Genomic DNA, 144,179 nt, shown 5'->3' with positions numbered 1-144,179 from the left:
GACTATATTTATATAAATGTCTCGATAATAATGACAATAGTAATAATAACAATAATAATAATAATTCAATCTAATTTTGCCATTTTGGTATCAATTATGCATATCATTAATTCATTATCAATTGATATCAATATTGATTATTTACATTTTTGCCGGATGTATCAATGTATTATATATGGGATTAATGGGAGATTGGGGCATTGGGCTGGCCCAATTTAATTAGATTTCTGAAAACCTAATGTTTCCTCCATATATATACCCTAGGTTAAAACACAATCACATATTCACTTTCATAACACAAACCCTAGAAAGCTAGAATCTTCGACGGCTTTTTCTCTCTGAGTTCTTCCTCTCAGTTCAAACACACACTCACACACTCGCACTATTCTCGTTTCTTTTCTCAAAATCAAATTCTCCTCTCTACTCTATAATTCTCATCATGGAAATTGGTGAAGATTGAAGACAAGACAAGAAGAGAAAGAAGAAATTGGTGAAGATTGAAGACAAGAACAGAAAGAAGAGAAGAATGTAGACACAAAGACTCAAAGAGGCGATTGAAGAGAGAAGAATTTCGAAGAAAACGACCCTATCCAGGTTAAGAACACAAATTTCTTTTTTTTTTCTTGTTTTTTCTTTTGAATCACGTAATTTCCATGTTATGGTGTGGTTAGAGTTCAGATCTATATTTCTTTTTTGTTTTTTTGAAGTTGGATTTGGTATATAATATTTATATAAGCATGTTTTTTTTGATTTTGTTTAAAAATTCATCTGATTTTTTAGTAATTATTTGTGTATTATGATGATGTTAGTCAATTGTAAAAAATTTGATTTTTTTAACTTGTTTTAATTCTTACTCGTAAATCGTAATACTAAAATATAATTATGAATTTATGATGCATTTATTTGTTTAATTTTTCTTTCTTTATGAATTCTTACGGCTAAATAATTAATAAAATATAATTCTGATTATATATTTGTAGATCGTTTAAAATTTTCACCCTAGTAATTAATATAATTTCGATTTACTAGGTTTTTTTATGAAAATTGAACGGCTAAATTAGTAAATATAATGCTTTTTTGTGCATTTTCTGCTTTTATGTGAATTTTCTGCCTTTTTATGAATTTTCTGCATTTTGTTAATTAAGTTTCTATTTTTTTTTATTAAGAAATGATTTTCTATGCATTTTCAGCTTTTTTTTTGGTGAATTTTCTGCATTTTGTAAATAAATTTTCTATTTTTTTATAAGAAAAATGAGACGGCTAAGAAATTATCTTAACTTTGGAAACCCTAGTAAACTGACCTAGATCCACCCTTGACCCGCCCGACCCCTGACCATGTCCAGACCCACCCCTGACCACCACCCCTGACCATGCCCAGACCCACCCCTGACCACCACCCCTGACCATGCCCAGACCCACCCCTGAACACCACCCCTGACCACCGTGGACCACCCTGGACCACCTTTGACCACCCTTGACCACCCTTGACCACCACCCTTGACCACCCTTGACCACCACCCTTGACCACCCTTGACCACCACCCTTGACGACCCTTGACCACCCTTGACCACCACCCTTGACCACCACCCTTGACCACCACCCTTGACGACCCTTGACCACCCCTGACCACCCCTGACCACCACCCCTGACCACCACCCCTGACCACCACCTCTGACCACCACCCTTGACCACCACCCTCCTTGACCACCACCCTCCTTGACCACCACCACCCTTGACCACCACCACCCTTGACCACCCCTCCTGACCACCCCTGACCACCCCTGACCACCACCCCTGACCACCACCTCCACCCCCTCTGACCACCACCATACCCCCATACATGTATATTTGTTTGGGCAATTGTTCTTAACTCTATTTTTTATATTTCCAGAAATGGATGAAAATCAATATGAAGGCTTTTCAACTCCTACCTCCCATACATGTAATTCTCAATGTCCTTTCCTTTTCTAAATTATTTTAATTAACTCAACCAGATACTAATTGATTTTTTTTTGTCAAGCTTCTGATCGTACTACTGGTTCGAATGCACTTACTGTGCCTTCAAAGAAAACCAAGCGAGCTGGACCTCCTGAAGGCAGAAGAAGGGCCCCAATTTGGGATCATTATGTTTTCTCACAGGTGAATGGTAAGGATGAAATGGAATGTAAGATGGAAACATTTGCAACATGTATGTATTGTGAAAAAGCTAAGTATAAGGCAGACCCTAGTTTTGGTACCTCTAATGCAACTTCCCACATCAAGTCTTGTTTTGCATATAAGTTGTTTCGGTCTGAAAATCCTGAATTTGGTTCATCTTTTGATCAAAAAGTGTACTGTCAGTTGTTTGCCGAAGCTGTTTTATGTCATGCTTATCCTTTACGGATTGTTGAACATGAAAAATTGCGAAAACTTCATTCATATCTTAATCTTAAAGTAAGACACATATCTAGGAATACAATTCTTAGGTATTGTACTTTGGAAAATGAGAAATTAAAGGTGAAATTACGTGCTAAACTTGCTGGTATAAGTAGTAGAATTTGTTTTACTTGTGATTGCTGGTCTGCTATTACTAATCGGGGTTAGTTAACACTTACTGCTCATTACATTGATGATGATTGGGTATTGAAGTCTCATATTTTGAACTTCAGGTATTTCCCCCCTCCCCATAGAGGTTCTGATATCTATGCATTTATTTTGGGTTTGATTAAAGAGTGGGGTTTGGAGGGTAAAACCTTATCCATGACTGTTGATAATGCTTCTGCTATGGATGTTATGATTTCTAGATTAAAATCTGATTTGAATTCATCTTGTCTTTTGCCATGTATGGGTAGATTTTTTCATATTCGTTGTTGTGCGCATATTTTGAACCTTATTGTTCAATGTGGCATGAAAACTGTAGATGCTAGTGTGATTAAGTTACGTGATGCAGTGAATTACATTGAAGCTTCTGATTTTAGAAAATGTAAATTTGACCAATGTGTGATTGATTCAAGGTGTAAGTTTGTTGGTAGGTTAACATATGATATGTGTACAAGGTGGAATTCCACTTATAATATGATGAAACGTGCATTGTTAGCTAGAAATGCATTAGATCTGTTTGCAACTAGAGAGGTTGATTTTGAACATGGTCTTACTCCGACTCAGTGGGAAATAATCGAGTTTGTTTGTAAATTTCTTGAACCTTTTCATGAGGTTACCAATCTGTTTTCTGGTTCTGATTATCCCACTGCAAATTTGTATTTTGCTAACATTGTTGCAATTGAGAAGTTGTTGGTTCTTGCCCATAAACATTCTGTTTTTAGTATTCGTACTATGTGTGAGGAAATGATGGTTAAGTTTGAAAAGTATTGGACGGATCATTCTGTTATTCTCTCTGTGGCTGTTGTTCTTGATCCTCGTTGCAAACTTCGGTTTGTGAGGAGCTTGTACAACTTACTCTATGTTCCTAGTGATGTTGAGGAAAAGGTACAAATTGTATATGATGCTTTTGTTGAGCTATATACATTTTATAGCACATCTTCAGATTCTGCTTCTTTTGCTTCTACACATTGTGGTTCATCTTCTTCTTCATCGATCCGACTCAGTTTTCGTTGTTGGACATGTTTGAGGTTGTTATTTCTACTTATTTTATTTTACCTTATTTATAATTAATAACTATAGTTTTATTAATTAGTATTTTATTTTTATTCTTTTCATAGCAATTTGAGGTCAGTAATTCGTCGGTTGGGGGAGCACAATCTGATGTTGATGCTTATCTTAATGCTCCCCTAATTCAGCGTAGTTCTGATTTTGATGTGCTCAAGTATTGGCAGTCTCAGTGTTCTGCATATCCTATTATTTCTAGAATGGCCAAGGATATTTTGGCTATTCCAATTACTTCTGTTGCTTCTGAATCTTCATTCAGCATGGGTGGGCGGGTTTTGACCAAATATAGGTCATCTTTGCTCCCTAAAAATGTAGAGGCTTTTGTCACTACACAGAATTGGTTGTTTGGGTATCTTAAAGAGGAAGAATTAGAGAGTTGTTTAAATGCCATGGACGAGACAGATTGTGTGGATGATGATATTGATGTGCTCTCACTTCCGGTAGGTAGTGTGTTTGGTGTTTGTTTAAAAATTTTACTTATAAGTTTTCAATAATATTGCTAATTTTAAGTTTTTTTAGGTGGAATAACCACCTTTTGTTGCTGATGCCTGCTGTACCCCGTTGTCGCTGAACATCGGGTTTTTGTTGCTGTTCAGTGAAATTGCCAGTTTTAAGCTGGTTGTGCAACTTTTGGTTGCTGTAATTATTTAATAGCTGGTGGCAAGTTTGGAACATTGATTTTTGATTTTTTTGTTGGACTAAAAACTGTTGATTTTGGTACATGTGTTGGATTAGTTGAGCTTGGTATGGTTCTATTTTTTTGGTTGTCCAATCTTAAGGATTGGTTGGTTGGATTATGTTGAACTTGATACAGTAGCTGGTTGGATTCAATTGAGCTTGATTTGTGCTGGTTGGATTCTGTTTAGCTTGAATTGTGCTGGTTGGATTCTGTTAAGTTTGATTTGTGCTGGTTGGATTCTGTTGAACTTGATTTGTGCTGGTTGGATTCTGTTGAGCTTGATATGTTGGTGGGTGGATTCTGTTGAGCTTGATATATTTCCTTTTTTTTGGAATGAGGGTAAGTGTTCGATGACGAAAATTTTCCGAGAGCAAAATTTTGAGCTTGTTAAGTTGCTGTTGGGCTTTGTAAGTGTCCCTTTCCGAAATAAAGTCTCAAAACTTTTTCCTATCTTGTTGATTAAATTGTTTGGAACCCGAGTTGCTATGTTGGGAACTCTCACTAAAGTACACATAAATTCATTTTGGATTACTTTAGTGAGGTGATGCCCATAGCATCTTGATGGATTCAAATAATTTTAGTTGACATTTTGGGTTATTGTTTTGGGACTATGTGCTCAATGATGATAGTACTCTGAGAGCCCAAATTTAAATTTTTTTATCTTTTTCAACACATTACATATTTTCATTTGGTGTGGTTATGTTTTGGTAAGTTATTACATCAAATTTTTCATCCTTTTTTTTATGTTACCTATGCTAACTGTTTATTGTATTGTAGGGTGCAAAGTGGAGGCAGATATGATTTTTAGGATTTTTATATATTGTAAATTGAAAAAAATTAATATTTTTGTTTTCATGTTTTTTGTTTAGTTGTAATTTGTAATTTGTAAAATATGTTGTGATATAAATAAAAATTTGGATTTGGTTTTTACATTTGTATCTATGAGATTTGAATACAATTTCTTTATTCTTTGGTTCTATCTCTTTTTGTAATAATACAGTAAACACTCCTAGATTTGAATATATCACTCTTTCTCCTAAAGGGTTTCTTTCCATAATGCATAAGCACGCATATTCTCCTTCACACTTTCTCCATCTTCAAATGTTCCCACTGTTATCACTTCTCTAAAGTGTAAATAGATCCAAGCTCATAAATTAAATTAAGTAAGCTCAAATATGATTATCCCTATAAATTACTTATAAGTTCAACGAAAGATCAATGTAGTATTTCGTAGACAAATTAAGTAAGCTCAATGTAGATCCTTATAAAAAAAAGCTTCTCTAATCTGAGGACCATCAAACCTCAACGTATTAGGAGTTATAATTTGAAATAGTTGAGTTTGAGTATTAAAGACAATTGTTTAAAATAGTTTTATTCAGTTTCATATAGTTTGATTCACATTAGCAACGAGATCTAACTCTCGTCGTAAAAAATTATTAACGACTTAGTCTAATTGATCGTAAATTTTTTTACGACCGAGCCTTTTACGACGAGTGACGACCAGACGCGTTTCTCGTCGTAAAAGACCATTTGCGACAAGATCAAGCGCATTTACAACGAGAAATCTCGTCGTAGTTGAGACATTTTAATTAAAAACAGTTTGATTCAGTTCAGTTAAAAAAACAGTTTGATTCAGTTCAGTTAAAAACAGTTTGATTCAGTTCAGTTAAAAACAGTTTGATTCAGTTCAGTTAAAAACAGTTTGAAACAGTTTTCAGTTAAATTCAGTTCATTTTCAGTTCAGTTCAGTTTAAATCGGTTTTTCGTACAGTTAATTTCAGTTTGGTATGTTTTCGGTTGAGTTTCAGTTCAGTTTCAGTTCAGTTAATTGCAGTTTACTTTAATCTGATTGACTTATCGGTTTTTAATTTTTCAGTTATGGGTCAATTCAGTTCAGTTTATTCAGTTCAGTTGATCAACCATTTGCAGTTTAACCATCGGTTTTCAACCAAACTGACAGCACTACTTGTGATGGTCATTAACAACACGCCCTGCTTGCACAATTTTCTAAATTACAAAACTTCTATTATTAATTAAGCTGGTTAGTACCTATCACGGCCCGTTTGATAGTTGGTCATAAATGGTGGTAATGGGAATGAATTTGTGTGTAAATTTGTGAAAAATATCATTGTCCATTACCATGGTAATGCTAATTTATCCTAAAGTGTCCACGTTCCTTCTTGAATTTTCATTCTCATCCAATACCACCTTGTAGGGTGGTAATGAGTGGTAATGAAAATTGCTTCCCCTTGGAGACAAAAACACAAGTTTAAGGGTGAGATTGCTTGTCCATGGAGAAAAAATGTCTCCCCATGGAGATTTTAAGGATGCTTCCCTAATAAAATTACACATAAAATTCATTCCCATCACCGCAATTTATTAACGACTACCAAACGGGCCGTCAAAGTTGTATAAATTGAGAGAAAAGCATCATATACATCCTCAGGCTTGTCTACCAAACACCATTCATGTCTTGAATACTATATATCTGATTCTGAACATTGCTGCTCTTTATACTCTGTTGAAATATCTTGGTATTTTCATCACCTGCTTGAATCCAGGCAATTTTAGTTTTCTGCTTCATTGAGTCCATATATGCTTGACCTTGTATTCTTGAACTACAAGAATTTCAGCATGTGCAATACTCTTATCAGTAGGATTATGATGCATGGCCTCTTGAATTGCAATCATATCTTTCTGAGCCTTGAGTTCAATAACATGTATATCAAAAAGACCATCTATTGAGCTCTTTGAAAGCCAGCTTAACTTTTAAGCTTACTAAACCAGATAGTACATTTTACTCCCATTTATCCCCACATTCCATTGTGATTGCACTATGTTAACAAAGTTAGGAGCAGACTTCCACATTATAAAATATCTGAACGGTTTCCTCCCTACATCATTCTTAGGATATCCAGTAAGTAAGCTAGGTGAGTGATCAAACTCACCTTCACTCATGAAACATACTTCAGCAGAATTATAACACTTTAACCAATCTGCATTAGCCACAATTCGATCAAGCTTTGAAAAAATTCTATCATTGCCATGCTGCTTGTTCTTCTAAGTGTAACAACCCAAATTCTCCCGACCAGCTTAAAGAGGATTAAGCACAATGAAAGAGACTCTAGTCGAGATAACCCAAACTATTACCATCACACACACCGAACTACATCAAAGAGTGTGGGGACTCAGTTTCCCAATTCTATTCAATTCAAATTAACAATTACAATAACGCTTTGATTCTCATATTTTATCCTTATAAATTTCTATAGAAAATCCGGCAGCGTTTCCTCTAAAAATAAGACAACCCTAAAGCGAGAAATAACTTAAACCTGATTACAATTTCAATTTATAAAATACTCCAAACTCAACAACCTTAACGCTTTCGCGAAGCAACAACCAACAGAGAACTAGGAGCACTAGCTAGCGACTCTTAAATACAGAATTATGTTATAACTAATTTAATTGCTAATTATTAAAACGTCGAGCGTCCTCACTTCGATAACAACTACAATACTATACAAAGCTCGTATCAGCTTCAACTTGCAAAAGATTAACTTACAGCTTCAACCTAAAACATTTGGAATACTGCCACCCACAAAATGACATGCCATAGAAATGACAAAATAACATACACACATTAGCAAAGTTGAGTACTAAACCTGTAAATACGCTTAACTTATGCTTTGGTCGTTTTTACTTTAAAACGACTCAACAGTCAACATAGTCGCACTGTCACAAGTCACAACATGCATCATATCAACTCATGTTGACCACATACATATTATATACTTATCTGATTAATCCTTTTATATTACACCATGAGTCACATAACAACAAACACAACAACGCGACTTCAAGCAATCACAATCCGTCGTTCTTGGAACTCATCCAATAATAATTCTCCTAATTTTTAACATCTCGTGAACATCCAACTACACTAGAAGACTTCACTTTAGAGAACTATACTCATTAATCATAGTACCTTCATACATATTACGAATTCAATATATTTATTCATTTAGGTTCAACTCAATTTCAATCATAGAACTTATAGACCACAATAACTTATAAGCAATCACATCTGGTAAATAATAACAATAACAACAAAAGGTCTCTTAGCTAGGGCTGGCAAACAGATCAGGTCGCGCCGTATTCGGGTCATACCTAAACGGGTCAGCTACCCCCAACCCTAACCTGATCCGTTTATGATTCGGGTCAATTAGTTGAAACCTAACCTAATCTGTTTGACCTTTTTTTTTTTACGACATAATTTTCAAAACTGGGTTAACTAAACCTGTTTTGACCTAAAATTTTCTGGTTGATCCGAACCTAACCTACTTACAACTTAATATTACAAACTTGTCAAACCATGATTTTTATAGGTTGCATCCCACATTAATCCACATTAACATGTCAAACCATGATTTTACAAACGTGTCGTGTTCGTGTTCGGAGTGTCCAAAATCTAAATTCAAATTGCATCCCACATTAATTTTTTACAGACCCCCACAAAATAAATCAAAGAAAGTTCAAAGTTCACAACCAAGAGCAAAGTTTAAAGTTTTAAGTTCTAAAAACTAAGTAACATAATCTAAAGTTCTTGACATGCATAATCAACTAATCAAGGCAGATTTCCCATTTCTTAGAACTACTTCCATTAAAATTGGAGCTCATTGCCGGACTCCAGGTTGGCGTATTATCCAACTTATTGTCCACCTTTAGATTCATCACACTCCCACATAAGTTCTCAAGCTGAGGATCCATATGTGCTACAATATAAATAAGTTAATAAATAATTAGTTAATCAAAGATTCAAGCATGAGTTAAAAGAAATAAGTAATTATAATTTACAAGTGTATCGATATAACTTTTTCTTGTCTTTAGTCTCGTTTTTTACACAAGCAGAGTCCATTTCTTCATCAGAGTTGAGACAAATTGGTTGAGCAGAATCGGAAGACATCAATTCCTTCACTGTAATTTTTAAAATGTCAAAATAATCAGAACAAAAAAAAAAAAAAAACAGATCGTGTCAAAAAATTTATATATCGATCTTTTTTTGACGTATTGTCTGTTTCATAGACATCAATTCCTTATACTCATAAATCATAATCCTTTTATAGACTCGAAATTCGTAACACATAAGGTCGAAGAGTCGAAGGTCGATAATTTTGTCATTAGTTAATTACTCATAAAATAGCTCAAAATTTTACCATATATTTACTCGAAAATTAGTCATACAATTACTCTAAAATGTGCCATATATTTACTCGAAAATTATCTAAGTAATTACTCAAAAATTAGGCATAAATTACTGTGAAGTTAGTCACATAATTAGTCGACAATTAACATGTAATTAGTTCGAAAAAGAACATGTAATTACTTCAAAAATAAACATGTAATTACTTCAAAAACAAACAATCAATTACTGGAATGAAATCAACAATGAAGGAAAATTACCTTAACGTTTGTTGTACAATCTTCTCTTAATTTTATTTGATTTTTTGAATTTTTTTTATTTTTTTCTGATTTTTTGAGAGAAGAACGAAGAGACTAAGAGCGGGAGAGTGAAAGAAATGAAAGAAATCAGCGAGCATCCCACTTCCAAGTTCCAGCTTAACCTTGATGAATTTTAGGATTTATTTTAGAGTTGGGCTCAAAGTTTCCTAAATGCTATTGGGCCTAATTAAAATTCTGGTAATTATTTGGACTAAATGAATTTTTTTTGGGCTTTTATATTTTCAGGTCAATTCAGGTTGGTTTTGTGTTAGAAAATTCAACCTTAACCTAACCCATTTTACATTCAGGTCGTGTTTGTGTCGACCCATTTAACTTTTCGTGTCGAAAATCTCAAACCTAACCCGGTTTTTAAGGTCGTGTTCGTGTCCTGTTATCGTGTCGTATCAGCTTTTGCCAGCCTTACTCTTAGCTAGAATTAACTAACGAGAGGTACTAAATCACTTACGCACAATTGATACTCTTGCATATAAGTATATTTACTCTTACACACTTCATGCTTGTCAATCTACATTCACCTCAATAATAATAAAAATAGTTATCAAGCACTAACAACAATTACAATATGCCTCTCTCTTAGAATTAACTAAGGAGAGATAACATCATTTCCACAACTCATGATTCATGAAACAAAGATTGATTAAACTTGAACATTTATGGATCATGTTATCTCGTAAGTCCAATTTTGATTACCATTATAAATAACAACCATTAATGAATCATGACCTTAATTAGTAGAGCGAGTCAACCTCATTTCTAATTGGAGGTCATTCAACCATATAGTTGGAACTACTTTTAAGTATTTCATGGACTTACACTTACTTAAGTAATATGAGATATTAACTTACTTTTGGTGATTACTAATTAAATAATAGAACAACCTGATTATATTACTCCATCTACCAATATCAAAGTGAAATCTCATTTTACACAACCTACGTAACTAAGTCCATAATTAATTAAGCAATAACCAATACTCAACATATTATTAGCCTCTATTGATTACTCCTTTCCGAAGTTATTCCTAACACCAACTAAGTCACATCCTTCATTTAAGAGCTAATCAAAGTGAATCTCTTACAAGTTAACTTTGATTAACTCAAATCTCAATCACCTAACAATGAAGTGGGTAATATTTTACTTTATAACCAACATGGAAGTAGTTAACTGAACTATTAGCCTTGTTTACTAAGTATTACGAAAAGAATATGAAAATCTTAATTTTGTTTTAGTAAACTCTAACTAGTGTTTCTAACTATACTATATATATTAATCCACTCTATAGAGTACTTCTTCATCATAGTAACTGAGATATATTCATACATAAACCTCACTAATGGACTTTATTGGCTATTAACTACTTTTGACAATCATCGTAATATCAATACTTAATTAAGTAAAGTGACCCAACCAATTCATTCATAGAGTTTAGATAAATAGTCCCTCACTAGCAACCTTTTTCCTTTTTTTTTTTTTTTTTTTGGTAATAAGAGAAATGCATTACTTAAACATGTTCAAAGACAAAGTTATTACAATCCGCTACAAAGTTACTTAAACAATAATTCGGGGGTGTGGAAAATGTCCGAATTACAAGTACTTCATTTGAGTTTTTCCGAGCTTCCTTGGCTAGAGCATCCGCCACCGCATTCTCTTTTCGAGGCACATACACCATCTTGAGGTTGTTGAACTGCTTACATAATTCCCTGCAATCATAAGTTATGGTAGTGTAGTTATCACATAAAATTTCATTAGTACTTATCATTTTAACCGCTTGTTGGCAATCGGAATATAGGGCTGCATGCTTGATCCCAAGATCGAGAGCCATCTGAAGCCCAACCCTAATGCTAAAAAGCTCTGCCATGAGGGCGGATTGGGCATATCTTTTCTGGCTAAATCCCATTACCCAAGCCCCCTCCATATTCCGTATGACCCCTCCAAGCCCCACAAAAGCCAACGGTTCAGTGTAGGATGCGTCTGTGTGGATCATTGTAGTGGGTTGGGGTGTGAAATGGGATATTGGGGAGGTGGGCGGGGACAGACCATGGTCATGGACTTGGCAAAGGTCCACGCTTGGTTTTGGCCTTAGCCACTACCGTGGCAGGGGGGAGGATTTCCCTTCAAAAATGAAGAGATTCCGAGCCTTCCATATCTCAAGACACACCCATGCGAAGAGGGAGGGCCATTGAAGCCCCATGACGGTGGTGGTAGATGAGAGATTTTCTTTAAGCCACTAGAGAAGTTACCATTTGTGACCATAGGAGCATGGGGAGCAAGGTCCATACATCCTGGGCCGCCCGACATGATTGGATAATATGGAACTAAGCTCAACATCTAAACCACATATGGACACAGGGGAGAGTTTATCATTCTTCTCTGGAAAAGAAGAAAATTATGCGGAACCCGGTCCTTCCATAACAGCCATAAGAAAAATTGGATTTTGGGGATTGTTGGAGCTCGCCAGATCCAATGTAACGGGTCTGAGCTTTTCCTAGGAGGGAATTGGGCCTGGTAGGCAAGGGCTGTAGAGAATCCTTTTTGTGTGGCGAAGGAGGAAAACAAAAGGTCCGCTTGATTTGGTTTAATTTTTTGCTCATGGATGAATTGAATGATACTATCAGGTAGAGGGAAAGAAATGTGTTGGAGGTCCCATCGATTCAAGTCCCACAGGTCACTCACTTTCATATTCTCCTCTTTAAGGTCAGGGGTCCATGAATGATTGCTCTTAGGGTCCTACACCTACCCAATTCGAAAACCACACATTAATTCATTCCATTACCCATTAACCATTGACTATTCTCCTCAAGTAACTTCCATCCTTTCCCTATGCTTTTCCAAACCGGATCCATACTTAAACTTTGTGACATGCGTTGAATGACATATTTTAGAAAATCATTTGCTAGCTAGGCTATTTTCTTCCTGGCTCATTTTCCAACCCAATTTTGCCATGAGGCTATGTTCATTTTCCCTTGTGTTTAATTCCTGGCCCCCTTCACTCTTGGGAGAAAGTTTGAGGCGGTCAACAAGTGGATCTTTTTCACCCCCCCATTCTCCCCCCAAAGGAAGTTTTGCATATTTGGTCAAGTGTATTCAAGGTGGCTTTGGAGAGGCAGTTGCTTGCATGTAGTAGGCTGGGATAGTGGAGAGGGTCGCTCTGATTAGGCATAGGCGCCCTGCTTTTGATAAAAAGGATGTTTTCCACTTTGCTATTTATTCCTAACCTTATCCACAACAAATTGGATTTGACTCCTAGTGGCCTTTTGTGCATTAAGGGAGTCCCAGATATAATCCTAGGTTCTCTGACTTGCTATCCCTAGGTGTCTTCTAACAACTGGTCTCCTCTTCCAAGGTATTGGGGATAGAATAAGCCGGCTTTTATCTTTGTTAACCTTTTGCCCCGACATGTGGCAGAACTTTTGTAAAATATTCCTAACAGCAAATGCAGTTTTTTCATCAACTTTCCCAAACAGTAACAGGTCGTCAGCAAACATCAGATGGGACACTGGGACTTTCTTTTTCCCCACCCAAAATGGGGTCCACTCTTAGTTCTCACACGCAAGGTTTATCATGTGGGATAGAGTCTCTAGCAGATGTTGAACAAATAGGGAGACATAGGTCACCCTGTCAAACCCCCTGAGTCTGAAAGGGTCCCTTTTCTCCCATTCACAGGACCATTGAGGATGATTTTGAAATACAGTCCATAATGATTTTAATCGAAGGTCCATCAATGCCCTGAAATTCAAGACAATCTCTCACAAAACTCCATTCTAGGCGATCATATGCTTTTTCAAGGTCAATTTTTAGGGCAAACCACCCCCCTTTCCTTTCTTTTTCCACATGGAATGCAAAATTTCCGAGGCTATCACTAGGTTTACATCCGGACCCCTACCTACCGTGAAAACTGTTTGGTTTTGGGAGATAAGATGAGGCATGAAAGGTTTAAGACGGTTTACAATGACCTTTGTGACAATTTTATACACCGTGTTGCACAAACTGATTGGTCTCAAATGTAACACCCCCAAAATCCATACACGTCTAAAGCTACGTCGCATCGACTTTGGGAGTGTTACCGCCGCGATGGAACGCAAGGCATAATTATAAATACGGTAACTCAAATTCATTGTCTCAAAACCAAATTGCAGCGGAATCGAAAATGTAATTACAACTCGGGAATCATAGATGACCCCTCTTATTCAAACTCGAACCATTTAACAATGTTCTGTAAAATTCATTAATGATCAAACCAAAAGTTAACTTCAAACTACAGTCTAGCCCCCATATGCTTGATGTCATCAGCAGCACCAGCTCACCTAGTCTGCTCCCCATTGAAGTGTCAATAGTTCATCACAGGACAACAAACACATAACAACACACAGAGTCAGCTATGCTGAGTACGTAATGAACCATGGAAAACCATATGAATATAAATGAAGCATACATTACAACTGTTATATGAACCCACGTTATCTCACATCCTTTAATCTTTCATTATTTGGCATCGAACGGGCACCGTCATCTTACTAGAATCATACGGGCTACTGAATCCTTAATAGACGACTTGGTCTATTAGATGAAAGTAAATACGGTTTTGTTCCGTCTCACACCCATCACCTTAGTATGCATACCCCCAAGATCGAACGGAACCTTCCGCCTACTTGAGTTATCAAAATATAAGGCACTACTGTCGTCACAGTAGGCCTGCGTAGGAGTGTAGGACAAGTCCTACACTCCCCCCATTGTTCTATACTTGTAGGGAGTCCAACTACAAGTATCGCCATAATCTTCTTTTATTACCAATCTTCTTTTATAACTTTAAGGAGTCATTTACATACTCTCTTAATTACCAAACTCAATCTTATCCCTAGTAACACTCTTGTTACTCTATAGATCAGATTAATAATACTGATGTTACACTACGATAGAACTTCGCATTTCAATGCAACATATTTCAATGCATCATATTGATTTCACGTTATAAACGTCTAACCAAACAATCACAATCAAATGTTCCCTATCATGTATAGGTTCCAATAACATGAACTGCAACCTAAACATGATACTAAGCTTTGAAAGTAAACTGGTACGCGTACGTACCTTGTACGGAGAATTTTCGCTGACTTAATAGAACGAGCCGCTTATGAAATTGGGACCTAAATCGTTAAAACAAAGCTTTAGTGTTACGTCCTTGATAACACTAACAACTACTACGTACTAAGACCATAACGATCTATCGATTCGAATTACGCAATAGTTAAAACCTTATTCTAGAACTTTCGTTATAATTCTAATCTAGTGAATTTAACGTCTTTTAGAAGTCAGAATTAGTGAGTAACTAAGTTATTAGTAACATTAGTCCACTATTTACCAATCCAAAATGTCATAAGTCCCAGCTGTCTTATGTCCAAAAGTCAAGTCATATGTCCAAGGTAAGTCATATGTCCAAAGAAGTCATATGTCCAAGAGTAAGTTCCATGTCCAAAAGGTAAGTTCCATGTCCAAAGGTAAGTTCCATGTCCAAAGTCAGATTTCATGAAACAGATTACTCATGAAACAATAATAACTGTAACTAATAATAAGACACAATTTTCCTACTTCCAACTTATTCCAATTACAAACCTAACCAGAATTTATACTTAAAACAGAACAATAACTTAATTAGTTAACAATCTAATAAATTACTAAACACTCTAATTATTAATTATAAATTACAAACCTTACTTAACTACGAAACAGTAAATATAAGAATAATTAATAAACTGACATACTAAGTTAAGTACAAAATTATACCGCTAGAAATCGCCGGCGAAAGAATTCCGGCGACCGAAGACCACACCACACACGCGCACGAAACCCTCAACACCACGACTCTTGTCGCAGCACTCGACCCACTTTTCGCACAAGAATTCCGGCGGAACTCGCACCCTCGTGCTCGACAGAATTCGCACCACACGAACCCTTCACCAACACCCTCGTCGCTGCTCGTACGTCGCCCACACTGCGCGACACTCGCGAGCCTCACACGAACCACAGCACCCTTCGCACCAAAACTCCCGGACAGAACTCTCGACAACTCGCGCACAACTCGACCCCTTCGACGAAATCGCGCAACCTTTCAACCCTCGACGCCTGCGCACCGCTCGAACCACCTCGTCGCTCGCACCAAACTCTCGAACCGCACAAAACCTTCGAGCCAAACCACGCGCAGCCTTCGTCGGAATTTTTCGCACGAAGCCAACGAAGAAAAGCAGTGAGAGAAACCCGAGAGAGAGAAGAGAAAATCTGAGAGGGAGAGAGAGAGATCCGAGAGAGAGAGAGAGAGAAAATTCTGAGAGAGAAAGAGGGGCAAATGACGGCTGAGGAGAGGGAGGAGAAAGGTTTAGGGTTTTCTGAAATTCCCTCTCCTTTTCTTTTTATACTCCTTTCCAAAAGGTAGTAACCCTAGGTCAAGTGACGATTTGGTTATTCCTTTAAAACTCCGAAATTCCTAACAAATTCATACTAACAATAATTTATTCCTATTAATTTGTAAATAAATTAAAATACCTTTTTATTAATTCTTTTATATTTTCTTAATTAGTACGAAATTAGTATTAAAAATACGGAGTATTACATCAAATGTTTCACTGTTTCCGGGGGGTATTTCTTAGGTATTAGACAGATTAGGGATTCGCACATATTTGCACAAACCTTTTTCCTTTATAACTTCTTAATTGCAATACTCCTCGCTTATAATTAACGACAAACTCGAACTACTATTATACTTGATAATGGAAATACTATTTAAGGATTAATAACTTTCCATTGACATAAGAACCAAGAAAGGCATCATAGTATTCAATTTCCTTAATTATTGATTAATAACAACTATTTCTCATCTAAGACAATTAAATAAGAGTATTCAATTAGTTTCCTTCAATAAAAATTTGTCATGAATCTCATTAAAACTCATTGATTAAGGGATAATAAAACTAACATATTCAATTCTTTACTAATAACCTCATAAGAATAAACATCACCCTCCAAATAACTTTTGAACTCCGTAACTCATTCCCATGATTTCACCTTAATGATATCAAGTAATATCAACAATCATTTCTCATTACTCTTAATATAAACTATATAAAGTTAATCTAAATGACAATTTCCAATCGAAGAAGTAGTTCAATTAGAATTATTTACTATCCATCTTAGCTAGAATAAGGTTTATATTACTCAAAATAAATATTTACATTTTACCAAGCAAATTTAAGAACTTATAATCATAAATCTTTTCCAAAGCCAACATTACACCAACTTAATCTATACTAATATATTAAAAGGCGTTCCTAAATATGGAACGGTGCCACGTGGCGCTCTCCCTAAAGCATGTATTTTACTCCATGTAATTCACAAACAATAAAAAAAACTAGAAATTGCATAGCACAAGGTTTGATCCCATGACCTCAAGCTTACATATTAAAGTCTTAACCATTAGACCAAGTGATATTTAGTGTTACTATTTTAAAGTATAATAGTTTATCATCTATAAGGGGGCTTGTCCAATATACGTTTACCACCAACAATTCACAACAATTTAGTAATACTCTATTTATAAAATCAACCAACAATAGCAACACAACAACAGCAACAACTCTACAACAACCACCACAACTACAAGTACACAACATCAACGGCAACAACAACACAAATCAACAATGCAACTACCACAACAACAAGTTCAACGACGATCAATAGCAACAACAACAACACAAAAGGGTCAGTACCTTTGTTACTCCGCAAAACACCAACGTACGTCGGCGGTGATAGTGGCGACAACATAAAGCAATGACAACCACCTAGCAGCAACTAAAACATCACGGTGGTGGCACGCGAGTAACCTGGTGGTTCGTCACGAGTCCGGTGATTTGCAGCGAACCTACGCAACAACACAGTCGACGAAGTGAAGAAAAGAGCGAACGAGGGGAGAGGATGCTGCAACGGGTCGCGGGTCCGGCGAGGCAGGAGGGTGGTGCGGCAACGTTCGTCGAGCATCGAGCTTAGGCGAGAGGAGAGTAATTGGGGTTTGGCGTTTCTCTTGGGGGTGAAGAATGACTGGAGAGAGAAAAGAATAGGGGTTAGGTTTTGCTTCATTGAACGACCAAAGAAATAACAAGGAGGTTTGATGTAGAGGTGATCATTTTGGCCCGGCCCGTTTTTGGGCCGGGGTTTGGGCAGAATTTTTCGGCCAGCGGGCCGGGCCGGGCCCGGCCCGGTCATTTTTTTTTTTTGTCTTTGGGCGGGCTTTGGGCAAGCTAAAAACGAATTTTTAGTCTATTTTTTGGCCCGGCCCGTTTTGGCCCGCAAAAGCCCGCTAAGCCCGCCCCGAAATAGCGGGCTTTGGACACAAAAATCCGGCCCGAATTTAGGCCCGGTCCGGCCTGGCCCGGCCAATGGGCAAATTTTTTTTGCCACGGCCCGGCCCGTCCCATGATCACCTCTAGTTTGGTGGTTCGAGAAGGAAACCGACTTTGGTTTTCTAATTTGCGAGATACTGCTCAACTAATTGCACAAAATCCAAAATATAAAATAATAATACTAATCTCCCCCCATTCAAGGATCATGAACAGGGATGGCAATCCAGTCCGAATCCGACCCTAGTCCGCTCCGATCCGAAGGAAAAAATCCGAGTAGACTCCGACAAAAAAGTAATCCGACTCCGACTCCGTTTAAAAAATCCGACTCCGAGTCGTAGAAGGGTCGGAGTCGGATCTCATAAAACAATCCGACATCCGAATCCGACTTTGAGTCAATCAATCCTTTTTTCTTATTTATGTAATGTATTATTTATGTATAATCTGACTTCGACTTTCAGCCAATTGTATTATATAGGATTTTCCCATTCAAGAAATGATTGTTAAAAATAATAGGAATATTTAGATTATTTGTACTATATAAGATTTCCATATGATGATTAGAATAAATTGTAATGATTAAATTATTGTATTATAGAAGGCTATTTAATTATAAAAAATTGGAAGAAAAATAAGTTGGATCAGGTTCTAAGTTGGATCAGGTTCGGAGTCGGATGTTCGGATTTTATGCCGGATGTCCGAATTTTAAGTCGGGTCGGACTCGGAGTCGGATGTTCGAATTTTAAGTCGTGTCGGATTCGGATTTTCAGAGTCGGATGTCGGAGTCGGACTCAGATTGAAAATCCGACTTTCTGTAGGGTCGGAGTCGGATTATGAATAATCCGGTCCAAGTCCGACCCATTACCATTCCTAATCATGAGTGATCAACTTCTTCAAATTACTGCATAACTTATGCCTTTTACTACTATCATTAAATGTGTAAATAAAAGTATCATAAAAACTCTTCATACCACTCACCGGTGAATCATGGCAGTCGATGACTTCACTTGTAATAGCTAGAATATTAATTGAGAAGCTACCTGGCCTTCATGTTACTATAACTTTGCCACCTTCATGATGACTAACATTTCTAGTAAAACACTAGTTTAATTGAGAAAACTCTTTGGTAAAGCTTGCCTAGATTGGCAAGTTTCACCTTATGCTCGAGAAGGCCAACCAATCCAACATTTTATTTGTGAAGAAATCTCTTCACATCATCTTGCTTTTGTGTTGTGTTGATGCCTTTTACATTCCAGCTTAGGATCCTAATCATGAGGATATGAAGAGTACCCTCCTCTTAAAAAAATCCCATTGTCACCTAGATCTGCCTCTTCCTCATCTGGTATTGCCTCAACATTCAATGGCTGGAAAGTATTAGTAGCTTGAGTAGCTGTAGAGTTGGAAATCTAACCTTAATAAGCCTAAGTGCACTCTGGAAGCCCTCGTGGTCCACTTTACATCGCCCGAGTAGGAGGGTTATCCCCTACTATATAGCAAACTACTACAGAGTTCCCAAAATCCATCTCCTCCTGGATGTCATCTAAATTAATTTGAACTACATCATCATTATTTTCCATCGATTCAATTTCATGTACTGTGACCTCCTGATCATTATGTTCTACAACTACATCATCAAATTGTTATAAAATGGGTACAAATAACGTTCCAATTTCAACAAAAAAACTTGAAGTTCTACGATCCACCATTTCAGCTGATTTATGCAGAGATTGAAGCCATTCATTAAATGAATACCTAACCTCAGATGTAGCGATGATTTTGGTGTAAGAATCTCATTCACAAAACCAAAATCCAGTGCCTCCATGCACAAATTTCATCAATCGGTCGAGTTTTACGTGCTTGTGAATTTGAAATAGGTCCACGAGGCTTATTCTTACCATTACCTTGCTTATTTCAATGAGATTTGTCCCTAGTCTTCTTTGCCATGGCTTCGGTAGCACGATAAGCTATCATGCAGCGAGAGGGAAAACTTGGAGAAAAGTCTTAAGGATTTATTATCAAATGGTTTATACCTAGAAACCGACTATACATATAATATTTGTCAAATTTTAAATTTTTAGACTTCCAATTGATAATTTATGAACTTATGAAATAAATTTGTAATTTTATACTTCAAGCTTAGTCTTTTTAGACAAAAAAAGTATTTGCAAACTTATTTAAATGATTTTGAGAAGTAACTATATTTATATTTATCCAAGTGTTATTTTTGTTGACTTGAACCCACTTTAATAAATTGCTAGCTCCTCCATTGACTAACAGGCTAACAGCTCCGCCGAACACAACAACACCGGAGGCAAGAAGAACCATTCAGCACAACGTCAGCGTTTAAACGCATGATAGCAACAAACATAAACAGAACAGGGCTAAAACCAAAATCAAGTATTCACATGCAAAAGAACAGAGAGAATACACTTGGGTCTTTGAGGTTTCTTCCATTTTACCCTTATTTCAAGTCTGAACAACAAATCTTTGAAATTTAAATGCTAAAGATTGAATCTTGGTGGCTAATCTTTGATTTCAAATAGAAACACTTGAATCATTATTACACAAGAAGCAAAACAAAACGGAGAAGTAACATATAATGAGGCTAGCTTGGCGAGTGAAACGAAGGCTAGCAGTGGCAAGTGTGACGGTAGAACGCCAGTCGCGGCGTTCGAATAGCAAGAGGAGAAAGAGGGAGCATGAGAGAGAGAGAGGGGTGAGTTGGAATTCTTTATGTTGGGTTTCCATCTTTAGAGGAAAAAATAGAAGAATAATTAGAATTCCCTCAAGAATTCCGCAAATTAGATCCGGGGACGGAGGTAGGATGAGCATCCTACTCCTTCCCCTAAACGACGTCGTTTGATGAGTTTTAGGGGAGTCAAAATTTGGCTGGCATTGGCGGTTTTTTTGAAAGTGGGCCAGCTCCCATGCACTGTGATTTTATACTTTGTTGCTTACATCAGTCAATCATTCACTGTCTTTCTCTCTCATTTATTTTTCAAGAACCATTTCAATTATCTCTCTCATTGATTTTGTTCTTCATATATTTCTCCCTGATTTTCATTCATTTCTATCATAAATTCCCAAAAGTTGATATTTGATTTTATTTTTAGTTTTGCATTTTTAAAACTTTGCATGTTTTATGTACTCAATTTGTAAAATGGGGGATAAATGTGAAAATGCTGGAATTTCAATTGATAATAATGTTATTTATTCTAATGCAATGGGAGATTTTGGTGATGGAGGAGAAAGAGAAGAATATGAATTACTAGGAAATTCTGGTATTTATTTGTTGAAATAATTTTTTTGATGTACAAATGCATATGGTTTGTTGTACAATAATATACGAGTGTACATTTTGTATTTTTCAGTGATCAATGCACAGTAATGACCATCAGTGTACATTGTGATTTATCCTTATTGCGTTGGTTGTGGTATCTTTTTTTAATTACTGGCTCCACCTACAATTGCATGCACATGTACATACCTTGTACATTTAGTCATACATAGTGAACGTTAATGCAATTGTAATGTACACAGAACAAGGTCAGCTCTATAAAATAACTTGAATATCCAGTCATAACAATATTGTACATTCACGTTTAGTAATTGAACAATCTTGCTAGAACATTTGTATATTGAGTCATATCCAGTGAACATTCAATCAAACAATAACGTATATATTTTGAGTTATAACCAGTGAACAATATCAGCTTCATAAAATACCTTGAACATTCAGTCATAACAACATTGTACATTCAAGCATAGAAATTGAACAATCTTGCTATAACATTGTACATTGAGTCATAACCAGTGAATATTCAATGAAACAATATTGTACATTGAGTCATATCCAATGAACATATTGAATTTCATCACTTTGAATTGTGACACCTGGAGCACTATGAGGTATGAGACTGTAATTGTACATATTGAATTTCATTAGTGAACAAACATCAACGCACCAGTGTACAAAAAAACAAAGATTGCAAATGACTCACTTGACATCAGATTCAGGAATTGGGTTACTTTCAACTGGGGGGCTGTCATTGTACATTTTGATTTTGTTAATGAACAACCACGAAGCCAAGAATGTACAAAGAAACATAATAGAATAAAAGTATTCATTTGGCATCCTAGTTGCATGTAATGTTTCACTCTCACTTGTGGGACTGTCAGTGTCATTGTACATATATTGAATTTTAATGAACAACCATAGTCTATTATATATTTGTACCTTTACCCAGTAATGTACAATCAATTTCACTTAATATACAACAATGTAAATAATGAGAAGTAACCACAATTTATTTGCATGTTCATAAAAATAAAAACATAGTTCATATGTTCAATGGAAGTCCATTATTGTACAACAGAAAGATTAACAATGTAAGTCAATTGTTCAAATCAAATTCCATCATGCAGCCCCATAAAAATCGTCAATAACACACAATGAACAATAACAGACATCCAAAGTACAATCCTTGTGATATAGTGAATAATGTGCTAACACACAATGAACAGTAGAGGTTCAAATATTTCTTCAGATTTTTCCCCTTTGCTCTCAAAAAGGTGGTCAATAGTATTTCTTCACTTTGTGTTCTTGCAACCCAAAAAAAAATACGAAATTTAGTAACTAGAGGACGAAATTTAAAAAACGAAATCATTAAACATGGAAGGAAGAGAAAATTACTCAAATGTTGGGATATTGAACGAATTTGGGGTATTGAATGAAATATTTGCAAAATTTATGACTAATTTTTGGGATGGTGGAAGATAATTATAGTGGATTGGAAATATGAAGGTTATGGAGGTTATGGAGTTTTTGAATTTTTCGGAGAGAGAAAATTTAGAGGGAAGTGAAATGATGGAGATTGAGTGTGGGAAAGTGAGAGGTGGGATGATGGTTTACCCGCATTTAATGGTGAATAGTAACTGTCAAATCAGTTACTTTTTGAATTTTCGACATGTACACTGGAAGTAAGGGAATGTACAATCAATTACTTTTTGCATGTTCATTGGTGCGTTTTATTCTTCTTACCTTGCGTTTTGGAGCTGGTGTAGGATGCTCATCCTACACCCCATACCTACATCTACTTATTGTAAGAATTCACGAGAGAAGAGAGAGTTTTTTTTAATAATTAGAATACTTAACTAAGATATATATCTTATTTCAACAAAACCCACAATATATAAATCTACTTAATGAATTATAACGCTTAAAGTAATTTCCTCAAACATTTTTGGCATAATTAAGTTAATAAATTATAATCAATCTCATAAGTACAAATGCTTAAAATTCGGGGTGTTACAAGACACTAGTAGAATAAATGCTATTTGTTGCGGTGATATTGCTGCGGTTTTACCTATACGCAACAATATAACATGCAAAAAGAAAAGAAAAAATAGAAATTAACAATATTGCTGCGGTTCCCGCCCAAAACCGCAGCAATAATATTGTCTAACGGACACTTTTTAAAAATAATGTGGGGCCCTGAACAGCAAATATTGCTGCGGTTTCCACGTAGGACCGCAACAATATCTTAAAAAAATATTTTTTTTAATATATTGTTGCGGTCCTACGTGGCAACCGCAGCAATATATGCTGAACTAACAAAAAAAAAAAAGGAGTGCCTGTTGAAAATATAAAACACAACTTAGGGTTTTTCTTTCATTCTGTCAAGAGAGGCGCCTCTCCCCTCTCTCTCTCTCTCCTCTCTCTCCTCTCTCTCAGTCGTTCGTTTCCTCTCAACCTTCGTTTTTTCTCACCCTCCCTCCTCCCTCACCGTCGCCACAAAGCCTCCTTCTGCCGCCTTTCGCCTCATGAAACAAATGGTAGTCTACTCTCTCACTCTCTCTGTCTATCTTTTCTGTTCAAGCTCTCCAATAATGTCGGAGCTTCAATTTCTAGGGTCGCTCACTCTCCTCGTCGCCGCATCTGTTCACAAGTCGGCGAGTTCATCTTCGCGAATTGTCCGCATCAACAATTCACTCGAAATCAACAATTGTCCTCATCAACAATTCACTCGAAATCACCATCTTCGCGAAATTTCGCAGTCGGCGAGTTCATCTTCACTCAACGGCGTTTTCAGATCTGAATTTCAATTTTATTTTCAGTCGGCGAGTTCACTCGAAATCTACAGTGATGTTCTTTATTTTATTTTCATATCTGAATTTCATTTTTAGATGTAAATGATGGCGTTTCGTCTTCTACATTCATTTTTTTTTTTTTTTTTTTTTTATTTTATTTTTATTTTTTTTTTTTTTTTTTTTTTTTTTTTTTTTTTTTTATGGATCAAAAAAAAAAAACATTCTTTTTTTTTATTTTCAGATCTAAATTTCAATTTTAGATGTAAATGATGATTTTGGGTTGAATTTTTCGACTTGCGTGGTGGTTGCTAGTGGTGGTTGTTGGGAGAATGCCATCAGATTGTTGTTGGTTCGAAATCAGAAATGATGTTCTTTTTTTATCAGCTTTGTTTTGATTTTTTTTTATATATTAATCTAAATAGGGTCTCTGTATCTGTATTATTTTTTTCGTTTTTTTGAATTTTTTTTTATCAGCTTTGTTTTGATTTTTTTATATATTATTGTAATTAGGGGTTGTAAATATTATTTTTATTGAATATATAGCGGTTTGGTTTAGTTGCATTTTGTGTTGTTATTGTATTTTAATGCAGCAATAGTCTCCTTGAATGAGAGATTGATAGTGGATGGGTTTGTTGTTGGTTTTATTCATTTAAATTTAATTGTAAAATGCAAATAAAAAAAAAATTTCTATACCAGGTCATATTGCTGCGGTTTTGACCAGAATCTGCAGCAATATAATTAATACCTATTGCTGCCTTCTTAATTGCTGCGCGCCCAAAACCGCAGCAATAGGGCACTTTTTAACCGCAGCAAATAGCATTTATTCTACTAGTGAGATATGTATAGGATTATTCTATATTTCAATATATTTTTCAATAGTTATTAATTTAATATGATATATAAGCTAAACTTATTTGAGCTTCTAGTAGTATATAATCCTATATTTGATCTAGTAGATGTAGAGAATCTTGCATATGCTTTTACGGGTCCAAAAACTAGTATATGTATATAGTGGCTAATATGCTATAAATATTAAAATTTGCTAAAGCTAAAATAACCATCCGAACGTCCAATGGCTACCTAATTGCACAAATATATAAAGGGTGTGTTCTGTTCATCTTATTTTCAATCCTTATAAGAAATAAGTTCGAATACGTTCAGATAAGTTCAGTTAAGTTTAGATTAGTTTCGATAAGTTCATATAAGATCTAATAAGGACCAATAAGGTCTAATAAGTTTGTAGTGTAGAAAGCCTATATGCACAAAGATACAAGCTAAGCAATGGATTCAAAACCGAAAGCTAACTTATATAGTCCTATATCCACTAGCCTCAACACCCATCTCTAGCTTACAAAATGAACAAGCTTGTTGTTTTCTTCATCTTCTCCATCTTAGGCCTTCTCTCTCATGACATCAAACTTGACTTATGTGTTAGTGATCTTAGATTATAGTCACAACGGACAATGTTGTTTATTCTAGATTTCGTGGTGAAAAAGCTACCACACACATTTTAATAAGAAACAATCCGACTCTAGAATTTGTTGACGCATACTCAACATTAAATGGCTTTGCCATCTCCATAGGAAGGTTATATTTTGGCATAGGAGGAGTTAGCCTGCTATACTCCCATTGTACATCTGAAGTTATCATGGCCTTTAAAACCTCAAAAATGAGCTTATATTGTGTGGAAAAGGGAAAATGAGAAGGGAGGCAACGAGAAGCGGTGACAATATTATGATAACATCATTACCTACCTCAAATATGAGCTTATATAGTGGTGAAGGAAAAAAAAGAAGGGAGACACCGAGAAACGACGACAATAAAAGGGGAGCGGGAAGCGAGATGGTGGCGGCAGTTATTGAGAGAGAGGGGGGGATCATATATGGTGGAGCCAGAGGCGGACCGAGAATGGGACATGGGGGTACAAGTGTATTCCCATTTTTAAGAAAAGCTTTGATAAAAAAAAAATCAGGAGGTTAGCAGCAAGGTAAGAGAAAGCGAGTGAAAGTGTCAAACCATGGTGGTACTGATGGAGATTTGTTGCTCCAGTAGAGTATAATAGAGGTATTAGATGAATTCATGAAAGAACAACCACTTCCAATTTTCTTTCTCTTCAATCTCACCTAAAATTTGTGTTTTTTTTTCTTCTATCATTGGATGAGAAGGATAGAACATATATTCCAAACATTTCATTCAGTAGTGAAGAGGGTTTATATTTTATATGTTTTCTCCCGACCTTTTAATTTCATCCAGTTCTATTTTCACCTTGTGTGTTTCGGATGCATGTCTGTTGCTTGTCTTGAATCTGCTTGATAGTTGTTGAAAGTGGATCTCAATGCAAACCTTATCTCTACTATCTTCACCCACCGTTATTCCATCTGAGTCCATCACAAATTTCTCTCTCCAAACCACCTCTGTTTTGGGGAAAACACAACTAATTGCAAGACAACTTCCATTACCAAAATTCTTCAAAAGTTTAAAGTTTGAACCTCAATTTGTTGTAGATGGTGGAAATCTCAAGTAATTACATGAAATCTTTGTTCTTTCTCTCTCCTCTGCTTCTGCATTTGTTTTCAGCTTTGCATGGAAGATGCTACTTTCTCTTTCTGATTCACTGTTGTACAATAAGTTATAAGTTTCTTGTTTTATTTTTAAATTTTGTTTTTCATTTTTAATGATTATTTTGCTTAATTAATTGATTGTTTTACACTTTTATACTTAAATATGTTAGTTATATCTATATCTATATAAATATATTAAAAGACGTTCTTAAACACAAAACCTAAACCTTAAACGGTTAAACCATAAACCCTGAGGACTCGTAGGATGCAAATATAATCTAAACTATATGATTATTTTTATTTTGGATTGTATAAATATACATATTTTGGTTATGTTAACACTTAGTATCAAACAATTTATGCACTTTTTTCCCTACTATTAGCGTTTGTTTTACGTCCGTATCCACCGTGGAGCAATGATGAGAGGAGAAAGATATATATATATATATATATATATATATATATATAATATATTAATATAATATATATATATATAATATAATATATATATATATTCTAACCATAGAACACTTTTAGTAAAAGGGTTTAGCTTACCATTTTTCTTCTTTTCCTTTCTTAAAACCTTTCCGTTTTGCCTTCTATATATCAAATACCTCCTAGAATTTTATTAAAAATAAGAGATTCCACCTTGGTGCTAGGATTATAAAATTTTAAGTGTGGTTAAGGGTTAATTTGAAGCCTATGTAAAGCATTTTGATCATATCCTAAGAAAAAATACATGCATGATATGATATGTGCGGTGTCATATCAACACGTATAATGGAGGGACGCATAACGGCTTATAATGCTTGCCATATGCCTATATATTATCCATACAATTAAGTATTAAAAAAATTCAAAAATCTATTACCGAGGATGTTTTGAAGCAAAAATTAAAGTTTGATTAGAGTAAATTTATTAAAATATCACCACCCCGAAAAATATTGTTGCTTATGTTTTAGAATAAATGTAAAGATCATTTTTTACATTTTTTTTACATCTCGAAAATTTGCATTAGTTAAAAAAAATGAAAGTACAAGCTGCAAAAAGAGCATCCAAACTAAGGACGACAACTAAAAGAACACTAACACGAGCTTACTAGCTCTTACAACCCTGTGAAAATAAAACTAACTCAAAAGTACAAATCACCATGTGAACTTACAGTCTGATGTTGTCTGTTGAGGGTATGAAGGAAACCACATTGAGAACTACCCTTGAGCGCTTATTGTTAGAGATGATCTTGTTGTCTTGCATCAACCGAACCGTTAATTATATTTTATGGATATTATTAATAGAGTAAATCAAAAGTATTCAAAACGAAAAGATCTTATACATACTAGTCTTGAGCGATTACGGTATATTTTATTCACCCAAAATTATTGTGAGAAAACCTAAAAAATTAGAAGGCACAAACTCAGTTTCTCAATGAAATTAAAAAGTCATATTGCATGATTGCCACAGGCCACATGCATGCAAAAACTTTTTTGACGCGGACATCTACTTGCAAAAAGATTAACCTTAGACAAGGATATTGTCCTATGACTAAAGAAAATAATTAACCCATGCAATTCCCTATCCAAGTTGATCTCCAAAAGATATATTCTATATTCTAAATGAAGATATGGATGTTTAAAATGCTAGGACAAGTCTAAATAAGCTTCCGCGCGTCTCTTAATGTCAGCTGCACCATCAAGTCGTGATCTTCCATTCGACGCCATTCTTGTATTCGTCTGCCGCCTACCCTAGTTTACTTTCTAAACAATAATTAAAACCGTACCGGACGACGTTTTGTGAATAAGTCATAACTTCCTTGAAAGCGAGTTGTCACGTAGACAACTTGCATGCACTAAAAATTCTATATAAAGGATGCTAATTGGGTCTAAGGGATATAATATCATAGAAGCTAAATAACCGATTCAAAAATCGAAAGCTAACTCCTATATCCACCATCCTCACCACCCACCTCTAGCTTGCAAGATGAATAGGCTTGTTGTTTTCTTCACTTTCTCCATCTTAGCCCTTCTCTCTCAGGCAATTGAACTCGACTTTTGTGTTGGTGATCTTAATCTGCCTAGGGGACCACAAGGCTATGCTTGTAAGAATCCTACTACAATCACAACGGATGACTTTGTTTACACTGGTTTTCGTGGTGAAAAAGCTACCACAAACATTTTTAGAAATAATGTGACTCTAGCATCTGCTGAGGCCTACCCAGCATTAAATGGCTTGGGTATCTCCATGGGAAGGTTAGAGTTTGGTGTAGGAGGAGTTATCCCGCTACACTCTCACCGTACCTCTGAAGTTATTATCGTGATACGTGGTACAATCATTGCAGGTTTTATTGATACAAACAATAGAGCATATTATAAAAGGTTAGAGGTTGGTGATGTCATGATCTTCCCACAAGCCATGCTTCATTTCCAGATCAATGTTGGTAGAACTTCAGCCACTGCATTTGTTAGTTTGAATGGGGCAAACCCGGGATTTCAACTCACTACACCCTCCTTGTTTGCTGGCAACTTGCCTGCTCAGATAGCCGAACAAATCACACTCCTAAGCCATAATGAAGTAATGCGATTGAAAAGAGCGTTCGGCACCGCGTAATATCAATGTGTCACATTCTTTAATTATTTCACATATATCGTATCAATTTTATTTTTAGTGTGAAGCATGATGTATTCAAAGGCCAATAAATTTGAAACATTTTAATAAATCATGTTCCTTGAATTACATGGAGCTTTTTCAAGGGAATTAGTTACTATGATTGTTATTTTGGATTATTGATGCTCAAACTCAAGTTATACTACCTTTGTTTTTTAAAATGCAATATCTTATTATTTTAATCTACTCACTAAAAAGGTAAATGCTGCATCTAAAAAAAACTAGAGGAATTATAATAAATCTCTAACATGACTTTGCTACATTCGAAGACCCGAGATTATACTTTAACTACACATTACTGAGATTAATAGCTCATTTATTTACACCAAAAAATGCCGAATTCCAATATGGGAGAATAGATTCTTCATAATGGAGAATTCACTCACTAGTGGAATAGATAAAAAGACACAAGCAAACTGATCCGATTCTCCCAAAACTGGATCAATAAGTTCAAATTTTTTTTGGTGTCATTTTTTGGGCCATAAAACTGATGTTGTTCTCCTCCAAACCAAATCAACTTAATGGCTTGAAATTGAAAGGCCCAAGTCCCAACGTTCCCTTGATAAATACAACGATGAAATATATATGAAAAAAAAATTGTAGAAAAGAAATCAAAACAAAGCCCAAATTACAAAAAAAAAACTAAATTCTATTTACAAAAAAGAAATTAAAAAGGAAACTTAGATTTGAAACTAATTATAAAAAAAAACAAAAATATGGTCATTTGGGAACTAATGGCGACGACGTGTAATAGTCCATATTTTTAAACATATTTTAAATAAAGTGATTATATTTATTGCTTTAACTAAGTTTTAATAGAAATAATATAAAAAAAGGATTATTACTTGAAAAAATATTATTTTAAATGCAATTATATCTTTATGAGTTGATTTTATGGAAATAAATATAAAGAAGAAAAAAATCTCTCTTATGTGGCTTATGTGGGAACTGCCACATTACATCTTTGTTGTCAACTCCTCAAACAACATGACCCCAAAATAAATAGGGAGAATTTAGTGGAGATAAAACCCCAAAATCTCTTCTTTCCTCCCATCTCTGTTCTGTCCGTCTATTTCAAGCAACATGCAGTCATTTTTTAGTCTTTGTTCATTACTACATTAAAAGGCAAAGGCAACACACAAAAATCGTTGCAATAGGCCCAAAAGTCGTTGTAGTAGACCTATTGCAACGGTTTTGAACCGTTGCATTTGGAGGCGTTGCAATAGGCCTAGTGCAACGACTTTTGGGACCTATTGCAACGGCTACCACAAAGCCGTTGCAATAGATGTAAAGAGTCGTTGCGTCATCTACAAGGTCTATTGCAACGCCTCTATATCTATTGCAACACCATTCGAAAGCTATTGCGACGACCCTAATATTCATGTTGTGTCCCATTTTGGCTTCTATAGCAACGCCTATGTATATATTGCAACACTATCATATAACTATTGCAACGCCTTTATGACAGAATTTTTTTTTCATTTTTTGTGGGGATATTGCAACGATTACTACTGTAACCTACCGAAAACCTATAATATTACAGCCTGGATATATATTTGTAACGATGCAACAAATGCAAAAATACTCTTGAAATGCCAAAAATAATTGTCATATCTGTATTATAATTTCCAAAACTAATTAAATTAAGAGTATACATGACAAATCCTAATTAACGAAAATTAATGTACTTAATCAAACCCAACTAATTTGTTTTAGTACCACAAATACTTCTAATAAGTACATATAGATCATTTTCCTTCTAACCACCAAGTACCGCATCACTATAATATAGCTAACTAAATCTGGCCGATAGTATGTATAGTGAGACGTCTACGTTTGATCTCCTCCAGTTGGTTCATCATTCACCTAAAAATTCAAACATTGTAATAGTTAGTAAACGTACACCATCAACAACATAGAAAAAAAGAGAGAAAATTACAGTACTCCTATTATGTCCTAATCTAGCATGAAGAGTATCTAAAGATAATTTATGTGAGGTATTGACTGCAATAGAGATAGGATAAGAATGAATGAATTGAATGGAAGGACCAGCCATGAAGACATTCAAAAAATACACACCTCCAACCTTATTACCAAAAGCAAGTTTCTTGTTGACAGAAGATAGATAAGTACAATTATGTTCATTAAAATGAGCATTAATCTTGCTATGAGCAACCAACTTCTCAACAGATAAGAGATTATATTTAAAGTTTGGTACCAACAACACATCATGTAAAAAATACCAGCAAATAACACTACACCCAATTTCAGACACATTATGATGATTACAATTCTGAATGTCAAACCTGAAGACAAGTACTGTTCTGCAATTATGAACTGTTGGCAGGAAAAAAAAAACAAAACATTCTCCTATAATCAAGAGGGGTGGTTTTTAGAAAATGAGAGTACCTTGATATAGCTTCTTATGATTTATGTATTTAGAACAGTGTTTATTTTCACTACACTTCTTAACAGCAATACCAACGTGAGTTGCTATCAGATGATCAAATTTCACTAACTCGCTAATAGAAATAGATAATGTATTGTATATAAATCATTGTTATGATCCCCAGTATATAAAAACAATGATTTCAGCTGCTCAGATAACATGTACTAACATATTTGAACCAGCACAAATAGAGTTTTGACATTGGATCGAGCACCAATTCATCAGGTTGATCATGTGGTTAGTTTGCCTGCTGAATCTCTAGTTCAGAATGATCAAAGCAGCACGCAGCAGCATGGTAAATTTTAGCACTTTCTATCAGATTCTTCCATCTGTAGACAAATCTGTATATTCCTATTGCCATTATCTTTGCAGGTACCAAGAGGGCACAAGCAGATCTTGGAAAGGGGAGAAGACAGGTCAGGCTTGTACCTGATGCTATGAATGCTGGGCACTCTATTCAAGTTCAGGTTTTTTTGAGGTTCTTTTCTATAAAAAAAAAAAGAAGATTGGGATGAAAATGATAAAGATTCTAGTTTAGGTCTAAGTGGAACATTAATGGTCCTGATTTAGTCAAGCCTTACTTATTACGTCCAAGGTTACCTATTTCACCATGCAAGAATGGGTACAGAAGCAATTCACTACCTGATATTGTTTAATATCCAGTAAGTATACCACTTGCATGTATCAATTTGCTTTTTCGGATTGCAGCTTATGAGAGATTATTAAATTAGGTAACATTGGTTACAGGCTTACAACTCTGAGCTTCTACTTTTGCTACAGTTTCTGTCTTGGAGATGAGAGTTGAGCCAAGCTACAGATGCTGGGCCAGAAATATTGTCTTGGTGGGACAAGACTAATGTTGTAGTGTGAAAGGGAGTTTTCGAGCTCTCTATCTATATATATGATTTCAGTAATCTGTTAAAAAGAAAATTGTTCAAATCATTTAACTTGATTGTCCCCCGCTATGAACGTAGAGCTAAATTATATTAATTTGTGTCTTGTGTCCCTAAAGAAGTTCCTAAATAATGTGTAAATTGATATTAGGAGCCTTGAAGCCACATTCTATGTGATGTTTTCTTTCTTTAGATACACAATTTGGTTTCGTCATAAGTTAAATACTTGTAAGATTTAGCACGACTACAATATTAAGTCAAGCTTCTCTTGCAGCTTGCTTCTCAGGCTGCCAAGCGTATGAATGAAAACAGGGCTGTGGTAATGATTCAGGAAAATAAGAAGCTTTTTGCAAAGTATGTTTCAAGAATAATAAGCTAACCCTTTCCTGGCTTCTTGCTTGTTTCTCTTTATATTGGTCATATGACGTTTTGTATTTTAGATGCTTAGAATATGAGAAGGTGAAGAAGAGCTCAATTACAAGGTATATCATATTGGGTGCCTAATACTTTTATTGGATCTGGCGAACTACTTCTTCAATTTAATGGATATTTTCTTTCAGCAATTATAGTCAACATCTAACTCTGCTGAGCATAAAAGAAATCTCACTCTTAAGTCTCACTATCTCAGTTAATCTTATGAAATGTTAACTTTTGAACAGAAGATGTAAATGCTGAAATAAATCGTTTAGGTACAGAAGTTAATCAACTTTGTGAAGTTTGTGCCCTGTGCTTAGACTGCATTACATGATTCATGCAGGTATCATGGCTGAGAAAGGAACTTGAATTTGCATAACACGAATATTAGAGGATGTTAAATGAACTACAATTGTTAGACGCTGTTAAGCCCGAAAAGAATGTAGGGATCAACCTGAACAAATAGAGCTGCTGCTAATACACATAATAGACAAATTCAAGTAAGAAAGTCTGGAATATAGCTTGATTTATTCACTTACAATGGTTTACAGATTCATGAGCTTCTTCTACCTTCTAACTTCACGTTTCTCTCTCTTAGAGCTTTCCACAAACACTTGGTGTGCCTATCAAAACCCACTTTAGATACAAAAAATTATGAATTGCACAATATAACACAATGAAATTATATTAGAAATTTTCATTCACAGGCTGAAAAATCTATTAACTGTTCACAAGCATTCCAAAACTACATATGCATTCGTCAATAATCTGCACCCTAATCTCATTTCCAAAAAACTAGAATTTTCAGAAAATTAAAATCGCAATCCCTAATTAGAGAACAAAATAATAAAAAGAAAACTCGAATCAAATGCTAAAAATTGACATAAAGAACCCTAAAAGTCTAATGCTAAACCACAATTCAATAACTTGGAATGTGGAAAATATAGAGTATAGACAACATCACAATGTATTAAGTAGTTATATAAATTCGAATCAGATAAAGTTCAAAATTCAAACATATCTAAAAGGTGGCAAACCTATGAGAAAATTATGTCTGAGATATATATTTTACAACTATTATCAATTCAATAGATCCACAAGATGCAGCCAAAAATAAAAAATAGTTGCATCACTTGTCAACCATCTCTCCAATACAATAATATAACAAATCTTTCAAAAAATTTAATAGGTATCTAATTTTAGATTTACTGACATGAAGCAAAAGTTATGGCTGCATAATATCATTTCTGAGTTCTAGAGAGAATAAAAGGCCAATTTAGCTCATTTTTCACCTATAAATTCAGACATTGTAGTAGTTAGTAAACACTTAATTTGACAACTAAAAACCAAAAGGGAGTTGATATATCATCTAAAGCAGCAAGGAAAAATGAACTGTTGATCAGATGCTATGTGCTAGCCAAAGCTTATACTTCTTTGTTCCAAAATAAAAGTACTACTTCTCTACTTTATGTCTGATTTTTTAGAGAACTATTATACTCCCTCCATCCCATATTATAGTATTTGATTCCATTTTTGCACGGGTATTAAGGTCAATGGAATTTAAGAGGAAGGTAAAGAATGTTTACGTATTGGAATAAATTATATAGGGAAAAACCTGATTTCAGTAAAGCGAGTAACAATAAGTGGTGAAAAAGCATTAAATGCATGACTAATGCAACCCTTGAGTTAAATAAATAAAGCAAAAAACTATTTCCAATAAGCAAATAAATAATGGTGGCATAATTTTTCTAGGAAAATCATGGAAAGGTGTAGAATCAAAAAACGGAAATAAGAATTACATTTTGGGAAACTTTAAAAGGAAAGAAGCAATATAATATGAGACGAAGGGAGTATTTATTTTGGAATGAAAAGAAGTATTATATATGTTACACTTATGTCAAGTACTATAGAGCAACCTTTAGAGTATATGTCATCCATAAGATGAAGTTAAGCAAGCAAGTAGATCTTAGGTAGTGAGGAGATAAGGATGCTCCAGAAATATGCAACCAATATACTTCGCTAATCATATGCATCAAGTTTTGTAATAAAAAAATGATAGCACAAGTAAATATTGAATACCATTGCAATAAAATGAATCCACTTAATATATGTGCATAATCCTAATAATACATCTATTTTGGATGGAGAGAGTATCATCTTTGACTAAGCAGATTGCTCTACACTTAAGTATTACTTACTAAATGCCTGGTAAATAGGAAGCACCTCATCAAACTCGTGTATTTCACATATAAGGTTTATCATGGCATCTCCTGCTACTATAAGCTGAGCAAAATCATCTAATACCCTGTTGTTTAATGTCATCAACACAAAACTAATGGATATTGGTTACAAGTTACCATTCACCTTCAAAATGAATTATCTGTAAAATGATAAGAGTTATGCTTGGTAATTGGAATTAACACTGAAATATCCTCAACTGCAAAGCCAGAGCCATCCTATTCTAAAAGTGAAACTACCTCAAGTGCTAAACCGTCTATGATCAAGAAAATTATACTAGACAAACAAAGACCGAAAGTACAACTACATTACAAACGAATGACAGATGAGAAGTAATCATAACCACAATAAGATTAAGAAAAAGAGCTTACATAATCCATTATATAAAGCAACATAAAATGAATCCACTAACAAGAATCTCCCTACCCCTCCCCATGAAAAGGCTACTAAAACTCACTTAAGTGAAGGAAATAGAGTTGTACATCTGATAATTACTCGAAAACTAAGCTAAGAGATAAATATGAGTTCTTTCAAACTCATATATTGGTGTCATTTCAATTCCTTAGCCAGAATTATCAGAGAAAAAACAAACCAAAGTACATCAGACAAATACTCCATTTTAAATTTTAATAATAGAATACCTTTAAATTTCAAACCATATCCTAGAGTAATAGTGTTGGATGTCTTTTTGTTGAAAGTTAATTGTTAGCTGCACATACATCGATTTTATGTATAAAGCTAATTTGAACAAGAAGAAAGAAAGGCAATCTTGAAAATTATTTGCTATATATCAAAAATCATGTCATGAAAGAACTGATGGTAAGCCTAAGTCTCAATTTTCTATAAGCATGAACTACGAGAGAGAAATTTCGAACAAAACCCCAAAATTACGTACAAATCAACTAATTACCTAATCTTGAATTGGCCAAAAATTGGAGTGAATCAAAGAACATACAGAAGCACTAGTAACTTAGGAGATCAACTTTACTTCTTCCATTCGGAGACCAACGACAACAATTTTCTCCATTATCTACATCTTTCTGGAGGTGTTCCCAAAAGGAAACTTGAAGCAAGTTTGACAAATATTAAACAGATATGGATATTTAGGGCTGGGAAGAGAAATTAGAGTGAAGGAAGCTCTAAATTAAACGAAAGCAAGAAAGATTTTTTATAGTTCACCATTTAATAGAGGAAGGAGTAAGAATGAGAAAAGGGATAACTGATGAGGAAGAAAAAGAAAACGCAGAGGCGGCGAATGAAATTGCCTATGTAGTCCACTAATATTAAATGAATCATGGAACCGTTGCCTTAGCTTAACAGATGTTGTTCAATTAGCTCAAGGCCCACCTACTGCAACGTAAGTAGTATATACCGTTGCAATAGATCCTCCTATTGCGACTGTATCAAATGGATCGTTGCAATAGCCTCATTTTTTACAACGGCTTACCAAGTGTCGTTGCATTAGACTCTTTTCAATTGTTGCCTTTGCTAAAAAATGTAGTAGTGGTTCTTGCATTAAAGTTGTATATCTTTTCGAGTTATTGAATTTAGACCCAAAAATCGCTCAATTTGGAAGTCGGAGCTATGAGTTATGACCTTAATTTGCAAGTTTGGTGTTGCTGCTGCCATTTTCTTTCGTGTTTTTGTTGTCGTCGCGGCAGCGTCGTGGGTGTTGTTGTTGTTGTTGTGTTGATGTTAGGTACTCTTTCAATATTTCTCTCACTTTGGTTCATAAAACCCAATTGTTATATGAATGTATAAATTTTGGGTTTAAATTGTGATCCTTATTTCATCAATTGTAATCTGATTTATATGTTATTAATAGTTCTGATTTTTACAAGTATAATTGAAATTATTATTGATTTGCAATATCAAATTATGGGATTGAAATTGGTATTATTTGGGTTGTTGGGATTAGGGATTGGTACTTTTTGTTCAATTACTTAGATTGAAACTCATTTTGAATTATATTATAATTTTCTATTTTGTTAAGTAAATTATAAAATCAGCTTGTTGATTTGGTTTTAAGTAATTAAGTAGATTTTGAACTTGGTCTTATTTTGTAAAACCTTGTGTCAAACTAGAGTTGGATTGGAGAAATTGAACTTGCAATTATATTATGTTATTCAGAGAAATGAGTTTGATAAGAGTTAGCTTATGAGGTTGATGTTGAGTATAATGAAAGGAAGTTAGATTGATTCGAAAATAGTTATTGGAATGGTAATTGAGTGAAATTCGTGAATGAGATTAGACAGAGCAAAATGGATTATTTTCCAAGTATAAGAGTGTATAAGTATATTCTGATATTTATTTTGTTTTATGGGTATGATCATGGACATAATTTATGGAGTTCAAGATGTAGATATATGATTAGCTAGGACGGAGATCAAGTCTATGATTCTTGGTGTATCAATAATATTGTGAAAGGTACACACATGTTCTTCCACCTTCAAACTTGGAATTGGTTATTCATATGATTATATATATGGATTTTATGGGTTGAGTTCAACATGCTTTTACATCTTATAAACATAAATTGTTTAACAACGAGATTTCCGATTTATGAACCTAGGAAGAGCGAATTCGATATCTTTTATGAACTCGATTTTGATTAAACTACAGTTGTACTTGAATTTGAAGCAACAAAGGGATTTTGGTAAAAGTATGGTAGACTTATTATTCTAATGTATAATAAGAGGCAAATGATTTGCAATATGAGTTTATATAGAAATCATGAGGTATATGAATAAAAGTGTATCTATGGTACGAGATTTTGATTATATATAGTCAATTAAAGTAAACTATGAATTTGACTTATGAGAAAATATTGATTGAGAAATTATTATTTATGATGGGGAAGAAACTGCAACAGCAATGATGAACACATCGGGGTATGTGTGTATTATGAAATGATGGGACATATGTCCTGGGAATAAGTCTTGCAAGCTGTACAAATATTGGTAGGGAGATGTCCCCATGAGTTTAGAGATGGCGTAATCTCTCTATTCGTATATTTTCCCTGATTATTCTGTAAACCGTTTAAAGGTGATCAAACTATAAAGTATTCTTGATGAAACTCATAATAGTTATTTTCGAACACGTTTGGTTTGCTGCAACGACTTGAGGGTTCATGTAGAATTTCTGAGATATTGTATAAAAAAGATTTTATACTGAGAGATACACTCTCAAAAATGTATTCTGAAATATTAGCTACGTAGTTGGATTTAGTAAAATGTCTTCAGAAGGATTTATGTATAAGATATATAGGTAAAGAATAACTGTTTTATGGAATTGAAATATAAAGTTGTATATTTCATTTTGGAAGATTTGTGGTTTTGTTAAAGTAGTATATATTATCATCTAATCTTATTTCTAATGTGTGTGTTTTGTTATATCGATATTGAGCTATTTGAATACTTGGAGTAATCTTATGGAAATTGATTAATGATACAAGTATATTTTAAGCCACTAAAATCGGAGGTTAAGCTATTAAAGACTCTTGTTATATGTTTCATTTATTTTCAAACACATATTCATTTCATATTCGCCATGTGTGCCAAATGGTTATGCCAAAAACATACCCCACTCCTTGTTCGCCCCAATATTAAGATTAATGCCAGTCAAGCCATGTCATCAAGTGAAATCTTGTAGGTTAGGGATGGGAACATGCTTATTAAAACTGACATGCTTATTCCATAACACTCTAGAGGAATCATAATCTCGGAAGAGATGGAGATGATTCTCCTGATATCTCAAACATCTTGAGCAAGTGGGATCCAACTCCTTCATTTTTTGTTTCAGAACCGTACCTATTGGTAAATTTCATGACCAAAATGCCAGATCAGCCTCTTATATTTGAAGGGAATATCTAGGGAAAACCGCATGACATTATGTGAACAAAATCACAACTTTTTTAAAAGCTGAGTTGTCACATAGAAAGCTTGCATGCATAGATATACAAGGTAAGCAATTGATTCAAAAAAACTGAAAGCGCGCTGAGGGTGTGTTTATCCCTCATATCTAAATCCAAACTTCAGACTGTGCCACATCAGTTTTTCACTAATTTTTACCTACTTTTTACTTTTCAGACTCACTCCAGACTCATTTCAATTTTATACATTATCCCTCAGACTCCATCTATACTATCTACCAAAAATTTAACATATGGCAGATTTTTACAAAGAAAAAAATAAAAGACACATGGCAGATTTTTGGTGGCCTAGAAAGTATGGGTCCCATATCAATAGTCTTGGGTGGAGTCTTGATTATCCAAACCCATCTCAAGACTATCCCCATTATATTTGATAAATATCCCTGAGTCTTTGCCAAGACTATCAAAAATTTCTTGTAAGACTTTACTCCAGACTAGGTTAAACATACCCTAACACTTATATCCACCATCCGATCAACACCCTATCTCTAGCTTATAATATGAACAAGCTTGTTGTTTTCTTCATCTTCTCTATCGAACTCGACATTTGTGTTGGTGATCTTAGTCTGTTTAGGAACCGCAGGGCTATGCTAGCAAGAATCCTACTACATTCAATTCCCTTTCATAAACCAAAAGTCACCTGAAATTTTATTGAAAATAAGTGATTCTAGCTTGGTGCTAAGATTATAAAAGTTCAAGTACGTGATTAAGGGTTAAATCAAGGCCTGGCCTATTTAAAGCATTTTGATCATATCCTAACAAAGAATATCCATGCATGATATTGGGTGGCGCCATATATCAACACTTATAACAGAGTGACGCATAATCAAGTAGTACTTGGTCTAGTGATTTGGTTTGTATCTAAAAGTTGTGGGACCAAACCCCACTAGAGACACTTTGGGAGTGGGGATTTTCCCTTAACCTTCAGCAAATCAAATATAAAAAAAGCTACAATCTATTACTGAGGATATTTTTAAGCGAAAGTTAAATAGCTGATTAGAGTAGATTTATTAAAATAACACCATCCTAAAAAATATTATTGCTTCTGTTTTACAATAATTTGTGAAGATTTTTTTTATATTGGGAATATGAATGAAAAGATCTTAGAGCATGTTTGGTATGGAGGGGATAGAAATGGAATCGGTAAATCTTTTTCGTTATTGATTGTTTGTTTGAGGAGAGAGGATAACAATTACCGTTACTCATGGGATACTCAATCCACCCAATTGTTTCTGCTCATAGACCACTGGTAACAACTCGTTTCCCTCCTCAAACAAATGCCTCCCTTCTCTCTCCAACCTCACCCCAATCTAATGTCCCAGAGTGTTGAATAGTTGTTGAATAATAGCTGTTGAATATAATAGAGAGATAGAATCAGATGATTGGGAAGGAAAGTGAGAGGTTCCAGTGAAAGAGTTTGGTTGGGAGGTGGGGTTTGTTTTTCTTTGACATTTTTATTTTTATGATTCAATTCCATTTATTAGCTGAACCAAACAAGTTAAATCATCAATAATATATTCTTGTTTCCATTTCACTCCTTGCTTTATTTCCATTCCGTTTCCATTCCACTAATTGAACCAAACGAAGTCTTAGGCATACTAGTCTTGAGTGATTACGATATATTGTACTCACCCTAAGTTATTGTGAGAAAATCTAAATAATCCATTAGAAGGCACAAATTCAGGATCTCAATGAAATTAAAAAGTCATTGCATGACTGCCACATGCATGAAAAAAAAACTTTTGACGCGGACATCTACTTGCAAGTTGCAAAAGGATTAACCCTTGACAAGGATATTTTCGTTAACTCATACCGAGGTGATTCTTGACCCATGCAATCACGGAGATGGAATATGACTCCTAAAATATGAGAATCTTAAAATACATTTAATTTTTAATTGTTTAAAGATTAGATAAAAGAAAATATTTGAATCAGTAGTAAAAGTATAAGGGAATGAACAATGAGAACATGAACTTCATCAAAAAAAATTTGTTTAAATTTTTAAAATTAATCACCATTAACCAGCTGTAAATATGGATCTTATATTTCTATCTTTTTTTAAACTATAAATAAAAAACCTTAGTAAAGAAATTATTTTCACCCATATTTGCCCTGCGGCTCGACCCATGCAACTCCTATCCAACTTTATTGTCACATGTATAAAATTGTAGGACTAGTCTAACCAATCTTCCGTAAGACCGTAATGTCAGCTGCACCATCAATAATTCATGATCTTGCATTCAACGCCATTCTTTGTATTGGTGTGCCGCCTACCCTAGTTTACTTTGTAAATAATAATAAAAACCGAGCGAGACGCCGTTATGTGAACAAGTCATAACTTTCTTGAAAGCGATTTGTCACGTAGACAACTTGCATGCACAAATAATTCTATATAAAGGGTGCTAATTGGGTACAAGGAATAAATTCATAGAAGCTAAATAACAAATTCAAAAACCGAAAAAAAACTCCTATATCCACCATCATCAGCACCCATTTCTAACTTGCAAGATGAACAAGCTTGTTGTTTTCTTCATTTTCTCCATCTTAGCCCTTCTCTCTCATGCTATTGAACTCGACTTTTGTGTTGGTGATCTTAGTCTGCCTAGGGGACCACAAGGCTATGCTTGTAAGAATCCTACTACAATCACAACGGATGACTTTATTTACACTGGTTTTCGTGGTAAAAAAGCTACCACAAACATTTTTAGAAATAATGTGACTCTAGCCTCTGCTAATGTCTACCCAGCATTAAATGGCTTGGGCATCTCTATGGGAAGGTTAGAGTTTGGCGTAGGAGGAGTTATCCCGCTACACTCTCATCGTACCTCTGAAGTTATTATCGTGATACGCGGTACAATTATAGCAGGTTTTATTGATACAAACAATAGAGCATATTATAAAAGGTTAGAGGTTGGTGATGTCATGATCTTCCCACAAGCCATGCTTCATTTCCAGGTTAATATTGGTAGAACTTCGGCCACTGCATTTGTCAGTTTGAATGGGGCGAACCCAGGATTTCAACTCATTACACCCTCCTTGTTTGCTGGCAACTTGCCTGCTCAGATAGCCGAACAAATCACACTCCTAAGCCATAATGAAGTAATGCGATTGAAGAGAGCGTTCGGAACAGCTTAAAATCAATATGTTACATTAGTATTCTTTAATTTATTTCACATATATAGCATCATTTTTATTTTTAATGTGAAGCATGAGGTATTCAAAGTCCAATAAATTTGAAACATATTGTAATAAATCATGCTCCTTGAATTACATGGAGCTTTTTCAATGGACTACTTACAATGATGGTTATTTTGGATTGATGGTCAAACTCAAGATATACCGCCTTTGTTTTTATAGATACAGTATTTAATTATTTTAATCAACTCATCATCATCGAAAAGGCAGGTGTTGTATTTTTTAAAAGAAAAACTAAAAGAAGTATAATATATCTATAACACAACTTTGTTGAATTCCAATGCAAGATCCGAGATTAAATTTCATCTATATCACTATAGTCACTCATTACCACACAAAAAATGCCAAATTCCAATCTGGGAGAACAAATGTGTGCTAAATCATATTAACAAAATTAACTAATATATTGAAATTAAGAAGGAAAGAAAAAAAGATTATTCATAATGGAGAATTCACTAGTAAAGCCACTAAGAACTTGGTTATATTTCCTCCATTTATTTTTAATCTGCACATTATTTTAATGTGGCACTATTAACATATTTCACTTTAATAATCATTTGTGATTTATGCATAAGCAAAAAAAAAAATAGGCATGTGAGACCTTGTTAAACTGATTTTGACATATATTTTCCAAATATCTACTTCAATAAATTTTATTTGTTCGTATTTAAATATTCCACAAGACTTGTGGCATGTGTATACACAACCTTATTCTTTTTTTATATAAATAATGTATTTCATTTTTTAAATAGATATTATAGCTAGGTTTTTATTATTTTTTGAATAAATTAGTCGTTATAGGAAATAAATAACACAACCATTAATTGTAAGCATAGATTATATATGACTAGTACATCAAAACATCAACTACTTTCTATGTTAACTAAATATTTTATTTGTTAGGATTATATGAAATCATCTATAGATTATAATAGTTAATATCCAATAGTTTACATTTAGTTACTTCACTATATATATTGTAAAATTCAATCATAGAGACTCTTAGCATTGAAAGTTCTACGTTGGCAAAAGTGAAATTCAAAATTACTAGGTTAAATAGTGCAAAGGTAGTATATATTAACTCTCTATTTGGTTTGAATTGTTAAACTGTCTTATCACGATTTTTGATGAACTTTTATGATATGTAACATCTTTAAAATTACATATTAAAATATATTTTATGCAAATATACTATTAAAAAATATCATGTTGAAACAAATCTATTAAGATTCTTCATGTTCATATTTTGACATTGCATAAGTGACAATTTAATGTCAACTTTAGGAATTCTAATCAAGAAATTAAAGTGAAATTACTAAAGAGAAACAGAATAATACTACCTTCGTTTTTTTCTAATTGTCACACTTTGACATTTTTCACTATTCATAAATTACACTTTGACCCTCATTTGTGATTTATACGTGAACAAAAACATAGTCATATGGGATCTTGTTAGATACATCTTAGTATATCTTTTATTAATATGTACATTTCATAATATTTACAAATACAAAATTAGAGATATATATTCTCAAAGTTCTGCGTTGGCATGTGTGAAAAGTGTAAGTGTAACAACTAAAATGAAACAGGGTGAATATGATCCTTCGATACTATTGATGTTCTTCATGAAACTTCCTCCAAGGACGAACCGTTCGCATTGATTAGGCATGACATGGCATTACTTCGTAGATACATAAGTTGGCAATTGCTTTGCCGCCTCATTTACTTAATTACTCTTCTAATATGTAAATGTCAATTAGCTTAGTTCGTTAAATTTTATGAAGATGGACAGATGGTATCCAAGAGTTAGGATCTAATCTTGTCTAATCATTCGTCTTTGTGACTCTCTCAAAAAAAAAATTGAATTCAAAACTTACTCCTCTAATACTAAAAAGAACTAGAGCTTATGTTGAATAGCCATGGCAATTGCTTTGCCATATGACACTTTGTATAGGTATTTTGGGACTTTCAATAGGCTTCAAGTTGTATGAGTTAATTATTGGCTACTTTAGTTTATTAATTAATTCTCTAGGTATGTTTATTGAGTTTTTAATTTTTCAAGTTTAAGTTTATTTCTTTTTGTGATGGAGTTGACTTATTTGATTTCTAAGGAATATAAACAACAAAATATAGAACATAAATATGAAATGAGCAGACTAACGAACATGAAAATTCGGTTCACATGACCTACTCCACTTGCTAAGGAGGTTTGTTAAAAATCATCCCAAATCTACTTAAAATTGCCCAAAAAAACATTGAGATTACATCCCTAATCTTTTTTTCCTTTTTCCCTAAACCACCACCCTTCACATCCTGCCACCACCCACCGCCCTTCACCTCTTGCCACTACCACCACCACCGCCCTTCATCTCCATTAGAATTACCTATCTTTCTCCTTCAACGTACCACCACCCACCACCCTCACCTCCACTTCCTTCGTCGCCTTCGTCGCACTCAGCCTCCCCAACCACCACCAACACCTCCACTTCCATCGTCCACTTGATTCGTCGCACTCAGCCTCCCCAACCACCACACCTTCGCATCACCCTCACCTTCGAAGAGGTGAATTTTTTTACAATCCGGAAGTTCGTGCCATGGGGAGAACGTCCTGGCCGGACGCTCACCCTTTGTAAAAAAAATTCACCTCTTTAATTGCTGGTGGTGGGTGACGCGAAGGGCTAGTGGTGGGGTGACGCGAATGGCTAGTGGTGGGGTGACGTGAAGGTGGTGGTGGTTGGGGAAGTAGGTGATGGCAGAGGGTCGCAGGTGGTGATGAGGATGGTGGGTGGTGTGAAAAAAAAGGAAGGGTAAAATTGTCTAAAAAAATGAATTTGGAGCGATTTTAAGTAGATTTGGGGGCGATAAATAGAAGTTTAGTTGCTAAGGGATAGTGTTATATTATTAGCTTTCGTGTAGGATCAAAAAAACAGCGGGAATCTTTTTTTCTCTCTCTCTAGAAACCCTAGAGTTCTAATGTCGTCACTGAGAGTCCCATTTTCACTGAAAAGTGAGTATCCCAAAGCGTCGCTTTCAGCCGACATACTCAGACACTTTCCTTAGCTCAGATTCCACGTTCACTACTCCACTTCATCCATTCAACAAGTGTCTATCATGCAATTAAGGTAAACAAAATATCCCCATTCCCCACCTTTCCTAGGATCCCATCTCCCTTTATAAATTTCATTTTTATTGTCAGTTGGTAGAATACAACCTTCATCAGCATATTTAGGCTCCGTTTGATTGGGCGTAAAACCTTTTAAGTGTAAAATGATTTTTTTGGAAAACAATTTGCAATCGAAAACATAATTCCAAAACTTCTAATTTTTCGTTAATTGGATGATGAAGATGGAAATTGGCCGGCACCTTTAACCAATAAAAAGCCGGTCGCCAGCCCTTCAACCCAATCAGCTTGGGGTTGACAGTTAACTTATTTTTAACCATATCAGTAGACCCGTTCCTCCGCAACCAATGAAGCCAGCGGAAAAGGTTGATAGTCTCGGGGAAATCCAAGAATCGACATACCCAAACGTAAGCAATAAGATTCCTAACGGCCAGAGGGGTTAGTTTGGCTAGACAAACATTGAAGGCTTTTAAAATTTTCACTAGCACAAGGTCCAGAGGAAAACGTAGACCATTTTCTAGATGATGGGCATAAATGGCTACGTGCCCCACCAGACAGTCTGTCACCTTTACTCCCTCACCTGGGACCACCAGCTTATAGCCGTCCGGGAAGCCATGCAACTCTGCAGCAACCCGACAGTAGTTCAGGGACAACGCATGCATGCTCCCACCAACTCTTGCAGATGGTCACTGTTTTCGGACCGCTGCTATAATCCAAGGGCTACCAAACCCCAGAATGCAAATTGTCGTCCCGATCAGGAATGGGCTCAGGAAGGGAAATGGGAGCCATGCTAGAGCTTTCCCCAATGGCGATTTTGGTACGACGAACAGTCGGCTCCCGTCCATAAGTAGAAGAACCAATGCGAGCCTCGTCCATGCTGGCAATTGAATCGTTGTCTGAACCTAAATCAGCAGCAGGAGGATGAGTAGGGCCGACATCACGAGAAAGGCTGTCGTAAAAGTCATTGTCTGCCATGACCCCGGCATCCGCAAAGCTATCAAGCCAAGCATGTTCCCTCAAGGGCTGAACATCGAGTCCGGGAACAGCATCAGGTGGGGGATTTCTAACAGTCCTACATGCTAAAATTCGATGTCTCACCTCCCTTAGCGTCTGCCTATCACCACTAATCCTCGCGGACAAGTATTGAGAAGTCAGATTTTGTTGCTCAAGGGTAGAGCGCTCATGAAGAAGCTTAGACCTAAACTCTTTCGCCATATCGGCAGTAAGGGACAGGTCAGCTAGAAGACGAGTCCTTTCTTTATTCCCTAGGACTAGAAATTGACGAACTTTGTACGCATTAGGGGAAGAATGGGAAGACGGGTCAGTTTCAGACATAAATTCATTCATTAAAGTTTTTCGACTATCTGAATGGTCCGACATAGTTCTAAGTAACGAAAGTACAACGAAAAACCAAAGCGGTTTCGAAAATGATACCTGAAGGAAATCGCGCCGGAAAATCGACCGGAGAAGATGGAGCAAGCCTTCCAGAGTTACAAAAGAGGTTCCCAAGATGCAGAATCTTTGAAAGAAGAGCACCGTAGACATTTTTCATGCTTAACAGACGAGCAATTGAATATCTACAATGAGATTTTGAAATATGTTCACGAACGACAAGGGTATTTTTTTTATCTATGAATGGAGAACTTTGTGAGTTGCGGTAGGGAGCAATGCAAATAATGTTTTGCCAGTGGTTTTCAGTGGAATAGATTCACTTCTTCTTCCACGTGGAAGAATCACTCATTTGAGATTCAGATTACCCTTGAATATTACTGAAAATTCGATATGTCTTAGTGTTAGGCCTGGATCTGACTTGGCTTGACTCGTATAAGCCAAGCTTATTAATTATATGGCATGAAGCTCCAATGATGTACAAGTATTTCCTTGAAGCTTTTGATAGAAGTCTGATTCTCTGAAGGATATTATATGCAATTCATAGATTACTCAAATTTGCATAAACCATTTAGGGGGAAAAAGCGATTTGTTTTTTCGATGCTAATGTTAGGCAAAGTTTGCCAATTATTTAAAAAGAAGTAGACAATATATCGTATTTTCGGGTATCAGTTCTTTCTATTAGTGGGATTATTTGAGGGTGCTCAAACTAAGCAAAAATATGTGCCTTCTATCAAGAACATCTAATGTAAATGCGAAGGAAATAAAAAGGTTACCTTCTCAGAATGGATACTAAGTGTTGGATGGCAAAGAAGGACGACCTGATGGTGGTGATGGTGGTGAGGTTGTTATAGAGATTTCAAACAATCTCTAATAGATTGTAGGAATGATCTTATATTTTCTATAGTAGACAATACATACCCCGACTTAGTTCGCCCCAAGACGTCCCGGGATCTCCAAAATGTCAGGTTCGGGCCTGCAGGTCGGTTTATATCTCCCAATACCCTTTTTTTAGCCACAGTCAGCTATACATAGCTAACTCAAGAGTGACAAGCAAAAAGAGTTTGAAAATTCTTATTTGCGATAAAGAGCGTCAGAGCCCTAGTACTACAACAAATGTTATTGTCTACAAAGAAATATTCGATACTATGTGAGTCATTGAGGTAAATAAAATTCGAACTTCATTACTAACTTTGTCTTATTTTGCTAAAAAAAAACATTTTAAAGGGTCGGTTTTGCGAATAAAATTTTTGTAAAACATTATTTGCAAAGGAGAAAAAAAACCACAAACATGCATGATTTTTCTTGTAAGATGAAACCTATTCCATTTTCCAGTGTGATTTTTGAGATACATAGGGATGGTGCTACAGTTAATGGAAAGAGGGATTAAAGGAAGATAGAAGGGTCAATGACGGAATTGAGAAAAACCACATGCATCGAAAAATGAAAATAGATTTCATTTGTAAGAAAATTAAGTTGATAGTTTCGCTTTCCAAAGAATGTTGTAAAAGGTTTATTTTCGCAAAATAAAAGTTATTATTGAACAAATTTTCCTATGTAATAATTTATTTGTGTTACAATTGTTATTTGTTTCATGGTGTAATTATTTTTCCTTTTTTGGTCCAGAATTTGTGATTTGTTCCGCTTTTGAGAAACAACTTTTGTTGATGTACCTATTAATAATACATACGTTTTTTCTTTACAGATTATCAATATAGCTACGAATTTTTTGTTGTTTTGTTCTCCATGTAATTTTGTTAGCTATATACAATTACTATCCTTTTATTGAGTATTGTTCATTTGTAGGGATGGCAATCCAGTCTGAATCCGACCCTAGTCCGCTCCGATCCGAAGGAAAAATCCGAGCTGACTCCGAAAAAAAAGTAATCCGAATCCGAATCCGACTCCGTTTAAAAAATCCGACTCCGAGTCGGAGGAGGGTCGGAGTCGGATCTCATAAAATAATCCGACATCCAAATTCGGCTCCGACTTTGAGTCAATCAATCCTTTTTTTTCTTATTTATGTAATGTATTATTTATGTATAATCTGACTTCGACTTTCAGCCAATTGTATTATATAGGATTTTCCCATAGAAAAAATGATTGTTAAAAATAATAGTAATAATTAGATTATTGTACTATATAAGATTTCCATATGATGATTAGAATAAATTGTAATGATTAAATTATTGTATTATAGAAGACTATTCTATTATAAAAAAATTGGAAGAAAAATAAGTCGGATCAGGTTCGGAGTCGGATGTTCGGATTTTAAGTCGGATGTCCGGATTTTAAGTCGGGTCGGATCTCATAGTCGGATGTTCGGATTTTAAGTCGGATTCGGATTTTCAAAGTCTGATGTCGGAGTCGGACTCAGATTTAAAATCCGATTTTATGTAGGGTCGAAGTCGGATTATGCATAATCCGGTCCAAGTCCGACCCGCTGCCATTCCTATTCATTTGTATTCTATATACAAGCTGATAATATATTTAATTTTCTAATGATTTAATGTATGTACATCCTACAAAGAATCTACTTAAGCAAAAAATATCCCAGATACACAGATCCAAAAACTAATTACTTTCAATAACTCTCATAGTATTATCTATATCTATATATAAAACAAGGTTCATTTATCCTACTTGGCATGTCCACAATGATTCTCTAATTGCTAATGCCACGTGTCATAGCTCTCCACCATTTTGCCATGTGTCAATACATATTGACAAAATTAAATCATGGGCTGTTTGATATCCTCTTGCGGCAATGATTTCGTTGCTTTGCATTGAAAGATTTTGGCAGAATTTAAGGAAGGAATTATGGTAATATATCAGCCAATCAACGTAAGGAAGAATGATTTTATTTCGGTATATAATTATTTTCAAAGTAATTATACATCCTAAAATAACAGATATGATAGCATAATATAATAACATAATAGGCTATATTAGTCAATGATAGCTCGAAATACGTCAATTGGTATAAAGCAAATATATATCCTTCAAGGCAATATTCTAAAATTTTGTTATTTTGGGAACATATTATGGTCGTGATTTTTGCTATACTAATTGGCTTCCAAATTTCTCACTACTATGTATATTTACATGTATGATGCAACTCCTAACTCCTGCTCTCTTTTTTTTTTCTCTCCATTACGTCCATTTGTTCAATTAAAAAAAGTTTTAACATTATTTCAACTTATGATCCCAAAAAATTGAAAAGACATGTGGATCAACCAGTTAATAGGAAGACATTTTTTTGATGGAACAAACATGAAAATATTAAAAAGGTTGATTGAAGATTAACGACGTTTGCAAGGAAGGCACCGAAGAAATTTAATTTTACAATGAAGATGAAATACATATTGTTAACCACCTTCTTTTTAATTCTCGGTAAAAAAAATACTTTTTAAAAAAGTTATTAAAAATTAAAGCTTAAATCATCAATTCATAAATTCAATGACCACCTAATTAGGATTTAGTGGGGTTAAAGCAAAGAGAATTGGTACAACTTTTAATTAAACAAAAATATTAAGTGCATATTCACCGATTTGATGTATAAACAAAAAACGATGAAGTGTCATATAAAAAAAAACTACCACGTTAGAAAGTTGACAATCTATGATTCCACTCTCATAGTCTCACTTAGATTTGCATTGGATTAAGAGGAAACAAGCGACATTGATAGGGTTTTTTCAAATAGGAGTTTGGTTTATATAATTGAAAATAAATAGAATGACAAAAACAACCATATTTTTATACAACAACCATATTACTATACAGTCGGGCAATGGATGACGAAGATTGAAAAAATTCGTGTAAAATGAATTACCGTATGTAATTATTATACAACAACCATATTATTATAGATAACTGTATCTCAAGAAGATTTGATATACCATTGTCAATTACCATCACAAACAAAATAGTGGTATCGAAGTGTTGCAGCCTTTTAATGGATATATCTAATAGTAAGATAATCAAAGAATAACAAAGAATCTAGAAAAAGGGGAAAATAATTTTATTCTGCAAATAATCTTCAAAAATATAATTAAGAAAAAAAATCAAATAGGTGATTTCACAAGTTAAAAGAGGTACCTTTTAAGCAAATTATAACTTTTAATTTTAAATGGGTCACTTTTAAATTAATAAAATTGACATATTAGGCAAAAAATTACCGCCGTCCCACATTAATTTATTGTATATTTGAGTTACTAAAGAATTTGTATAAATAAAATAGTCATCAATATTTTTTAGTATATCTAATCAACAAAAAATCTCCCGTGTATTTTATCATGACATTAGCTACATCAGTCATTGAATACACGGGTCATAAGCCGGTTTAAAAATATTTTTTTATCACACGATATGAATATAAAAACTTTAAATCACGAGTAATATTCAAACCATGATTTTAGGAGAAACATCCTAAATTTACAAAACAAAATATTCTCGCGCACTTTAATGTGTATTTTGTTTCATCTATGGATTATATATGTATATATTATGATTACAAGATTTTTAAAGTTTAAAATGTTGTAACAAAGGATTTTTATATATCATGAAATATAATTTACATTTTACATTATTTCCATCTTAAAGGCACGAATTACGGATTCAATAAATTTGAAACAATTACAACTAATTATTAATTAACAAAAGAATTCCCATACATTATGCACGGGTCCAAATTATATTTATATAAAACCTCCCGTGCATTTTTGCACGGGTTAAAAGCTAGTTAGTATATAAACGATTTTCCGTTTTAGTTGTTTCATTCAAAACTTTACCACATTTCCTCATTGTAAACGGTCATGACAAAAAAACAGAACTATACAGCTGAGAATATATTATATATTATATATTCTCATATGAATATAATCACCCAAGATCACGACCAAAGGCAAAAACGTTACATGTTCCCATTTGAATAAACTTCTACAATCCTCATTATTCCAGGCACAATCAGATATACCAGCTCAAAATTCACTAACTCAGCACCCTACAAATACAATTCAAAGCCTCTATCCATTCATAGTGGGGATACATTGGTTGTTTCATTCAAAAAGAGACAGCCAAATACACTGTTGAAGAAGTCGCGACCCTTGATTTCTGCTCCATCACTGAGCACTGGCTCCATGTCGTAGTTGCATGCTCTCGTGCAGTCGGGACAGTAAGTCACCTGTGGGAAAGCACAGTGCTGTAAACTATCGTGTTTATCAAAGTTACAACTGTGACAAATTTATGCATGTCATATCTTCTACATTTGGATATTAGTCTGAAGTACAACAGCCAAAAAATTTACATATATAATTCCTCCATTTTTTTTACTTGCACCATAGGATGTTGCCATAAGAAATTAGGAGAGGGAAGTATATAAAAGCAGCAGCATCTTCCATTTTCATGTTTCATAACCAGGTTCTTTAAATTTGGCTGACACGAGGGTGAAAACTACAAATCTAAAATCAAGCACCTATTACATCAATATTATCCACTCTGCATTATTGTACCATCCTTGAAATGATCTCCTCACGCATGTCATTTTTCGAACGTCAAAATAACTTCATGAAGTATTTTGGAAAGAAAGAGTAATATGCTCATTCATACAATACTATTTGATGAAAACAATCATATTATCATCAACCTCTGCTCTACGTACCTCCAATAGCTTAGGACAGAAAGAAGCATCAAGCATGACATCTACACCATAGATTGCCCTGGATTTTGGACTGTGCATCTCTGGATGTACTGCGGCTGCTGCCTCGAAGACAGATCGGATCATATTTCTAACTCTTTGATGGACTTCAGACCATGTCACTGTGATGATTAAAATTATGTTTCACTCAATTGCAGGATATACTACTATATCATGAGACCTCAGTCACAGGCGAGGCAAGGTAGATACTGCATTTGATTTCGCTAGGACAACTTACCTTGGTGCTCGTGCTCAAACTCTCTCACAAACTCTTGTGTTTGCATGTGATTCATTATCCCACGATAGTTCTGAAACGATGACACAACAGTTTAGTCTATTACAGGTGCAAAATAAACAAACTGAAGCAAAGCTTCACTACATAAGAACGGGGGGAAGGAAAGTAAATATCTCTGGCTAAATTTGCACTTCCTCTAATTAAAAAAATTAAGAGCTCAGTAAGTAGAACCTACCATAACAGTAAAATGAGTCTCATACTCATATAAGCTTCGGTTATCCAAAGAATAGGCATTATTTGCCAGCCTTACCTGACAGAGATCAAGACAGAATGAGATTCGGACAATTAGCACATTGTAAAGCAATACTATCACGTTTCATGTGTAACAATTCCTTGCAAAGATTTGTCACAAGAACTCCAATAATACCAAGGAGCATACCCAAAAGACATCAGAAAGGAAGATTTCCAAAGGATTTATACTGCGAACAAGAACAATGTAGCGAAGATCAAACTTCTTCCCTTTGAATAAAGCTGGATGTTCAATATACTTCTGGCATATTTTGGGACCAGTCTCCATTAGACGAATTATTGCAGATAAGTTACTGGTGATTGTTGTATCAATAGTTCGTGCCATATTCCAAGGTTTCAGTATCCACAAATTGTCAAGCCCTTCTCTCTCACGTACGTAGTAATCTCCAATTAATTCAGTTAAATGCTTTTCCAGATCATATGTTGGCTGCAGCCACTCAGGAGTCCCATGTGCCTGTCAAAATAAGAGTACTATTGCTTAAGCATATACTGTGATTTACTTCAAAGATTTGAGGCCCACAACCCGGGATTGTATAAACAATCAGATAAAGAATTATGCAGAAGAAATAATATGAAGCAAAAAATTTAATAATCAAGTTTACTTTCTGCTCCTACATAGTGAGGATAAAAAATCCTAACCTCTTGAATAGTTTCTGCCAAATGATGTTTCATAACAAGACAAGCTTCATGAGGAAATTGGTTGATGTATTGGTCGTCTCTTATTCCAACAGCCTTTTTAGCAGCCTCGTCCACCTGCATGCTGGTCCACAAAATATCTGCGTCCTTTGGTTCACTAGCTGCATATTTAACAAAAGTAGCTTAGACTAAGGTTTTAGTTCTAACTTGATAAACAGACGTGGGCTGTAAAAGGAAGTTGAACAGAGAGGGAAACAGAAAAGAACCAGGCAGCTGAAGCAGCTATTACATCTTTTGCAATCAAAGGTCAAATCAGATCATTTGAAATTTTAGAAGCAAACAATCAAATTATATCACCAATCAAAGTGAATTGAGGAAAAAATCTTAGCCAAAGGTCTGACAGAAAGAGCTAAGATGCAAGCAAAAGTAGACAGCATTAGCAGCTACTATTGAAAACCATGCCAACTAATCTCAACAATATGCACAGCATCTAAGTGCCCTTAAGCCATTAACCATGACTCCATGAGGACTATAATGACATTTACCACCATCAAAGTTTACTTGCAATATCAAATATGACTACATCTTAAAACCATTTGTGATCAGGATAATCTAAATAAATAATATCTGGTACAGGAGAACATAGGGCCTTAATTTTACACCAGAAATTCAAGAAAAAAATAAATAAAAATAACAACACTTACTAAGTGCAAATTCAGGGCGAGTCAAAAACTCCTGAACATGGGGTATATCTGTATAAACTCGCAAAATATTTTGATGGCAAAGCAGACTTGAAGTTTTCAGTGATCTCATTGAAGGAGAAGTGAAGCATTTCGATTGCAACTTCAGAAGATATTTCTCATATCCCTGAACAATGCACAAAAATGTTTTAACAAATTTACAGTACCTCACAGCACATAAATCAAGAATCCCATACTTAGCGTACTTTGATAAAATAATTCTTAGGTGTGTGAAACCAAGCTGTTAGTCTCGCAGAACGTTGTTTATCCTCTCCTATACCTAATAAGTAATCACGTGTGCACTCGTCTCCTTCTCGAACATCTTGGGTTGGCCACAAAATCGAGAAGCTGAGAATTGAACGTAGAATTAGAAATGTTACCACTGCCTGGAGAATGAAGGCTAAGGCTACTAGTAAAAACCAACCAATCAAGGAATTAAAAGTGCCAATAGGCAAGTTAAGCCTATGTATCTGCAAAACTAGTGATTAAAATAAAAATAACCTTTCTTAAAGCAGCATCATAGCAATTATATTTATCTTCATAAGATATAGATAATAATTCCCGGGAACCATAGCAGAATATTGTTAAGAGAAAACCTGACAGCTGATGCTAGATTCCCATCACGCATGTACAGAAAAGGTGCTGTCCGAAAATTTGGCTCATCGCTGTGTCGCAAAGCTGAACCCAGCTCATCCATCACATACCTGTAAGATATTTCAGAAACAAGTGCTGTCACTTCTTGTAGAGTAACTGAGAAAGTTATGTCAAGGCAAGAATCTATTGTGTTCTCGAAGATTTCTTGCTCTTCATCAGCGGTTTCACATGAATAGAGACCCATAGATTTTGCTGTCTTCGAATTGGCCACTCACTAGCTTCTGTAACTTAAGTATTAATTTGATAGACGTATAAAGGCTAAGTGAGCCTTATGCAGAGGTGAGGTTTTCTCTCAAATCTTAATAAAGCCAGTCCCATTGGCAGCATAAGGCACCTTAGAGAAAGCAGATGTACTACAAAATGAGAGGTTGGTTGCAGAAAGCATCCTAAACTACTCAAATAAAATGGGATTTGCTAAAGATAAAACCATTAAGAAAAATCTAGATTCTTGGTGTTCATTGCCGGTTTTGTGTACAAATTAGCAGATTTTGTAGGTCAACTACTGAATTTTATGCACCTGGAACATTGCAGGGCTTATTACTGGATTTCTCAGTAAAACAGCCAGCAATGACAGCTAATAAGAAAATGGAATAAATAAATCATAAAAAGGTGGTTGAAGTGCCCTACCACACAGAGGTTTCATCAATCTTCTCCTCATCAGCAAGTCTATAAGTCATTAAATACAACCACATAGCATTGAGTACACGATCTGCAAGGGGGTCATCAGGATTCCACTCAGAAAGACGTGGTTGCAACGCTGAATCAACCACGTGCTTTTCAGTCTCAAATATTTTTGTCGATTTGACCCCGTTATAAAAAAGAGATTAGGAAGAGATTCGAGAATCTCTAGTGCACTTTCTCCAAGGGGGCCTGGTATATCAACCTGAAAATCAGTTCTTATCACATTCAAGATACCAGCACAACATCGGAGGAGCTGGCCAAAAATAATTAGGGTATTACCTCCAGAGAATTCAGTGATGAAAATCTCTTTAACATTTCGAGCAACTCATGAGCGGAATTTTCTTCCATTGGATTTCCACGAATATTTAAGTGCAAAAGTTGAGGAATTTTAACAGATGAAAATGCCTGCAAATTGGATACAATAAACTGGGTGTCCGAGAAACGAATCCACATGAAGGTCACGTACTCATGTATGCTACTACTCAAAAGCAAAATTTGCTGCCAACTCAAAAAGCAATTGTGGCATTACCTACATCCTCATGCTAGGTTTGTAAATAACACAAAAACATAAACTAAAACAAACAAAATTATAAGAGATGGAACATACAATAGAAAAAGAATTCACAGAGAAATAGCTACAACCTTATTGTTTAGATTGCGGATGCATCTATTTGAGAGGTCAAGAGAGGTAATATCCTGCAGTTGATATTCACCATCATTCCCAGGATTGTCCTTCCCATAAATTCCTCCACAGAATCCCAATGCCCACTCACCATAATTACGTGTAAACTGCGAATTGAAAATCTCTAGTTCTGGGAATGCCTGAAGAACATCTTCCACCATGTTGCTAGCACAGGAACCCCCATTTTTCAACTTAGGTAAAGTAATAGCAATAAAATAAGCTAAGAGAATGCACTGATTTACTGATTCAAATTAGAATCCTGATTAAACGTAAGTGTAGTTTTAGAGTGTTTTCCTTTATTCATAACAAGGGTTGTTGACTTGTTGTACAATATGTCAATATCTATGAAAATATTAATATACTTTTCAACTTTATCCTAAATAATTTTCCAGACCCATTAAGAGCTATTATTATCTCTCTTACTAAAACTTCGATGAGGATAGTTAATTAACTCATGTAATTTCTAAATTATTTGTAAATTATCTTAAAACAAATTTCCTTTGCAACTATAAAAAATAAAACTCACCTCTTCTCCAGAACAGGGTTATCATTTAACCAAAGGGCACGTAGGTCTTTCAGTTTCGAAAGTTCCTCCAGAACAGTTTCCACCATTTTTATCTTGTTCCCAAGTAGACTGAGAGCAAGTAGATTCTGAGACAACAGCAAATATGGCCTTATCAGAAGCTAAACAGAACAGATTTTGTTGACGGCCAACCAAAAGGTACATAATTAAACTATAGAATCAGAATTTCAAGCACAACCGGACATTTGGAAGGTAAAGCCAAAGCCAATAGCTTGGCATCATCTATGTTGAGCTCCTCCAGCTCTAGCCACTTTACCCCATCATTCCTTGTCTCTTTTGCCCTATATATTTCACTATCTACTGTTTCTTCTGCAGTCAATTCTCCATCAATATCATTTAAATCATCAGCACTTTCTTTGTCGTCTTCATGGCAATCAGCATCAACACACATCAAAGAGGACATTCTCTCAACCAATCCTGGCACTTCCTCAAGCTGCAACATCCAAAAGTGCATTGTAAAGAATCAAATTCATATGATTTTATAATGTCACATCAAGTCTTCATCAGAGTTTTACTTGTCAAAGCAAAAACAGTAAAATTTTGCCTCATATGCAGAGAATTAATTAGTGCATCTTCTAAAATATAAGGTTGAAACTTTTAGGAGAAGTTCTTCATGGAGAAAGTATAGCTTCTATGTTTGATCTTATCAAGGAATTCATCTACCTCACATGGATCCAAGCTGATCTTACCATGATAGGCAGGAATATAATTACCATTACTCAAACAAGCATGCACAACATTATCATATTTGTCGATGCATAATTTCAAATATTAATAGCTTTAGTTATTAATAAGTAAAAATTTAAAAAACTTGATATTAAAAAAATATACAATGTTTTTCCTAACATATAAATCACCAAATACAATTAAAGTCTAAGATATGAATAGTAAACACTGGCTCTGTTTGGGGAAGCATTTTAACTACCTCAAATGATAAGGTGCTAACATATTTTAAGTGCTAAAATAATTAGTAGTGTTTGGGGAGCACCTAAAATAAAATTTCGGGTGGTTAAAATAACTTAAATGATAAGTTAAAATTTTTACCTTTTCAAGATCACGTGACTGATTTTGACAACAACTAATTTTGCCATCATAATTTATCAACTTAATCAGCTAAATTTGTCAAACAGTTAAACTAATCAGTTACTATATTCCAGCACCTCATCAGTTTCAGCTTTATCTTATCAGTTTCAATTAACTTATCAGTTTCAATTTATTTTCAGCTAGTATTGCCATACAGAACCACTGTATAAACGGTGCAACTATTTCTAAATGGAGAAAGTATTAGATAACTCTTAATAGCAATGTGCTCAAACATGGGACTTGATAAGTCTATTACTTATCCTTATATATATCTCATGATGCTCAGTGCTCGTCAATTACATGCACAACTCCGAATTATCAACCGGTCGAAAACTCGATCACTAAAATTAACACAAACAACCCCTTTGCAGCTGGCTGACATATTCAACAAACATAGAATTCCGTTAAGCAATACAGCAGTAGAACAAAGACTGCCCGTAGCATACATTTATTCTCTTATTTCTTCTGACTGTTCATGTTATCCGACCCCAAATCATTACCTCGTCTAAAACAAAACCCAATTTCATACTAAAACTCTTGCAGCAACCCATTGTTAAAATGCAAATAAAATCCCCCAATTAGCCACAAAATACCCACAATTAAATGCAACCCATTTGAACTATCTTCAGAAACAACAGTTACCCAAATTCAAAGAAAGAAGTGCAGAAAGAGGAGAGAGAAAACAAGGACCTGTTTGGGAGCATCAGGGAGGCGGAAAGTCCAAGCATGATCAACAAGAAAAAGATTGGAGTTTTTAGGCATGAAATCAGAAGTGAAAACAAGCCTTCTTTGACGACCATCTTCACAAGGCTCAATCTGGAAGAATTCACCACCGTCAAAAGTTTCAGAGGTGAGTTTACGAAAGAGTTGAGCGTAAAGAGATTGAGGCAGTCCAGTTGCAGCTAATAGTAGGCCGTGAACTCTTAAGAATTCGTCGAAGCTTTTAATCTCTCCCATTTTTGTAGCAGAGTTTGGTGCTCTGTTGTGCTACTTCCGGCGTCACTTGAGTGAATGAGAGAGTGAAAAAGAAGGTTTTGGAGAGTTGCACAGTTCAAAGAAGTTGAGGTTTCATGCTTCGAAGTCTGGTGTGGTGGCTGGCTGTAACTTCTAGCCCAACCCGTTTGTTGGTTTACTAGTCGAGACTCGAGACTCGAGTTAGGGATTTAAGTGGCCATAAAGGTGTCAATACATATACTCGGCTCTTAGTTTTATCAAATTCATTTTGAAGTTTTTTTTTTTTTTGTGATATTTATATTGGGTGGCTAAACAACATTTTAATTTTTACTAGTAACGTCTAATATATACCAAAATACTTATATTCCTTTCTAAAAGATTTTCCTTCAATAGAGAGAACTCCATTTCTTTTTTTTTTTTTAGAGGTAAGAGCAATGCCAATGGTGATCAAACCCATCACCAAAATCAGAAAATTTGAAAAACTTGGATCCCATCCGTAACATAAAACCCATCACCAAATGACAAAATATGTCATTGTTCACATGGTGAACAAACTCATCACCGTATAATTGAAGAAAAGGGGTATTGTTACACACAGCCAGCCAGTGGCAAGCTGGTGTGTATTTTTAGGGAATTTCGTGGAAATTTCCACGAAATTTCCCAGAAAATCCCCATTTAAAAAAAAAAAAACAAAATTCATATTTTTTCCCCTCTATAAAATGATACTCATATTGATATATTTCAGTTAAAAAAAAATAATTAAGAGAGAAAGTTGAGGTGGGGTAGTAGAAAGTAGGAGAGATAAAGTGGAGTTTGATGGTTATTTTTATTCATGAGTGGAGTGGAGGTGATTCATTTATTCACGAAATGATCAAAACATGAGTAAGTAGGGAAATTTGGTGATCAAACCCATCAGCATTGGCATTGCTCTAACAGTGTGTTTGGTTCATTTTTAGTGAAGGAAAGAAGGGGAAGAGAAAAGAAAAGGATGGAAGAGAAAGGAAAAAAACTTTAATTTCCCATGTTTGGTATAAATTCTCTTTCCTTCCGAATTCCCCCGCTTTTGGGAGGAAATGAAAGTGAAATTTTATTAAAGAGTTTTTCCTTCCAATTGCTCCCATTTTCTTTCACTTAATTTTTTTTTAATGAACCAAACATTGGAAAGTAATAAATTTCCTTCCACTTCCTTTCCTTTCCTTCCAAATTCCTTCTACCAAACAAATTGTAAGAGAGCTCCATCAGTGTGTCGGATAAATGAAAAATAAACTGAATAATATTTCTCTTTATTTCCTCTTCTTCAAAACTCCCACGGCCACCCTCTCATCAGTTACCAGTTTACCGCTTCCCACCCATTGCGCAAATTATCATTTATCAGGTCGGTCCGTTCATTCTCAGGGCAAAATAATGGAGTACTACTAATTTTCTCCAATTTTAACTTCCTTCAAAAAATATCTACCATAGTTCCTTCATATTGGTGATAAAGGTGCAAACTTTAATATTTTACTTTTTCATTTTTTCAAATTTCAATTTAATTTACTATTCAAAATGGGGTTTTTGAACTTATTGACTATGTTAATTTCTATTTTCTCATAAATTCAGGGTGGGTTTTGCTGGAAAATGGAATTAAATCCGGGTGTTAGCACCGAAGAACCGCCTTCCTGGGATGAGCTTTACAACGTTAACTTGGTGCCCTCCGAGTTGTTTCTCAAATTTCGCAAAGAAATTGAAGGTTTCAGACTTGGTGTTAATTTAGAGGTAATTCTTATTTTGTAGAAGAAAAAAATAGTAATTCTGAATTTACTAATTTTTGTGTAATTTTCTTAAAGGTATTTCACTCCAAATGAATGAGATTATGCTATCAATCCAGTCATTGTTATGAGCATTGAAACTTGAAAGGATATGCCTCATTTTAACTTCTTTTTTTCAAAAAAAAAAAAGTTGCGTTTGAGTTTTCTTCATATTTGGATTCATGGGTCAGAATTAGACATTTATCTTGTTGCTAATTGTATGAATGAAGTAGTAAAGGGAATTGATGTGGCTAGGTTAGAGCTGAGATATATTCAAACTTATAGTTGTTGGCTTCATATTGTGATGTTGAATGAGGCAATGTGCTTTGATTGGTAATGGCTGTGTTCTTAGATTGTTGCTGTTCAACTGTCTAATTGTAGCTTTTAATTATCATCGGCGAATATTTCGAATTATTTGGTTTGTCCCAGTTTAGTTGCTGCAAACACTTTGGGCATAAGTTTTAACGGGAGTGTTGAAGTTGAGGTAAAAAAATTGGTGGGTGGAGGTGGGGATCAACTTAACAGAAGAAAAAGAGAGAAAATGCTTAACATAAGAGATATGTTGCAACTAAATTGAGACATCCAAAACTGGAATATGTGGCAACTAATTGTGGACGGAGGGAGTATAACATTTAGAATCTTTCTGTAATCGGCAAAACTCATTTTGGGTGTTTATTGTTCATTTCTCCAAATACTGCATTTGGAGTGTTCATATCTTAACATATTATACTGGGTTAGTGGGTTGTTAATGAACTGTTGAAGTGTTGATTATGCTAAAATCATGTTCGATATGCATGGAAGTTGAGATCATAAGCCAAAACGATAATATCATTGTAGTGGATACTTGATAGCATTTCGACGTATTTCAGGGTTACTTATAGTGATGGCACAACATTTAGAAGTCTTTAGTGTCAGTGCGATTCCTGCATCAATTAAAAATAGCTTGTGCTTTTCTTAGTAATTCTTGAGTTTGATGGATCCAGAGTTACAGATAGAGATACTATACATGTAAGTACTTGGTGGGCAGTGATGGTTCCAGAAATGTATTTCTCTTTGAAGGAGGTAGGTTTTTTTTTTGGGAGGGGGGGGGGGGGGGGGGTGCTGTAATGGAAAATAAAGACTTGTCTGCCGTATGGAGCTGATAGAATTGTGATTCATTTGAAGACATCATGGCTAATGCACTGACATCTTGATGCAGTTTTATAATGCACCACTTAATGATTTCCAGACGAAGCTGGTTTTAAAGCCTTTGTCATCCGAGAGAAGATGGAAGTTCATATATGAACCCATTCATCATGATGTGCGCATTGTTTCTAAGAAGATACCTTTAACTAAATTCGTAAATCTCCAGGTATTACATCTCTCAGCATATCTTTATCCGTTGACCGTTGTTAGACCTATCTCAAGCATCATTGGTCTTATGTTATGATTATCATTATCTGCTCTTGTCGTTTCCCTATATCATCCATATGACAACGTTTTCTCCCTCCCTTCCACCTGCGAAGTGAGGAAAATAATTGCATTATTTTGACATTCACCGTGTGGTCAATGTCTTAGGAAATTTGAAGTCCTTGAAATATGCAGGTAGGCGTTGGTCATAGCTTTTCTTTAGGTGCTACTGGGTGGAAATGGAAGCTTACTTCATGTCTGGGTGGAGATAACGTGTCACGAATTCGGAATAAGACATCAGTTGGATTGTGCGATGGTGTGGATTTGCGGTTTGGCTGGAGGGCAGATTATGTTCTTCCCGAGATCACTGGGTGAGTTTTGAATCTTCTGCATTAAACCCTCTATGAATGTAAAAGCTGTTTCACTCAGCTTTCCACTGTTAGCTACTGCTGTGGTGATTTGTGTAAAAAGTGCTGTTACTTTGATATTGTATGAGAACTACGAGTGATGATTTTTCACACCCTACATCAGAATTCATCACGCTCACTGTGAGAGAGTACATTTCCAAATTTCAATGCTCCTCTCACACGGAGGAGTGCAGATATCAATACCGAGAGTGTGAAAATCATCTCTCAAGAGCTCTCCTTTGGTTGGCAGTTAATCTCCTTTTATACTAAAGCCAATTGGTTTATCTTTTGCATATGATCAGGGCTCTGGGCACAGATGAACCCTTATTTAACATGGAATCAGGACGTCTAGAAGCGTCGCTAGACAGAGTTGAGGCTATCTTCACACACAAAGATGAATAGTTCAGTTGTACAGCTCTGTTTTCCTTCACTTTTTCCTTGATTTTCTTCACAATATGAGTTATAAGTTTGTTATATTAGAAAGGTAATCAAGCAAGTATATATTTCAGCATGATCATGTTGTGACAGTTTGTTTTGGTATCAAATAAATCTGTCACAGTATAGGCTACGAAATGAAGGTTTTTACTATAGGCTATTTGAAGCTTTTCCATTAGTTGGCTGATCTTCTTTGAAAGGAATTGGATGCAGACATGAGTGTTCTGCCAAGAGCATTTTGTTCGACTTGTTGAGTGTTGTTTGAGACTTAACTTGGTTACTTTTTTTTAAGGTAACTTAAGCTTGGTTACTTTAAGAACACCTTTATTTTGAGTATTTTCTACTTAAACTTTAATTTGTAGTATCTTGTAGTTTATAGTACAACCTGCGTTTTTTGAGTTGTGCCTAACAATCTTGACACGTTTGCCGGCACATTACTTTGGGCACTCATATCTCTAAATTTGAATAATTAAAAATTATAAAAATTTTGATATTATAAAAAACTATATAACAAGGTGAATTTAACAAAATTTTACATGATTATGTTTTTTTATGTATAAATTATAATAAAAGGTCAAAGTAGAAAATGTGAATATAGTCAAAAATTAATATGATATAACTTGAAAGAGGGAGGGAGTAGAATAGGAACAAACATCAAGCAATTTGAGAGCAAAATTATGTTGTAAATTTTTTTATTTCCAACCTTAACTGCTAATTTTTTGTGTAATCTGATGCTGATCATGACTTCTATGATTGGTGGAGATTGGAGAGAGAACAAAGGATTGGGATTATATGATTTTTTGCGTCATTAAAATCAAATAAACAAAAAATGACCGCGACACTCATTTTCAGCTTTTGTTGTATGTTTAAGAAAAAATATGATTTCTACTGGTATGACTTATTATTAAAATTAATGTTGTTGTTACATGACTCAAACCAAAAACTGAAAATTGACATTGATATCAAATACTCCCTCCGGCTTCAAATGTTTTTCCTATTTTGACCAATTTTCTCTTACAAAAAGAATCCAAGTAGGAAAAAAAAAAACGGAATTAATGCCTTTCTTCACCTTATTTTTGCTTATTTCCAGAAAGGGGTCCATTACTCTCATTTAGAACATCTATATAAGTAACTTTCACATACTATTCTTATGAGAAGTGGTCGCCTTGATGCTCTTTAATGCCCGCTCTTTTTTTTCCTCCTCTACAAACGCTTAATTTAGTTGCGCAAGAATGCCCGAAATTTAAGAAGAAAGCTACATTTACCCATTGACACTTACCCCCAAAACTATAAGAATACTCTATTAGTTTAGAAATTTATGACATAGTCCTGTATCGATTATCATTAGTTTTTTTTTTTTATATAATCGACCCTTAAAGTTGCACATATGAGAATGTAAGGGATAGCCTAGTGATTAGATCTTTTCTCCCGGTTCGATGAAGTCCTGGATTCGATTCTCACCCTTAACAAGTTGGGATCCCTTTATTCCTCACAACTTGTCAAGATTTCTCTTTACCTTATTAAAAAAAAAAAAAAAAAGTTGCATATATCAATTTTCTAATAATCCTGCCTCAATCTTTTAAAATCCTAACTCATAGGCCCTGTCACTTAAAACCAAAAAGGAGGGAAATAATCGTTTATCGTTAGACGAGGTCTACTACATCTACATGGGTCCCTGAGTACATATCCGTTGCAACTTCAACGGGAAACATTTCCTCACCTATAAAACATTTCAAAATTTTAACACTCATCATCATTTTCAGCACCAAAAATTCTCACTACAAAATAGAAAGAAAGAAAGAAAGAAATGGCAGCATCAAGTTCCAAGCTAAGAAGCTCATTTTCCTTCCCAAACCTTGTACTTTCATGCCTAAACTTAATCCTTTTCTTACTATCCACAGCATCACTTGCTCCAATTCTTCTCCTTAAAACACATCCAACTTCCTTAGGCTATGTTCTCTTAATCTCCTCTTTTATCTCTCTTTTATCCTCCTTCATCGGCTTCTACTCTCGCCTTACTCACTTCTGCTTCATGACCCACATCTCATTTGTCCTCGCCTCGCTCGCTAGCCAAATCCTTGGCTTCCTCGCGCTATTTACTAAAGAGAAATCAAGCCTCTCGAAGCTCGATTCACCGAGGGATCCTAAGGAGGCAAAGGTGTTGGTGAGATTGGAATGTGGGATTTTGATGGCTATGTTTGTGTTGCAAGTTGTGGTATTGATATTCACTTGTGCACTACATAGGTGTTGGATGAAGGAGTATGAAGGATTGGAGGAAGAAAGGGAGAAAATGGCGGTGAAACGAAGTATGAAGATGGCTGAATTTGGTGAGGACTCGATGGTTGATGGGGCTAAGATGTCTGAGGAAAAGTCTAAGGAGTTGGATGAGAAGGTGAAGAGTAAGCTTAAGTTATGTGATTAGTACTATTGTACTATGTTGTTTCTGGATTTGTATAATTGTATTACTTCTAGTAATCTCTGGCTCACGTTTTATATAGTAAAGTGGCCTGTCATCGCCTATGTGATCATCTTGTATTACTCCCTCCGGTTTTTATTAGTTTACATGTTTTGACTTTTGCCATCATTCACATATATGACTTTGACTATTTTAGAGGTGGGAATGAGCCAAGCTGAGCCAGAATAGTGTTAGGCCCGGCTCGAGCTCGAGTTTCGAAAAGAAGACTCGTCGAGCTTTAAAAACGGACAAGGTAGGCCCAACATCTAAATGAAACTCCAACTAAATTGTTTTATTCATTAAAATTTAGATGTTGAAGAATCAGTCCCAACAACTAAGGTAGGCCCAACATTTAAAACAATCTAAACATCTGTAGATACACCCATATTTATAATGTTGAATTTCCAATACACTTGTTATTCCTTCGATGTGGACATATGGAGGTTAAAAAGCAAAATCAACCAGCTACGAGCCTTGGCCTGAGGATTTGTAAACTATTTCAATTTGTAAAATATCCCTACCACCCATTCCAAAACAAACTTTCCAACTACCTTAGTGGATCGTAATAGTTTTATATGGTATAATAATTAGATAGCGTTTAAGTTATTTGTTAGAAGCTTATAAGATTTGTGCAACCTATAAATTATCAAATGTTGTCAAAGTATAAATAGCCTTCATCAAGAAAAGTTAGACATGGTAAACAATAAGTAAGGGAAAATAAGGGTGTTGTTTGTCTTTGAAATCGATGTGGGACACTTAATAATTTGCATAAATATTACCTAAATAAGAAGTTTTCGAGCATGCTCACGAGCTTTCGAGCCGGGCCATAGACGATCGCTCATTTATATATTGAGCCAAACGCGAACTCGAATCGAGTCGAACTTTGACGGAGCCGAACTCAAATAGTTCACGAGCAGGCTTGGCTCATTCCCACCCCTAGACTATCTCTTGTGATTTGTACTTAAGGAAAAATATAGTCATGTGATTTCTTATTAGATCTGTCTCAATGTGTATTATCCAAAATATCAACTTTTTGTAATTTTTACTTATTTATAGTTAGACATATTAAGGTTTAAGTTAGTACATCGGTAAATGTGCCTTGAAAAAATAATTGAAGGGAGTATATTTGAAATATACTTTGAATTCAGTCAAAATTGACTTAAGTTACATTGATATTGGAACTTTCTCTAGAATATGCTAAAATAAAAAATATTTCTCACTTTACGCTAGGGTATGTTCAGTTCACGTTATTTTTGCTTATTTCAGATCTAATCAGATCAAATCAGATCAGAAAAAATAAGTTCAGATCAGATCATGCTTATATTTAAAAATCATTATACTATTAAATATCTTTCATTACATATTAGTAAAAATTATAATAATTGAATATTAATAAAGTACTCTTTGTGACGAATCAAATAAGACCCCCACATGACTATATTTTCTTCTTATATATTGAGAAAAATCTAAAAGATAAGATCTTGTAATCAGATCTGATCAGATCAGATCAGATCAGATCAGATCAGTTCAGATCAGATCAGATCAGAAAAAATTAAGTTCGGATCAGATCAGATAAGTTCAGATCAGAAAATTTCATGTGAACTAAACATAGCCTAAAACAAAAACTACTTTCATACACATCGTTCATGTAGAACTAGGATAAAAAAAAATATTTTTATATAGAATGCAAAACTACTACTTCAATTACCGGTATTAAGGTAAATAGCTACTAATATGAAATTTGGCAAATCGCTACTAATATGAAATTTATCTTGATAAATCGCTAACATATATTGGGGTTTAGCTCACTAATTATGCCCTTATAATATATTAAATGAAACTCCTTTACAACTAGCAACTTTAGAGGATAGATGGTGAGGTAATTGTAATGGAACCTATGTTCGAATCTTGGAAAGGGCTGTAATTTTTTTTTCCTTTAAAACTAATGCAAAATGTCAAAATTGTAATTGCCACAAGGCCCACAACTCTCCTCCCAACTGAGCTCTAAATATCATCGATTTGTTCTTACATTTAATTTACTTATTCTTACTTTTCATATATTTCTTTTGACAACGGAATAAAAGTTACATTAAATTACATTTGAAGTGAATCCTAAATAAGTTTGAGCATATAATTTTACTAAATCGTGTGCTTTATGAACTTATTGACGATTCACTTTTAGCAAAAAACACCTATCAAAATCCCTTGATATCACCTTAATACGTTGGAGTGTCCACCTAATTGAATATGGAAAAAAATGTTATACTACCTGTCTACCTCTGTCTTTGTTTAATTTTTACACTTTGACATTTTACACTATTTACAAATTTTACTTTGACCACCGTTTGTGATTTATACGTGAATAAAAATATAATCATATTGGATCTTGTTAGATTCGTCTTAACATGTATTTTATAAGGGAAAATTCCCAAGGTACCCCAGAGTTTGGCATAATTCCCAAATTACCCCCATATTTGTGGAATTCCTCAAATACCCCTGAAATTTGTATTTGTGTTTGGGAATTCCTCATGTACCCGGCCCGTCAAAATCATATTATTTTTATAGAATTACCTGTTTTTTCCTAGCGGATCGTCGGGTCGGGTCAAGTGTGTTGTTTTTTTTAACACCCCTAGCTTTTAGTTTTAAAAAAATTAACACCTGATTAGAACCTCTGGTGAAAGTAACGGTTTCTCTCTTTGAGTTAACCGCCACTTCACGTCGTTGTTTTCTCTAAGATAATAAAAAAAAATATTTTCTGCGTGGTTCCGTCTTACATGGACAGTATAGGAATTATTTTACACTTTGACGCAAAGGGAGAAATATTTTTTGGGAAAATTCCTCAGGTACCCCTGAGGTTTGGCGTGATTCCCAAATTACCCCCCACATTTGGGGGATTTCTCAGATACCCCTGAGGTTTGTGTTTGGGCTCAAGATACCCTTACTATGGACGGAACCCTAACGCCCTCTGGTTTTCTTTCTCTCTCTCCCCAATTTTCTCTCTCCTCTCATTCTGCTACCTACTACCAAACGCCCCTCCCTCACTGTCGCCAGCGCCGAAGTGGGTGGTGGTCGTCGACTGTTGGTCGTCGGCTGGGGGAGGGGGGTTGGCAGTGGGTGGGGGAATGGGAGGAGAGAGAAAATTGGGGAGAGAGAGAGGGAAAACCTAACAGCGTTAGCGTTCCGTCCATAGTAAGGGTATTTTGAGCCAAACACAAACCTCAGGGGTATCTGAGGAATTCCCCAAATGTGGAGGGTAACTTGAAAATTACGCCAAACCTCATGAGTACCTAAGGAATTTTCTCATATATTTTTTGCATTAACAATATCTAGGGAAAAAAAATTCTTGATACGAATATAAACATAGTGATTCACCTCATTTAAATATGACCTGAATTTGAATTAAATAATTAATCACCTGTATTTTGAGCTGATAATGATTGAGCTCGATGCACAATAACTTGTTTACCACCTAGATTTGGACACTGATGAATATATTGGGCTTGGCTGACAAATAGACTTTTAAAGACTTTATCCAGAATAAAGGCCCCAAAAGAGGAAATATCTAGGAGATTAAACATAGGCCATTGTCTTCATGGGCAGCAGATAACAAATGAAGTACTCCTATATTGTAGCTGAAACTAACTTTTGTAAAAGGGATAAGACCGACAATTCGACAAACATTGTAGCATAATGGCAAAAGCAGTCAAAAAACACAAATTGATATTGTGCTAAATAAAGTAATTTTAGCAAGTTTTAAAGGAAAGATGAAACAGTGGGCAGGTGGCTACTACATGCCTAAATCATTTTATCAATAGCAATTAGTTTTAGGTTAAAAACAATGTGCTAATTAAATGTCTTTTCACGCAATAGATTGGTAGTTTTAATGACAGGCAGCTTCGCGCAAATCTCTATTATATAAGCCAAGGGAGGAGAAGTGGTGTCCTCTTTTGAAGTGACTAAAATAGCCTTAATGATCTAATTAATAGAATGAAAAAAATTACAAAAGCAAATCATTAAAAATTCTCATTCCAACTTGCCATTTAAAACAAGTTTAAAATGGTATATGCATCAAATACTTCAATCAAAAATTAAATGAACAAAATATTTATACCTTATAAAAAAAGATGGCATACATAACGTGCACATGAAAAGTCTGAACATTCAATACCTTTGACACTCTTTAATTCAGTTAAACCAACTCATTATTTTCGTTCTTTCTGTTCAATATTCATTCACAAAAAATTAATGTTAACAATCACTCACAACCTTTTTATTTTTTTACATTAGCGAATTAATATATCTAAATTCATCTAACTGTTGAATTTTTCACATTTAATTTGATCATAAATAAAGTACGAATGGAGTATCTAATATAATAACAAATTTTGAAATTAACGCACGCATCGCGTGCATATAAAGGCTAGTTAGATCCTACACTAAGGTGTAGGATGAGCATCATACACCTTGTCCAAAACTACGTCGTTTTGATGGTTTTAGGGGAGCCAAAATTTGGCAGGCTTTGGCAGTATTTATGAAAGTGGGCCAGCTCTTCCTCTCTCATCACTCACTCATTCCCTCCCTTTCTCTATCATTTATTTTTCAAGAACCATTTCAATTCTCTCTCTCATTTATTTTGTTCTTAATTTATTTCTCCCTTATTTTCATTCATTTGTATTATAAATTTCCAAATGTTGATACTTCCTCCGTTTTTTATTAGATGTTACATTTTTCAAATCACGGATTCCTAGGTAATTTTTGGAGTGGAGAGAGATAGAGAGAATGAAAAACAAAAGGGCCCCATGTGAACATGTGATAGGAGAGAGATAGAGAGAAGTTATTACCCAAAATAAAAGTGTAACATCTAATTTAAAATTTCCTAAAATAGAAAGTGTAACATTTAAAAAAAAACGGAGGAAGTATTTGATTTTATTTTCTGTTTTGCATTTTTAAAACTTTTTTTAATGTACAAATGCATATGGTTTGATGTACAATAATATACGAGTGTACATTTGGGGATTTTCAGTGATCAAAGTAATGACCATCAGTGTACATTGTGATTTATCCTTATTTACGTTGGTCGCGGCACCTTTTTTTATTACTATTAGCTCCACCTACAGTTGCATGTACATGCACGTACCGTGCATGTACACTTTGTTGACATTCATGTACATTAACTGGGTTACAATCATGTTGTTATGTGTTGACCTTTTGTTTTAATACCCATATTGAGTTTTTTTTTGTTTTGTTTGTGTCTATTGAATATGTTATGCATGCATGTTAATGAAGCTAATGTATATTTAGTCATACACAGTGAACATTAACGCAACTTTAATGTACACAGAACAAAGTAAGCTCTATAAAATAACTTGAACATCCAGTCATAACAACATTGTACATTCAGGCTTAGTAATTGAACAATCTTGCTAGAACATTTGTACATTGAGTCATATCTAGTGAACATTCAATCAAATACTAATTTATGTATCCTTATTTTCAGTGATCAAAGTAATGACCATCAGTGTACATAGTGATTTATCATTATTTACGTTGGTTGCGGTACCTTTTTTTATTATTAGCTCCACATACAGTTGCATGTACATTCACGTACCTTGCATATACACTTTGTTGACATTCATGTACATTAACTGGATTACAATCATGTTGTTATGTGTTGACCTTTTGTTTTAATACCCATATTGAGTTTTTTTTTGTGGCACCTGGACCACTATGAGGTATAGGACTGTAATTGTACATATTGAATTTCATTAGTGAACAAACATCAACACACTAGTGTACAAAGATTGCAAATTACTCACTTGACATCAGCTTTAGGAATTGGGTTACTTTTATTCTATTATGTTTCTTTGTACATTCTTGGCTTCGTGGTCGTTCATTAACAAAATCAAAATGTACAATGACAGTCCCCCATAAAATCGTCAATAACACACAATGAATAATAATAGACATCCAAAGTACAATCCTTGTGATATAGTGAACAATGTGATAACACACAATGAACAATAACAGACATTCAAAATAGAGGTTCAGATATTTCTTCATATTTTTTCCCTTTGTTCTCAAAAGGGTGGCCAATGGTATTTCTTCACTTTGTGTTTTTGCAACCTCAAAAAATTTAGTAACTAGAGGATAAAATTTAAAAAACAAAATCATTAAACATGGAAGGAGGTTGAATGTGGAAAAGAGAGAAGTGGTGAACAATATATGTGGGGAAATGATGGCAGTTGACATCAAATCAGTTATTAAATGGTGAACATTAACTATCAAATCATTTACTTTTTGAATTTTCGGCATGTACATTGGATGTAAGGGGAATGTACATTGGCTGTTAAATCAATTACTTTTTGCATGTTGAATGGTGCGTTTTATTCTTCTTGCCTTGCGTTTTGGAGCTGGTGTAGGATGCTCATCCTACACCTCTGTGCACCATCTACTTATTGGCAGCTTCGACCCTACTGTGCAAGGTAACCTGACAATGTAATAGGCGTAAAATCTTTGCCAAACATATTTGTCTTTAAACTTGCATGTTAAGCGTCAAAAAGTAAAAAGCAAAAAATTAAAGATAAAAGTTATAAGGTCAAATTTAACCTATATTTCCTCCGTAATAAAATAGATTTTACATTTTTAAATATACACTTTTTTAAGCAATTTTTTTAAAAGAGGCAACAGATAGAGACAAAGAAAAAAGAGATTAATGTGATAGGAGAGAGATGGAAATATATTGTTATCTAAGAAAAAAGTGTAACATCTATTTTGTTTCAAACATATTTAAAGACAAAGCATAGATTTTTGTATACAAGAAAAATAGTAAATATTGAGTGTGACATGTTACATACTACACCATAACTTAAGAATTTTTTTAAAAAAATAGAATTTGATTCAAAATTAACTAATAGATATTGAGTATAATTTTATACTTCATGAAAATTTATAACTATTGTACCATTAAAAATGGCTTTAAAGACACTTCAATATAATAAGACGGTCTATAAAGTATACTTATTTAAAATATTTTATAGTAAACAAATTCAAATAATAATAGTATAAATAAGATCATCATGCAGTAGGTTTTGATAAATTACATTTACCTTATTTTTCATATGTATTGTTAATTCTCGAGCAAATGTACATGTTATTCCTTTTAAACTAAAACCAATATATAAATTGAGATTTATTTGACATTTATGATAAAATCCAAATCTGACAAATACATATCTAAATAAATCAAATAAAAAGCTTATCTAATAAGATTACAATCATCTTACACAAGATTTGACATTTTTACGTATCTTTTATCATATCTGATAGAGTATTAAACTATTCATGGAACTCTAACCATTAACGTAAGTTTTTGGTTGAGTTTGTCCTTTAACATGGTATCAGAGCCAGCGTGACATAAAAGTCACAAGTTCAAATCTCATCCACCCTCTCATTTCTAAGTGGAATATTTAGCACCAGAAATAATTTAATACGTTATTAATATCTTTCTTTTATTTTGCAGTCCATGAACATGAATTAAAAGGTACAAGAATGAAGAGGATCACATGAAACTTCGACTTCAATCAATTATATGCAGATTAGGACAATTTTCTCTTTCACTTTTTAAAATTTTTCTGGTAGGAAAGTGTTAAGTGCCCCACCAATCAATCCACATGCCCATACAAATTCAATAATCCATACACGAAGCCAGCTAAAACATATGGTGATTCTTTTCAATTCTTAAATCGAGGGCCCCACTTAACTCCTACATAACTTGATTGGCCTGCAGTTAAAAACGTTGCCCATTCCTGATTTCTCCTTCCATCACCTTCTTTTTGGCATTTTTAAGTTTCTCATATAAGTTCTCCATAACTACATCATCTAATCCATTCAAACTTATTTGAATCCATTTTACACCTTGAAATCTCATCATATCCAAACAATTTGTGCGACAATGTTTTCAAAGCTTGCTTTTTGCCAAGTCCCCTTCTTCACGTATTCAAGCTATACCCAAAACTGCCGTGGAAGACCTCTAAACTTGATATGCAGCATGTAAGTTAGTCACTTCTTTTAACCATATATCTTCTTTATTGTCTTTGTTATATTAAGTCCACACAAGAATGACTTAAGCGTAAGGAGCTTGTACGACAAAATTAGTTGTTGTGATAGCAATTTAGAAAAATTGTTAAAGGTTCCATTTGCTAAATTGTTATTAGTAGTCAGCTCTATATATTGTTAAATTTCAGCTATCAAAGAACGTGATCAGTGTGGTGTTTATCACAACTACTTTTAGTTGTTGAGATAGATAAATAATATGCTAAATACTATTTGAGATAGTTTTTTGCTAAAGAATTTCTCTATAATGATTGAAATTTATAAATATCTAAATGTAAAATAGAAAAAAGTAGGGTCTACTTTGAGTGAGATTATGAAAATACTCACGACACATATTTTTAACTTTTGTATATCTAAGATATTAACTATTCTTAAAACTCAAACAACAAAACGTATTACTTTTTTGGTAACCAAATTCTAAACAGTATAAAATACTCCAAAAATTATTGTCAAACACGCCCGGGAAAGAACTAACATTTCACATAGAAGATAGTTAAAGGCCATGTATATGATTCATTCTCTATTAAGTGCACTCATGCAACATTGCAAAAGCCCAAAGGTCTGAAAAGTAGATGAATTGATGCATAACTGCACAAAAGTAACTAAGTATGCTTAAACTAATAATTGGAGACAGAATACAAGTTTCTATATCATCTACTGAAAGGAAATCCTTGTCTTTTCTTAGTAGAATCTGGAGAGATGAAGGTATGAACTTTATAATATAATGTCAACTACAAAAACTAATGGAACTTGGTTATATCATTAGGGAAATGCAGGCAACATCCTCTCCTGTTATAAGAGTTGAAGAGGAAGGTTTAACAAAGCAACCACAAGCACGAGTTATTCCTGATTTAGATACATTAAAGAGATCAGATCTTCAATTTAACAAACTACAGCATTTAGATGAAGATATCAATCAAGATAACAAATATTTTGGAGAGTTTGTAGCTCGAGAAGCTGTGCTTGATGAGGAATATTGGGTAAGTTATTATTATTTTATTACTGACTGGATAGTCAACGATCCGATCATAATTCATAAGTATTGATTAGACTATATATTACGACCTGTTTGATAAGAGATCATAAATGGCAGGAATGACAATGCATAATTATAGTGTAAATTTGTACTAAAAATTCAATGTCATTACCTATAATAATGCTTACGTCATCCCAAGTTATCCATTTTCTTCTGAAAATCTCGTCATTATCAATTACCACTTGGGAAAGTGACATTGCATGGTAATGAAAATTTATAAAAGAAAATTGTCCATGTTTTATGATAAAGTTCATTCACATAATCATTGACATGATAACTTCTTTACGAATTTACACTAAATTTCATTACCATTACCATTATTTATGATCACTAACTAAACAAAACGTAATGTAAGAATAGCATGCAAAGTTGAGCGCAAATCTAGGAGTATAATTTTTCAAATTTTCTTTTTAAGGAGAAAGAGTTTATACATTCTCGAACTTTCACAATTTCTTGGTCGTATTTGTGGGGTCAATCTTCAGGTGCTTGCAGATGTAGGTAGGGGCGTGCAAAAATATCCGATCCGAAAATCCGCCGATCCGATCCGAAATTTCGGATGTCCGATCCGATTTTAAGATTTCGGATATTTCGGATCGGGTATCCGAAAAAAAAATTCGGATTTTCGGATCGGATACGGATCGGGATTTTTCAAAAATTTCAACGTACCCGATCCGAAAACCCGGTATCCGATCCGAAAAGTTCGGATATCCGAAAAGTTCGGATATCCGAAAATTTCGGATCGGATTCGGATCGCAATTTCCCCGATCCGAAATTTTCGGATATCCGGATTTTCGGATCCGATCCAATATCCGACATTGAACACCCCTAGATGTAGGAATATATAGATAAGCTTTCTTTGCAACAAATGATTAAATATAGGAAAATTGTCAGAAACAACGTTTTACATATAGATTTTGGAAATGAAAACACCTTTAAAAAATATTGCAAAAGAGACCTTAAAAATAGAGGAACAACCTTGACTTATTTTTCTGACATTGATCAAGTAATTCCTTGCATTGACTCATTAAAACCAAACATGTGAAGGATATATGATCTGCATCTCTTATGTTTCAACCACATTTTCCTCCATTTTTAGACATTGACTCCATCAGTATACGTTGACTCTTCAAGGAAATGGGTTTGAAACCTAAATAATACGGTCACGTGACTCACACATGTTTGGTTTTAACGAGTTAACGTTGGAGAATACACGGTCAATGTTGTAAAATGAGTCAAGGTTGTTCTTCGCAAAATATAATTTTAAAGGTCTTCTTCTGCCAGATTTTTAAAAAAAGTTGTTTATTACAAAATATAAATTTAAAATGTTGTTTCTAACAAATTTTCCTTAATCATACAACATAATAAAAAATTGTAAACAACTTTTATGTATTTTGCTTAGCTTTTTTAATATTTGTATAACCAAAACTTGGTTTGACCAAATACTTCAGATTAAACAATTGACACAAGAATTTATATATAACATACGGTTTTTTCACCATATACCCTTGACATTTTTTTTTGCACCATATACCCTTTCAACTTTGAAATTCACCATATACCCTCCACTTTTGAAAAAATACATCCACTTAACTCCGTTAGTCATTAACCTGTAATTCCCGCTCTAACCCTAATTAACTAACCTAAATCTATCCCTAACCCTAATCTAATACCCTTATCTTAACCCTAACCACCCCTCCCCCACCCCTTATCCCCACTGCCCCACCACCCCCGAATCCCCTCCTCCCTACATGTAGTCGTGCCCCCTCCCCACCTGCAGTCTCTAACCCCCCTCTATTTCCCTTGTTGACCCCCTCCCGTTCCCCCGCTGACCCCCCTTCCCCTGATGTCGCGAATTCCACCGCATATGCAGTCGTGCACCCCCTCCCTTTCCCCCGCAACGTGCGACTCAGCTGAATTTCATCTCCTTGCAAACTCCTCGCATAAAAGCTCCAAAAATGGTACGTGCAACTGCAGGTGGGGATGGGAGGGGATTTGCAACAGCATGGGATGGGGGGGCAGCCGGGGAGAGGGGAGGGGGTACACGATTGCAGGTGGGGAGGGGGGTTGTGATACGCGGGGAGGGGATCAGCGGAGAAGGGGAGGGGTCAATGATTGCAGGTGGTGGGGGGCTTTGGGGGGGTGGTGGGGAAGTGGGGGTAAGGGATAAGGGGTAAGGGGTAAGGGGTAAGGGGTGGGGAGGAGTGGTTAGGATTAGAGTTAGGGTATGAGATGAGGGTTAGAGTTAGGATTTGGCTTAGTTTTAGGTTAGTTAATTAGGATTAACAGGATTAAGGATTAATGACTAACATAAGTCTAACATCGTTAGTCAAAAGGGTAGTTTGATGTATTTTTTCAAAAATGGGGGGTATATGGTGAATTTCAAAAGTTGAAAGGGTATAAGGTGCAAAAAAAAAATTTGTCAGGGGTATATGGTGAAAAAACTGTATAACTTATGTTACTTGAACTCTAATACTCGTACTCGACATGGGTACATGTTCCCGTGTGCAACTCGACTATTTTGTGGAACTTTTTCATAGCTCAAACAGAAAGTCCAGTATCCTATCCATATCTGAATGTCGATGATCCAATACAGATACTTGAGGTGAAATAAAGAGTTTTAATAATATAGTATTGGTCCTGTTTGGCAAATAGAGTTTATAGTTTAGCTGTTAGAGTTTTAACTTTTTGTACAGCGATCCGACTGTTGATTTGACAACTTTTTTTATATAAATGTATTTGGTAACTATTAACTGATTGCTAAAAACAATTTGCCATTTATTTGTAGAAAATGACATTTATAGACATTTTAATACATGTGTCATATTATTATTAAAGGCAAAAAAAAGTTATTGAACATATTTTTACCTAATCCTTATAAAAAAAAAAGCTCATATTAGGAGCTTTTTCATTTTAAGAGTGTTTACTTCAAAACTCTCTCTAAAGCTATCTTTTACCAAACATCTCTTTTAGAGTTTTTGACTAGTCAAAACACTAAAAGTGGTCCAAATTTCTCTCTTTACTCCAAAACTCTAAAAATAATTTAAAGTAAGATGAAGACGACTCACTTGAGAGAAAATAAGAGAAAATTCTCAAATAAATCTCATAAAATTTTGATTTACAAACCTAAGGGATATGAGATGAGAAGTGATGTCACTACTCCACCCCTCAAACTCACTCTAAAACTCTAATTAATTGACCCCCAATATATAGTAGTTAAAGATATTTTGGGTCTCATGTAGTTTGGTTGTCTTTGTCGTAGACAGCTGCTTGGCTTCGTGCGGAAAGCCACTGGGAAGATCGACCAAATGAAAGGTCCATATCATCTATAGCTTAATGTACTTATTCAGTTATTTGTAAGTTGTAATTAGGAGAATAAACTTTCTACAGAAATATTATGTCACTGATTAACTCAAAATTCATTTTTGTACCATCAATTTTATTTTTTTTATAAATTTTAATTAAAATTACACACCTTAGAAAAGCTAAAAGCATATGCAGGTTCCTTTTTTTCTTCAAAATCAATTTAGTCATATAATAAATGACAAATACTTTGGTTTTATTGATCAGATATGCCGAGAGCTACAAAAGGAAATTCGCAGACCAGGTATAGCTTTGAAACCAACGAATCATCAATCCTTCCACTTCCATATAGAGTTAATAATACCGTCACAAGTACACAACGTTCTCATCATTTTAAGCAGGAGTATAACGCTTTAAAAAGGAGATGCAGAGGATACCATGGCCAACGGTCGACATGTCTCATAACGGTAATTATCTTCATAATTGACCTCATGTTACAAAGCTTACGTACCAATAATCCAATCTTTTATCATCTCTAATAAAATGTACATATTTAAGGTAGTAGTTTCCCTTGTGTAGAAGGTATTCTAATCTTCTTTTTCTTACTTTTATTTTTTTAGGGGAATTTTTTTTGAGGGAATTCTTTTTCTTACCTTTCAAAAAAAAAAATGTACATATTTAGTCTAACATATTTTTTTGGTTTAATGAGAATACATTTAATTTCCTTTATAGGAATATATTCGGCAAATGTTTTTCTTTTTTTAATAGAATGTTCATTCATAACATATTTTTGCGTCTTAAGTAGTTTTACCCTTTTTTTAAAAAAAAATAGTCAAAATGATAAAAGTTGATCATATTTTCAATAGATAGAAAAAACATTATCATATGAAATATATGATCTTGTTAGATTCATTTCATTGTCTATAAATATTTATCACAAAAAAAAAATTAGTATCTTTATAACTCTATCATTAAATTAAACAGCTTATTAAAAAAAACTACTCCCTCCGTTTCTTAAAGATCTTCCCACTTATTGTTCCTACATATACCAAGGAAAATCAAGTTGTGTGGGGGCATGGTGTGAGTAAAGTAGGAGAGAGAAAGGGGTTAAATAAATAAACAAATAAAAAGGGGTTAAAGTAGGAGAGAGAAAGGGAGTAAAATTGAATTAATAATGTAATGGTGGACCATATGATAGTGACATGAGAGGGTAAATAGGGAAATTTGTTTTGCCAAATAAGGAATAAAGCAAAAGAGGGAAGATCTTTTGGAAACACCCTTAAACGGAAAGAGGGAAGATCTTTAGGAAACGGAGGGAGTATGATAAAAATGAGTAAAGTATCTTTTTTTTTTTTTTTTTTTTTTTGGACATCGGAAAAACGTACAAGAACATAAAACAAAAATAACCAACTACAGGGTGGCCATTGGTATCTGTCCTAGGCGAACATGATTGGCCAGTTCATGTGCCTTCTGCACCTGTTGCCGATTAGCTTTTATAATACGACACCATTGAAGTTGTTGTCCCAGGATTCGAATGTCGTTGAGAGTCCAGGCAATTGAAATAGGTTGTGTGGCTTGATGAAGCAAACTCCGGACCAGGATTTCGGAGTCTGTGTAGATCAAAATTTGATAATAACCCGAGCTTGAGCCCAAAGCAAGGCCTCCAGACAAGCCCGTGCTTCAGCCACCAGGGCTGACTCAGCATAAATGCAGCTACCTTGCCCCTCCCTTGCGTTAGTACTAACGTTATCAACAACCCAGGCAATACCGGCCAAAGGAGAAGACTTTTTCGAGGACCCATCCACTTGTATCTGTAACTGTGGTACCCTGGAGAAGGAGAACCCAAAATGTGCGAAAAGAAACCCTGGAGGACCTGGTGCCTCATGCAAGAACCTAAGCTGAGGAAGAGGAGTATCTAGAAAGGTGAAGTGTTGCTGGATACCTTTGTCCTGAAGTGAACGGAGTAGAGGCAGATCAGGTGTTGTTCCGTTGAAAAACTTTTGATTCTGTCCCTGCCAAATAGCCCATAAAATAGCCACAAACAAAGGAAGACGATGGCCATTGTATCCATCCTGCTGGTAGAAATAGTGTATCCATGCAATGAGCCAGTCTTTAAAGCTCACAAGGGGAGTTATATTGGAAATAATACTCAGTTGGCTAGTTTGCCATGCTAACGTGATAGATGACAAAACGGAAAAGGTGTTGGCATGTCTCGGTTCCAAATTACAGCTTGGACAAGCATCTGAACTAGTCAGACCACGGTACGAAAGGTTAGATGTTGTTGCTAACCCGTTATGGAACAGTTTCCAGAGGAAAAGTTTTCATTTTGGCATGATGCGCAATCCCCATAAAATCCGAAAGAACTCCGAATTGAGAGGGGGGTTCATGCTATAGATAAGGTATTTCGAGAGAGGAAGTAGTAACCAGATTTGGTAGTATATTGGCCCGAAGTAGTAAAAGGCCAAATAGAAAGGTCCTCTTGGTTTGTGAGTCGTGGCACTTCAAGAGCACGTATATCACGAACTGTGCTGGAATGAAAAAGTGAATGAAGCCGGGAGACATTCCATCCTTGTTGGTGTGGCAACAAGAGGGAAGCAATGGAAACAGTAGCAGCAGTGTGAAGAGAGACATCATCCCGAAAGAGGGGAATCCTTCCATGAACCCAGCGCTCGTTGCCAGCACGTAATCTGGACTTGGATCCAATTTTCCAAATATAATTTGTCAAGAGCACCTTCTCAGCTTGAATTAACCCACGCGCACCCCAAGAACATTGACTCCGCATAGGACGCAGTGTAGCTATTGATGAACTAGGCCGCAAAGTTTGATCAGCAAATACTTTACTGATAAGGCCATTGGAATTCCTATGAATACGTCATACTTTCTTAATCAGAAGGAAACGATTGTGCAGCGCAATACTACGTAATCCGAGTCCTCCAGCACCTTTTTGTAAATGCAAGAGCTCCTTGCTTTTCCAAGCAATTCATTTACCCGAGCAATTGGACCAGAAGAATCGTGCTAGCATCGCATCCAACTTATTAGTGATTGTTGTGGGAATTAAGAAGACGGATAGAATGTGAGCTATGGAAGCAATGAGAACTGAATTAATGAGAATCAATTTCCCAGCTTGCGAAATTGGTGAACGATTCCATGCAGTTATCTGTTGAGAAATTTTATCAAGTAAGAAGGTGAAGTGCTGAGTTTTCTTCCCTTGGATATCCACAGGAGTACCCAGATATGTGCCCAGGGACACGTTGGCATTTAATTGCAAGATACGTTTGTATTCCTGACCCATGTGCTCGGAAACATTTGGACTAAATTTAACAAATGACTTTCGTAAACTAAGCATTTGACCAGAAATATGGTAGAATCGAGCAAGTAGATTGGACAGTTTCGTACAAGAAGTAGTCGACGCTTTAAAGAAAAGAAGAGCATTGTCAGCAAAAAACAGATGGGATATAGCAGGAGCGTACCTGTGAGCTCGAATTCCATCAAATAGTCGAATATCCGTAGCCAGTATTATCATGCGAGAGAAGATATCCATACAGAACAAGAACAGATAGGGGAAAGTGGGTCACCCTGACGGAGCCCACAATGGGAAGGAAAGGACTCTGTAACCTGTCCATTAACCAGGATGCGATATCTCACTGTAGATATACATTGACTAATCAACTGTATCCACTGTGCAGGGAATCCATAGGCCTGAAGAACCTTTAAGAGAAACCTCCAGTTAACCCGGTCATATGCCTTATTCATGTCAATTTTGAGAGCCGCTAGATGAACATTACCGCTTCGATGTTTATTAAGAACATGGGTTAACTCATGACTGATCAAAATGTTGTCATCCATATGCCTTCCCGGTATGAAGGCACTCTGATATTCTGTGATAAGATCAGAGAGCAATGGCCGTAAGCGATTGACAAGGCATTTCGAAACACATTTGTAAATGGTATTACATAAACTAATTGGCCGAAATTGTGTCACATCCTCAGGATTCTGTCCTTTAGGCAACAAAACAATCAGCGTCTGGTTCCATTCATGAAGTATGAAGCCTGTTGTGAAAAAGTGATTAACAGCTTGAAACACCTCGTTTCCGAGGCCAACACAGTGATGTTTGAAAAACTCCGCCGTTGAGCCATCCATCCAGGAGATTTCCCTGACCAATACCAAACATGGCCTCATGCACTTCATCCTTAGAGAAGGGTCGAATGAGCTGTTGTTGTTAGAAAGAGAAAGATGAGGTAAATTTAAGTCGCGAAGTACTAAATCAATGGCCTCATCTTGGACCTGGTCAGAGGCAGTAGACACCTGAGACGGCCCATATGCAACCTTGAAATGATGTAAAATAGTGTTTACTATGGTAGGACCATCCTCCGTCCATTGGTCATCTGCTATCCGTAGTAGGTATATATATGCTGCTCGTTGTTTTTGTCGCATCTTATTATAGAAGAACTTGGTTGGGAGGTCTCAGATTTGAACGAATTTATCTTTAGATCGTTGCGACCAATAAGAGTGTGCCAAAGCAGACTTATCCAACTCCTGCTGACGTTGGAGCATGAAAGCGTTACCTTGAGGAAGAGAAGAAATATCAGTCGCATTGGCCATTAACTTTGTAGAAAGTTCTTGCCAATCAATCCCCCATACAACTTTATGATCCAAACACCATCGCCTGATCTGAGTGCGAAAGATGGATAGATGTTTCGTGAACCGGTACATTGTTGACCCAGCTATGGGAATGCGCCATACAGACGAAATAATGTTAGGTAAATCAGGTGTATGAGGCACCAATTTTCAAACTGATATGGCCGACGATGAACCTGGGGTGGTGGCTCTGTCTGGTAAAAGATAGCTGCATGATCAGAATGTAGAATAGGGAAATTTTTAATATAACCAAGTGGATATCTGTCATTCCAATTTGGGGACGCATACACTCGATCGAGACGTTCCATGATTAAATCCACACCATCCCTGTTATTTGTCCAAGTGAACCGAGGCCCAATAAAGGGAATATCTTGTAGTTGTAGAGTATGCTTCCAATTGGTAAATTCTTCCCATCCCCTAATCATAGTAGCCCCACCCAACTTATCCCCATAATGGTCAAGTTGATTTATATCACCAATAATGACAAAGTCAGGATATGCCTCTAACAAGTGTGCCAGTTGATCCCATAATAAATGACGATATTCTTGGCGCGATTCTCCGTACAAAAACAAAACGTACCATATCATTCCATTATTTGCTGATATCTTACAAAACAGGAAATTACACATGGACCTAATTACGTTAACAGCAAAAGGTGCCCAAGAAATCACAACCAACCCACCACTAGACCCTAGTGCATCTACCCCAACTACAGTATGTGGATTAGTAGTTCGTAGCACGGACTGTACATGTGCAACTGAACATTTTGTTTCTTGCAAAAACAAAAACATGGGCTTAACCGTCGCAACCAACCAGCGTATGTACAGAATTATCGGGGCGTCACTGGTATTCAATCCCCGACAAATTTAACGAAAGGATATTCATGGAAGTAGAGGTGACTGGTCTGGGTCAGTCACTACCCTAGTTAAGTCATCAGCAACCTTAACCAACAAGGAAAAAGGTACGTCCATGTTATCTACATTGGAGCCGACTTCCTTACCACGTTGTCGTTTGAAAATCCATTTCCTAGCCGGCATAGATGGTGAACTAGCTGCATGACGTTTCTTTGACAAAGGAGAGCAAAATCTCCACACCAGGTTCAACTCCCAAACTTCGAGCCATAGAAACATCAGTAATAGCTTTAGTACAAACGTTGCCATGTAGGAAGCCTACATTAAATCCGCCTTTAGCTTCCCATTGTTCCAGACGTTGTCGTTTTCCCGCTTTAGACCTGTAACTCACCTCTAAAGGCAAGCCTGCGACATCATTAGCAGATTGACTATGCATCTCGGCCCTACACTTATTACCTGCGAAAAACCAAGTACTAGGGCCAGGTTCATCGGGATGCGGAGGACAAATCGTAGTTCCTCCTTGTTGAACTAGTGCCTCAAGAGTCCCCATATTGCTAAGAGAATCCCGAGAAGGAGACTGAGGATCAAACCCCGATGCAGCAGCATTTGTACGCACATAACACTCATCATGCTCGACGGCCACACGAAATGATTTCGGAGGTCGCGTAGTAATCCCCAGATGACGATAAAAAGGACGACGTCGATGTACTTGTGCTTCGGCCGTAGGTGACATTAATGAAATAGGAGAAGCTACTGCATTTACGGGGGGGGTTGTTTTGGGTTACAAAATCCCCAATTTGGCCATAATCAATGTCATCAGTAGCAAAGCGTCGGCCAGGAGGAGGTAGCACTTCATGGCCGCTGGTAGCGGGAGAGAGTATTTGAGTGACACTTGCAGGTGATCCCCGAGAGTAAGACATAGGGGAATTAGTATGGAAGTCTGATTCATGAAGTGAAGGATTATTTGCTTGTGATGGCAAATTTGGTGGCTCAAGCGAAGGTTCAGAACTTGCCACCTCCACCGGTTCCTCGTCCGAGCTTGAGTCCACCATATGAACATCGACATGGCGTTCATCAAATATATAAGGATCATGGTCAGGAACTACACGAGTTAAATCCACACGAGCATTGCGATAAATAAACCGATCTGGTAAGCCACGAATAATATTCGTATAAAGAGGTACATCCATAGGACCAAACATGATGTTCATACCATCATGTTCGAACTCTATGAAGCGACGATGAATAAGATGGTGTGCATCGTATGCAGACATTGGACATCTTCCAGTATGATGTCCTACACAACCGCACTGTTTGCAAAATTTAAAAACCCCTTCATATCGAAAATAGACCCACACAACTTGACCATCTCCCAAGGGCAAGAAACATCCTGGGATTAGCGGTTTTGTTAAATCAACAACTAAGCGAGCCCGAAGAAAAGCCTCCTGTGGGAGACCCGGCCCAGTTTCTTCGACTAAATCAACCAACCCGACGTGAGATAATATTCGAGCAGTCCATGCATTTTCCAAGAAACGCCAAGGTAAATTATGGATACGTACCCATAACGTAGCCAAGCTAAAGTTGATAGTGGAAGGAACTTGATTGGCTGAACTAGCGCGGAAAGTAATAATCTTGCCATCTATGATAGTGGTATGTTGGCGGAGAAGAGTCGCGCTATCCCGCGGGTCTTGACACTCAAAGATAAAATAGACCCCGGTGCGAAGAACTCGAATGGAGCCACGAGTAATCCACTGAGTATTAACCACATTAGTAACCAAGCTTGTATTTGGAGGCACAAGGTCAAAGAAACGGCGAACTACAGAGTGGCTCCACTCTATATTAGGAAGCGGAGGAAGATTCGATGGAGGGTGGCTAACAAGGATCCCCATGCGCTTATGGATAGAACGAACAGGAAGTCCTTCACTATTACTAGTTTGAGGTTCTGAGAAACTCATAACTCTCAAATAAATAGGTTTTGGAAGGTGAAATTTATAGAATTTTGTTACTGGAAATGTTGTTGGAACTAAGCGAAGAATAACCAGCACGAAACAGCGACAAAGGTTAAATAACTGAAATTCTCAATTATATAGGTTTTGGAAGGTGAAAATTTCAAAGTAGAATTTTGTTACAATGAAAGGTTTTGGGACTAAGCGAAACTTTCCAGCAAGAATTACAGCAGCAGAGTATTAAAATAAACCGAAGGAAGGGTGGTTAGAAAGAATTTACCGGTGGACGAAGAAATTACCGGTGGAGTTGTCGACAGTTGGTTGGCATGCGACTGGACATCTGCCTGGAGCTTTTTGTTGTGAAGACTAGAACTTGCCAGGTGTAGCTTGCAAAGAACCTGTTCGGTGAAGGAGAGTAAATCCAGGCGACAGGTGGAGGCTCACTATTTTAGTGAGATAAGCTCTCGTTTTTTAGAGAGAAGGAGAAAAAGTACATCACTTAGAAGTATATGAGTAAAGTATCTTAGAGATGAAAAGAAATTTAAAAAAAAAAAAAAAAGTTGAATTTGAATATTGAAAATAAGGTGCACTATTGTCGATAACATAAGACTGAATTATTTTTGTATATTTATTAATGTAAGATGGCGAAGATGTTACAATTAGTATTTAAATTTGGCATATTATCATAGAAAATGTATACTTAAGTCTTAAGCAGCCGTCTAAATGGTGTGCAGGTTAAGAAGGAAGATAAGAACGTTAAAAATACGATACTGAAAAGTGTGGTAGGAACCTTGGATCTGAGCATCCGTTACTTGTCACAAGGCGAATCATTTCCTGGGGTACATTAGCCTTAAACTCTTATAATAACCAAAATTAATTATCATATCAAATCATATTATAAAGGAAACATAATTTAATATCCAAGAAATTATATATAAATTTAGGAAAGAGTTCAGGCACCTTTGTTCTGCAGCATTGAGAGGAAGGAGGCAAGCAGATATGGCTATGTTGCTAACTTATGCGTTGCAAAATCGGCTCGCCGAAAGGGGATTGCCATCAACATGTTGAAGTTTGCCATTCAATCTGCAAAATTAAAAGGTAACTGATAATAAATTAATAATACGCCTTTTGAGTATTAATCATATGACTTTTTAGTTTTAGAAAAAAATAAGGTCAAAGTTGAATATGTAAATAATGCAAAAAGTCGAAGTGGAACCAATAAAATAAACAAAGGAGTAGATATAAACGACAGATTGATTTAGATAATTAATTAGTCAATAGGAGGTTCTTTTCAAAAGTTTTTTTTATAATTTTGATTAAATTTTATTTTTAAAATGTAACAGGTGCAGATATGATATTTGTACATGTTCATCGAAAGAATACACCAGCTCAAGAACTGTATTCCAAATTGGGTTTTGAGGTGAAAGTACTGAAACACAGAAAAAAAAAAAATATTTGCCTTGGTTATGTTTGTGTTTAGATGAAAGCTTATTTGAGTTTGTTGCATCATGTCATCAGATGGTAGATGTTGCAAGCCTGCAATTAGTAGAGGAACAAATGTACCTTCTTTGCTGCAAGACGTAAAACTATATCAAACAGAAGTGCACATTATATCCGAGCACATATTATTTCATACAACCGGGAATACTAAAAAATGGTGCTCGTGGTCAAGCACATGCGGAAATGCCAAAAGCATACGTAAATTATTTTCCAAAACATATAAGTGTGCTCTTTACATTATGCAAATGTTCAACAGCTGGCAATTGCATTCATTCTTAACTTCATAAAAGAGTTTACTGAGTAATACTCATAGCAATTTAGAATTTAATGTTCCAAAAATCCTATACATGTGACAATTAATTCAGAATGAAAGAAGTAATTACTGTTTTCACATTGTCAATTAGTATTACTTCCTCTGTTTCGTTTTAAAAGCAACAAACAGGTATTATTTATAAGATATAAAATATTCCTTTGTTGATAGGAAGTATAATGTTTTGTATCATATTCATCATTGACGATCCATGTACTATCCCAACTCTGATCCATGTATAACAAGTAAACAAAATCACTGCAGTCTACATATACGTAGATAAACAATTGTTTGCTATGTTAATGTGGTTGTATTAAGCTGTTCATAACATTGTTAAAATGTAGCAACTTCTGCTAACTGCGATCCCAGTTTCCTGATCAAAAAATAAACCCATATCTGACCTAGCTGTAACTCTCCCTCTGCCAAAAAAAATTGAAGGGGAAGGAGAGACCAAGAAATACAACAGCCACAAAATTGCCAGATGAATGGGCTGAACCACTAAACATGGATGAAAATCTACAAAATCTGAAAAAAAGTTACCCTAGCAAAATGAAACGACGCAGACCAGCAAATCCAAGAATCAATATGGAGGCACTACAGAATAGTGCAAGGGTCCTTGTTGAAAATCCGGCCTCTTGATATGGTCTAGAATTGGAGTCAGCTGCAACCCAACAATATGAAGATGTGGGTTTGAGTGTCCATCCACAAAAACACTACTAACCTGTCCATAATAAATCATGCTGATATTAGAGCGATGATCATTTGCCCCTTAACACCATTAATACCAACTTGTTTCTAAATGTTCAAATGATCAAAAATCATCAAATAAAAAGTGCATTATCTTACAGTAACATATTATAAATTATGCTTACAAAGCTAGTTTCTACATCCAACAGATAAACCAAGAAGCTAAACCGAATCCAAAATTTCCAACAGATAAAAGTATATATTTGTTTTAGTGCAAAGTAATTCATATATAATTATATATTGACAAACTTAAACTTGATTGCATTCCAATAGTAAGCGAGAACCTTAATACAATAATCTGCTCAGAGTGTCGCTCAAACACCAAATTCCTACTCTGTCTCTAAATGATAGGTCACATTTCTATGAAGTCATGTCCTAATATAATAGAGTTAATTCCAAGTAAAAATATTTGAAATTTGAACATCCCCATATGGCCATATTAGCTTAATGACACCATTAACTAAATATCAATAATTGAAGTCCACTTGTGGCATTACAAGTCTGTAAAATTTTATATAGAGAGGAATAATTATGTCTTTTCAACTCAATTATTTCAACCCAAAATCAGGTGTGGCCTATTATTTAGGAATGGACTAACAAAAGGTACTTCAGCTCAGTGATCTCATGCATGCTAGTTAGCAGAGCCATTTGCCTAAATGTTTTCTTACTAAATTCATATACAAGCAAACCAAAAAATATGCAGATGCGAACAGACACCTGGTAGATCAATTATGAACCTATGGTAATAGAAAAGCAAACCTCACTAATTCATACGTCCAAACACACCAACAAATACGCAGATGCAAACACAAACCTGGTAGATCATTTATGAACCTATGGTGATAGAAAAGCACAACAACGACATACAATTAAAAGTTATGTGCAAAGATATATGTACCTGTGTGCAACCAAAAAGTTTGAGCAACTTCAGGGACAGGCAGCTGTCAGCAATTAAACCCAGTGCCTCGTCTGGAAGATGGCGACACCATGAGAGATCCAAGCTTTCAAGATTCCTGCAACGCCTAGCTAGAGAAATGGTGGTATTCTGACCGACCTGTAAAACTAGCATATGCTGAGAATCAAACCATTCATGGGTCCACTGTTCAGAAGTCTCAAGAACAATAGGCAAAAGACAGAAAGTAGGCATCAGCAACAAGTTAGATTGACATTTAATACCTTGCGAATGTGATTTAGAGCTAACTCTCTCAGAGATTCTCCAGAAGTTTCAATGAACGCAGCAATAGCATCATCACTGTCACAAGAGAGGATGCCTAGAATCAGGGCTCCCTCATAAACAACTATAAACATAGGAGTAATATATTAGAAGATAACATATATATTTTATATGCATACAGCTAAAAGTCACTAATCTGATATCAGAGCAAGGTGCTTGTAAGAATCCTGTTGTGAGGTTGGATTCAGGACTCTAACTTCCAATTAAACCTATAATTGAAAATCATTTGCATAGTTATGCTCAAATTTCCCAAAAACTTGTGATCAAGAAACCAAAGGGGTGACATTTGGAAATTTGTCCCCTCCGTCCCACATTATTTTGGAAACTTGCTATTACTGCATGTCCCGAACTATTTGCACATGCCTTTTCAAGAAATTTTCTCATATTTTTTTGCCTCCAACTCACACTTTATCTTACTTTTTCTCTCTATATATTATTGGTAATCTTCGTTCTAGCACCAAGTGTGAATATGTAATGTGTAACTCCGGAGGTAAAGTATCAATTAAGCAACTTATACACATATCTATCATCATACTTGGTGCACCAACAAAGGAAGCAAATCAAGATGCTAAAAAAGAATAATTAATCCTTTAGAGCCTAATAGCTATACAATCCTGCTCCTATATTGAAGAGACTAACCAGCGCATACTATGAAAAAAATCTGAGCTGATCCAGATAGTTGCATACATTTTGTGTTATATTATCACCTTAAAACTGAACTGGCATATAAAAGAGTGCTGTTTGATGAAGTACACTAAGCTCAACATGCATATGTTGAGACAACAACAGCAGGGTTAAGCAACAAATAACTGAAGCACACAAAAACCTGAATGGGGAACGACAGAGTTTCAGTTCTTGAATTGTGCGGCAACCATTTGTAAGATGTGCCATGCCAATATCAGTCAACTTTCCCAGACAGCTAAGATCAAGGACATGTAACTGAGAACACATTTCAGCAATGAGCTTCAAAGAAGAATCAGTCAGATTTCTGCATCAAATTAGATAGGCTGTGAGCAAAACATACTAAAATGCTGAAACTTGCACAAGGAGAAGAGGGTTGGGGGGGGGGGGCTTCTCACATATATATTTGACAAGAGGAAATAGCGAGTTAAACAAGGCAGATGTAATTACAGGAGGATTGAAGGCATAAGTACCAAAAAAATCAACTTACACACAGTTAGCCAAAACAAGCTCCTTCATGTTCTGACCACTTGTACTAATTAATTCTCTGATAAATTTGTCAGAAACACTGACTATGCCCCTTAGTGACAGGACTTCCAAATATTTCAGCCGCTTGAGTGTAGGAAGAATACACATTGCATCTAAGGTATCACAATCATCAAGATATAGTTCTTGCAAAATCGACCCTAAAGAATTAGCAATACTGTCAATGCCAACATCTGTTAGAAGAGAGCATTGACTGAGATTTATTGATCTCAAGGCAGGGGCAGAAGAAACTAGCGCAGCTAGCCCACCATCTGAAATACGGCAAGCACCTTTCAAAGAAATAGTTGTCAATGCTGGTAACCCTTTTGGTACTAAGGCCTTGTGCAATGAAGAGTCAGATAAACAGTGCCCGCACAGGTCAAGTTGTAAAACCTGATTTCATATGACAAATAAATATCAGCATCACAATATTGTTGAAATGGAAAAAGATGCAATGTTGGAAGTATAAATGAAGTGTTTGTCTTTCCCTCTAAGCCCCTCAGTTTTTGAAATGTGGCTGAACAGACTAAAACAATCAGTACCAGCTAAGTCATTAGCATCTACAGTTACAATGGCTGGGATAAATTTAAAGGAGTTAAATTTAGATTGTAGCTATGCCTCAGGTATCTGTGTAGAAGCAGGAAACAGATTGCTGCCAGCCAAATACCAGCATTACTTCCACTGTCCTCCAATATGAGTGCCTTCCAGCAAAAGGTAACAGGCTAGCAGCATCATTCACATAGAAACTTCTCCCTCACATCAATGTGTGCAAGAGAGTCACTTGCATCTTACATAAACAAATTTGTATCTCTAATGCAGGGACGGATTTGAAATTCCTGAACTCGCCAAAAGCATTTCGGCCAAAAAACACCAGCATACACTGACAAGTGACAAACAAACATTTGGTATTGTGGATTCTATATTCTTAAGACAAACTATATGCTTTAAAAATTAGAAAAGGCTTACATTCTTTTCTTTTTTTTTTGAGGGGAAGAAAAGGCTTACATTCTAATATTGTTGTAGCATGACCATCATCACACAAGCTCAAACAATGTATTAATAGCAGGGTATAATAACAATATGATAATGAACATTACTTGAATTTACAGGGCAGAATCACAAAATGATGATGTCTATGCAAAGCTCGGCTCACACATTCATAATATGGAAATGAACAAAGGATAGGCAAACGAGTACAGCTAAGAAACTTAACCTCATAATACTCATTAATGCATTTATGCATCACAACAAGTAACCAAAAGAGAAATGTGAGTAAAGCAATCCAATCGTGTTACCGTCAAGTGTTTAATGTCGCAAGCCTCAAATGATTCCTCAAATACACGCTCCTCTAGCCACGAGCAATCTGCAAGACGTAATTCTGCAGGAGAGCCATCAAGAAGAAGATTGAGAAAATGCGGATTCATCTTCCTGGAATCACACAGCAATTCACTAAGCTTGTTCCTCAATGCATCTGGTACATACTTAAGAGAAGTAATTGCATCAACATTTTTTGCAAGAATATTCAAGCACAAACTTTGCAATGAAGGCGCAACTCGTTTCCTCCACTCAAGGTCCCTTTCCTTCCTAGGTGTCCAAGAAACTAAAGGAAAGCCACCTTTGACAGAACTCGAGTCTCGCACTTGACAATTCAAATTCTTTTCCCTCTCTCTTATAATCTTCATGGCAGTCGAAAACGGTCCTGGCCAATCCTCAACATTCTCAGCTGGTTCTTCCGGTGGCATTTCCCCTTCAACCTCGGCCTCCACACGATTCTCTCCCTCCCGCTCCGGATTAAAATGAGCAAATCTTGAAGCATTTCGCCTTGCGAAATTCTTGAAACGGTCCTTAAGCTTCTCTATACCCTCCCTAATCACCACATTATCACGAACATCAACATCCATCTCGTTCACTATATCTTCCATCTCATTCTCACCATTCAAATCAACATTCGCAGCGAATTCAACTAAATCATCCAAATCAATATCATCATCCTCTGACTCCACCACTACTACACCTTTCCCCTTCTCCTCTCTAGTAAATCTTCTACTTGAGCTCTCTAATTCCTCATCCTCCCAATTCAAACTCGAACCACCTTCCGCCATCTTTCCCCCATCCTCAATATCATCATCTCCTTCAATCAATATAGCCTTTCCTTTATCAATTTCCTTCACCTCTTCATCCACTTCCAATGATGTCTTAATAATTTTCGAACCGGATGGCAAACTCAAATGTCCATTTTCTTCTTTCATTTCCACCTCATTCGGACAATCAGATGATGTTTCTGTCACCATTAAATCACAATCAGAAACCCTAACACTACTTTTTTCCACTAAAATTGAACCTAAACTATCATCACCATTAACAACTTCAACATTCTGCAAACAAATTTGATCACTCGTAATAACACTCCCATTTCTCCGACGCTTCGTGCTCAAACTAGAACAAGAATTGCGGGAAATCTCAGTCTCCTCAGAATTCAACTTCGATAAGAGACGAAGACTTCGCCGTCTAGGTGGAACGTCAACCGTAGTCGAATTGGAGTGTAATTCGGCACAATTAGGGCTAGACATGTCACAATTTAGTGAAGATTCGGTGGTTTTAGAGGGAGTTGAAGGTTCGATAAACCCTTTTTCTAGGGTTTTGGAAGATGAAGGGGGAGATAGAGGGGGTGTTTTTCGAGACCTGAGGACCGCCATTGATGAAAGCTTGGAAGAGAGAGAAAGAGAGTGAGTTTATAGTGTGAGTGGAGAAGGGGAACGGCTGGAGTATGGGTTTCGGGAAGAGGAATGTTTCGTGGGGGTTTGGGGAGAACCGAAACTTCCGTGACAATCTTTTATTATTTCCCGCCAAAGTGTACTTGTGGAGTTGTGGTGGTTGAAGGAGGTGCAACTTTTTCTTCTTCCAAAAGTATCCTTATAAAAAGAGTACAACCATTTAGAGCACGCCCATTCACGATTTTGTTCGACATCAGTTTGAGTCATGAACATTGCTCAAAAAAAACATGGCAGCATCCATGGTTTATTTATGTTTGTATTTGAGTCATGTTATGACTCAATTCATGGTTAGTCATCCTATGACCCAACATCATAGTTGGTCGCTTTATGACCTAAGCCAACCATGGGTAGACATGTGGTAATGTATCATAAAATTTTATGATTTAAGTTTTGTGATAAGAATATATAACTTTAAATATACAAATAAATATTTCAACTATGGTCTTATCTTTTTTAGATCTATAAATAGACATCCATTTTGCTATATTTTGATACACTTATGAAATTAATTATTTTCTCTCTACATTGTAAGCACATGAATAATTATTTCTGGAAGTTTTTATTATTGATGAAGTTTTTAATCAAAATTAATTACTACCAAATAAATTTAATTAGGATCGTCAATAAATAAAATAATTTATTTATTATTTTGTATGATATTATTAAATATCAAAAGGTATAAATATGTATTGATGTAAGAGAGAGAAAATAGGATGGAGTATAGTAAGAAATGGGATAAAGAAGGATGATGTTCTTTTTTTTTGGATTACGAGTGGGGTTCATTTGTCAAAATGGGTCATAATCCATGAAAAACATTTGTAAGATAAGAGAGAAAGTTGATGGGTGAGACATAACATGTTTTTTTGGAGCATAAGTGGTCATGCTCTTATATGGAGAAGTGACACACGAATTAAGGTACATATTTGATTATTTCCCTTATCTAATTCTTTACTTGCTATTTCCTCCATCTAATATAAAGATGTACAGTAACGCACAAACTAACGCACCTAAAGGGATAAAGTTAGAGAATAGACAATTTAATTAAATAAAACATCTACACTAATTATCCAACAACTTTATATCCCCAGCAGCTTCCACCTATCCTCCCACAACACCGCCACCACCACCGACCACCACCGGAATACGATGTCTTCAACATTGAAATCAACATCAATGAGGAGCTTTTGCGTCCTCATCAACGTCGAAAACTTATCACTCCTCTCTTTGATTCTATCAAAAGAATCGAAATTTCCGTCTCTAGCATCGATAAATTGCAGATTTAGGTTTTTTTAGGGTTAACTTGATTAGAATTTAGATTTTTATTCTTGGGAATTAGATTGAGAGAGGTGTGTGGCTAGAAAAAGCAAAGGAGGCAGAGAATAAGGCGATCTGGGAAAGGAGAAGGGAGAGTCGCATCGACAGAGAAGGTGTCGAAGTGAACTAGAGGGAATCGGGGATTAGGCGGAGAATAGTCTATGGTGAAGGAGGAAGAGGGAGAATGCATGGGCAAGTGCAAGGAAGATGTGGGCGAAGGGGTAAGGTTGTATGCCAGTGTTGGCTGGAGATGAGGTAGATGTGGGAGTGGTGGTGTTGGGTTGGTAGTGCCGGTGGTAGTGTCTGGTTGGTTGTGTGGGTTGATTTGGGTAGAGGAGAGGAGAGAGAGGGGTGGATTGACTTGAGGAGAAATAGGGGTGGTTGAGTTGAGAGAAGTGGCTGAGATGAGAGAGGAGGGTTGGTTGGGTTGATTAATTAATGTTGTTTAGCTGGTACATGATAAATACTAAGTTGTTAGGGGAATTAAGTAATGATATTTCTGTAAATAAAAGAAAAAAAATTCCATTTTGAGATTCGTTGCATTTATTATGGCATTCCCAAAAATGAGAAATGTTGCACTTATTTTAAAATGGAGGTTAGTATTTATATTAATTTGTCTATTTAATTATTTTCTTTATCCCTTTGTTACCCTCAAACTCCTCTATATTTATTCTCCATTCCCACAAAGATTTCACTTACCCTTTCTATCCTCTAGCTTCATGGCCACCATGACCACCACTACTTTGCCACCAAACTACCACCCATCCACCACGAATCACCACCCCACCTAAAACCATCACTCCACCACCTAAGCCACCAACACAACCGCCGAAAGTAAACCAGACCACCACCCAACCCCACATGAAACCACCACTCCACCAGTACATGATAAATACTAAGTTGTTAGGGGAATTAAGTAATGATATTTCTGTAAATAAAAGAAAAAAATTTCCATTTTGAGATTCGTTGCATTTATTATGGCATTCCCAAAAATGAGAAATGTTGCACTTATTTTAAAATGGAGGTTAGTATTTATATTAATTTGTCTATTTAATTATTTTCTTTATCCCTTTGTTACCCTCAAACTCCTCTATATTTATTCTCCATTCCCACAAAGATTTCACTTACCCTTTCTATCCTCTAGCTTTATGGCCACCATGACCACCACTACTTTGCCACCAAACTACCACCCATCCACCACGAATCACCACCCCACCTAAAACCATCACTCCACCACCTAAGCCACCAACACAACCGCCGAAAGTAAACCAGACCACCACCCAACCCCACATGAAACCACCACTCCACCACCTAAACCACCCACCATACACGCGAAATAAAAAATAAAACCCACCACCACTCTACCACCTATAACCACAACCATCCACCCAAAAACACCTTACCCCAACTTGAAACAACCCTACCACCAATCAAAAAACCCTACCCCCACCCGGAACCATAACCCCATCCCACGAAACCCTATCCCTTCACCCGGAAAAACAACCATCGAATCACTCAAAAACCACTACCATCCCCCCAAAACACCTTCCCCACTCCCTCCAAGAACCATTAAATCTACAAGAGAGATAAAGAGAGAAAAATATTACCTTGAAGTTGAGGAGAAGTCACCGGCGAAACAAAGGGGAAGGGGGTGGCAGTGAAGGAGGGGAAGAGTGGTGGTGTGGTAGAGGATTGGAAGGGCGGTGGGGAAGGAGGTGGAATTTAATTCGTAGTGCAAGGGTGGTGATGGTTTAAGGGGGAAAGTTGTGGTAGTGGGAATTGTTAGGGTTTCCCTTTGATATGTCTAAACAAACAACTTAGAAAATCAAAGGGCAACCATTTTCATTCTCCTTATAACCCTTTCTCAAACCATTTTTATTTCCTTTTAACAAACCAAACTCCCCCTTAGTTTACCCACTTCTTCTTTTATTATTCTTGGAATGGTCCCACCTAGAGGGGTAGATGATGGTGTACAAGGAGCCCAACAGCACAAGGCCCCCAAAATTATAAAGGCTCTAAAATTTTTTATTTTGAAAATTTTACTTCATATTTGAAGAAATCACCCTTGTTTCCCACCCTTAATAAATTTTTCAATGATTTGTCTTTAGAATTTCTACTCTCCATCTTTAGAACTCTAACCTTCCATCTCTATTTTCTATAAATTTAGGGGCCCAATTTTCATGTTAGAACCGGGGCCCCAAAATCTTCAAGACGACCCTACTCCCACCAATTGTTTATTATTATCTTTACATTCCCATTCTACTTTTCTTGGCCCACAACATTAACTTAAATATAATATGTCAATAAATTAATACTTTATCTTTTCTTGTATGACCCACATACCTATTTCTCCTACAACTTTATATCCAAAGAAATGGGTAATTAATAAAAATTGGAGGGAGTAGTTCTCTTTCATCTTTGAAATTGTTATATTATACATCCATGTGTACCGTACACTCAAAGTTATTTCCTTGCTTACGGTTTATTTATAGAGCTATAGATGATCAAAACATGAGCAAGGTACTAAAAAAATAGTTGACTCGGGGCTTACAATATAGGTTTAAATAATATTATGTATGACCTTGTTTGGCAATTAGCAAACAGATGATAACTATACGCTTATTATATTAGTTGATAGTTGGTTATATTAGCTTGTTTAACTAGCTTATTGTCTCAGCTGTTTGTATAAAGGTATTTGGTAAGTACCTGAATGCTGATTGTTAATTATGTAAAATGGCCAATAAGGAGATGAGTATAATCCATTATTATACTTTTCGTTGTTTATAAATGTTCTTTTCAAGAAGGTTATGACATAAATGTGATTTACCCCACTCCTTTCTATCCACATCTCTAATGTCAATAAGTTCTTCCACCAACTTTTTCAAAAAATGTTTTTTTTGGCCCCAATTAGCTATTTTAAACTTCTAATCTCTGATCTTTACCAAACACTAAATTAGAGATTGACTAGTCAAATTCTCTAATATGAGTTGAAACCTCTAATTTTTTTTCAAAATCTCTTTTTACCAAACAAAGCTAATGTTTAGGGTATGTGTTTTTTTCCGACGTTTGCAACTTTTTTTAAGCTACCCTCCAAGTTTAAAGATGACATAAACAATCACGATTTGGGTGTGGCATTGCTAAGGTAAAAATTAACAACTTTTTTTTGTAGAAAAAAGAACTACATGACTAATTAATTAGGTTGGACATCACACCTATTACAAGTCGATTTAGTTTTACGACGAAGACGTTTTTATAATAATTACAGAGAAAGGGAATATGCCTACTTACATTGGCGCTAATATCAATTTGGTAATTGGTATGAATGAATAATTTGCCAAAAGTAATAACATCTTTCTCCTTGCTCTCTCTAAAACTCTCCCCAAACCCTAAAACTCAAAAACCCCCACTTCTATTCTTCACCATCAAGGATGTTAATTGATTTTCCTCCTTCTTAATGATCAAAGTGAACTTATATAGCTTCATGAATTCTTGACATAACTCCCCACATTGCGTCAATACATTAAAGTATGGGGCTAAACTCTAAACCGACGAGCGAGCTTATGGTTAAGCATATCAATGGTTTATTACATACACTCTAAAAGTATGGTTCATTAATTAATTTCTTCCCTTATACCCATCTGAAACCTTGTGTAAAGACATGTAATTATCTGTAACTAGTTTCTTTTTATATATTCAGTTCCATTTCCATATAATGAATTGTGCAACCTCTTTTGCTATACTTTCTTTCGTTAACAACAATTTATTTAGAATAGTTGTTATTCTAAAAGTATGGTTCATTAATTAATTTATTCCCTTATACCCATCATGCCACTATAAAATATATAAGAGTATTGATATTGGCCGCAACTAGGAACATATAATTTTCATATTTTTGAATAATCTTGCTCACTCGAAAATTTAGAGATTAGAAAAGAAGGAAATTTACGTAATTCTTTACTAATAACAGATTAAAGTTAATATCAATAAAAACTTCCCCTAAAAATATGTAACTATGTTACCTACTTGTATAAATCATGATTTATACAAACATCAATTCAATTATATGAATACTTCATTCTGATAGAAATTTATTTTTTCATAGAATTACTTGATTTTAGCAAATTAAATCAAAACATTGACATGCAACGTGCAAGCTTTTAAATTTATTATCAGCGCTACTGCTCTAATAAGTTTCATGAAGAAAATGACATAATATGAAGTTTTACATACAAAATTCAAAAGTATAATATCATAAAAAGTGAATTATGTGAAGAAGAAAACTAATCTTATTGGAAACTACACATTTAAAATCATTGTTAGCTACTGCCCTAATAAGTTTCATGAAATAACATATCATGAAGTTTTACATACAAAATCAAAAGTATATATATCATAAAAATTGGATTATGTGACAAAGAAAACTAATCTTAGGGCCTGTTCTCTTCGGCATAAAACAGCTGAACTGAACTGATCTGATCTGAACTGAAATGAGCTGAACTGAACTGATCTGAATTGAACTGGATTGATCTGAACTGAATTGAACTGAACTGAACTGAAATGAATAGTGATATGTGAAAGTAAAAGTATTGTCAAGAGCTGAACCGAACTGAACTGAACTGGCCTGAACTGAACTGAAAATAAGCTGGGGAGAACAGGCCCTTATTGAAAACTACACATGCAACCATCTAAACATTTAAAAGCCCTTATTGTCAAGCTTATGAAGATCAAAAATCAACATGCAAACAAAATTTTTTGAACTTGTCATAACATGCAAAGAAAATACCAAAGAAATTGTCTAAAGGTGAAACCTTTATGATGGTTCTTATGTACCTTAGTCTTTGGAGTTTGGAGTGATTCCCTAAATTAGCCCCTCCTTAAAATCGAGTCCCCCAACCGATTTATCAACCACCTATAATAAGAATAACAATCCAACACCAATCCTTAATAAACCTTCAAAAAATCTACCCAAAAACCCAAACTTATTTAAGTTGACTTTTACCTCAATAGTCTTCTTTTTTTCTTGATTTTTACTTACTTCTTTGGCTCTTTGGCTTGTATAAATAGCTCTCATCAGTAGCTATCAGAGGTTGAAATACCTAGATATATATTAGTTTACATGCAAGAGTTGTTTGATTTTGGAAGAAGAAATTCAGAGGAAAAGAAAAACGTATGTTTTTCGCTGGTTCAGACCACATGCGAGTGACAAAGAGGCAAAGAGGAAACTTATGAGTTTTCTTCAATTCTTCTCCATTTGCTACGAAATCTAAATGACAACTACCTATATCGGGCTATATGTGCTCACTACACTAGGATGAGTTTAAATCCCAAATTAAGAAGAGTTTTCTAGGTCAACTTGGCCTATTCTCATTAAGTATGCATGCAGGAATTTTGATTAGCCTTTTCTTTAACTATTTTACTTTTATTTTCTTTTTTAATCTTAATACCTATATTTATCACTTCTAAAATATCTCTAACATTTTAATTTAGATGTCCCAAGTCTTATTTTCTTCGCTTAAGTGCATTTTTTAGTTATTTTAAATTATTTTTCCATCTCTCGTTTCATATTCTTTTAAAAATAAATAAATCAAAATGAGTAAATTTTCTTGGCTTGATTATTCTTAATTAAACTCAATTACATCCTAATATAAGCATGATCTATAGAAGGTGGCTATTGCCGTACATATTTAACAACTTGAAGTAAGTTACTCCCTCTGTTTCAAAATATAAGACATGTACGATGTTTGAGGTCGAACTTTGACCGTTAATTATTCTCAATTTATGTTGATATATATTTTTTTAAAATAATGTTATTATAGTATTTTCAAGACGGATTCAACAATATAATTTTTTATAATTTTTGTTTATCATATTATAAGAGATATTTATGGTGAAATCAAATTTTCGTATAGCGTGAATATTTTATATTTTAAAATAGAGAGAGTGACTCATAGACTTCACTTTAATTTCTTACTAGTCTTATATGCACACGATGCATTAATTTCAAAACTTGTTATTTTATTATAGATTTTTTTTTGCCAATTGCAGCTTTCAAAGTGACCAATTTGTTAATTGTAGCCCTTTGATTGCAATCTCTTCAAATTACGGCCTAAGATAAACCAAACACTTTAAGTTGCAGCCTAAATCCACCATATCTTCACGCCTTTTGAGCTGCAACTTAAAAGTGTTTGCTTTATTTGAGGTTGAAATTGAAGATATTGAAATGAAAGGGCTGCAATTAACAAAGTGACACTTTAAAGATATGTATTTGACAAAATTATCATATATACTCCATTCGTATTATAACTATGATTACACTTAAAATGTCAAAGATTAATAGTTACATGAATTTAGATATATTGATTTGCCAATATAAAAACTAATAAAGGTTGTGAGTGATTTTTGATATTAATTTTTTGTGACTGAATACAAGAGTATCAAAGGTAGTGAATGTTTCAGAATTTTCAGGTGGATGTCATGTATACCATATTCTCCTATTAAAAAAAGTCAAGATATTTTGTCAATTTAATTTTCTGATTGAAATATTTGACATTACCATTTTTAACTTGTTTTCAATGGCAAGTTCAAATGAGAAATGATTCTTAAATTGTTTTCTTTTGTAATTTTTTTTCATTCCATTAAATCATTAACGGCCCGTTTGGTAGTCATTAATAAATTGTGGTAATGAGAATGAATTTTAAGTGTAATTTTATTAGGGAAGCACCCCTAAAATCTCCATGGGTAGGTATTCTTTCTCCATGGGCAAGCAATCTCATCCATAAGCTTGTGTTTTTATCTCCAAGGGGAAGCAATTTTCATTACCACCTACAAGGTAGTATTGGATGGGAATGAAAATTCAAGAAGGAAAGTGGACACTTTAGAATAAATTAGCATTACCATGGGAATAGACAATGATATTTCTCACACATTTACACACAAATTCATTCCCATTACCACAATTTATGACCAACTACTAAACAGGCCGTAACAGTAATTTAGTACTTCTAAATGAGGATACCATTCCTCCCTCTTCATTTATATAATAGAGATATTCTTATATGGACAAACATTCCCAATTTCCCAAATGCACATCCCTTTAAAAACTACTCCAAATTCAACCGTTCTCCAAAATAATTGAAGTAGGTCAATAAGAATCAAACATAATTGATTTTTTGTACATGCTTTATGCTTATAGACACACATCCCTCTTTCTTCCACGAAAGGAGTTAAGGAGGTGCAAATGCAATTATGAATAACACAAGAACTCAAATCATTTCCCACATAAAAAACATCTCCAACTCCCAAATAAGGACCAATAATATCATTTGTTTTTTAAAAAGGTTGTCAAAATTCAGACAACATTGAATCAATCAATCAATCAAAAACCGCGTTTTTCCCCCTCTCTCCTCAAACACCTACACTCCCTTTTCTCCACCTCCTTCACTTCATTAATGGCGATCATATTCATCCGCCATTAAAACTCCACCCCATTTTCTCTCTCCTCCAACAAAAATTTCATGGGTTTTCATCATCATCGCACCTCATCCAACGATGGGGTCCCACAAATCGTTAACAGCCCACGCATCTCAAGCTCCATGACTCGGCGCGCTCCTTCGTTCAAACGCAGCAACAACAATAACGCAGCAACTAACGATACTTCTACTTCTGCAAGCACAACTCCTAACAGCAGCAACAATAACAATAACAATGGCGGAAATTCTCTCTCCACCCACCATGAGATTGACCTAATTCTGAACTCACCCAGATCTGATTTTGATGCTAATCCACTTTCTACAGATGGGTTTGATTCTTTTGTTGAAAAGAAGCCGACCCAGAATCATTTTGGGTTGCTTAATCATAGGATTAAGAAGCATTCTTCAACTGTTCTTGGATCTGCTACTGTTGGGAGTGTTGTTGAGCTTGGTTACAGAGAAAGGAAGAGATTGGGTCAATGGATGTTCTTTTTGTTTTGTGGGATTTGTTTGTTTTTGGGTGTTTTTAAGATTCTTGAAGGTGGGTTGTTTGGATCTTCCTTTGATACTGCTCAATCTAGTCATGAGGTAACACTATAGCTTTTTTTTTTTTTATCTACTTTTAATGGTTATGGAATTGTTAATTGTTCCTTGTATATCAATTTTTGGCATGTTTTGATATTTAGGTAAGACTTTGGAATTGAAAATTGAGGTGGTGTATCTTTAGACATATTAATATGTTTTGTACACCCACCGTTTTTCCACCCTTTTTACAACCTTTTTTTTATAGTGTGAGCTATGAAAAGTTGTAAGCAAATGGCTGCTTTTGCTGAATTCATCACTTTTGTATTGTGGCTGAAGCATATTGCTAAATGATTGATACAGAAATACTGTGATTTCATTTCTTATGTGTGGAACTTTCTGAAATTTTAACTGGTGGTTGACAGAGTATGCAGAATAATTGGGTTATTTCATAAATGAAACATCTTTTTTCAAATTTATTATAAGGATGTATTTCATCGAATTTTGAGGGATGTGCAAAATACAAGGAGGCAAGGAGCTGGATCATGGGTGAACTAGGTTCAGTATGGACTATAGAGTTGTGATTAATCTATTACCTCCATGCGAATCTTCCATGTTAGCACTGATTGAAAGCTAACCTTTTAAGCTTCCTTCATAGTAGTTGAGCATTTACTTGAAGCTAGGGTTTCCATATGCCAGTTTGGAATGGGAGATGAGAGGTGAAAGAGGCATGGAGTAAGGGTAATATAATTTCTTGCCATTTTTTGTTTGATGTTTTACAAGAAAGGCAGGGGGACGAAAAATTGTTGGGGAGGGGAAACCGAAGTTTCTAATTTTTAGTTGAAATATTCTCTTTTCTCCGGTGACCATCTGATTTAAGGTATAGAAATTTGGACAAAGATGCATGACAAGGTGACGTCTAGCCACTTGATTCTTCCATCTCTACAAGTATCTCATTTGAGTAATTGGGTATGGGACTTGGCGATAGATTATCTTTGTTCTGAGTTTTAAGAATCTATCTTCAGATACTACAATACGCAAGAAAGCTTCTACCTGCGCAAGTTATGTAATTGGTAAATGTGGCTAGCAGTGACCTTCACGAGTCATGACCACATGCCCATGAGAATGAAATAATGAACAACTTTCTTCTATGCTGTTACTTGTTAGTGGTTTCTAGTCTAATGTGTGTCTGCGACTGTTAAACATGAAAAGAAGGCTCTTCTCTGTTAATCTTTGGATAATGACCTGTATTTTAGCTGTGTTCTTGCTGTCTTGTTGCTGTTTAATGATAACTTAGTATGGACATGTCATGCAAAATGTTGTCCAAACCTGTCGATATCATGACTCTCTTCAAGTTTCTTTTTTTGTAGCTTAATTTTAGTTGTTTATTCAATTTTTTCCCAGTAACAATTTGACTGTCATTCATACTAGGTTCATTCTGGTACCCAATTGTACCATTATCAATCGGATCTACGAGTTCCTGATTATGCATATAAAGAGGGAGTAGATGTTAGGGGGGAAGGCGGTGATATTGAGCGGACTTTGATGATGGTGGCCTCTGGTGTAGTGGGTAATGACAACAGTGTGAGTAAAGTAAGTTTAAAATATATATATAATATATATATATATATATATATATATATATATATATATATATATTATATATATATATATATATATATATATATATATATCTCAACCTTTCTGATTTTTTGCACTATTGCTAATGCTTGTATCTATCTTGCAGTATTCAGATATATGGTCTAGACCTAGCAGCGGTAACTTCAGCCAGTGCATCGATCTGCCAAAGAGGCATAAAAGTATGACTCCAGATAGAAGTTGTGCTGTATGCACCTGTTTTTTTTTATATATACATCTTTTTTGTAATTCTATGTAGAATTTCTCATGTATGAGAATATACTTACGTGTATGTGATAGTTCTCACATCTTTAATTTCTCTTCCTTGGCAGAGCTGGATGAAAACACAAATGGTTATATTCTCATAAATGCTAATGGTGGATTAAATCAGATGAGATTTGGGGTATGGTGATTGTTTGTTTTCATCGTATCAATGCACTTTTTTGAGCTATTAGGTTATTAGCATCAACTATGATCTCATAAGTAATAATTTTAGAGTGCAGATCTGCGATATGGTTGCTGTTGCTAAAATAATGAAGGCTACTCTTGTTCTTCCTGCTCTAGATCACACTTCTTACTGGGCTGATGAAAGGTAAGAATTCTACTTGTGATTTTCATTCTTGCATCCAACACTTAGAAATAGCTCTTAGGTTCATATTTCTCATCAAGTATTAATCATAGCAGTCATAATACTGCTTTTACTCGTTACATTCTCCCAAGAGGAGATGTAGAATTTCCTCAGTTCTGTTAATCCCTAGTTTATCTGAACCAGAATTAATTAGATGAAGTAAGAGATGTTACACCTCTACTGTTTCCTTATTTGGAGAACCCATTTGTATTGGTTCACTGGTTGATTTGGATTCACCAGCATAATATTATCATATTTAGTGTAGTCATATGCCTGTTTGATACAGCATGTTTGCTTTCATTATTCTTTCTTCCCCTGTGCATCTGTGCCACATCTTGTGTGCTGGTATCACTTTTTCTTAGACTAGCACCATGCTGTTTCTTTGCATTTAAAATACCTATTTTTCCATGCATGGAGTGCTTTATAGTTTTGTAGGACACTCTGTATCTTCAACGTGGTCCTACAATTAGAATTAACTGATTTCGTTATGCATTCACAGTGGCTTCAAAGACTTGTTTGATTGGCAGCACTTCATGGAGACATTAAAGGATGACATTCATATAGTTGAATCATTACCACAAGAATATGCAGATATTCAGCCTTTTCCAAAGACACTCATATCTTGGTCCAAGGTTCGATGAAGACACCCCCGTCTTTAAAGCATCATAATTTCCTTGTTTACTTTGCAAAAGATAAAATGGAATCTAGAATTTTGCCTTGGTCCTCAATGCATGAAAAATATCTCAATGAACATAAAATTCACTTCTTATGGTCTCCATAAATGTATATTATATGCTATCTTAACTAGCGATTGACCAAAATAGTAAAACCATTGTCTATCAGGTTAGCTATTATAAATTAGAAGTTCTCCCACTTCTGAAGCAGCACAAGGTGATATACTTCACACATACTGATTCCCGGATTGCTAACAACGGTCTCCCCAACACCACTCAAAAGCTGAGGTGTCGAGTCAATTACAGGGCATTGAAGTACTCATCCCCCATTGAAGAACTTGGTAAGACCTTGGTTGCAAGAATGAGACAAAATGAGGGGCCTTATCTTGCTCTCCATCTTAGGTCAGTTTTGTTGATCACATTCACCAGTACGATCACATTTATTTGCTTTTTGATCAATGAAACAGTGACATGCATTCTATGTAGTTTACTATAGTTTTTGCGTTTTCTCAATATTGTTGCTGTTGCATGTTAGGTATGAGAAGGATATGCTTGCTTTTACCGGCTGCAGTCATAATTTGACCGCAGAAGAAGATGAAGAGCTCCGTAAAATGCGGTATGAGGTCAGTCATTGGAAGGAGAAGGAAATTGATGGTACAGAGCGGAGGACACTTGGTGGCTGCCCATTAACCCCAAGGGAGACTTCCTTACTTCTGAAAGGATTGGGTTTCCCATCCAACACAAGGATCTATTTGGTTGCTGGTGAAGCTTATGGAAATGGAAGTATGCGATACCTCACAGACGACTTTCCTAATATCTTCTCACATTCAACTCTTGCTACAGAAGAGGAGTTAGAACCTTTCACAAACCATCAGAACATGTTGGCTGGTATAGACTATGCTGTTGCCCTCCAGAGTGATGTATTTGTCTACACCTACGATGGAAATATGGCAAAGGCAGTAAAAGGTCATCGACGATTTGATGGGTTTAAGAAAACCATCAGCCCAGACAGGTACAACTGCTTTTTCTGATGTCATTTTTTGAAACTATCTTAGTAGTAATCTTGTACTATAATGTATGTCACTCGTGTGACGTTCTCCAAAATAATCGTCCTCTTGGAAAATCACAGTTTTGAGAAATCACAATTACTGCAGGCTACGGGGCCCACCATATAATATCACTTCTTTCTCGTCAAAAGAAAAATTGATCCTATGCTATCCTGCAGTCAGCAATATGGTTGCTGGACTTTTTGTGTATTAAGACTTTAGGTTTGTCTATGTAATATGGGACGCCCAGTATACACTGAAGAATTTTCAAGCCTACTTTTCTCATTAATACGACAATTTTTCTAATTAGAAAGCCTGTGCAGGATGAATTTGGTGAAGCTTATTGATGAATATGATGAAGGAAAGATCACTTGGAAGAAGTTCAGTTCTAAAGTGCAGAAACTGCATAAAGATCGTTTAGGTGGTCCATATTACAGAGAAGCAGGAGAGTTCCCCAAGTTGGAGGAAAGTTTCTATGCAAATCCACTTCCGGGATGTATATGCGAAACGGTGAAGAAATAGTCAACCGACGAAATGCTTGTTTGAGATGAGTGCGCAATATGAGATAAAGCATTCGAAGATTGCTAGTTTCTCTGAGCACCATATTTGGGAAAGTTGCTGTTTTCTGAGTTTCTAAAAGGTGGAATACCCAAGTTTGTGGATATAGAACTCACTTGAAAGTTATGCTGGGTAACAGTATGAGAATGTAGGAGATTGTGATGATGGACGTGGGATATGGTGGGTGGCAACTTCAGATCGATTATAATCATTCTTTGAGGGCTTTATGGAGAAAGAAAATTTCTCTGTAAGCATAATTTTGGCTTTTTCCTAGTGTAACTTTTTTTTGTTTTGGAAAAAAAATTATAGGAAACTTATAGTGGGTGCTTTTATTCACACAAAGAAATAAATTTTGAAGCTATTACATCCAATTAAGCAAGTCCAGCCATTTGGGCTTTGTCCAATCAAATTTGTGGAATACTTGAGGGATGACAAAGAACCATCAAATGTAGCACTAGATTTCCAGTCTCACAAGTCACAAACATGGCTAAACATGAATCAATGACTTTTTTTTGATGGCCAAAAGGCAAAGAGAAATAGCATTAATCTGAAAAATGGATGAGAATAACCGGACTTGCTACCTTAATAGCCTCGGGAAAATCCTCCAACTAAATAAGTTCGCTTACAGAATGAGAATCAAATTTGGTAATAATATGGGCTAAAATATTACCCTCTTTTAACATGAGAAGAGAACAAATATAAAAAAATTAAACTAATTTCCGAATGTCTTCAATGATGAAACACGTGATGGTTACGGAGCAACATGCTTTTTAAGCTTAGAGATAAAAGAAAGGTTGTCACTATCCACCATCAATCTTCTATATCCACTCTCTCACTCCAATTTGATCCCAAAACCTTAGCCTCCTCAACCTCCTACTCGACCACCCTTGTCGACTACACTTCCTCAACCATATCCCCAATACACCACCTGTAACTAGCTCACACTCCACCACGTCACCAGCGTTGATGTTGAGCTTTCAAACCCCATCAAGTCGAGGTTTTTACTTTGTGTTGTGCACTCCACCTCCACCAACTCTTTCCCTAATTCCACCCTCTTTCCCCAATTCCACGGTAGCTGCTCTATATTCATGAAAGAAATCAATGGCTCGACTTTCTGCTAAATCCCACCTTCGCCGAGCTTCCTTAAAAGACTTGTTTCCAACATTCCAAATAGTCCACATCACCGCCAACACACTCCCCAACTTCTCTTCATCCAACACCCCAAAACATCTAGTCCACACACTCTCTTGCTCATGTGAATCTTTTATTCTTCAACTCTACTCCGCTTTTCTCCCACACTTCTCTAGCTACCGGACACTCAATGAAAATATGCATGCCCATCTCCTCCATCGCCCCATAACACCCACAACCCCTACTGCTAGCAGGCATACGTTTGTTAATATTTTACCCAGTAGTCAACCCATTCACACATGCTTTCCACACAAACATTCGCATACGGGGATAAGATCCAACTTTCACAACTTCTGCCAAATTTTTTTTTATCCATAAACGGGAAGATCCAACCCATTCGTCTCAACTTTCGTTGACTCCATAATCATATGGTTTGCTGAGCGCAAACAAAATCTTCCAGCAACACAATAATGCAAAACCATTTTATCTGCATTCCTCGCAACTCCCTGAGAAATATTAAGTACAATTTCTACATCATCAGGGAGAAAAACTTCCCCCACCAACTCTCTCTTCTACATCCTCAACTCCAAATCAATCATATCACCTACTTTTGAGGATCCCCAATCCCACATGGGGTAATGAATTTAAAAGTACGGGGCTTAGGTACCCACTTACTATTCCAGACATTAACCTGTTGTCCATCCCCAATAAGCCACCTAGAGCATAGGTCAATTATCCGACATGCCCCAGAAAGGCTTCTCCACGTGTGAGTAAGGGCTTGATTCCCTCTCCCCGACCACCCTCCCTCTCTTTCCTCCCTGAACCCCTTCATCTTCGGCCTCTTATTTATCCTCTCATCCATCTCCCTCCTCTTCTCCTATATCCCCTCTCAACCTCTCATCCCTCTCCTCCCTAGCCCCTTTCCTCTCTCCTCTAAACCTCTATCCATCCTCGACCCCCCTCTCCCTCTGGCCACCCTCCCTCTCTCCTCTCCCTGATCCTTTTTACCTCTCTCCTCTCCTCTCCCCGTACCATTCCTTCCTTAGCCCCCCTCCATTCTCTTCTCACTTCGGCCACACTCCCCCACCCTCCTTGGCCACCCTCCTCCCCAAACCCCTCCATCCCTCTCCAACCCCTCCCTCTCTCCTTCCACAACCCCTCTCCCTCTCTCATACCCACTCTTCTACTCTCCTCCCACAACCCCTCTCCCTCTCCGGCCCACTCTCTCCTCTTCTCCTCCCTCCTGGCCAACGTTTCCCCTCCCTATTTCCTCTCCCTTCACGACCTACGCTTCCCCTTCCATTCTCTCCTCTCCCCACTCCCTCGCTCCTCCCTCCTTCCCCTCTCCCTCTCCCTCTCTCGGCCCCATCCCTATCTCCTCTCCCTCCTCAACCCCTCCCCTTCCCATCACTCTCTCCTTTACCTCATGATATTATGGTATTATATAGAGTTCCCACATACTTATAAGCTAAAGTGTGTGTTAATAGTGCTATTAGTGTGTTAATAGTGCGTTAATAGTGGCCTGTCTCAACTCCTCAGCCTTAGAAGACAAAGCAACTAGGACCTCCTCCAAAGTTTGAATTTGCTGAGTAATCACGACATCAACCACCCTAGGCCTCTTAGATTTAGAGGCACCTCCAGATGGAACATCATCCACCCCCCTTTGAGGATTGGAACCAGAATATGAGTCATACTTACCCGAGTATGGGTGATAAGTAAATGTGATTAACTGACCCAATTTTACCTTAAAATCGCATCAGATCGATTGTTAGAATTTATGTCCAAAAAAAGGTACAGACATGCAGTCTGCAGGTCTGCAACCACTTTCATGTCTCACACAATCACGCTTAGTTTAACAATAACAATACATATATATTAAAAGAACATATATATACATATATACACCATAGCAATACATATATATACCTGAAAAAATACATACACAATTCCAGTTCAACAATGAAAACAAACGAAAATTGCAAGAAAAAGGAAAAAAAATGTCGAAGGTTTGGAATTTGAGAACCAAAAATTAAAATGAACGAAAATTACAAAAAAAGAAACACAAACTAGATCTAACTAAAAAACATAAATTACAGAAAATGAACGGAAAAAAAAAAACGAACTAAATCTAACTAAAAACATAAATTACAAAAAACTGAACGAAAATTTTAAAAAAGTAACGAACTAAATCTAACTACAAACATAAATTATAGAAAATGAACGAAAATTACAAAAAAAGATCTAACTAAAAAAACGTAAATTATTGTAAATGAAAGGAAAAATGAACTACGAACGAAAATTAAAATAAAAAATCTAACTAGATCTGGAATTACAAGAAAATCTGCAAAATTATAAAAACGAAGAGGAGAAGACGAAAATTATAATAACGAATTAGATTGATGAAGACGCCGAAGGATGAAGGATGATGGCTCGGTCGAAATTCGCTGTATTTTTCGTTGCATTATTCGACAACGGGGACTGATGAAGACGAGATATGGAAGGCAGCAAAAACGATGGAGAGTTCAAATATGGAATGTTGAGTGAGCGTTGTTAGTGGGGTTCTCTTGGATTGTCGTTGCGGTTCATGGTTGGTGCAGTTAGTCTTCGATTGAGATCTGAAATGTTCGTGGTTGGTGCGTTGGGAAAAAGGTGGTTGTTTCGTTGCAAGTGTTCGTCGTTGAGTTGGGAGGAGGGAGGAGGGAGGAGGGAGGAGGGAGGAGAGAACAAGACAGAGGATGTCAGATTGAGGAGGGTTAGAGAAACGACGTTGAGAGATGGATTTAGGTTTAGATGGGATATGGGATTTAAGTTTAGAGAAGAGAGAGAAATGAGAGAGGGGATCCGATATGAGAGAAATGAGGAGGGTTAGAAATGAGTTGGGAGGACCCGAGGAGATCGGGCTCGAGTTGGGCCGCACATCCTTCTTTATTTCGTGGGCTACATCGTTTTGTAGGCTGCATCGTGTTTCATGGACTGAAATTTGATGCGGTCTACAAAAGGACCGCATCAGTTTCCTAAATCTGATCCGGTCCACAAAAGGACCGCATAAGATCGTCCTCTCAACTTTCCCTCTCATTTCTTATGTTGATTTTTGAATGTTGTTTTACAAAAAACAGAATCTATTATTAAGTGATAGATAATATTTTTTCCACTAGTGATTATTGTCAGAAACTAGTCAGCTCTGAGGAAGAAATACTAAATGCAAATAAAAAACAAGGAGCATATCTTAGTCAAAACTTGGTCTCATACCACGCCCAGGGCCCATATTCTCTCCTCCTTGGAAATGTAATCAAAATTGGGGAGCCCGATGTCAGGCAAATTAAAGAGCCTGGAAACTTTCAAAGCGTAGTGGTAATATGCTTGATACCTTTAATATGGTTATAAGCAATGAGCTCATAAGGAGTTAGATCCTGATAGCAAATAACTTCCAATGAACGAGGTCGAGTCAGGAAAAAAGGGGCCTTTTACCTAAAAAGATGACCTGAAAAAGTGGGCACCCTAACCTACAACCAGGTGTTTTTCAGCTTGTACCTGCCATATTAATGCAAGGAAATGTTGTGGTAGCACTATGCAGAGTAAATATTAACCACCAACGTAACCCAAGGTATGATCATTATTTGATGTGGATCATGCTCATTAATCTCCATTTGAGGAAGCTGAACCAATTTAAATAAGTTCGCTGCTTATTTTAGCTGGATCCTCCAAAAGTCCACTGACACCACATTGGACCATTTTCCCAAGCCCAATTGTTGTGATCAACTCAAAGAGTTCCAAAACTAGATCAAAACCCATTATCCTAAATATGATAACGGGTTTGGAGGGAATACCGTTATGGTTCCATATATAGGCTCAAGCCTAATTCAAGCTAATCTCATGTTCATTGCGACACCACCAAGCCCAAAAGGATATGTGTGGTGGTATAACATCAAGTGGGACCGACCCAAGGCCTCTCGACCTACCTTCCATTATATGTATTCCACTTGGCGCCAAAATATAGGTAATATCATCTAACTAAGGAAACTCATACATTAGGCAATTCTCTCCATTCTCTTGCTTAGTAATGCTTAGCCATCTGACTTTAAGCATCGGGGAAGGTTCGCCCGAAAACCGCTGGATTAGTCTTCCTGTTTTGTAGGTGACAACCCATTTAGAGATTTAACCCAAAATTCATCACACTCACATCCAATTAAGGCCTACTTGCTAATCATACTCACATTACTTTCTTTAGTAGAAACCAGCTTAATTGGCAAGTTTCTGGACGAGTCAAGCTTGAGAACATTTAATTTCACATGCATGTTTCTAATTGAGCACAAGTTGTTATTCGTGAGTCGAGTTAAGATCAATTTCGAGATATTGAGATTATGAATGAAATTTAATCACGTCAAATGCAAATAAAGGCCGTTACACGTCCGATCTAAGAAGCCAACATCTCTGATGGACGAGATGCATGATGAATTTGATGATGAGATGTTATCAGTAATAAAACTTTAATTTGGTTGTGAAATGAGGCCATTCTTTGCGAAGTCTTCCACTAGTTTATCTTCATAACCTGAATAATTCCTGTATATGACAAAAATTCTTGCAAACAAGCTTCATCTTAAAGAATAATTGTACATGCACGTTCCGTGCAGTTCAAGGTAATAGTATTATCTTGACATGAGATATATTTGATGTGAAAATTGATGATACAAATAAGTTGTTGTATGTTAAGAATATTTTTTTTTTTGAGGGGTGTTGTATGTTAAGAATATCAAAACAATATAATCTGATTTGAAATAAAATTCTCCATATAATAAAATATTAAACGTTTTTTTCACCATATATCCCTGAATTTTTTTTTGCACCATATACATTTTCGACTTTTGAAATTCACCATATACCCTTTACTTTTAAAAAAAATAAATCAAACTACCCTTTTGACTAACGGTGTTAGACTTTCGTTAGTCATTAACCTTTAATTTCTCCTAAACCTAATTAACTACCCTAAATCCTAAAAACCATAACTAACCCTAAAAACCTAACTAACCCTAAAAACCCATATCCCCCACCCACCCCCAACTCACCACCCCACCCCCACAGCTCCAGCCTCACTAGCCCCTCCCCCTCCCCTGCAGCCGCGCCTCCCCCTTCTCACTACCCCCCAGCCTGCATCCCCCCTTCCCTTCGAAAAACAGAGGACCAACGAAAAATAGAGGAGAGAGAACATGGGGGTGTGCGTTTTTCCGGCAAAAAACAGAGGAGAAAGAGATAGCGTAGGGGTGTGCGTTTTTTTTGGAGAAAAACAGAGGAGAAGAGAGAGAGCTTGGGGGTGTGCGTTTTTCCAGCGAAAAACAGAGGAGAGAGAGAGAGCGTGGGGGTGTGTGTTTTTTCGGCGAAAAACAGAGGAGAGTGAAACCGTGGGGTATGCGTTTTTCTAGCGAAAAACAGAGGGGAGAGAGAGAGCATGGGGGTGTGCATTTTTCTGGAAAACATAGGGAGAAAGAGAAAGCGCAAGGGTGTGTATTTTTCCGGTGAAAAACAGAGGGGAGAGAGAGAGAGTGTGTGTGGGTGTTGTTGTGCTTAGGGGCTGCGGGAGAGGGGGAGGCGGGTCTACGAGGAAGGGAGGCGGGTGGGGATCAGGTGGTGGTGGGATCAGGTGGCGCTGGGGAGGGGCTGGTGGGGGTCAGGTGGTGGTGGGGTCAGGTGGCATTGGGGAGGGGCTGGTGGGGGTCAGGTGGTTGTGGGATCAGGTGGTGGCGCTAGGGAGGGGGTGGTGGCGCTGGTGACGGGTTAGGGAGAAAGAGAGTTAGGGTTTACTTAGGGTTAGGGTTAAGGTTAGGGTTAGGGTGGGGGAGGAGTGTTTAGGGTTAGGGTATTAGATTAGAGGTTACAGTTAGTGTTAGTGTTAGATTTAAGTTAGTTAAATACGATTAAGGGGGGGGGGGGTTCAGGGGTTAATGACTAACGGAGTTTAACGCCATTAGTCATTAAGGGTAAGTGAACGTATTTTTTTGAAAAGTGAAGGGTTTATGGTGAATTTCAAAAGTCGAAAGGGTATATGATGCAAAAGAAATTTATCAAAGGTATATGGTGAAAAACCGAATATTAAAAGTATAGTTTATATAATACTCTCTCGATCTCTCCATCCTCAATTTATTTTTTATGTTTGATTTTGGCATGTAATATTAAGAGTAAATAGTAGAGACTATATGTATTTTGGAGAAAATATAGATTAAAAGTATCAAAAAGAAAATGGTTTGAATAAGAAAGAGTGGCATTGAATACCTCACATCAAAATTCTCTCAACCCTAAGTACACCAAACACTGCATAGAGCAGATCACTAGTGACCGGCCTGAGCGCGACCTGCTCTAACATCGTAGGTAAGGCATTTCATCGGCCCACATTTTTTTCGCTTTCTTTTCATTTCGTCGGCTTCCACCGTCCGAGAAGAAGAACGGGAGGATCTTCGTGGCATTTTTGCGGTGTCCTCCCTTGCCTACTCTTTGTTTCTCTTTCCTTCTCACCGGTTCTTATTTGGGTTTTTGTCAGTTTTGGTTTGTTTTTTGTTAGTGTTTGGGAGGATCTACTAATATCTAAGTTCAAAAACTTGGGCAGCCTCTCTCCAAAGCTTTCCCAAGAGCGGTCATTGATAGTCTCGCTGGTAAAGGTGAAGTTTCGGGTTAAGGTTTCTTGTTTAGGTTAGGAAGTGCTAAATTCAAGTTTCGTGGGTCTATTTAGTTAGTGATTCTGGCAACGTTTTATCGGATCTAGCCTTGTCGCCGTCATCTTGTGGTTTCAGAGTGACCTTAATCTTGACGGTAAAGGTATATACCAGGTTAGGGTTTTTGTTTTGGTATTGGGTTATGGTCAATTGTCGCAATTTTGTCTTCCTATTTGTTTGAGTATGATTACTGTTAGTTGTTACCGTTTGTTAATTTTGTTTTGCCTTCTCGTTAGTTATCTTAGATGTATCCTTGTTAGGAGTGTTGTTTGGACTGATAATGTGTGGAAACAGATGTTGGATTTAATGCATGGGCTAGAAAAGGTAGTTGGTGCTTGTTCCTTCTCCGATGAATGGAGCTTGGCATTCGGAGGAGTTGTGATGTGGTATGGTGGGTTGTCAAGGAAAAAAGACTTGAGTGGAAGAGGGTTTAGGGTTTCAGGGGCCGGGTTTGTTAGTTTATGTGTGGAACTAACTGAGGTTAATTCTCCGTCTCGATTATCGATGATATTTTTTTCATCGCCCTCAAAACTTTTTATCTGAACTTTGCTCCTCATTTATGAGGGTTCATAGCATGCTTCTTGAGTCACTTGTAGTGACTCTTATGACTTATGCGAAAAAGCCTGTTGTCAGTGTTATTGGCTCGAGTATTTACTCCCCTTTCGGTTCTTTCCTTGGTTTCTAATTAAAGCCCCCAAGTTCTCAAGGGTTTATCCATCCAACTGGAGTTCAATCTCCTAATTGATGGCTTCGGCAAGTTTAACCGATATCAACCAAGTCATCTCAACAATCAATGATCCATTGGAGAAGGGCTTGTTACTCTATTAGTTTCTTGTAATTTGTTTTTGGTTTGTTTAATCAGTGTTGTAAGCGCCTTTAATGCCCCTAGTGGTAGGGTGTATCTCGTTTTTATCTATGCAAATTTTTGCGAGTTAAAAAAAAAGGAGGACCTCACTTCACATGAATCTGAGGAGAGAGTGTATGAGAGAGATAAAGTTAGTCAAGAGATCTACAACACATGAGTTTTCTGAAGTAAAATTTTCATTTAGAGTAACAAAAAACGGTTTTTTTTTCACCAAATACTCCTGACAAAAAAAATTATTCACCAAATACCTCCACTTATTTTTCAAATTCACCAGATACCCCTGACCTTTAGAAAAATTCACCAGATACGCTTTTGTTGACGACGTTAGTCCTCCATTAGCATTTATTTACAAGCTTGCTCTAAGTCAACCTAATTAGCCCCAAGTCTTCCTAATTAATCCTAGCCCACTTTTTCTCCCCTAACCTACCACCCCCCCCAACAACCCTAGCCCCACTAGTCCCCAGCCCACAACCCCGCCGTTAATTATTAAGGGCATTTTGGGTAATGTTTAAAGGTTACGTATATCTGGTGAATTTTTTGAAAGGTTAGGGACATCTGGTGAATATTGAAAAAAGTGAGGGTATTTGGTGAATAAATTTTTCTGTCAAGGGTATTTGGTGAAATAACCGTATTAAGTATTAATGAATTAATCAAAGTATACTCACTCGTTTCTTCAAAGATCTTCCTACTCTCCGTTTACATCCGTTCCTCAATGATCTTCCCTATTTTACCTCATTCCTTATTTTGTAAAGTTTTGTTCCCTATTAACATTACTTTATTTACTTATTGGACCCACATAATTCTACACTCTCTCACGACCACATCCTCTTTCCTATTTAAATATATAAATTAAAAAAAAAGATCCACTTGCACACTCTATCTAGTCTTTATTTTATTATCTGTAGTAACAGTAACTACAAAGAAGAACATAGAAGAATGGAGGAGTACAAAACAATTATATATGAAGACGAAGAGAGTTTAGTTAGCTTATACTACCTCCTTTTCTTAATAAGTGCAACATTTTCCTTATTTGGAATAGTCACAATAAGTGCAACCAAGCTTAAAATGGTAAAAAAAGTTCAATATTATTACAAATATGCCACCAAAAAGCAAGAGGGGACCACAACTTTTTTGTTTCATCACTTGAATTACTCTACTTTATTGTGGTCTCAACTTTCTCTCTCTACATTCCTTGGTATTCCCCCACTTTCTCTATGTTGCACTTATTAAGAAACGGATGAAGTATATTTTATTAAGAAGTGGACGGAGCAAAACTCTAAATTACTTTTCGAAATTCTATAATTTGTATACCATCATATTTTAATTTAAAGTACTTTAAAGAATGGATCATCGATATTATATTTAGAAGTATATAAAATAAATTCAACCAATTCATTAGAAATTACATTCGAAATTTTAAAAAAATATAATAATAATTGAATCAATTAATTTGAAAAGTGTCTGATACAAATAGAGTTCAAAATTCTTTTTTTTTTAAAACATCATTGTTAATGATTATCTCTATTCTATATGTGAAAAGGGGTAGGACTAGGGGTGATAATGAGCCTGACAGCTCGGGCTCGGCTCGGTCAAAGCTCGGCTCGAGCTCGGGTCGGCTCGAGACTTAAACGAGCCGAGCCGAGCTAGACAAAGCTCGCCTCGTAATTCGTGAACAGCTCGATGATTATTTTTTACTTAAAAAATATTTTTATTAAAAAATTATTTTATATTAAAAAATTATTTATACATTAAAAAATTATTTATATATATATTAAAAATTACATTAAATATTTCTTTTAAGATATTAACCAAGGTATATAATAGAAGAAAGATAAAAAGAAAAGGTAAAAACAATTAAAAAGGGTATTTTCATTAAGGTGTGATTGTTTAATCATTCTCACACTTAAAATAGAAAGACGAGAGGGAAAGAGAAAGTGGGAATAATTACTAAAGAGAATTCACGCATGGACAATGGGGAGCAATGTTGCAAGATCGAAGCAAGTGAGAAAGAAATTTGGCTTTCTAGAGTTCCACATCGGTGGAATAGGATGAGGATGTGAGTTAGAGGCTTTGTAAAGGAAAACTTTCACTCCGTAACTTTCTACCATTAGCTTGCTACTATTTGCTTGGCCATGCAATAACAAGTGTAAGTTATTGGGCCGTCGAACTACTAAACGTTCGGGCCTAATGAACTATGACTTTAGACTTGTTTAGGGTTGAACCTTGAAGTTATATTAGAGCTCGAGTCGAGTTTTAAAAATTATATTAAGTATTTCTTTTAAGATATTAACTAAGGTATATAATAGAAGAAATATAAAAAGAAAAGGTAAAAATAATTAAAAAGGGTATTTTCATTAAGGTGTGATTGTTTAATCATTCTCACACTTGAAACAGAAAGAGGAGAGAGAAAGAGAAAGTGGGAATAATTACTAAAGAGAATTCACGCATGGACAATGGAGAGCAATGTTGCAAGATGGAAGCAAGTGAGAAAGAATTTTGGCTTTCTAGAACCCACATTGGTGGAATAGGATGAGGGTGTGAGTTAGAGACTTTCTAAAAGAAACCTTTCACTCCCTAACTCTCTACCATTGGCCTGCTACTACTTGCTTGGCTATGCAATAACAAGTGCTTAGGGTTGAACCTTGAAGTTATATTCAGACTCGAGCCGAGTTCCAATTTCCGGACTCGAGCTCGAGCCGAGTTAGGTTTTCGGTTTGGCTTGTTAACACCCCTAGTCGAGCCTAAACGAGCTCACGAGCCGAGCTCGAGCCGCACATTCTAATCACGAGCTCGAGCCGAGCTCGGCGAGCTCACGAGCCGAGCCGAGCCCATGAAAAGTGAAACGATCTCGAGCCGAGTCCATGAAAAGTGAAACGAGCTCGAGCCGAGCCTAGTGCTATTCGGGCTCGGCTCGCTCGATAAGCACCCCTAGGTAGGACACCAAAATATTAAAATCCCTTTTATCCTCACTAAATTAACTAAATTACAATAAAAACTTTCCAAGAAAAAAAAGAAAAAAGAAAATACATCACAAATATTATTAAAAAAAAAAACTGAAAGCCAAAACACAAACGCAAACGTGTAAACTGAAAAATCTAACCATCCAACACAATCTAAATACTTCATTCGAGTCGACTTAATATATGTTTAAGTGAAAATTTTATAATCCTTAAACACGAGAGAAAATGTGCTCGATTAAAGTGAGGTTTATCAAGTTTAATTGAATTTAACTTGGGGGAGGGTTTGTGGTTTGCCATAGTGAGTTACGTTGTGAGTACATAGGTATCTGTGAGGTTTGATTTTTCCCTATCTTCGTCTAGTCTTATAATTATAATATCTTTCATGTTTTAGAAGTTGAACGGTTAAAACATACAACTCTTGTATAGACGGGTATCATTATTGGCATATTAGGGCGCATTTTTATGTAGTATTAGAGCATTTACATTGTATTTATGCATATTTAGGTCCCTTTTTATAAGACATGGTGCTTTCACGGGTTGTTTGGTCTTTTAATGTAATCCCAGCTACTTTGGACTCCTAATTGAGGACATTATGGTTAAGACACTTGGATGACCTTCAAAATGATATATCATGTGCCGAAAATGAATTTGAATTGAAGGAGTTACAAACTATTTTACATGGTTGTACGAAATATTGACACCTCTTCATTAATTTGATCATAACTTTTCACAAAAAAAAAAGAGAAGGTATTCTGTCAGACGGGTCTGACAAAACAAGTGGTCGGACCTGTTTCAGTTGGAACCACTTTTGTTTCAGTTAGAAGCATTTGTGTTTCAGTTAGAAACAATTCTCCTTCAGTTGGTTATTAATTTTTTTCAGTTGGTTTTTATTTTTTATCAGTTGGTTAACTGAATGACTTTATTCTACCGCAAAGGTTTGTTTTCATTTTCAGTTGGTTATTAAATTTTTTCAGTTGGTTTTAATATATCTTCAGTTGGTTAATTGAATGACTTTATTCTACAACATAAGTGTTTTAGGTGATAGATCCAGCATCCAGTGCTTCAGTTTATATAATTATTGTGTTCAGTTAGTGTAATGAGTGTTTCAGCTAGTAGGATTAATATTTCAGTTAACACTTCTATACCACCGCAATCCACCTCTATCATCCACAACTAAATAAAAGGAAAATTGAGGGTATAACCTGATTACACCACAAACTTACACATACAAGCCGGTCACATTTTTTTGCCATCGTTTGGGGAGTTGGGTATTTGAGGAAGAAGATTGCTTACTCGAAAATCGCCGCCGTCCAAAGAAATTGGAAAGCTGAAGAAGAGAAAGCTATGTTCGATAAATGGTGAAGGCAATCCTTCATTGGTGTGGAATCAATTTCATCATCTGTCAATCTTTTCTTCAGCGTTGTTTAACACCAATATTTTACTTTATATATTCTTATATAAGTTTTCAACAGCTAAGCTCTACTTGAAGCTGACAAACTGGGATGGTTGTTGGAAGATGAACGTTACAACGAGCTTTGTAAAACTTGAGCTTAGCCTAATTAAGCTTAGATGAAGGCAGTGTGGCTTGTGAAAGTTGGAAATGTGGGATTGAGTGGGATTGCAGTTTAGTTCTTAAGTTTGTGGGAAATAAATTAATAAGCTTTTAGGGGTGAATTGTTGATAACAGTGGTCGTCTGACCATTATATTGGGTCAGACCGTCTGACCCAATATTTTTTCAACTGGGATGAAAACTAGACTTCAAGAGTTTTCCAATGATATATGACATGGGCAAAACAAAGCTCCGGCTCAAAAGTTATAGCTCTATGAAGTTCATCTGGAAAATCTCACGTCACAAGTCACCACGCGCGTGTGTTGCCCTAATTTCTTTGAGACCTTTGCTTATTTTTGTATACTTAGTTTATATGATTATAGGTTAGTACATGCATGTCAATTTTGACATGATCTTGTTGGTCTGCTCCGTATAGCATTTCATATTATCGATTTTTGATTGTTTTATGAAAGTATAAATACTCTTTTATTTGTTTGATTAGGGGGATAGTTTATAGTATACAATTTTTAAGGTTTCTAAAGTGAAGGTAGAGAGAGAAATTTGCAGATCTTCATTATTCAACAAGACTCTACCTTTCTTCCTTTAATTTAAGTATTAATTTTCTTCCTCTTTTCTCTTTTTTTTTTATGAAGCTTACCTATTGTTTGCTAATTTATTTATTTATTTCAATTATGTTTGAGTAGTTCTTTATCGATGGTTAAGTTGACCCATGTTATGAATTAATTCATGATCACACTTTTAAATTTCCAAATTAATTATTTAATTGTTATTGGTTAATTGATTGTGCAATCTCCAATACTAAATTAGGGATGATTAGTATTGTCATCTTTCCATTATCTTGATCACAAAGGGAGTGTGTTTTGATGGGTTTGAGTATTTCAATTAAGGACGTGAAGTTATCAACGGGAGTAGCTAGGTAGAGTAAATTGTTAGGAAGTCAGAGTGACACGTTTAATGTCTTTAATTTGCATGATTGCACTGGATCGGAGTAGACTTGCGTGCATATTAGGGAAGACCTAGATAGGGTGTACTTTTCCTTAAAAAATTAGTTTGGGATAGAAATTAGTATTGTACCAATTCATACCAGTGGGGATACTTAACTAAAATCTTTTATTTATATATTGATAGTGTAGCTGATTCAACCATCATTGATATTAATCTTTTTTAGTTTTACCATACTCTAAAGGTCAATCATATATCAACTTCCTCTTTATAGGATCGATTCTGACTTATCCTACTATATAATTAAAAAATTAAATAAATTATTAATTTATATTAAGTGTGCGACATGTCTATCAATTATCTACTTTGACCGTAGTGGGACACCCTGACCGTACACATTTTGTTCTCAAAATCGATAATGAACCCCAAGTCCCTATTCCCTAACCATCTCTATAATTTTAAATTCCCATCATCATCTAAGCCAAAGAACAAAAGCGTCATCCTACAGATAATTTAGTCTAATAAAGTTTCACACCTTGGGGAACACTTATTAGTATTAAAAAAAGTACATACTTAAACACAAGATTATAATTTATAGGATAAATCGTATCTTACCACCTAGACTTTTCACGTTTTTAGAAACTCCCATCTTAATGAATGTTTTTTATAAATTCTACCTACCATTTTCAATTTTATTAAAAACTCCCACCATTTAACGATTTTTGTTAAATTCCATTAACAAAACCGTTAAATGGGTCCCTCATATACATTTTGTTAACAAAATCGAACTTGAAATAGTTGCAAGTCTTTCCAAATAGTTACAATTCGTTCCAAACTTGCTCCAAAATTGTTGAGATTTTGCCCTTAAATTGATGAAATTGTCTTTGATTTCAGCGTAAATTAATAATAAAATGCATATATGAGGTCTACTTAACGGAATTTAACACAAATCGTTAAGTGGTGGGAGTTTTAATAAAATTGGAAATAGTAGGTGAAAATTTATAAAAAAGATTCATTATGGTGGGAGTTTCTAAAAATATGAAAATTTTAGGTGATTTTGAAAAAAATATCCTAATTGATAAGATAGTAAGATACAATCCCTTCAATATATTATTAGACCTGTTGTCAACTGCCTTGAAATGATACTCTGATTTTTTAATATAAAACCCCTTAAACATACTATAAAGTCTTAAATCTTTTTTACCCAGCACAAATTTTAACAGAAGCTGTAAAGAGACGATGCAAACAGATGTCATACATTGCTACAAGTCTATAACAAAAACATGCCACTTTGCTAAAACATGCCACTTTGCAAAAACAAAAACTCTCTCTTCAAGAGTTCTTAAGGGAAACACATGGTTTTACGTTTTGGCTTTTTTATTGGGGCACCAGTAAAGAAAACACATCCAAGACATTGAACCAGAAATCAAGAATACTAGAATAGTTGCAGATAAAGACTTATGTGCCTATTCATGGGAAAGAGACACAATTTACAAAGCAGATTAAGCAGCTGGCAATTGGTATAGAGCCCACTACAGATCACTTTGATGTAAACTATAATACTACTTTACTTTCCTCCATTTTAAACTTTTAATACGAGTACTTCATATGTGAGACTTGGTTAAGTTTATTTCAAGGAATCTTTGTTGCATTAAGTATACATTATGTGTAATGTTTATTGTCTTAAGCTAATGTTTATATGTTAGTTTGGACTGGTCCATATATAGTTTTCGTATAGTTACTAGGGTTGTATAATATCCTTGCCTTTAGAATAAGAAGACATGTGAAATCACTTTGCCCAACTACATTCTTCTTCCAACTAGTAACACTGCTACCTTGCCATGGTACCAGAGCCGGAGCTTTGACTTACGTGCCTGAGAACCACCGTCGCCTGAGCCTCACCCACATGACGTGCGAAGAAAGAAAACTGTAGCGATGGGCGACGACTGACGTGCCTGAGAACCACCGTCGGCTGAGCCTCACTCGCGTGACGTGCGAAGAAAGAAAACTATAGCGATGGGCGACGATAAGAAGGAAATAACATGAGGCAAGAGAGATTGGACCGTAACTTAATTCGCTTTTTTATTTGTATTCCGGTGATCAACCAGGAAATGTAAATACTCACGTCATCTTTATCGGTGACAATTATGTGGCTTGGGCAAGAGCAATGATGCTCTTGCTTCGTGCTCGACGGAAATACTGAGGGCTCGATTCCTAAGCCCACTGAACTGAGTGCAGTGCTTGATTGGGACATTGGGACACCGTGAACTCTATGATCGTGTCTTGGATTTTGAGGAGTATGGACCCTAAGATTGCGGGGACAATCCCGTTACATGAGAATGTTAGAGACTTGTGGGTGTATCTTGAAAACGCTTTTACGTGGCAAATGGGCCACAGATTTCACAAATCAAATCTGCTATTTTCGATTGCAAACAAATCGGTTCTATGACCACACATGAATATTACACTAAGCTTATGGGGTACTATGATGAGTTGGCTTGTTTAAAGCCTTTACCTTCTTATGTGTGCAATAAGTGTGACTGTGGACTTGCATTGAAATTAACAAAAGATAGAGAGAGGAGGTGTTTCATCAGTATCTTATTGCCCTTGACAACAATATTTATGGTGTTATGCGTACCAATCTATTGATACAACAACCCCTTGCTGACATCAATCGAGCGTACCAAACTTTGGTGCAGGAAGAACAATCACGGGTAGCCTCTCGTGACAAAGGGGTGAGTGAAAATGCATGCCTTCGTCGTTCAATCTGATCGGGGGAGAAATCGGTTTCCACGAGTTGACAAAACCAAACTTGTATGTGCTCATTGCAAACAACAAGGCCGTGAAATCAATACCTGCTTCAAGATTCATGGAAATCCCGAGTGGTATGAAGAAAGGTTGCGCGCACGCAATGCGCACAATGATGGAGTTGCGAATGGTGGTGGCGGGTCTTTTGCCACAACTATTGGGTTAGACGTGGGCGGAAACAATGCTCCTAGTGGGGTAGCACGCACTTCAGGGGGGTCCTAGCTCATGTAGTGGCTGAAGAGGGCTTTGGTAACTCTCAAACTTCCCAAGCCGTAGCTGATGGCTCATTTGGCACTTGTCATGGGGGTGGCACACCTCTCGCGAGTCTCATGCAGGAACAAATTCAAGTTCTTATGAACTTGATTAATAATGATAAAAAAAAATCTAGTGACTGCATGGCAAGTAATATAACTGGAGATTTGTCGTTTTTAGTGAATGTTGGGAGTATGGATGTTTGTCCAGTTGGTCTATTCGACTTCTGCAACCATGGAGGGAGATGTTTATCTTGCTGATACTCTCGTTTTGCGCCATGTTTTATTTGTTCTTGCATTTCAATGCCACTTGATATATGTATCTCATTTGCTTGTTGATAATGGTTGTACTATTCAATTCACTCCCTCTTTCTGTGCTATATAGGACCCATCCTTGAGGACTCTGACTGGAGCAGGTGAACGGCGAGGGGGCCTCTACTACTTACGTATGGTGGTTATGGTGAATGCTATTGGTGTTCTTGAGTTGAGCATGTTAGATCAGTGTCATCAAAGGTTAGGTCATCCATCGGAAAGAGTAGTCAAGATGCTTCCCGTTATTCGTTCTAGTCATGATTGGAAGAAATTAAATAAAATTTGTGATGTTTATCCTACGGTAAAACAAACACGTGATAGTTTTCCTATTATTACTCATAAAGCAAGTTGTTTGTTTGAGTTGATTCATTGTGATTTGTGGGGTCCTTATAGTGTACCCTCCTCTTGTGGAGCTATTTATTTCTTGACTCTTATTGATGATTATTCGTGTGCTGTCTGGGTTTATCTGTTGCAAAATAAAACTGAAGTTCATAAAAAAAAGTCTCTCCTTTCTTTGCTATGGTTGCTCGTCAGTTTTCAACTACTGTTAAAATTGTTCATAGTGATAATGCTGGGACTGAATATCATTCTGACCAAAGTGGAATTTTATTTCAAACTTCTTCCACTGGGACACCTTAGCAGAATGGGAGGGTTGAGCATAAACACTAATATATTCTAAATGTGAGTAGAGCTTTGATGTTTCAGGCTAATTTACATGTTCATTTGATTAATCGTACACCATTAGGGATGTTGGGTAACAAGACTCTTATGAGATGATTTTTGGTCATATGCCTGATTTTGATGCTTTGAGGGTTTTTGGTTGCGTGTGTTTTGCTCACAATCAAAAAGCAAAAGGGAATAAGTTTGCTCCTAGAATCATAAATGTCTCTTTGTTAGTTTCTCCACAGGGAAAAAGAGATGGAAGTTTTATGATTTGATGACTGGTGATATTTTTGTATCTCGTGATGTTCAATTCTTTGAAACTTGATTTCCATATTCTTCCTCTCCTTCTTCTTTTCTTGATGAACAACCACTAATAAATTTGAGTGTTTTTGACTCTTTAGCCCAACCCCTTGAGGTCACGCCTCTTCCTTCGATCATCTGGCCCAATCCGTTTCCTCTTTTGCCTCCTCTACAAATTCTCCTCCTAGCCCATACACATCTCTTGACCCAGCTTCCCTTTCCGGCCCACAAAACATGGAAGTCCCTGCCCTGTTTTCCCCCGCTCCATAAATGATTCCAGGCCAGCTCTTCTCCCTGGACCAACATCACTTAGCTCACCTACCTCAAACACGAAAACCCCTGTAGCCTAGCCCAATTTTGCGTCTGACCTAGCAAAAACTCCTCTTGATCCTGAACCATTCTCTTCGCCTTATCAGAGGGAATAAACAATATGACAATTCAACCAATGGGAGGCATTCTTCATCTCATAACTTTCACTTCTTTGGAGGAAAAACAAGCCATGCTTGAAAGTAAGTGGCTTGAGCAACGGTTCATTAATTTGAGAAATGTAAATAGCAAAGTTGGTTCGTTATGGAAGATAACATGGATCAGTGTGTATGGTTCCTTTTAATGGCATGGGGATACGAAAATTTCTTCAAAATTGGATGTGTTTTCGGACGAATCATCTCAGTTAATTATTCGAACTATGATTGTGCAAAAAATATAATCATAATAGGTAATTTATTTACAATAAATTGCATAATGTTGCTTGATGTTGAGGGAATACAGTTCAAAATTAGCATCTTTATGGACAGAATTCTTTCAATAAAAAAAACCATCTACAATCACCACTACACCGACTCCCCATACCGGCGGCAAATCCAGTTCCTCGGAGAAAGTCTCTGACACTAATGATAGTGGAATGTAAAAAGACCTCAACGATTTTTCTCAATCAAATTGCAATGATGGCAAAAGCCCAATCCCAAAGGATTATGTCTCCTTGTCGTTTCCCAAGGTCAATTCACCTACTCACTCTCCCAAAAAAGTCTCTTAAGCTCCTCCCATCATTAATATGATGATTATTGACCATCCCCACATTCAAGAAAAATCCTTCCACTCTTTGACATCATTACCTTGTCCCAAGTCTGTCAGTCAAAAAAGCAGCGCAAACAACACAACTCACCCGCCTCCCAAATCCAATAATTCTTGTGCCAAGCCCATCCCAAATTCAGCCTCACCAATTCCATCCAAACCTCAAATTCATCCCTCCCCAAGCCCATCCCCACCTCTTATCTCGAATAGGTTTGGCCCACTTCTTAGGCCAACTTCTAAATCTTCCTCCTCGTCCTTGCTTGGGCCTCTCTTCCATCCTGGCTTTGAGCATAATATTTCCCCTCTTACCAAGCTAGCCCATGAGAAAAAAAGATCAAAGTGCATATTAAAAAAGCGACTGAATAATACAACCAAATCCTTTCCTTTGATCCCTTAAAAGCCTCTCAAAACTTCTCCAAAAACCCAAAAAAAATCACTACTAATGATGTCATGCAAATGGCTTCCTCCTTCATCAATATGTCATTAAATAGTTCCCCCTTTGAGCTCAAGAATCGCATCTCCCAAATTCTTGACATCTCCCAAATTCTTGACCAGCAAGCCCAAGACTGGAATTCGGACTCATAGTGCCTCTAGTCTCATATTCTCACTCTTCCACCTTTTTATATCAATGATTCTGTAACATGGAACCTCGGAGGCCTTGGGGACCGAATAAAAAAATCTGCGCTTCGAAAAATCATAAACAAGCATCAACCTTTCTTCGTGTTCATTCAAGAGACTAAGTTTGAGCATCTTAACCCCTAATTACTGGGTTCAATATGGAATATTGGCACGGTGGATTGGTGTCTAAGTCCTTCCATAGGCAACTCAGGTGGGCTAATCTCACTATGGGATAGAACTCAATTCAGTATCACCGCCTCTAGATTTGGCCGCAACTGGATGTCAATTGCTGGTTATCTCTCCTCCCTTGATTTCAAATGTCTTATTCTCAACGTATACAACCCGTGTTTAATGGAAGATAGAGCACATGTGTGGAAGGAGCTTGTAAACTTGTGGAACGAATTCAAACTCCCTTTCTTGATTACAGGAGATTTTGATGAAGTGTTATCTCCTCTTAACAGAGATAGCCAAAAAATTTCTACTAACGAGTCTCTAGAGTTTCAATCTTTTTTGCAGGACACTCAGTTGATCGAAATACCCCTCTCTGATAGGGGGTTACATGGCATCATGGCTCCTCCAAGAGCAAGTTAGACAGAGTCTTTGTGAATAATGAATGGATCCTCAAATTTCCATCATTAACTGCCTCTATTCTCAAGAGGAGTGTGTCTGACCACCGCGGAGTATAAAAATCATCAAGGAATCTTTGGAATGTGGGAATAATATCTCTCTTTTTTCAGAAGCTTAGAGATGTCAAGTCATCTCTCAAGTCTTGGAACACGCTGGAATTTGGGATAATAGGTGACGATATCTCCTCCTGTGAAAACAAAATCCATGACATTGACTTAGCCGCATATTCCCGCTCTCTTAGTGATCACGAAATCTCTCATCGCAAGTCTCTTCAATCTGATTTATGGTCTTGGCTTGGTTGTAAAGTGATCTATTGGGCGCAAAACTCGAGAATTAAATGGTTGAGGAAGGGGATGAAAACACCCACTTCTTTCGCACAATAGCGACCATTAGACGACAAAGAAACAAAATTGAGTCATTGGTTGTCAATGGAAACCGTATTGAAGATCCCCCTGGCATAAAAGAAGCAGAAGTCTCCTTTTTCAAAGGCATTTTGAACGAAAAACTTTCTCGGGCCTTGACTTTAGAACTCTAAATGATGACCAATGCAGTTTCTTAATCGACGGTTTCTCGCATGATGAAATTGATGATGCTGTGAACTCGTGAGACGGGGGTAAAGCCTCGGGCCCCGATGGAATGACTTTAAATTTGTAAAGGCTGCATGGGACATTATAAAAGAAGATGTGTATTGTATGGTTCATAAGTTCTGGAAACATTCACGACTTCCAAAGGGGTGCAATAACGCCTTCATTGCTTTGATTATGAAATCTGTTGATTCAGAGGGGCTCAAGGATTACCGTCCCATTAGTATAGTGGGTGCATATACAAAATTGTGTCCAAAACTCCTAGTTAAGAGGCCCCAAGCAGTGATGGACTCGCTAGTTGGTGCTACCCAATCCTCCTTCATCAAAGGAAGTCAAATTCTTGATGGAGTGCTCATAGCAAATGAACTCATAGAATCTTGCAAACGACACAATTCTAAGGCTATCCTATTAAAGCTTGATTTTCATTAAACTTTTGATAGCGTCTCATGGAACTTCATTGATTGGATATTGCAACAAATGAATTTCCCAATCAAGTGGAGAGAATGAATAAAATCTTGCGTCATGAGTGAGTCGGCCTCGATTCTCATCAATGAATCCCCTACCACTCCTTTCAAGCTACATAGAGGGCTAAGACAAGGTGAATCTCTCTCACATTTCTTATTTGATCTTGTTGTAGAGGTTCTAAATCTTTTGATATGTAAAGCCATCTCTATACAATTTTGGAATGGTATTGATGTTGGGAAGAATGGTGTGACCATTTCACACTTATGCCGATGACACTCTTATTTTTACTCCCAAGACATCAAAACTATTTTGAATATAAAGAAAGTCTTGATTCTCTTCCATTTAGCTTCGAGTCTCCAAGTAAACTTTCACAAGACTTCTCTCATTGGTATAAATGTTGATCAAAATTGGCTCTTGGATGCGTCTGGCTCTCTTCTTTGCAAGATAGGAACTCTTCCTTTCTCTTATTTAGGACTTCTCATCGGAGGAAAAACATCACAAATTTGCCTATGGGATCCTATTATAAGTCGTATGGAGAGGAAATTATCATCTTCAAGGGCAAAATTTTATCCACTGGAGGGAGACTCACCCTTCTCAAAGCATCTTTGTCAAGTTTGCCCATTTACTTCATGTCTATATTACTTGTTCCAACGGGAGTTGTTGACAAAATTACCGAGATTCAACGCAAATTCTTTTGGTGTGGATCCATGGACTCTAAGGGCCTCCCTCTTATGGCATGGAGCATCTTACAACTGCCAAAAAATCTCGACGGCTCAACATAGGTAATCTCCTTCATTAAAACTTGGCCTTACTATTCAAATGGGTCTGGCCGTACCTCACTAAGCCTACCGATTTATGATGCCGAGTGATTTAGCAAAAATACAAGTATGGTCCATGTTTTAATCTTATGGATCACTAGTAGAAAAAGGATGATTTGCGTCGCACATACACGGAAACGACGCAAAAATGTTACTTGCGTCGCACCTGAAGAAGAGTGCGACGCACATCATGGGTAAATGAGCATCAAGATGAGCTATCTGCGTCGCATGCAACAAAAGTGCGTTGCAAAATCCCAATTTGCGTCGGACCACGTGGCGAATATGACGCAAATCGTCTTTCACTATCTGCGTCGCATGGTATTTTAGTGCATTGCAAAAGCCTAAATGGCGTCGGACCTCATGGCCCATACGACGCAAATTCGCGGCCCACTTATTTACTACAACACTGCGCCTTCTCTCTCACCCTCAAACCCAAAAAACCCGCCTCTCTCTTCTCTCTCTCACCCTCAAACCCTAAAAACCCGCCTCTCGCTTCTCTCTCTCACTGTGCCTCTCTCTCACCCTCAAACCCTAAAACCCTAAAAACCCGCCTCTCTCTCACTGCGTCTCTCTCTCCTCGCCGCTTTTCAACAACATCTTGAATGAAATCCTTTGATAGCATCTTGAGTTAATTGAACATCAGCCCTAATTTCAGCGATTTCAGCAATCCTTTGTTCAACGGCAAAATCGTCATATAATTTGAGCATAATTTCAGCGATTTCAACTCGATTTTGATTTTTGAGTCGCTCGTTCTCACCCTCCATTGTGTCTTCTCCTTTTCTCTTTATCTTCATCAGTTGAATGTTGATTAATTTCTGTTTGTGATAATTGTTATTGATTTTGAGTAAAATTTTGAAAATTTGCAGTGAAAATACGTCTTAGTTCGTGCTTCAATCTCTTTCTCCTCGTCACGCTAATTTCATATGTTGCATTGCATAACGTTGGAGTTTGTTGCTGTTGGTGCTGTTGCGGTCGCCATCGAGAAGCTAGAAGGTTTTAGATCTCCCGTCATCGAAGATTAATAAGAACGCATCAGGTTTTTAGGATCTTTAGTTGTATTACATTAGTTGTTGAGAGATTCAATTTTAGGATTTTTAGGGTTGTTAGAGTATTTTTTGATTGGATTAACAGATTGTTGCTTCAATTTTTCATTGTATTTCATATTCTTTCAGATCTGCACTTTTTTTTTTAATTTCTTTGTTGTTTTTAGTTCTTGAATTTGTACATATTTTTTCTAATTTCGCGATGTGTTCGCTTCTTGATTTTGTTTTTAGTTCGTAATCTTTAGTTGTGTTCGCTTCTTGATTTGTTGTTTTTAGTTCTTGATTAATGCACTCGAAAAGCACATCAGTATTCTTGACCATTCCAATTTTTGAGTTGTATCTCTGTTGTTGTATAATTCCAAGGTTTTTTAATAAAAAAAAATTTTTTTTTTTTAAAAAAATAGCAATTTGCGTCGCACGTAGCCCAAGGTGCGACGCAAATCACTTATCTGCGTTGCACCCTAGGTGATGTGCGACGCACGTTATCCTTTGAGCTTGGTGTTGGGCTGGGTAGCCATCTGCGTCGCACCGTATACAACGTGCGACGCAAATAGCTAACTAATCTGCGTCGTTCCGCATACGACGCAGATCGTTTGTGAGTCATTTGCGTCGAGGGCTTTGGCGTCGCACCATAGTCCGACGCAAATAGGCGCCTCACATCCGACGCAAATTGCCTTTTTTGTACTAGTGGATATATCTCACTACCCGTAAACATGGTGGCCCATGGAGAAATCTTTGTGCGGCCCTCCTGAAAAATCCCTACTCAAGGGAGATGGTCACTACTTTGGTTCGAAAGCAAATTAGGAAGAGGGATTCCACGTTACTATGGCATGATTTATGGCTAGGGGACTGCACTCTTAAAATTCTATGCCCTAGATTATTTCAACTCAGCACCCTACCAAACAGTAAAATATCTTCCTTTGGCTTCTGGAATGGAAGAGATTGGGAATGGATCTTCTCATGGTCAATAGATTTGAGGCGGCAAGATTTGATGGAGTGGAATAATCTTAATTGCATTTTGAGTCAATTAAATTTTAACGTAGAGGCTCCGCACTCATTCATATGGTCCCATGAAATTTTTCACACGTGAATTAGCGAAATCATCCTCAAATAAATATCCTACCTTTAACAGCTTTTGGCGCGGCTTAGTCTCTCCCACCGAATCGAGCTATTCTCATGGTTCGCAATCATTGAAAAACTAAACACTAGGGTCAAATTATCCCTGCTTGGTATAATGCAGCCCTCTGAATCTCAATGTGTAATGTGCATGGCAGCGCCAGAAGACTGGAACCACCTCTTTATTCACTACCCTATATCCTGGTCCTTATAGAGCTGGTGGGCTGATTTAAGGGGCTTCAAAGGCCCTCTCCCGCAAAAGCTTGGTTAGCTTTTCATTCAGGGGCACACCCCACTCAAAGGTAAGTTCTTTAAAAAAGTTTGAAATAAAAGCAAGCTTTTCAATCATAATATGGTTGATATGGAAAGAAAGAAACAATCAATTTTTTCAGCAAATATCCATGTCGAGGAGTCAAATTAAAGACCTTTTTTTTACTCCGCCTTAGCTAGTGGATAAAATGATGGGGGATCCATTTCCCTACAATTTAGAAGAAATCATGTGAAATCCATCTTATCTCAAATGGAATTCTTCTCCAGAGGCTCCCTCGTCACTGATCGTGCCTCCAAAAGAACCGTTATGGTCTCCTCCCCCACATGGATCTTTGAAATGGATTGCGGATGCATCTCTCAATCCACTTCTCTCAAAATCCTCAATTGGTGGTGTCCTTAGAGACTCCCATGGGACCTTTTGTGCCTCTTCTCCGCCCCAATTCCTCCCATGGAAATCAATATGGTTGAGGTTTATGCGATACACCGTGCCATTGCTCTCACAATAAATTGCAGACTTTTGAATTGTTAGGAATTGATAATTGAATCAGACTCGTCAAACGCTGTGAAATGGTGCACAACTGATACAGGAGGGCCTTGCAATGTTCAATTCATTGTCAACTATATCAGAAATGCAGCTAAGCATGAGCTTGCTATTTCAATCACGCACAAAGGGAGATCGTCAGATGTCGTGGCAGATGGGCTTGCAAGACAAGGGTTGAGAAGGCTTGATGGCTTTGTTGTTTGGCTATAATTTAGTTTGAATCATGTAATTATGTGGAACTTGCAAGTGTTTTTGTGGAAAGCCAATTGTAACAGACTTGGGCATTGGCCTTGAAATTAATAAAAACTCAATTGTTAAAAAAAATACTATATCCCCCTCTTTGTTTTGATTTATATTGCTACAACTAAATGTGTTTGGGATCAATTTTAATTACTCATATATAAAGGGGTTTCAGACACATGAGCAGAATGAGCGATCGCTCAGAACCCTCAATTTTAAAGGCTCCACCTATATTTCATTTTCTTACTTATAGGTTTATTGAGTTTAGAAAAAAAATACATTTGTTAATCCCAAATTTTTTGCCACTAATCTATACTCTTTTTTTTTTTTTTTTTCATATTTCTAGTTTTATTCTTGTAATATATTTAGTATATATTTTTTAAAATCTATGTTGTCTTCCTGTCTTCTTGCTAAAAAAATGAAAATAACATTAAAGTATTTAATAAAGTTATTTCATTTTTCAATTAATAAAAAATTATACTTCCTCCGTTTTTGTTTAGATGTTACACTTTTCAAGTCACAGACTCCTAGGTAATTTTTAGAGATGAGAGAGATAGAGAGAATGAAAAACAAAAGGGTCTCATGTGAACATGTGATAGGAGAGAGATAGAGAGAAGTTATTACCCAAAATAACAGCGTAACATTTAATTTAAAACTTCCTAAAATAGAAAGTTCAAACGAAGGAAGTATTAATTATTAGTAATACGATATTAGAAATCTGTTTTAAACCTCTATGAGGTTCATATTTAATGCATGAAAGTATGAGATGTTCCTGCTCGTATATTCAAGTAGTCGCACGGCGGTCATGAATGACAATTAGTCGATCCTGGACCAAGGTGTAGGATGAGCATCCTACACCAGCTCCAAAACGCAAGACAAGAAGAATGAAACACACCATTCAACATGCAAAAAAGTAATTGATTTGACAGCTAATGTACATCTCCATTACATCCAGTGTACATGTTGAAAATTCAAAAAGTAACTGATTTGACAATTATCGTTCACCATTTTATAACTGATTTGATGTCAACCACCATCATTTTCCCCCATATACTGTTCACCACTTCTCTCTTTTCCACACTCAACCTCCTTGTACATTCTTGGCTTCGTGGTTGTTCATTAACAAAATCAAAATGTACAATGGCAGCCCCCCAGCTGAAAGTAACCCAATTCCTGAAGCTGATGTCAAGTGAGTAATTTGCAATCATTGTACACTGGGGTGTTGATGTTTGTTCACTAATTAATGAATTTCAATATGTACAATTACAGTCTCATACCGAAATTCACCACTGTTCTCTTTTCCACACTCAACCTCCTTGTACATTATTGGTTTCGTAGTTGTTCATTAATAAAATCAAAATGTACAATGACAACCCCCAGCTAAAAGTAACCCAATTCCTGAAGCTGATGTCAAGTGAGTAATTTGCAATTTTTTGTACACTGGGCGTGTTGATGTTTGTTCACTAATGAAATTCAATATGTACAATTACAGTCCCATACCGAAATATGTCAAATGAGTAATTTCCAATCTTTGTACACTGGCGTGTTTGATGTTTGTTCACAAATGAAATTCAATATGTATAATTACAGTCTCATATCGAAATTCAATAAAATCAAAATGTACACTGATGGTCATTGCTTTGATCACTGAAAATCCCCAAATGTACACTCGTATATTATTGTACACCAAACCATATGCATTTGTACATTAAAAAAATTGTTTCAAGTGATGAGAGAGAAAGAGTTGGCCCACTTTCAAAAATACTGCCAAAAACCAGCCACATGGGCAAGGTGTAGGATGCTCATCCTCAGGGCCGTCTTGAAAACTTTGAGGCCCCGGTTCTAAAATGAAAATTCGGCCCCAATATTAATTAATTAAAGACGAAATAGTTCAAAAGTTGAAGGTGAAAGTTCAAATATTATTAATAAATTGTTAAATTTTTCTTATTAAGAGTGAAAAATAATAATGGTGATTTGCTTTAATATGAACTAAAAATTATTATAAAAATTATATTTTGAGGCCCTCTACTGTAGGGCTCTTTGCACACCCTCATTTACCCCTCTGCTCATCCTACACCTTGATATAGGATCTAATTTGCGCATGAATGAAACACCAATATGGGAAGAGTAGACCAATGATGTGTCAATATTAAATAAGCCTGGATCAGTGACATAGCAGTAAGCTATAAGCAAGCCATATAAATTTAGCACATGAAAAATCGACCAAGCTAAGTCCCGATTTCACCAACCAATCCAGTAAAATCAACTTTTCCAGTAAAAAAATCTTAGCTTTGTTATTTTTCTCAACAACTTAAACTAGTCAATTTGACACGTGACTAGAATTTTGTGGCCATGCAAACATCCCCTCAAAATATGAGGGAATCTCTTCCAGAATACCTTCTCATCAAACTCCAACGGCTAGTTTAGCAGGCGTATAACAAAAACATGTAATCTATTGACTACATCCATGCAATGAATTCATCCCACCTTGATAGTCCTTGTTTTGCAAGAGCATCGGCCACCATGTTTGTTTCACGACCTTTGTATGTGATGAGGACCCCCGGTTCCTTTTTTGTTGCGTTACGAATGAAATTGAGTATGAAGTTTAAATTCCACGGTCCACTTACATCCTTACAGCACTAACTTACTGCATTAGAAGAGTCGGATTCTATTATGAGTTGAGAGCTCCAAATCCGAGGACTAGCTTCCGATATTTTCAAGGCTCGGTGAATGGCTAGAAATTCAGCATTATTAATTTCCATGTATGGGATGGGACTCGAGAACATACATATAAATTTACCATGGTGATCTCGGAGGACACCTCCAATAGATGACTTTTGATGAGATGATTTAATGGAAGTATAGAGGGATTAGTTGTTAACTGATTGTATTAGCTGATTTGACTAGTTGATTATATTGACGGTTTGTATGAAGGTGTTTGGTAATTAGCTGATAACTGATTGTTACATTATTGTACAAAATGACCAATAAGGACATTTGAATAATTTGTACCTTTTATAATTTATTAATGTAACTTTTAACAATTTTAGGACATAATTGTAACTGATCCACTTATTCCCAATTGTAACTGATCCACTTATTCCCAAACTTTAAATGTCAAAAAGCTCCTCCTTCAACTTTTTCAAAAAGAGCTTTTGGACTCAGTAAACTAATTAAAACCTTTTTTTACCAAACACTCAAATTAGAAGATTGAGGAGTCAAATCCTTTAATATGAACTCAAACCTTTAATTTTTTTCCCAAACCTATATTTAGCAAACAAGGCCATTGTAAATATATATATATATATATATATATATATATATATCAACTATTATTTCCCTCTCTCTCAATTTTTTTCTACTTCATCTAATATATTGTAAGTGCTTATCGTCCCCCAATGAATACAGTACGTCAATGAACCATCTAACCTAGGCTAATTGGTTCATCCAACATAATCTGACACTTGTAGTTAGGACTGTGAAAAACTGATCCAACCCGTTTATCGAACTCGAATCTAAGCGAATTTGGGTTGAGATTTTTGACCCATTTAACTAAATGGATTGACACGGCTTACTCATTTAATTAAATGGGTTAGGTTAAGGTTGACATTTTCAACCCGAAATTAACCTGTTTAACTCATTAAAATATAAATTTCCTAAAAAATTATTTTGCAGTTGGTGAAACTCTTAAAAATACTAATTGTAGAACACAAATAATGAAAAGAAAATCTAGTCATGGATACTTTGATGTGAATTTATTATTGAAAACTGATAAATTTTAATAATAATAAATATGTAAATAGGCTGAACGAGTTATAAGGATAGCCCGTTTAATAAACATGTCGGGTCAAGGTTGAGTTTTTCAACCCGTTTAATAAACGGGTTCAGTTTGCGTCGGGACATGTCCAACCCGTTTATTATTAACCCCAATACGACCCGATCTGATATGTTAATCAGCCCTACTTGTAGTATGAATAGTATAATCCTTCTGTTTCTTTTGATTTACACACTTTCCGTTTTGATTTTTTATTTTAATCTACACAACCTTACTTTTTCTATTCTTGGTAGCATGTTTCAGCTACTTTCTCTTCTTTTTTCACTTATATCATTCACTTTTTTATTATTTTAACCCACTTTTTTATTCTTTTTTTTTTTTTACTTTTCAGTTTATCTCTCGACCTTTTTAGTTTGTCACTCATACTTTTGTACTTTCTTCTTTTTCTCCCCCCAAAAAAGTTAAGTGAGTAAATTAAAAAAAAATAGGATTAAGTGTGATTTAGCCTGTATCATCGATTTTATTTATTCGTTTATTTCAATCTAACTTGCGAACTAATTCCCTTTAGCATTAGTATGCACCAAGGCAAAAACACGTATTATTTCTGAACAATCAACCATGTCATTCAAAAATCTACTATATTATGCATATATAATTTAGAAACATACTATGAACTTGTTTGGTTAACTTTTATTAAATGCATGAAAAATTAGAATTCCTAGAAAGTAAATTTATGTATTGTTGTTTGGTTGGCAAAAACATGGAAAGTTGAACTTACTATAAAGTTCTATTGCCTATAAAATGGAGGAATTGAAATAAGTGGAAATTCCAATGAAAAATAGAATTTTCCATGTTCAACCAAACAAAAAAATGTACTTCCTAGGAAATAAAATTTCATAGGTAATGCAAATTCATGGAAAAACTATACTTTCCAATTTCAACCAAACGAGCCCTATATCATGCAGAATCTACATCATTTTTAATAAATTCACTATACTATTCGAAAACCCACTATATTAAACATACTATATCATTCAAAAACATACTATATCATGCACAAAACTACATAATTTCTTAACAATTCACTATAATATTTAAAAACTAATTATATCATGCATAAACTCACTATGTCATTGTAAATTCAAGTAGAAAGAAACAAGAATTGAGTTTAGAGACAAGAAGAAAGTTAATTGATGAAATTCTTATTTTGAAAACACATAGTAAACTTCCATGGCGTGTTAAAAGAAATTTTTCAAAGAAAAATTCATAAGATGACACTAGATAGAATATGGAATGATGCAAAACAACAAAGAGCAAATGACCATGTTATAGATGTAGAGAGCAAAAAAATTGAAAGATGTGGCAAAAAACTTAAAGTCTATGATGAGGCATGGCTTCAGACAGTCCCGCTTCATTTGAGGACAAGTATTAAGATATTTGCTGGACATCTTAAACTACCTCATGTTGGACATCTTAAACTACCTCATGTTGCTGTATATGGACTCTTAAAACAGGAAAAATTGAGAAGCCATACAAGCAGTAACCATCCCAAGTTAGACAGAGAAACACAAGTTGGACAAGATGCAGTGGGTACTGAAACATATATTACCAACAACCAGCACAGAACCACCAACATTTGTTGATATGCATAATGTGATTCACATTGATGAAAAGTGGTTTTACTCTTTACACCCAGATATCAGGAGGTTCTACTTACTTCATGTAGAGGATGATCTTTATAGGTGTTGTGTTTCTAAGAGGTACAAGATAAAGGCTATGTTCAAGTGTACAACATCAAGACCCATCAAGGACAGTGAAGGAAACATGATACATGATGGAAAGTTTGATATTTATCCATTTGTTGAGTATGTCGTCACTGTCAGATACTCAACAAAATACAGAAGAGCAGACACACTTATAACTAAAGCACTTGATAGTGTCACAAAAGCGTCAATGAGTGGATTCAAATTTGGTACATACGTCTTTGCTTAAAATTTAGGATTTTTCGGGGATTCAAATAACCAGATTTGAAGAGTTAAGGGATGATGAAGACAAAAACGATGACAGAGAGAGAAGGCGAACTTGAAAAGGGAAAAATTAGGGTTGATTTGACGAGAGAGAGAGTGGAGATTTGACGAGAGAGAGAGAGAGAGGCAAACTGAGAAGAGAGAGTGGAGATTTAACGAGAGAGAGAGAGGGGCGAAGTGAGGAGAAAGAAAGTTTAATTTAGGTATGGAGAAGATGAACAGATGAATGAAGATGAAGGATGAGATGTAGATGTGGAGGGGGGGTGTATGTTAATTGATGAACGGGTAATTGAGGGGGTTTTATTTCTGATGTAATTGATGAAAAGTAGTTAAGAGGGTTTAATTTTTGATAAAAATCATTTAATCAGTTTAGGATTAATAAGGTTATATTAAGTAGGATTTAATTTCATTAAGTTTTACAAGTAAGGGTAAAATCATAAAATCACAGTAAAAAAAACTTTCCATTTTCATGTGAAAAAAATATGTCACAACTACATTGAAACATGCCAAATAAGAAAAGTATCACAATTAAATTGGAACGGAAGAAATATATATTTTCATTAATAACATTCACTATATTGTAAATAAGTTTACTATATCTTTATAAAATTCACTGTATGAAGTCTATATCTATTTTCCGTTTAATAGTTGATCCATTCCTATTTACAAGCTAAACTCTCAGCAAAAATTTATCCAAAATAGCTAACTGTAAATAGGAAGATCTTTATAAAACGAGATGAGTATTTAAAAGAAGCAAAAAAAACCAATCAACTAAGCATCCCATAATTTATCAAATTGAGAGCAATAACAAATGTACTTGAGCCAATGTTCCCCTTTCCAATTCTTTAATACTACACCTAGAGCAATAACACTTATAATTACCGACTTCTTTGATCTTCACTTTGATAGTACTGAATATAATTCGCTGAAACAAACTTTTGAAGGTTTCTGAACTAACCATCTTTTCATAATGCCTCACAGATCTGAGTGTCTGTACATTTGTGACACATAGCTCCATAATTAAAATCTGAATAAGTCTTCTCACCTACTGAAACATCATAGATATGATAATTACTCCTATTGAAAAAATATCTGAATAATTCTTCTGGCCTACGAAAATATGGAAATATCGTCCATATATATGATACTTATTATGAAAACTACTGAATATTTACATCAAAACTTATACTATAAACTGGTATGTTGTGGCTCCTATATGCTTGCTCCATACAACAACATCATTTTACACTCCATATTATCAGTTTTAAAAGGATAGAATAATAGTCATCAAATGATTTCTGAACATTAGATAAGAAAACTAACCTTCTTTTCATTAACCTATAAAAAAACACAACAAAGTTCTGTGATTTGTTGCCAACAATTTAATTTCACCCAAAACAAAGTTGTAAAATTTAATATTGAAATGTATGGTATAGTTTACACGAATATATATTTCTTGCACCTGCCAGTTACATCGCATCAATCACACAAAATGAGAAAAATCGAATAAAAGATTATTTTGGGAAAAAATAAAAAATAAAAGTGAATACCAAGATCTACTTTATAAGGAATATCATACCCAAAAAAGAAAGGGAAGAGAGGTAAGATCTAAATATATGAAAAATATGGATTCTAGATTTCGGGATAATCAAAGATCTTAAACCAACAAACTTAGGGGAAGGGAGAAAAAAAAATATATACAATTCTTAGATCGTACTTCTTAGAACTTAGACATATCAAAATATGTACTTTAGTATCTAATAATAATAATAATAATTAAAAAAAAAAAACTAGAGAAAATTAAGCAATTTTGAATTACCGACAAAAGCAAAGGGCAAAACTAGCTAAGATTAAATTTAACGTTTTTATACCCCATGCAACAACAACCTCATCATCTGAAAATCTTCCACATGTCATACAGACAACATCTTCTCTCATTCAGATCTCGCCACGTGGTTTTTGTTACCACCAACTTGAATGGCACTGATTGTAATTATTCTCAAAAGAGAAAGATGTACTACTAACAATTTGATCATCAAAGTTGAAGTTGAGTGAGAATGGCATGTTACTATTATTATTACTATGCACCTGATTATTATTCTTGGGAGTATTACTTGGACTCAGATCAGGTGCTTCAGGAAACAACGGAAGTAGGGTTAGATCTGTCTTTTCATCATTCTTTTGATGATCTGGTGAACTAGACTTCCTCTTCCTTCCGTTATTGTTGCACCTTCTATTACCACTACCACTACCACTACCACCCGTACTATTGTTGTTGTTATTATTATTTTCTTTACTCGATTTCCGCCTTCCTCTACCAGAACCCGTGGCACCCTTCGCATGACGACCCCCGTTACTTTGGCTAGCAGCTTCCCCAACAGCTATATTCCCCGATACCGGCTTCGGCGCTATCGGGCGAAACTTAAGCATTATCATGTCCATCTTTGATGTATTATAGCCACTCGTCACGTGAGAATCTCCCCATCTTGCTATACAACACTCTCCATTACCATCCCCCATTGTTATGCAACACAACTCCACAATATTTTTTCTTTCAACTAGGGTTTTTTTTTTCTTTGTATGAGTGATTGTTTTGTTTTGTTTGGTTTGGTTTGGTTTGGTTTAATGTGGTGTGCGCACTAGAGATAAGAGAAGGGTGGGTATTGTACTAATAAGGTAGAGAAGTGGAGACACGTGTGAGGAGGATAAGACACGTGTGAGGACTGTAGTAATAACAGTTCAAAGAATGTAATTGGTGAAGAAGCTAAACGTGGCAATAATAGGTAAGTGGGACCTACACTCACCCACAAAAGTAGAAAAAAAATAAAAAAAAGAAAATTCAACCAATAGGAGAATAGTTGTGTTTTGGGGGGGATGAAGCCGGATATGAGAACCAATGAAAATGAAGTGAGTGTTAAATTTTCTCTCTCCTTAATAAAAGGTGGACACGTAGGCAGAAACCTCGTGCGGTGTGTTTGGTTGGTCGAAACAAATTTGAAAGAAGTGTTGGGTGTTCATGTGAGAGAAAGAAGGGAGGATTCCAGAAGAGGAGAGTCGTGGACCAATTAGAAGAAGGTGAATGTTGGATATGATGGGTAGGGTAGATTATCAGTAACACGTGGACGGTTACAAAGTAGGGGAGATCAAATACAAGATTTAGTAAAGGAGTATTTATGTGGTGATGTCATCAGTTTTATTTTATATTTTGAAAAGAAAAGGATTTTTTGTGTTTGATGATTGGTTGAATTGGGTTTTTAGGTGGATTTCTTACTATATTGCCCTTTTGTTCTTCAAGGTTATCCTAGGGTTTTTGGGATGTTGCTTTATCCTAATGTTTTTTTCAATGTAGCAATGATATCAGTGATGTGGTGGTATCTTGTTCTTTTTCCATATTTATCAAGTACAACGTAGAGAATTAGAGCACCCACAATGGCAAGCTACAAGTAGTTGTAGCTTTGTATGCCACATCGTATTTCCAAACTACAACATTTCTAAGCTACAACCTCTTCCATTAGAAAACTACAACTACTTGTAGTTTTTGTAGGTCCTCAAGTCCTACATGTCATAACTCCAATTATATATAGAGAAAGTGTATTGGAAAATAAAGTATGAAAGATAAAAGTGAAAAATGGGGCCCACAAAAAATTGAAAAAGCTAGTAGCTTTGTAGAGCTACTTGGTTTCACAAAGCAACAAGCTAAATTTGTCTCCAACAATAAAGCTAGTAGCTCTATCTTTTAGAAAATTGCAAGCAAGGACTTCCAAACAACCATTGGAGTTGCTCTTACATGTATATTTAAAAAATTTAGGAAGAGAAAATTTGGGATACCAATAAATTAAGTCTTAATCTAAAAAGGAATACAAATTAATTAAAATTTTTATAATGTGTTTGGTAGCACTTATTATAACGGTGTTTTATAAAAGAAAAATATTTCACTTAAAAAAGAACAAAAAAGTGTACTTTCTGCATCGTTCTTTGTTTTACATTTTACATCTTTACAAATGTATATATTATTAAAAAAAATTTGTGCCAACGTACTCCTTTTATTTCCTAAAGATCTTCCTTGTTACTGTTACTATAGATATCAATGAAAATCAATTTGTGTGGGTATGGAATAGTTAAAGTAAGAGAGATAGAGGGTTAAAATAAATAAACAGATAAAAAGGGGTTAAAGTAGGAGAGAGAAATAATGAGTAAAATTAAATAATAATGTAAATTATGTAATGGTGGACCATATGATAGAGACATGAGAGGCTAAAAAGGGGAAAAAATTCCAAATAAAGAATAAAGTAAAAAAGGGAAGATCTTTTAAAGACGTACTTAAACAAAAAGAGAGAAGATCTTTAGGGATACATTTTAAGTTCTAAGTGACATTATAAACAATTGCATAACCCAAAGATGATTATATATTTATTTACATATTATTGCGGTTCCTAAAATTTTGCCTACTTTTTTAGTTTAACTTAATAAGCTATTTTTTTAAATCTGTCTCTTCTCTTCGATTGGGCCTTATACCCACTGATCTAATTTTATCTTCTTTTTTTTCTTTCCTAGGAATTTGTGTGAAGATGATACTAATGTGACATTATTAATTATCAAAAAAATGTGACATTATTTAGCTTGGGGTAGAGGGAATATATAGTAGTATCTTCATTAGATTTTTTTGGCTGTCTAATTTCTTATACATAAAAAAGCTTATCCTGTAGTAGTACTATAGGCTATAGCCTTGTGAGTTTTAGGTGATGCATGCGCGAGGGTAACACGTCTAGGTGGTGTATGTCACTGGCAAATTAAACCCAATGGGGTGTTGAACTGGAGAAACTGCGAGGGTAGGCCCTCCTAGTTCCTCCTACATGATTTTGTATTTCAATTAGACAAGGTAACGTATTAGTATTACAAGTTCATATATATACTCTCTAATTTTTATTAATTTACTTATTTTTTATGCAGAAAGTTATAGGAGAAACAATATTATAGGACATAGAAAAAAAGAAAAACTATTATTTTATATTAAAGTTGAATGTATGTACGATGGAAAGTTAGTGGCTTCATTCCAAAAATAGAAACAAAAGAAATGAGTAA

The 144,179-nt window shown here is 35.8% G+C and overlaps 10 protein-coding genes and 1 long non-coding RNA gene across 16 annotated transcripts in view; 7 read left to right on the top strand and 4 right to left on the bottom strand.

The window, feature by feature from the left end:
* The first annotated feature begins 28,758 nt into the window (after positions 1-28,758).
* Positions 28,759-29,638, top strand: LOC104883485 (auxin-binding protein ABP19b). Its single transcript, XM_010668015.2, has one exon. The coding sequence runs from the start codon at positions 28,857-28,859 to the stop codon at positions 29,481-29,483; it is 627 nt and encodes a 208-aa protein (XP_010666317.1). The 5' UTR covers positions 28,759-28,856; the 3' UTR covers positions 29,484-29,638.
* Positions 29,639-31,821: 2,183 nt separating this feature from the next.
* Positions 31,822-33,261, top strand: LOC104899014 (uncharacterized). Its single transcript, XM_057391577.1, has 4 exons — positions 31,822-31,856; positions 32,172-32,284; positions 32,362-32,456; positions 33,157-33,261. The coding sequence occupies exons 1-4, from the start codon at positions 31,822-31,824 to the stop codon at positions 33,259-33,261; spliced, it is 348 nt and encodes a 115-aa protein (XP_057247560.1).
* An 8,622-nt stretch (positions 33,262-41,883) lies between these two features.
* Positions 41,884-42,751, top strand: LOC104883484 (auxin-binding protein ABP19b). Its single transcript, XM_010668014.3, has one exon. It carries the CDS (start codon positions 41,974-41,976, stop codon positions 42,598-42,600), a length of 627 nt encoding a protein of 208 aa, XP_010666316.2. The 5' UTR covers positions 41,884-41,973; the 3' UTR covers positions 42,601-42,751.
* A 9,234-nt stretch (positions 42,752-51,985) lies between these two features.
* Positions 51,986-59,652, bottom strand: LOC104883463 (uncharacterized). The gene is given in 16 exon segments (XM_010667993.4): positions 51,986-52,352; positions 52,830-52,987; positions 53,104-53,173; positions 53,336-53,410; positions 53,540-53,863; positions 54,049-54,206; positions 54,750-54,912; positions 54,992-55,133; positions 55,382-55,489; positions 56,067-56,259; positions 56,262-56,322; positions 56,400-56,525; positions 56,763-56,967; positions 57,329-57,453; positions 57,564-57,818; positions 59,159-59,652. Coding segments are annotated over 16 exon segments (2,580 nt in total). The 5' UTR covers positions 59,426-59,652; the 3' UTR covers positions 51,986-52,202.
* Positions 59,653-60,694: 1,042 nt separating this feature from the next.
* Positions 60,695-63,776, top strand: LOC104883462 (hypothetical protein). 2 transcript variants are annotated; one of them, XM_019247367.3, is made up of 5 exons: positions 60,695-60,905; positions 61,022-61,177; positions 62,438-62,560; positions 62,794-62,969; positions 63,308-63,776. In XM_019247367.3, exons 2-5 carry the CDS (start codon positions 61,040-61,042, stop codon positions 63,405-63,407), a joined length of 537 nt encoding a protein of 178 aa, XP_019102912.1. In that variant the 5' UTR covers positions 60,695-60,905; positions 61,022-61,039; the 3' UTR covers positions 63,408-63,776. The 2 variants fall into 2 exon arrangements, with proteins under 2 accessions (XP_019102912.1, XP_010666294.1); XM_010667992.4 differs by having other exon boundaries at positions 60,698-60,905; positions 62,408-62,560.
* A 1,338-nt stretch (positions 63,777-65,114) lies between these two features.
* Positions 65,115-66,028, top strand: LOC104883460 (hypothetical protein). The gene has a single exon (XM_010667991.4). The coding sequence runs from the start codon at positions 65,248-65,250 to the stop codon at positions 65,860-65,862; it is 615 nt and encodes a 204-aa protein (XP_010666293.2). The 5' UTR covers positions 65,115-65,247; the 3' UTR covers positions 65,863-66,028.
* Positions 66,029-73,623: 7,595 nt separating this feature from the next.
* LOC104883459 (uncharacterized) lies at positions 73,624-87,669 on the top strand. Of its 2 annotated transcripts, none has more exons than XM_048634444.2 (9): positions 73,624-73,944; positions 74,784-74,987; positions 78,303-78,355; positions 78,611-78,647; positions 78,745-78,810; positions 86,513-86,617; positions 86,723-86,876; positions 87,122-87,198; positions 87,297-87,669. In XM_048634444.2, exons 1-9 carry the CDS (start codon positions 73,936-73,938, stop codon positions 87,360-87,362), a joined length of 771 nt encoding a protein of 256 aa, XP_048490401.1. In that variant the 5' UTR covers positions 73,624-73,935; the 3' UTR covers positions 87,363-87,669. The 2 variants fall into 2 exon arrangements, with proteins under 2 accessions (XP_048490401.1, XP_010666292.2); XM_010667990.4 differs by having other exon boundaries at positions 73,626-73,944; positions 74,774-74,987.
* Positions 87,670-87,802: 133 nt separating this feature from the next.
* Positions 87,803-93,708, bottom strand: LOC104883458 (hypothetical protein). 2 transcript variants are annotated; one of them, XM_010667989.4, is made up of 6 exons: positions 92,071-93,679; positions 90,741-91,168; positions 90,396-90,557; positions 89,512-89,587; positions 89,234-89,389; positions 87,803-88,309 (listed from the first exon to the last, which is right to left on the bottom strand). In XM_010667989.4, the coding sequence occupies exons 1-6, from the start codon at positions 93,469-93,471 to the stop codon at positions 88,169-88,171; spliced, it is 2,364 nt and encodes a 787-aa protein (XP_010666291.2). In that variant the 5' UTR covers positions 93,472-93,679; the 3' UTR covers positions 87,803-88,168. The 2 variants fall into 2 exon arrangements, with proteins under 2 accessions (XP_010666291.2, XP_057247249.1); XM_057391266.1 differs by lacking the exons at positions 87,803-88,309; positions 89,234-89,389 and having other exon boundaries at positions 89,510-89,633; positions 92,071-93,708.
* Positions 93,709-102,049: 8,341 nt separating this feature from the next.
* On the top strand, positions 102,050-107,769 carry LOC104883457 (O-fucosyltransferase 35). Of its 2 annotated transcripts, none has more exons than XM_010667988.4 (9): positions 102,050-102,920; positions 104,286-104,438; positions 104,602-104,674; positions 104,825-104,895; positions 104,996-105,084; positions 105,620-105,752; positions 105,964-106,196; positions 106,330-106,806; positions 107,164-107,769. In XM_010667988.4, the coding sequence occupies exons 1-9, from the start codon at positions 102,378-102,380 to the stop codon at positions 107,360-107,362; spliced, it is 1,971 nt and encodes a 656-aa protein (XP_010666290.2). In that variant the 5' UTR covers positions 102,050-102,377; the 3' UTR covers positions 107,363-107,769. The 2 variants fall into 2 exon arrangements, with proteins under 2 accessions (XP_010666290.2, XP_010666289.2); XM_010667987.4 differs by having other exon boundaries at positions 102,051-102,920; positions 104,286-104,447.
* A 32,031-nt stretch (positions 107,770-139,800) lies between these two features.
* The window catches only part of LOC125492268 (uncharacterized), a 5,999-nt gene continuing 1,620 nt past the window's right edge, over positions 139,801-144,179 (bottom strand). Inside the window, exon 2 of one of the 2 annotated variants that reach the window (XR_007268764.2) lies at positions 139,801-140,145. This is a non-coding gene — a long non-coding RNA (uncharacterized LOC125492268). The remainder of the gene's footprint in view (positions 140,146-144,179) is intronic. The other variant, XR_007268765.2, reaches the window with a different exon arrangement.
* Positions 140,713-141,739, bottom strand: LOC104883456 (hypothetical protein). Its single transcript, XM_010667986.4, has one exon. The coding sequence runs from the start codon at positions 141,615-141,617 to the stop codon at positions 141,060-141,062; it is 558 nt and encodes a 185-aa protein (XP_010666288.2). The 5' UTR covers positions 141,618-141,739; the 3' UTR covers positions 140,713-141,059.

This window comes from Beta vulgaris, chromosome 8 (genome assembly GCF_026745355.1).
Source record: "Beta vulgaris subsp. vulgaris cultivar EL10 chromosome 8, EL10.2, whole genome shotgun sequence".
Lineage (NCBI taxonomy): Eukaryota > Viridiplantae > Streptophyta > Magnoliopsida > Caryophyllales > Amaranthaceae > Beta > Beta vulgaris.
Note: the sequence above shows the minus strand (reverse complement) of the source record. Positions and strands in the feature narration are given on the sequence as shown.

What these genes read in the sequence shown, in the direction of transcription:
- LOC104883485 (XM_010668015.2), top strand. Translation starts at nt 28,857, where the DNA reads ATGAATAGGCTTGTTGTTTTCTTCACTTTCTCCATCTTAGCCCTTCTC.
- LOC104899014 (XM_057391577.1), top strand. Translation starts at nt 31,822, where the DNA reads ATGATTACAATTCTGAATGTCAAACCTGAAGACAA. An exon ending in AATGTCAAACCTGAAGACAA is followed by an intron (nt 31,857 to 32,171) that starts GTACTGTTCTGC and finishes TATTTGAACCAG; the next exon opens with CACAAATAGAGTTTTGACAT. An exon ending in AAGCAGCACGCAGCAGCATG is followed by an intron (nt 32,285 to 32,361) that starts GTAAATTTTAGC and finishes TTATCTTTGCAG; the next exon opens with GTACCAAGAGGGCACAAGCA.
- LOC104883484 (XM_010668014.3), top strand. Translation starts at nt 41,974, where the DNA reads ATGAACAAGCTTGTTGTTTTCTTCATTTTCTCCATCTTAGCCCTTCTC.
- LOC104883462 (XM_010667992.4), top strand. Translation starts at nt 61,040, where the DNA reads ATGGAATTAAATCCGGGTGTTAGCACCGAAGAACCGCCTTCCTGGGAT. An exon ending in GACTTGGTGTTAATTTAGAG is followed by an intron (nt 61,178 to 62,407) that starts GTAATTCTTATT and finishes ATCTTGATGCAG; the next exon opens with TTTTATAATGCACCACTTAA. An exon ending in CTAAATTCGTAAATCTCCAG is followed by an intron (nt 62,561 to 62,793) that starts GTATTACATCTC and finishes TGAAATATGCAG; the next exon opens with GTAGGCGTTGGTCATAGCTT.
- LOC104883460 (XM_010667991.4), top strand. Translation starts at nt 65,248, where the DNA reads ATGGCAGCATCAAGTTCCAAGCTAAGAAGCTCATTTTCCTTCCCAAAC.
- LOC104883459 (XM_010667990.4), top strand. Translation starts at nt 73,847, where the DNA reads ATGTTTTCAAAGCTTGCTTTTTGCCAAGTCCCCTTCTTCACGTATTCA. An exon ending in TGCTTGATGAGGAATATTGG is followed by an intron (nt 74,988 to 78,302) that starts GTAAGTTATTAT and finishes TCTTTGTCGTAG; the next exon opens with ACAGCTGCTTGGCTTCGTGC. An exon ending in AAGGCGAATCATTTCCTGGG is followed by an intron (nt 86,618 to 86,722) that starts GTACATTAGCCT and finishes ATATAAATTTAG; the next exon opens with GAAAGAGTTCAGGCACCTTT.
- LOC104883458 (XM_010667989.4), bottom strand. Translation starts at nt 93,471, where the DNA reads ATGGCGGTCCTCAGGTCTCGAAAAACACCCCCTCTATCTCCCCCTTCA. An exon ending in GCGACATTAAACACTTGACG is followed by an intron (nt 91,169 to 92,070) that starts GTAACACGATTG and finishes ATATGAAATCAG; the next exon opens with GTTTTACAACTTGACCTGTG. An exon ending in CTTGTTTTGGCTAACTGTGT is followed by an intron (nt 90,558 to 90,740) that starts GTAAGTTGATTT and finishes AATTTGATGCAG; the next exon opens with AAATCTGACTGATTCTTCTT.
- LOC104883457 (XM_010667987.4), top strand. Translation starts at nt 102,378, where the DNA reads ATGGGTTTTCATCATCATCGCACCTCATCCAACGATGGGGTCCCACAA. An exon ending in TCTTACTGGGCTGATGAAAG is followed by an intron (nt 105,085 to 105,619) that starts GTAAGAATTCTA and finishes ATGCATTCACAG; the next exon opens with TGGCTTCAAAGACTTGTTTG. An exon ending in CACTCATATCTTGGTCCAAG is followed by an intron (nt 105,753 to 105,963) that starts GTTCGATGAAGA and finishes ATTGTCTATCAG; the next exon opens with GTTAGCTATTATAAATTAGA.
- LOC104883456 (XM_010667986.4), bottom strand. Translation starts at nt 141,617, where the DNA reads ATGGGGGATGGTAATGGAGAGTGTTGTATAGCAAGATGGGGAGATTCT.